Source organism: Lactuca sativa, chromosome 8 (genome assembly GCF_002870075.4).
Source record: "Lactuca sativa cultivar Salinas chromosome 8, Lsat_Salinas_v11, whole genome shotgun sequence".
Taxonomy (NCBI): Eukaryota; Viridiplantae; Streptophyta; class Magnoliopsida; order Asterales; family Asteraceae; genus Lactuca; species Lactuca sativa.
Window position 1 is genome coordinate 166,501,789 of NC_056630.2, and position 144,179 is coordinate 166,645,967.

Consider the following 144,179-nt stretch of genomic DNA (forward strand, 5'->3'; position numbering starts at 1 on the left):
TTGTGTTGCTTGCGGTGCTTGTGACTGTGACTACCATTGGGATGAAGCACGTGTACCCGTTGCTGAAGAAGGTTTAGGCTCAATGTCTCTCACATGCCCCCTACGAGTACCCAACACCTTCTTAAATATTGCGATCCAATAAATGGTGTCTGGATCACCACCGGAGTCGGCTATGTGATGAGTTTGTAGAGCAACCTTAGCAACTAAGGCATTCTATATTTCACAAGGCTTTGGCATTGTTGTTTTTACTAAACACAAGAAACAGCCTTCCAATAAATGAAACTTATTCCAAATTCTGTTATGCAATTTCAATTTTTTATTATAAATGTGAGGGGTAATTTAACTATGTGTCTCAAGATGTGTGTTGTGTAATAGAAAGACATAGTTGTTTCATAACAAAAAACGTAACCTTTAGCGTCGACAAAAAGCATCGCAATTGATGCCCCTGGACGTCGCTAATACCTTTAGCGACGACATGTTGCCGCTATTACCTCGTAGCTAATACTCTTTTGTCGTCGGAAATAGTTTCGCCTCTGATATACGTTGTTGCTAAATGGTTAATCTCGTTGTTGTTGGTGTCGTCTCTATTGGTATTCCGGCCACCAGTCAGAGTTTCTCCGGCTACACTTCCCGGAACCGGTTGTCATCACAATTGAATCATTGTCGTCCCTAAATATGTGGCTGCTAATGGTTTTTTTTTTGTTGAAAAAAATAATTTATTTATGATATTGGTTTTTGTATATTATAAAATGCATCTTTAATAAAAAGACATACCACATTACATAAAGCATCAAATATATCATATTACATAAAGTATCTAATATATCCCAAATACACATCTAATATATCATCCATAAAACATCTAATAAATCCAAAATAACACCATCCACAAAGAGTCAAAACAAGAAATACTATGTGTATGCATCTTCGTCATCGTTCTTTTCTTCATTATTGACGTGGCTTTTAAACAAGCAGATAATGTCTCCAATGGTTGTCACAAACGCCGAGTTTTGAAGAAAAGCGTTCACATCAACATCCTACAATTAATTCACAAGCACATTAAGTCATTAACTATTAATTATTTAACAAACGATCAAACCATCAAACCACCAAATGAATTATGTCGGTAACAATTTAAAAAACTACTAAGCCACCAAATCAGTTAAGTCTTTAAGAATTTAACAAACTACGAAACTAACTAACTACCAAAAATTATTATAAATGCATAATGCTCTTAACAATATAACAAACCTACCAAATTCTTTAAGAATTTAACAAGTAGTTGTGCTTCTTGCGGTGCTTGTGACTGTGACCTCCAATAGGATGAAGCACGTGTACCCGTTGCTGAAGAAGTTTTAGGCTCAAAGCCTCTCACATGCCCCCTACGAGTCCCCAACACCTTCTTAAATATTGCGATCCAATAAATGGTGTCTGGATCACCACCGGAGTCGGCTATGTGATGAGTTTGTAGAGCAACCTCAGCAACTAAAGCATTATATATTTCACGAGGCTTTGGCATTGTTGTTTGTACTAAACACAAGAAATAGCCTTCCAATAAATGAAACTTATTCCAAATTCTGTTATGCATTTTCAATTTTTTATTATAAATGTGAGGGGTAATTTAACTATGTGTCTCAAGATGTGTGTTGTGTAATAGAAATACATAGTTGTTGCATAACAAAAAACATAACCTTTAACGATGACAAAAAGCATCGCAATTGATGCCCCTGGACGTCGCTAATACCTTTAGCGACGAGATGTTGTCGCTATTACCTCGTAGCTAATACTTTTTTGTCGTCGGAAATAGTGTCGCCTCTGATATACGTTGTTGCTAAATGGTTAATCTCGTTGTTGATGGTGTCTTCTCTATTGGTATCCCAGCCACCGGTCAGAGTTTCTCCGGCTACGCTTCCGGGAACCGGTTGTCATCACAATTGGATCATTGTCGTCCCTAAATATGTGGCTGCTAATGGTTTTTTTTTTTTTTGTAAAAAATAATTTATTTATGATATTGGTTTTTATATATTATAAAATGCAGGTTTAATAAAAATACATACCACATTACATAAAACATCAAATATATCATATTACATAAACTATCTAATATATCCCAAATGCACATCTAATATATCATCCATAAACTATCTAATAAATGCAAAATAACACCATCCACAAAGGGTCAAAACAAGAAATACTATGTGTCTGCGTCTTCGTGATCATTCTTTTCGTCATTATTGACGTGGCTTTTAAACAAGCAGATAATGTCTCCAATGGTTGTCACAAATGTCGGGTTTTGAAGAAAAACATTCACATCAACATCCTACAATTAATTCACAAGCACATTAAGTCATTAACTATTAATTATTTAACAAACTATCAAACCATCAAACCACCAGATGAATTATGTCGGTAACAATTTAGAAAACTATTAAGACACCAAATCAGTTAAGTCTTTAAGAATTTAACAAACTACCAAACTACCATAAATTACTATAAATGCATCATGCTCTTAACAATATAGCAAATCTACCAAATTCTTTAAGAATTTAACAAGTAATTGTGTTGCTTGCGGTGCTTGTGACTGTGACTGCCATTGGGATGAAGCACGTGTACCCGTTGCTGAAGAAGGTTTAGGCTCAATGTCTCTCACATGCCCCCTACGAGTACCCAACACCTTCTTAAATATTGCGATCCAATAAATGGTGTCTGGATCACCACCGGAGTCGGCTATGTGATGAGTTTGTAGAGCAACCTTAGCAACTAAGGCATTCTATATTTCACAAGGCTTTGGCATTGTTGTTTTTACTAAACACAAGAAACAGCCTTCCAATAAATGAAACTTATTCCAAATTCTGTTATGCAATTTCAATTTTTTATTATAAATGTGAGGGGTAATTTAACTATGTGTCTCAAGATGTGTGTTGTGTAATAGAAAGACATAGTTGTTTCATAACAAAAAACGTAACCTTTAGCGTCGACAAAAAGCATCGCAACTGATGCCCCTGGACGTCGCTAATACCTTTAGCGACGACATGTTGCCGCTATTACCTCGTAGCTAATACTCTTTTGTCGTCGGAAATAGTTTCGCCTCTGATATACGTTGTTGCTAAATGGTTAATCTCGTTGTTGTTGGTGTCGTCAATATTGGTATTCCGGCCACCAGTCAGAGTTTCTCCGGCTACACTTCCCGGAACCGGTTGTCATCACAATTGAATCATTGTCGTCCCTAAATATGTGGCTGCTAATGGTTTTTTTTTGTTGAAAAAAATAATTTATTTATGATATTGGTTTTTGTATATTATAAAATGCATCTTTAATAAAAAGACATACCACATTACATAAAACATCAAATATATCATATTACATAAAGTATCTAATATATCCCAAATACACATCTAATATATCATCCATAAAACATCTAATAAATCCAAAATAACACCATCCACAAAGAGTCAAAACTAGAAATACTATGTGTATGCATCTTCGTCATCGTTCTTTTCTTCATTATTGACGTGGCTTTTAAACAAGCAGATAATGTCTCCAATGGTTGTCACAAACGCCGAGTTTTGAAGAAAAGCGTTCACATCAACATCCTACAATTAATTCACAAGCACATTAAGTCATTAACTATTAATTATTTAACAAACGATCAAACCGTCAAACCACCAAATGAATTATGTCGGTAACAATTTAAAAAACTACTAAGCCACCAAATCAGTTAAGTCTTTAAGAATTTAACAAACTACGAAACTAACTAACTACCAAAAATTATTATAAATGCATAATGCTCTTAACAATATAACAAACCTACCAAATTCTTTAAGAATTTAACAAGTAGTTGTGCTTCTTGCGGTGCTTGTGACTGTGACCTCCAATAGGATGAAGCACGTGTACCCGTTGCTGAAGAAGTTTTAGGCTCAAAGCCTCTCACATGCCCCCTACGAGTCCCCAACACCTTCTTAAATATTGCGATCCAATAAATGGTGTCTGGATCACCACCGGAGTCGGCTATGTGATGAGTTTCTAGAGCAACCTCAGCAACTAAAGCATTATATATTTCACGAGGCTTTGGCATTGTTGTTTGTACTAAACACAAGAAATAGCCTTCCAATAAATGAAACTTATTCCAAATTCTGTTATGCATTTTCAATTTTTTATTATAAATGTGAGGGGTAATTTAACTATGTGTCTCAAGATGTGTGTTGTGTAATAGAAATACATAGTTGTTGCATAACAAAAAACATAACCTTTAACGATGACAAAAAGCATCGCAATTGATGCCCCTGGACGTCGCTAATACCTTTAGCGACGAGATGTTGTCGCTATTACCTCGTAGCTAATACTTTTTTGTCGTCGGAAATAGTGTCGCCTCTGATATACGTTGTTGCTAAATGGTTAATCTCGTTGTTGATGGTGTCTTCTCTATTGGTATCCCAGCCACCGGTCAGAGTTTCTCCGGCTACGCTTCCGGGAACCGGTTGTCATCACAATTGGATCATTGTCGTCCCTAAATATGTGGCTGCTAATGGTTTTTTTTTTTTTTGTAAAAAATAATTTATTTATGATATTGGTTTTTATATATTATAAAATGCAGGTTTAATAAAAATACATACCACATTACATAAAACATCAAATATATCATATTACATAAACTATCTAATATATCCCAAATGCACATCTAATATATCATCCATAAACTATCTAATAAATGCAAAATAACACCATCCACAAAGGGTCAAAACAAGAAATACTATGTGTCTGCGTCTTCGTGATCATTCTTTTCGTCATTATTGACGTGGCTTTTAAACAAGCAGATAATGTCTCCAATGGTTGTCACAAATGTCGGGTTTTGAAGAAAAACATTCACATCAACATCCTACAATTAATTCACAAGCACATTAAGTCATTAACTATTAATTATTTAACAAACTATCAAACCATCAAACCACCAGATGAATTATGTCGGTAACAATTTAGAAAACTATTAAGACACCAAATCAGTTAAGTCTTTAAGAATTTAACAAACTACCAAACTACCATAAATTACTATAAATGCATCATGCTCTTAACAATATAGCAAATCTACCAAATTCTTTAAGAATTTAACAAGTAATTGTGTTGCTTGCGGTGCTTGTGACTGTGACTGCCATTGGGATAAAGCACGTGTACCCGTTGCTGAAGAAGGTTTAGGCTCAATGTCTCTCACATGCCCCCTACGAGTACCCAACACCTTCTTAAATATTGCGATCCAATAAATGGTGTCTGGATCACCACCGGAGTCGGCTATGTGATGAGTTTGTAGAGCAACCTTAGCAACTAAGGCATTCTATATTTCACAAGGCTTTGGCATTGTTGTTTTTACTAAACACAAGAAACAGCCTTCCAATAAATGAAACTTATTCCAAATTCTGTTATGCAATTTCAATTTTTTATTATAAATGTGAGGGGTAATTTAACTATGTGTCTCAAGATGTGTGTTGTGTAATAGAAAGACATAGTTGTTTCATAACAAAAAACGTAACCTTTAGCGTCGACAAAAAGCATCGCAATTGATGCCCCTGGACGTCGCTAATACCTTTAGCGACGACATGTTGCCGCTATTACCTCGTAGCTAATACTCTTTTGTCGTCGGAAATAGTTTTGCCTCTGATATACGTTGTTGCTAAATGGTTAATCTCGTTGTTGTTTGTGTCGTCTCTATTGGTATTCCGGCCACCAGTCAGAGTTTCTCCGGCTACACTTCCCGGAACCGGTTGTCATCACAATTGAATCATTGTCGTCCCTAAATATGTGGCTGCTAATGGTTTTTTTTTTTTTTTTTGAAAAAAATAATTTATTTATGATATTGGTTTTTGTATATTATAAAATGCATCTTTAATAAAAATACATACCACATTACATAAAACATCAAATATATCATATTACATAAAGTATCTAATATATCCCTAATACACATCTAATATATCATCCATAAACCATCTAATAAATCCAAAATAACACCATCCACAAAGAGTCAAAACAAGAAATACTATGTGTATGCATCTTCGTCATCGTTCTTTTCTTCATTATTGACGTGGCTTTTAAACAAGCAGATAATGTCTCCAATGGTTGTCACAAACGCCGAGTTTTGAAGAAAAGCGTTCACATCAACATCCTACAATTAATTTACAAGCACATTAAGTCATTAACTATTAATTATTTAACAAACGATCAAACCATCAAACCACCAAATGAATTATGTCGGTAACAATTTAAAAAACTACTAAGCCACCAAATCAGTTAAGTCTTTAAGAATTTAACAAACTACGAAACTAACTAACTACCAAAAATTATTATAAATGCATAATGCTCTTAACAATATAACAAACCTACCAAATTCTTTAAAAATTTAACATGTAGTTGTGCTTCTTGCGGTGCTTGTGACTGTGACCGCCAATAGGATGAAGCACGTGTACCCGTTGCTGAAGAAGTTTTAGGCTCAAAGCCTCTCACATGCCCCCTACGAGTCCCCAACACCTTCTTAAATATTGCGATCCAATAAATGGTGTCTGGATCACCACCGGAGTCGGCTATGTGATGAGTTTGTAGAGCAACCTCAGCAACTAAAGCATTATATATTTCACGAGGCTTTGGCATTGTTGTTTGTACTAAACACAAGAAATAGCCTTCCAATAAATGAAACTTATTCCAAATTCTGTTATGCATTTTCAATTTTTTATTATAAATGTGAGGGGTAATTTAACTATGTGTCTCAAGATGTGTGTTGTGTAATAGAAATACATAGTTGTTGCATAACAAAAAACATAACCTTTAACGATGACAAAAAGCATCGCAATTGATGCCCCTGGACGTCGCTAATACCTTTAGCGACGAGATGTTGTCGCTATTACCTCGTAGCTAATACTCTTTTGTCGTCGGAAATAGTGTCGCCTCTGATATACGTTGTTGCTAAATGGTTAATCTCATTGTTGTTGGTGTCTTCTCTATTGGTATCCCAGCCACCGGTCAGAGTTTCTCCGGCTACACTTCCGGGAACCGGTTGTCATCACAATTGGATCATTGTCGTCCCTAAATATGTGGCTGCTAATGGTTTTTTTTTTTTTGAAAAAAATAATTTATTTATGATATTGGTTTTTATATATTATAAAATGCAGGTTTAATAAAAATACATACCACATTACATAAAACATCAAATATATCATATTACATAAACTATCTAATATATCCCAAATGCACATCTAATATATCATCCATAAACTATCTAATAAATGCAAAATAACACCATCCACAAAGGGTCAAAACAAGAAATACTATGTGTCTGCGTCTTCGTGATCGTTCTTTTCTTCATTATTGACATGGCTTTTAAACAAGCAGATAATGTCTCCAATGGTTGTCACAAATGCCGGGTTTTGAAGAAAAGCATTCACATCAACATCATACAATTAATTCACAAGCACATTAAGTCATTAACTATTAATTATTTAACAAACTATCAAACCATCAAACCACCAAATGATTTATGTCGGTAACAATTTAAAAAACTATTAAGACACCAAATCAATTAAGTTTTTAAGAATTTAACAAACTACCAAACTACCATAAATTACTATAAATGCATCATGCTCTTAACAATATTGCAAATCTACCAAATTCTTTAAGTATTTAACAAGTAATTGTGTTGCTTGCGGTGCTTGTGATTGTGACTGCCATTGGGATGAAGCACGTGTACCCGTTGCTGAAGAAGGTTTAGGCTCAATGTCTCTCACATGCCCCCTACGAGTTCCGAACACCTTCTTAAATATTGTGATCCAATAAATGGTGTCTGGATCACCACCGGAGTCGGCTATGTGATGAGTTTGTAGAGCAACCTCAGCAACTAAGGCATTCTATATTTCACAAGGCTTTGGCATTGTTGTTTGTACTAAACACAAGAAACAGCCTTCCAATAAATGAAACTTATTCCAAATTCTATTATGCATTTTCAATTTTTTATTAAAAATGTGAGGGGTAATTTAACTATGTGTCTCAAGATGTGTGTTGTGTAATAGAAAGACATATTTGTTGCGTAACAAAAAACGTAACCTTTAGCGACGACAAAAAGCATTGCAATTGATGCCCCTGGACGTCGCTAATACCTTTAGCGACGACATGTTGTCGCTATTACCTCGTAGCTAATACTCTTTTTTCGTCGCAAATAGTGTCGCCTCTGATATACGTTGTTGCTAAATGGTTAATCTCGTTGTTGTTGGTGTCGTCTCAATTGGTATTCCGGCCACCAGTCAGAGTTTCTCCGGCTACACTTCCCGGAACCGGTTGTCATCACAATTGAATCATTGTCGTCCCTAAATATGTGGCTGCTAATGGTTTTTTTTTTTTTTTGAAAAAAATAATTTATTTATGATACTGGTTTTTATATATTATAAAATGCATCTTTAATAAAAATACAAACCACATTACATAAAACATCAAATATATCATATTACATAAACTATCTAATATATCCCAAATACACATCTAATATATCATCCATAAACTATCTAATAAATCCAAAATAACACCATCCACAAAGAGTCAAAACAAGAAATACTATGTGTATGCGTCTTCGTCATCGTTCTTTTCTTCATTATTGACGTGGCTTTTAAACAAGCAGATAATGTCTCCAATGGTTGTCACAAACGCCGAGTTTTGAAGAAAAGCGTTCACATCAACATCCTACAATTAATTCACAAGCACATTAAGTCATTAACTATTAATTATTTAACAAACGTTCAAACGATCAAACCAATAAATGAATTATGTCCGTAACAATTTAAAAAACTACTAAGCCACCAAATCAGTTAAGTCTTTAAGAATTTAACAAACTACCAAACTAACTAACTACCAAAAATTATTATAAATGCATAATGCTCTTAACAATATAGCAAAGCTACCAAATTCTTTAAGAATTTAACAAGTAGTTGTGGTTCTTGCGGTGCTTGTGACTGTGACCGCCATTAGGATGAAGCACGTGTACCCGTTGCTGAAGAAGTTTTAGGCTCAAAGGCTCTCACATGCCCCCTACGAGTACCCAACACCTTCCTAAATATTGCGATCCAATAAATGCTGTCTGCATCACCACCGGAGTCGGCTATGTGATGAGTTTGTAGAGCAACCTCAGCAACTAAAGCATTATATATTTCACGAGGCTTTGGCATTGTTGTTTGTACTAAACACAAGAAATAGCCTTCCAATAAATGAAACTTATTCCAAATTCTATTATGCATTTTCAATTTTTTATTATAAATGTGAGGTGTAATTTAACTATGTGTCTCAAGATGTGTGTTGTGTAATAGAAAGACATAGTTGTTGCATAACAAAAAACGTAACCTTTAGCGACGACAAAAAGCATCGCAATTGATGCCGCTGGACGTCGCTAATACCTTTAGCGACGACATGTTGTCGCTATTACCTCGTAGCTAATACTCTTTTTTCATCGCAAATAGTGTCGCCTCTAATATACGTTGTTGCTAAATGGTTAATCTCGTTGTTGTTGGTGTCGTCTCAATTGGTATTCCGGCCACCAGTCAGAGTTTCTCCGGCTACACTTCCCGGAACCGGTTGTCATCACAATTGAATCATTGTCGTCCCTAAATATGTGGCTGCTAATGGTTTTTTTTTTTTTTTGAAAAAAATAATTTATTTATGATACTGGTTTTTATATATTATAAAATGCATCTTTAATAAAAATACAAACCACATTACATAAAACATCAAATATATCATATTACATAAACTATCTAATATATCCCAAATACACATCTAATATATCATCCATAAACTATCTAATAAATCCAAAATAACACCATCCACAAAGAGTCAAAACAAGAAATACTATGTGTATGCGTCTTCGTCATCGTTCTTTTCTTCATTATTGACGTGGCTTTTAAACAAGCAGATAATGTCTCCAATGGTTGTCACAAACGCCGAGTTTTGAAGAAAAGCGTTCACATCAACATCCTACAATTAATTCACAAGCACATTAAGTCATTAACTATTAATTATTTAACAAACGTTCAAACGATCAAACCAATAAATGAATTATGTCCGTAACAATTTAAAAAACTACTAAGCCACCAAATCAGTTAAGTCTTTAAGAATTTAACAAACTACCAAACTAACTAACTACCAAAAATTATTATAAATGCATAATGCTCTTAACAATATAGCAAAGCTACCAAATTCTTTAAGAATTTAACAAGTAGTTGTGGTTCTTGCGGTGCTTGTGACTGTGACCGCCATTAGGATGAAGCACGTGTACCCGTTGCTGAAGAAGTTTTAGGCTCAAAGGCTCTCACATGCCCCCTACGAGTACCCAACACCTTCTTAAATATTGCGATCCAATAAATGCTGTCTGGATCACCACCGGAGTCGGCTATGTGATGAGTTTGTAGAGCAACCTCAGCAACTAAAGCATTATATATTTCACGAGGCTTTGGCATTGTTGTTTGTACTAAACACAAGAAATAGCCTTCCAATAAATGAAACTTATTCCAAATTCTATTATGCATTTTCAATTTTTTATTATAAATGTGAGGTGTAATTTAACTATGTGTCTCAAGATGTGTGTTGTGTAATAGAAAGACATAGTTGTTGCATAACAAAAAACGTAACCTTTAGCGACGACAAAAAGCATCGCAATTGATGCCGCTGGACGTCGCTAATACCTTTAGCGACGACATGTTGTCGCTATTACCTCGTAGCTAATACTCTTTTTTCATCGCAAATAGTGTCGCCTCTAATATACGTTGTTGCTAAATGGTTAATCTCGTTGTTGTTGGTGTCGTCTCAATTGGTATTCCGGCCACCAGTCAGAGTTTCTCCGGCTACACTTCCCGGAACCGGATGTCATCACAATTGAATCATTGTCGTCCCTAAATATGTGGCTGCTAATGGTTTTTTTTTTTTTGAAAAAAATAATTTATTTATGATACTGGTTTTTATATATTATAAAATGCATCTTTAATAAAAATACATACCACATTACATAAAACATCAAATATATCATATTACATAAACTATCTAATATATCCCAAATACACATCTAATATATCATCCATAAACTATCTAATAAATCCAAAATAACACCATCCACAAAGAGTCAAAACAAGAAATACTATGTGTATGCGTCTTCGTTATCGTTCTTTTCTTCATTATTGACGTGGCTTTTAAACAAGCAGATAATGTCTCCAATGGTTGTCACAAACGCCGAGTTTTGAAGAAAAGCGTTCACATCAACATCCTACAATTAATTCACAAGCACATTAAGTCATTAACTATTAATTATTTAACAAACGTTCAAACGATCAAACCAATAAATGAATTATGTCCGTAACAATTTGAAAAACTACTAAGCCACCAAATCAGTTAAGTCTTTAAGAATTTAACAAACTACCAAACTAACTAACTACCAAAAATTATTATAAATGCATAATGCTCTTAACAATATAGCAAAGCTACATAATTCTTTAAGAATTTAACAAGTAGTTGTGGTTCTTGCGGTGCTTGTGACTGTGACCGCCATTAGGATGAAGCACGTGTACCCGTTGCTGAAGAAGTTTTAGGCTCAAAGGCTCTCACATGCCCCCTACGAGTACCCAACACCTTCTTAAATATTGCGATCCAATAAATGCTGTCTGGATCACCACCGGAGTCGGCTATGTGCTGAGTTTGTAGAGCAACCTCAGCAACTAAAGCATTATATATTTCACGAGGCTTTGGCATTGTTGTTTGTACTAAACACAAGAAATAGCCTTCCAATAAATGAAACTTATTCCAAATTCTATTATGCATTTTCAATTTTTTATTATAAATGTGAGGTGTAATTTAACTATGTGTCTCAAGATGTGTGTTGTGTAATAGAAAGACATAGTTGTTGCATAACAAAAACGTAACCTTTAGCGACGACAAAAAGCATCGCAATTGATGCCGCTGGACGTCGCTAATACCTTTAGCGACGACATGTTGTCGCTATTACCTCGTAGCTAATACTCTTTTTTCGTCGCAAATAGTGTCGCCTCTAATATACGTTGTTGCTAAATGGTTAATCTCGTTGTTGTTGGTGTCGTCTCAATTGGTATTCCGACCACCAGTCAGAGTTTCTCCGGCTACACTTCCCGGAACCGGTTGTCATCACAATTGAATCATTGTCGTCCCTAAATATGTGGCTGCTAATGGTTTTTTTTTTTTTTGAAAAAAATAATTTATTTATGATACTGGTTTTTATATATTATAAAATGCATCTTTAATAAAAATACATACCACATTACATAAAACATCAAATATATCATATTACATAAACTATCTAATATATCCCAAATACACATCTAATATATCATCCATAAACTATCTAATAAATCCAAAATAACACCATCCACAAAGAGTCAAAACAAGAAATACTATGTGTATGCGTCTTCGTCATCGTTCTTTTCTTCATTATTGACGTGGCTTTTAAACAAGCAGATAATGTCTCCAATGGTTGTCACAAACGCCGAGTTTTGAAGAAAAGCGTTCACATCAACATCCTACAATTAATTCACAAGCACATTAAGTCATTAACTATTAATTATTTAACAAACGTTCAAAAGATCAAACCAATAAATGAATTATGTCCGTAACAATTTAAAAAACTACTAAGCCACCAAATCAGTTAAGTCTTTAAGAATTTAACAAACTACCAAACTAACTAACTACCAAAAATTATTATAAATGCATAATGCTCTTAACAATATAGCAAAGCTACATAATTCTTTAAGAATTTAACAAGTAGTTGTGGTTCTTGCGGTGCTAGTGACTGTGACCGCCATTAGGATGAAGCACGTGTACCCGTTGCTGAAGAAGTTTTAGGCTCAAAGGCTCTCACATGCCCCCTACGAGTACCCAACACCTTCTTAAATATTGCGATCCAATAAATGCTGTCTGGATCACCACCGGAGTCGGCTATGTGCTGAGTTTGTAGAGCAACCTCAGAAACTAAAGCATTATATATTTCACGAGGCTTTGGCATTGTTGTTTGTACTAAACACAAGAAATAGCCTTCCAATAAATGAAACTTATTCCAAATTCTATTATGCATTTTCAATTTTTTATTATAAATGTGAGAGGTAATTTAACTATGTGTCTCAAGATGTGTGTTGTGTAATAGAAAGACATAGTTGTTGCATAACAAAAAACGTAACCTTTAGCGACGACAAAAAGCATCGCAATTGATGCCGCTGGACGTCGCTAATACCTTTAGCGACGACATGTTGTCGCTATTACCTCGTAGCTAATACTCTTTTTTCGTCGCAAATAGTGTCGCCTCTGATATACGTTGTTGCTAAATGGTTAATCTCGTTGTTGTTGGTGTCGTCTCAATTGGTATTCCGGCCACCAGTCAGAGTTTCTCCGGCTACACTTCCCGGAACCGGATGTCATCACAATTGAATCATTGTCGTCCCTAAATATGTGGCTGCTAATGGTTTTTTTTTTTTTTTGAAAAAAATAATTTATTTATGATACTGGTTTTTATATATTATAAAATGCATCTTTAATAAAAATACATACCACATTACATAAAACATCAAATATATCATATTACATAAACTATCTAATATATCCCAAATACACATCTAATATATCATCCATAAACTATCTAATAAATCCAAAATAACACCATCCACAAAGAGTCAAAACAAGAAATACTATGTGTATGCGTCTTCGTTATCGTTCTTTTCTTCATTATTGACGTGGCTTTTAAACAAGCAGATAATGTCTCCAATGGTTGTCACAAACGCCGAGTTTTGAAGAAAAGCGTTCACATCAACATCCTACAATTAATTCACAAGCACATTAAGTCATTAACTATTAATTATTTAACAAACGTTCAAACCATCAAACCACCAGATGAATTATGTCCGTAACAATTTGAAAAACTATTAAGACACCAAATCAGTTAAGTCTTTAAGAATTTAACAAACTACCAAACTACCATAAATTACTATAAATGCATCATGCTCTTAATAATATAGCAAATCTACCAAATTCTTTAAGAATTTAACAAGTAATTGTGTTGCTTGCGGTGCTTGTGACTGTGACTGCCATTGGGATGAAGCACGTGTACCTGTTGCTGAAGAAGGTTTAGGCTCAATGTCTCTCACATGCCCCCTACGAGTACCCAACACCTTCTTAAATATTGCGATCCAATAACTGGTGTCTGGATCACCACCGGAGTCGGCTATGTGATGAGTTTGTAGAGCAACCTTAGCAACTAAGGCATTCTATATTTCACAAGGCTTTGGCATTGTTGTTTTTACTAAACACAAGAAACAGCCTTCCAATAAATGAAACTTATTCCAAATTCTGTTATGCAATTTCAATTTTTTATTATAAATGTGAGGGGTAATTTAACTATGTGTCTCAAGATGTGTGTTGTGTAATAGAAAGACATAGTTGTTTCATAACAAAAAACGTAACCTTTAGCGTTGACAAAAAGCATCGCAATTGATGCCCCTGGACGTCGCTAATACCTTTAGTGACGACATGTTGCCGCTATTACCTCGTAGCTAATACTCTTTTGTCGTCGGAAATAGTTTCGCCTCTGATATACGTTGTTGCTAAATGGTTAATCTCGTTGTTGTTGGTGTCGTCTCTATTGGTATTCCGGCCACCAGTCAGAGTTTCTCCGGCTACACTTCCCGGAACCGGTTGTCATCACAATTGAATCATTGTTGTCCCTAAATATGTGGCTGCAAATGGTTTTTATTTTTTTTGAAAAAAATAATTTATTTATGATATTGGTTTTTATATATTATAAAATGCATCTTTAATAAAAATACATACCACATTACATAAAACATCAAATATATCATATTACATAAAGTATCTAATATATCCCAAATACACATCTAATATATCATCCATAAACCATCTAATAAATGCAAAATAACACCATCAACAAAGAGTCAAAACAAGAAATACTATGTGTATGCGTCTTCGTCATCATTCTTTTCCTCATTATTGACGTGGCTTTTAAACAAGCAGATAATGTCTCCAATGGTTGTCACAAACGCCGAGTTTTGAAGAAAAGCGTTCACATCAACATCCTACAATTAATTCACAAGCACATTAAGTCATTAACTATTAATTATTTAACAAACGATAAAACCATCAAACCACCAAATGAATTATGTCGGTAACAATTTAAAAAACTACTAAGCCACCAAATCAGTTAAGTCTTTAAGAATTTAACAAACTACGAAACTAACTAAATACCAAAAATGATTATAAATGCATAATGCTCTTAACAATATAGCAAAGCTACCAAATTTTTTAAGAATTTAACAAGTAGTTGTGGTTCTTGCGGTGTTTGTGACTGTGACCGCCATTAGGATGAAGCACGTGTACCCGTTGCTGAAGAAGTTTTAGGTTCAAAGCCTCTCACATGCCCCCTACGAGTACCCAACACCTTCTTAAATATTGCGATCCAATAAATGGTGTCTGGATCACCACCGGAGTCGGCTATGTGATGAGTTTGTAGAGCAACCTCAGCAACTAAAGCATTATATATTTCACGAGGCTTTGGCATTGTTGTTTGTACTAAACACAAGAAATAGCCTTCCAATAAATGAAACTTATTCCAAATTCTATTATGCATTTTCAATTTTTTATTATAAATGTGAGGGGTAATTTAACTATGTGTCTCAAGATGTGTGTTGTGTAATAGAAATACATAGTTGTTGCATAACAAAAAGCATAACCTTTAGCGATGACAAAAAGCATCGCAATTGATGCCCCTGGACGTCGCTAATACCTTTAGCGACGACATGTTGCCGCTATTACCTCGTAGCTAATACTCTTTTGTCGTCGGAAATAGTGTCGCCTCTGATATACGTTGTTGCTAAATGGTTAATCTCGTTGTTGTTGGTGTCGTCTCTATTGGTATCCCGGCCACCGATCAGAGTTTCTCCGGCTACACTTCCGGGAACCGGTTGTCATCACAATTAGATCATTGTTGTCCCTAAATATGTGGCTGCTAATGGTTTTTTTGTTTTTGAAAAAACTAATTTATTTATGATATTGGTTTTTATATATTATAAAATGCAGCTTTAATAAAAATACATACCACATTACATAAAATATCAAATATATCATATTACATAAACTATCTAATAAATGCAAAATAACACCATCCACAAAGGGTCAAAACAAGAAATACTATGTGTCTGCGTCTTCGTGATCGTTCTTTTCGTCATTATTGACGTGGCTTTTAAACAAGCAGATAATGTCTCCAATGGTTGTCACAAATGTCGGGTTTTGAAGAAAAGCATTCACATCAACATCCTACAATTAATTCACAAGCACATTAAGTCATTAACTATTAATTATTTAACAAACTATCAAACCATCAAACCACCAAATGAATTATGTCGGTATCAATTTAAAAAACTATTAAGACACCAAATCAGTTAAGTCTTTAAGAATTTAACAAACTACCAAACTACCATAAATTACTATAAATGCATCATGCTCTTAACAATATAGCAAATCTACCAAATTCTTTAAGAATTTAACAAGTAATTGTGTTGCTTGCGGTGCTTGTGACTGTGACTGCCATTGGGATGAAGCACGTGTACCCGTTGCTAAAGAAGGTTTAGGCTCAATGTCTCTCACATGCCCCCTACGAGTACCCAACACCTTCTTAAATATTGCGATCCAATAAATGGTGTCTGGATCACCACCGGAGTCGGCTATGTGATGAGTTTGTAGAGCAACCTCAGCAACTAAGGCATTCTATATTTCACAAGGCTTTGGCATTGTTGTTTGTACTAAACACAAGAAACAGCCTTCCAATAAATGAAACTTATTCCAAATTCTATTATGCATTTTCAATTTTTTATTATAAATGTGATGGGTAATTTAACTATGTGTCTCAAGATGTGTGTTGTGTAATAGAAAGACATAGTTGTTGCATAACAAAAAACGTAACCTTTAGCGTCGACAAAAAGCATCGCAATTGATGCCCCTGGACGTCGCTAATACCTTTAGCGACGACATGTTGTCGCTATTACCTCGTAGCTAATAATCTTTTGTCTTCGGAAATAGTGTCGTCTCTGATATACGTTGTTGCTAAATGGTTAATCTCGTTGTTGTTGGTGTCGTCTCTATTGGTATTCCGGCCACCAGTCAGAGTTTCTCCGGCTACACTTCCCGGAACCGGTTGTCATCACAATTGAATCATTGTCGTCCCTAAATATGTGGCTGCTAATGGTTTTTAATTTTTTTGAAAAAAATAATTTATTTATGATATTGGTTTTTATATATTATAAAATGCATCTTTAATAAAAATACATACCACATTACATAAAACATCAAATATATCATATTACATAAAGTATCTAATATATCCCAAATACACATCTAATATATCATCCATAAACCATCTAATAAATCAAAAATAACACCATCCACAAACAGTCAAAACAAGAAATACTATGTGTATGCGTCTTCGTCATCGTTCTTTTCTTCATTATTGACGTGGCTTTTAAACAAGAAGATAATGTCTCCAATGGTTGTCACAAACGCCAAGTTTTGAAGAAAAGCATTCACATCAACATCCTAAAATTAATTCACAAGCACATTAAGTCATTAACTATTAATTATTTAACAAACGATCAAACCATCAAACCACCAAATGAATTATGTCGGTAACAATTTAAAAAACTACTAAGCCACCAAATCAGTTAAGTCTTTAAGAATTTAACAAACTACCAAACTAACTAACTACCAAAAATAATTATAAATGCATAATGCTCTTAACTATATAGCAAAGCTACCAAATTCTTTAAGAATTTAACAAGTAGTTGTGGTTCTTGCGGTGTTTGTGACTGTGACCGCCATTAGGATGAAGCACGTGTACCCGTTGCTGAAGAAGTTTTAGGCTCAAAGCCTCTCACATGCCCCCTACGAGTACCCAACACCTTCTTAAATATTGCGATCCAATAAATGGTGTCTAGATCACCACCGGAGTCGGCTATGTGATGAGTTTGTAGAGCAACCTCAGCAACTAAAGCATTATATATTTCACGAGGCTTTCGCATTGTTGTTTGTACTAAACACAAGAAATAGCCTTCCAATAAATGAAACTTATTCCAAATTCTATCATGCATTTTCAATTTTTTGTTATAAATGTGAGGGGTAATTTAACTATGTGTCTCAAGATGTGTGTTGTGTAATAGAAATACATAGTTGTTGCATAACAAAAAGCATAACCTTTAGCGTTGACAAAAAGCATCGCAATTGATGCCCCTGGACGTCGCTAATACCTTTAGCGACGACATATTGTCGCTATTACCTCGTAGCTAATACTCTTTTGTCGTCGGAAATAGTGTCGCCTCTGATATACGTTGTTGCTAAATGGCTAATCTTGTTGTTGTTGGTGTCGTTTCTATTGGTATCCCGACCACCGGTCAGAGTTTCTTCGGCTACACTTCCCGGAACCGGTTGTCATCACAATTGGATCATTGTCGTCCCTAAATATGTGGCTGCTAATGGTTTTTTTTTTTTTGAAAAAAATAATTTATTTATGATATTGGTTTTTATATATTATAAAATGCAGGTTTAATAAAAATACATACCACATTACATAAAACATCAAATATATCATATTACATAAACTATCTAGTATATCCCAAATGCACATCTAATATATCATCCATAAACTATCTAATAAATGCAAAATAACACCATCCACAAAGGGTCAAAAAAAGAAATACTATGTGTCTGCGTCTTCGTGATCGTTCTTTTCGTCATTATTGACGTGGCTTTTAAACAAGCAGATAATGTCTCCAATGGTTGTCACAAATGTCGGGTTTTGAAGAAAAGCATTCACATCAACATCCTACAATTAATTCACAAGCACATTAAGTCATTAACTATTAATTATTTAACAAACTATCAAACCATCAAACCACCAAATGAATTATGTCAGTAACAATTTAAAAAACTATTAAGACACCAAATCAGTTAAGTCTTTAAGAATTTAACAAACTACCAAACTACCTTAAATTACTATAAATGCATCATGCTCTTAACAATATAGCAAATCTACCAAATTCTTTAAGAATTTAACAAGTAATTGTGTTGCTTGCGGTGCTTGTGACTGTGACTGCCATTGGGATGAAGCACGTGTACCCGTTGCTGAAGAAGGTTTAGGCTCAATGTCTCTCACATGCCCCCTACAAGTTCCCAACACCTTAAATATTGCGATCCAATAAATGGTGTATGGATCACCACCGGAGTCGGCTATGTGATGAGTTTGTAGAGCAACCTCAGCAACTAAGGCATTCTATATTTCACAAGGCTTTGGCATTGTTGTTTGAACTAAACACTAGAAACAGCCTTCCAATAAATGAAACTTATTCCAAATTCTGTTATGCATTTTCAATTTTTTATTATAAATGTGAGGGGTAATTTAACTATGTGTCTCAAGATGTGTGTTGTGTAATAGAAAGACATAGTTGTTGCATAACAAAAAACGTGACCTTTAGCGTCGACAAAAAGCATCGCAATTGATGCCCCTGGACGTCGCTAATACCTTTAGCGACGACATGTTGTCGCTATTACCTCGTAGCTAATACTCTTTTGTCGTTGGAAATAGTGTCGCCTCTGATATACGTTGTTGCTAAATGGTTAATCTCGTTGTTGTTGGTGTCGTCTCTATTGGTATTCCGGCCACCGGTCAGAGTTTCTCCGGCTACATTTCCCGGAACCCGTTGTCATCACAATTGAATCATTGTCGTCCCTAAATATGTGGCTGCTAATGGTTTTTTTTGGAAAATAATAATTTATTTATGATATTGGTTTTTATATATTATAAAATGCATCTTTAATAAAAATACATACCACATTACATAAAACATCAAATATATCATATTACATAAACTATCTAATATATCCCAAATACACATCTAATATATCATCCATAATCCATCTAATAAATCAAAAATAACACCATCCACAAAGAGTCAAAACAAGAAATACTATGTGTATGCGTCTTCGTCATCGTTCTTTTCTTCATTATTGACGTGGCTTTTAAACAAGCAGATAATGTCTCCAATGGTTGTCACAAACGCCGAGTTTTGAAGAAAAGCGTTCACATCAACATCCTACAATTAATTCACAAGCACATTAAGTCATTAACTATTAATTATTTAACAAACGATCAAACCATCAAACCACCAAATGAATTATGTCGGTTACAATTTAAAAAACTACTAAGCCACCAAATCAGTTAAGTCTTTAAGAATTTAACAAACTACCAAACTAACTAACTACCATAAATTATTATAAATGCATAATGCTCTTAACAATATAGCAAAGCTACCAAATTCTTTAAGAATTTAACAAGTAGTTGTGGTTCTTGCGGTGCTTGTGACTGTGACCGCCATTAGGATGAAGCACGTGTATCCGTTGCTGAAGAAGTTTTAGGCTCAAAGCCTCTCACATGCCCCCTACGAGTGGCCAACACCTTCTTAAATATTGCGATCCAATAAATGGTGTCTGGATCACCACCTGAGTCGGCTATGTGATGAGTTTGTAGAGCAACCTCAGCAACTAAAGCATTATATATTTCACGAAACTTTGGCATTGTTGTTTGTACTAAACACAAGAAATAGCCTTCCAATAAATGAAACTTATTCCAAATTCTATTATGCATTTTCAATTTTTTATTATAAATGTGAGGGGTAATTTAACTATGTGTCTCAAGATGTGTGTTGTGTAATAGAAATACATAGTTGTTGCATAACAAAAAACATAACCTTTAGCGATCACAAAAAGCATCGCAATTGATGCCCCTGGACGTCGCTAATACCTTTAGCGACGACATGTTGTCGCTATTACCTCGTAGCTAATACTCTTTTGTCGTCGGAAATAGTGTCTCCTCTGATATACGTTGTTGCTAAATGGTTAATCTCGTTGTTGTTGGTGTCGTCTCTATTGGTATTCCGGCCACCGGTCAGAGTTTCTCCGGCTACACTTCCTGGAACCGGTTGTCATCACAATTGAATGATTGTCGTCCCTAAATATGTGGCTGCTAATGGTTTTTTTTTTTTTTTTGAAAAAAATAATTTATTTATGATATTGGTTTTATATATTATAAAATGCATCTTTAATAAAAATACATACCACATTACATAAAACATCAAATATATCATATTACATAAACTATCTAATATATCCCAAATACACATCTAATATATCATCCATAAACCATCTAATAAATCAAAAATAACACCATCCACAAAGAGTCAAAACAAGAAATACTATGTGTATGCGTCTTCGTCATCGTTCTTTTCTTCATTATTGACGTGGCTTTTAAACAAGCAGATAATGTCTCCAATGGTTGTCACAAACGCCGAGTTTTGAAGAAAAGCGTTCACATCAACATCCTACAATTAATTCACAAGCACATTAAGTCATTAACTATTAATTATTTAACAAACGATCAAACCATCAAATCACCAAATGAATTATGTTGGTAACAATTTAAAAAACTACTAAGCCACCAAATCAGTTAAGTCTTTAAGAATTTAACAAACTACCAAACTAACTAACTACCATAAATTATTATAAATGCATAATGCTCTTAACAATATAGCAAAGCTACCAAATTCTTTAAGAATTTAACAAGTAGTTGTGGTTCTTGCGGTGCTTGTGACTGTGACCGCCATTAGGATGAAGCACGTGTACCCGTTGCTGAAGAAGTTTTAGGCTCAAAGCCTCTCACATGCCCCCTACGAGTACCCAACACCTTCTTAAATATTGCGATCCAATAAATGGTGTCTGGATCACCACCAGAGTCGGCTATGTGATGAGTTTGTAGAGCAACCTCAGCAACTAAAGCATTATATATTTCACGAGGCTTTGGCATTGTTGTTTGTACTAAACACAAGAAATAGCCTTCCAATAAATGAAACTTATTCCAAATTCTATTATACATTTTCAATTTTTTATTATAAATGTGAGGGGTAATTTAACTATGTGTCTCAAGATGTGTGTTGTGTAATAGAAAGACATAGTTGTTGCATAACAAAAAACGTAACCTTTAGCGACGACAAAAAGCATCGCAATTGATGCCCCTGGACGTCGCTAATACCTTTAGCGACGACATGTTGTCGCTATTACCTCGTAGCTAATACTCTTTTGTCGTCGGAAATAGTGTCGCCTCTGATATACGTTGTTGCTAAATGGTTAATCTCGTTGTTGTTGGTGTCGTCTCTATTGGTATCCCGGCCACCGGTCAGAGTTTCTCCGGCTACACATCCGGGAACCGGTTGTCATCACAATTGGATCATTGCCGTCCCTAAATATGTGGCTGCTAATGGTTTTTTTTTTTTGAAAAAAATAATTTATTTATGATATTGGTTTTTATATATTATAAAATGCAGCTTTAATAAAAATACATACCACATTACATAAAACATCTAATATATCATATTACATAAACTATCTAATATATCCCAAATACACATCTAATATATCATCCATAAACCATCTAATAAATAAAAAATAACACCATCCACAAAGAGTCAAAAAAAGAAATACTATGTGTATGCGTCTTCGTCATCGTTCTTTTCTTCATTATTGACGTGGGTTTTAAACAAGCAGATAATGTCTCCAATGGTTGTCACAAACGCCGAGTTTTGAAGAAAAGCGTTCACATCAACATCCTACAATTAATTCACAAGCACATTAAGTCATTAACTATTAATTATTTAACAAACGATCAAACCATCAAACCACCAAATGAATTATGTCGGTAACAATTTAAAAAACTACTAAGCCACCAAATCAGTTAAGTCTTTAAGAATTTAACAAACTACCAAACTAACTAACTACCATAAATTATTATAAATGCATAATGCTCTTAACAATATAGCAAAGCTACCAAATTCTTTAAGAATTTAACAAGTAGTTGTGGTTCTTGCGGTGCTTGTGACTGTGACCGCCATTAGGATGAAGCACGTGTACCCGTTGCTGAAGAAGTTTTAGGTTCAAAGCCTCTCACATGCCCCCTACGAGTACCCAACACCTTCTTAAATATTGCGATCCAATAAATGGTGTCTGGATCACCACTAGAGTCGGCTATGTGATGAGTTTGTAGAGCAACCTCAGCAACTAAAGCATTATATATTTCACGAGGCTTTGGCATTGTTGTTTGTACTAAACACAAGAAATAGCCTTCCAATAAATGAAACTTATTCCAAATTCTATTATGCATTTTCAATTTTTTATTATAAATGTGAGGGGTAATTTAACCATGTGTCTCAAGATATGTGTTGTGTAATAGAAATACATAGTTGTTGCATAACAAAAAACATAACCTTTAGCGATGACAAAAAGCATCGCAATTGATGCCCCTGGACGTCGCTAATACCTTTAGCGACGACATGTTGTCGCTATTACCTCGTAGCTAATACTCTTTTGTCGTCGGAAATAGTGTCGCCTCTGATATACGTTGTTGCTAAATGGTTAATCTCGTTGTTGTTGGTGTCGTCTCTATTGGTATCCCGGCCACCGGTCAGAGTTTCTCCGGCTACACATCCGGGAACCGGTTGTCATCACAATTGGATCATTGCCGTCCCTAAATATGTGGCTGCTAATGGTTTTTTTTTTTTTGAAAAAAATAATTTATTTATGATATTGGTTTTTATATATTATAAAATGCAGCTTTAATAAAAATACATACCACATTACATAAAACATCAAATATATCATATTACATAAACTATCTAATATATCCCAAATGCACATCTAATATATCATCCATAAACTATCTAATAAATGCAAAATATCACCATCCACAAAGGGTCAAAACAAGAAATACTATGTGTCTGCGTCTTCGTGATCGTTCTTTTCGTCATTATTGACGTGGCTTTTAAACAAGCAGATAATGTCTCCCATGGTTGTCACAAATGCCGGGTTTTGAAGAAAAGCATTCACATCAACATCCTACAATTAATTCACAAGCACATTAAGTCATTAACTAGTAATTATTTAACAAAGTATCAAACCATCAAACCACCAAATGAATTATGTCGGTAACAATTTAAAAAACTATTAAGACACCAAATCAGTTAAGTCTTTAAGAATTTAACAAACTACCAAACTACCATAAATTACTATAAATGCATCATGCTCTTAACAATATAGCAAATCTACCAAATTCTTTAGGTATTTAACAAGTAATTGTGTTGCTTGCGGTGCTTGTGACTGTGACTACCATAGAGATGAAGCACGTGTACCCGTTGCTGAAGAAGGTTTAGGCTCAATGTCTCTTACATGCCCCCTACGAGTACCCAACACCTTCTTAAATATTGCGATCCAATAAATGGTGTCTGATCACCACCGGAGTCGGCTATGTGATGAGTTTGTAGAGCAACCTCAGCAACTAAGGCATTCTATATTTCACAAGGCTTTGGCATTGTTGTTTGTACTAAACACAAGAAACAGCCTTCCAATAAATGAAACTTATTCCAAATTCTATTATGCATTTTCAATTTTTTATTATAAATGTGATGGGTAATTTAACTATGTGTCTCAAGATGTGTGTTGTGTAATAGAAAGACATAGTTGTTGCATAACAAAAAAACGTAACCTTTAGCGACGACAAAAAGCATCGCAATTGATGCCCCTGGACGTCGCTAATACCTTTAGCGAAGACATGTTGTCGCTATTACCTCGTAGCTAATACTCTTTTTTCGTCGCAAATAGTGTCGTCTCTGATATACGTTGTTGCTAAATAGTTAATCTCGTTGTTGTTGGTGTCGTCTCTATTGGTATTCCGGCCACAGTTTCTCCGGCTACACTTCCCGGAACCGGTTGTCATCACAATTGAATCATTGTCGTCCCCAAATATGTGGCTGCTAATGGTTTTTTTTTTTTTGAAAAAAATAATTTATTTATGATATTGGTTTTTATATATTATGAAATGCATCTTAAATAAAAATACATACCACATTACATAAAACATCAAATATATCATATTACATAAACTATCTAATATATCCCATATACACATCTAATATATCACCCATAAACGATCTAATAAATCCAAAATAACACCATCCACAAAGAGTCAAAACAAGAAATACTATGTGTATGCGTCTTCGTCATCGTTCTTTTCTTCATTATTGACGTGGCTTTTGAACAAGCAGATAATGTCTCCAATGGTTGTCACAAACGCCGAGTTTTGAAGAAAAGCGTTCACATCAACATCCTACAATTAATTCACAAGCACATTAAGTCATTAACTATTAATTATTTAACAAACGATCAAACCATCAAACCACCAAATGAATTATGTCGGTAACAATTTAAAAAACTACTAAGCCACCAAATCAGTTAAGTCTTTAAAAATTTAACAAACTACCAAACTAACTAACTACCAAAAATTATTATAAATGCATAATGCTCTTAACAATATAGCAAAGCTACCAAATTCTTTAAGAATTTAACAAGTAGTTGTGGTTCTTGCGGTGCTTGTGACTGTGACCGCCATTAGGATGAAGCACGTGTACCCATTGCTGAAGAAGTTTTAGGCTCAAAGCCTCTCACATGCCCCCTACGAGTACCCAACACCTTCTTAAATATTGCGATCCAATAAATGGTGTCTGGATCACCACCAGAGTCGGCTATGTGATGAGTTTGTAGAGCAACCTCAGCAACTAAAGCATTATATATTTCACGAGGCTTTGGCATTGTTGTTTGTACTAAACACAAGAAATAGCCTTCCAATAAATGAAATTTATTCCAAATTCTATTATGCATTTTCAATTTTTTATTATAAATGTGAGGGGTAATTTAACTATGTGTCTCAAGATGTGTGTTGTGTAATAGAAAGACATAGTTGTTGCATAACAAAAAACGTAACCTTTAGCGACGACAAAAAGCATCGCAATTGATGCCCCTGGACGTCGCTAATACCTTTAGCGACGACATGTTGTCGCTATTACCTCGTAGCTAATACTCTTTTGTCGTCGGAAATAATGTCGCCTATGATATACGTTGTTGCTAAATGGTTAATCTCGTTGTTGTTGGTGTCGTCTCTATTGGTATTCCGGCCACCAGTCAGAGTTTCTTCGGCTACACTTCCCGGAACCGGTTGTCATCACAATTGAATCATTGTCGTCCCTAAATATGTGGCTGCTAATGGTTTTTTTTTTTGGAAAATAATAATTTATTTATGATATTGGTTTTTATATATTATAAAATGCATCTTTAATAAAAATACATACCACATTACATAAAACATCTAATATATCATATTACATAAACTATCTAATATATCCCAAATACACATCTAATATATCATCCATAAACCATCTAATAAATAAAAAATAACACCATCCACAAAGAGTCAAAACAAGAAATACTATGTGTATGCGTCTTCTTCATCGTTCTTTTCTTCATTATTGACGTGGCTTTTAAACAAGCAGATAATGTCTCCAATGGTTGTCACAAACGCCGAGTTTTGAAGAAAAGCGTTCACATCAACATCCTACAATTAATTCACAAGCACATTAAGTCATTAACTATTAATTATTTAACAAACGATCAAACCATCAAACCACCAAATGAATTATGTCGGTAACAATTTAAAAAACTACTAAGCCACTAAATCAGTTAAGTCTTTAAAAATTTAACAAACTACCAAACTAACTAACTACCAAAAATTATTATAAATGCATAATGCTCTTAACAATATAGCAAAGCTACCAAATTCTTTAAGAATTTAACAAGTAGTTGTGGTTCTTGCGGTGCTTGTGACTGTGACCGCCATTAGGATGAAGCACGTGTACCCATTGCTGAAGAAGTTTTAGGCTCAAAGCCTCTCACATGCCCCCTACGAGTACCCAACACCTTCTTAAATATTGCGATCCAATAAATGGTGTCTGGATCACCACCAGAGTCGGCTATGTGATGAGTTTGTAGAGCAACCTCAACAACTAAAGCATTATATATTTCACGAGGCTTTGGCATTGTTGTTTGTACTAAACACAAGAAATAGCCTTCCAATAAATGAAACTTATTCCAAATTCTATTATGCATTTTCAATTTTTTATTATAAATGTGAGGGGTAATTTAACCATGTGTCTCAAGATATGTGTTGTGTAATAGAAATACATAGTTGTTGCATAACAAAAAACATAACCTTTAGCGATGACAAAAAGCATCGCAATTGATGCCCCTGGACGTCGCTAATACCTTTAGCGACGACATGTTGTCGCTATTACCTCGTAGCCAATACTCTTTTGTCGTCGGAAATAGTGTCGCCCCTGATATACGTTGTTGCTAAATGGTTAATCTCGTTGTTGTTGGTGTCGTCTCTATTGGTATCCCGGCCACCGGTCAGAGTTTCTCCGGCTACACATCCGGGAACCGGTTGTCATCACAATTGGATCATTGCCGTCCCTAAATATGTGGCTGCTAATGGTTTTTTTTTTTTTGAAAAAAATAATTTATTTATGATATTGGTTTTTATATATTATAAAATGCAGCTTTAATAAAAATACATACCACATTACATAAAACATCAAATATATCATATTACATAAACTATCTAATATATCCCAAATGCACATCTAATATATCATCCATAAACTATCTAATAAATGCAAAATAACTCCATCCACAAAGGGTCAAAACAAGAAATACTATGTGTCTGCGTCTTCGTGATCGTTCTTTTCGTCATTATCGACGTGGCTTTTAAACAAGCAGATAATGTCTCCCATGGTTGTCACAAATGTCGGGTTTTGAAGAAAAGCATTCACATCAACATCCTACAATTAATTCACAAGCACATTAAGTCATTAACTAGTAATTATTTAACAAACTATCAAACCATCAAACCACCAAATGAATTATGTCGGTAACAATTTAAAAAACTATTAAGACACCAAATCAGTTAAGTCTTTAAGAATTTAACAAACTACCAAACTACCATAAATTACTATAAATGCATCATGCTCTTAACAATATAGCAAATCTACCAAATTCTTTAGGTATTTAACAAGTAATTGTGTTGCTTGCGGTGCTTGTGACTGTGACTACCATAGGGATGAAGCACGTGTACCCGTTGCTGAAGAAGGTTTAGGCTCAATGTCTCTTACATGCCCCCTACGAGTACCCAACACCTTCTTAAATATTGCGATCCAATAAATGCTGTCTGGATCACCACCGGAGTCGGCTATGTGATGAGTTTGTAGAGCAACCTCAGCAACTAAGGCATTCTATATTTCACAAGGCTTTGGCATTGTTGTTTGTACTAAACACAAGAAACAGCCTTCCAATAAATGAAACTTATTCCAAATTCTATTATGCATTTTCAATTTTTTATTATAAATGTGATGGGTAATTTAACTATGTGTCTCAAGATGTGTGTTGTGTAATAGAAAGACATAGTTGTTGCATAACAAAAAAACGTAACCTTTAGCGACGACAAAAAGCATCGCAATTGATGCCCCTGGACGTCGCTAATACCTTTAGCGAAGACATGTTGTCGCTATTACCTCGTAGCTAATACTCTTTTTTCGTCGCAAATAGTGTCGTCTCTGATATACGTTGTTGCTAAATAGTTAATCTCGTTGTTGTTGGTGTCGTCTCTATTGGTATTCCGGCCACCAGTCAGAGTTTCTCCGGCTACACTTCCCGGAACCGGTTGTCATCACAATTGAATCATTGTCGTCCCTAAATATGTGGCTGCTAATGGTTTTTTTTTTTTTTTTTTGAAAAAAATAATTTATTTATGATATTAGTTTTTATATATTATGAAATGCATCTTAAATAAAAATACATACCACATTACATAAAACATCAAATATATCATATTACATAAACTATCTAATATATCCCAAATACACATCTAATATATCACCCACAAACTATCTAATAAATCCAAAATAACACCATCCACAAAGAGTCAAAACAAGAAATACTATGTGTATGCGTCTTCGTCATCGTTCTTTTCTTCATTATTGACGTGGCTTTTAAACAAGCAGATAATGTCTCCAATGGTTGTCACAAACGCCGAGTTTTGAAGAAAAGCGTTCACATCAACATCCTACAATTAATTCACAAGCACATTAAGTCATTAACTATTAATTATTTAACAAACGATCAAACCATCAAATCACCAAATGAATTATGTTGGTAACAATTTAAAAAACTACTAAGCCACCAAATCAGTTAAGTCTTTAAGAATTTAACAAACTACCAAACTAACTAACTACCATAAATTATTATAAATGCATAATGCTCTTAACAATATAGCAAAGCTACCAAATTCTTTAAGAATTTAACAAGTAGTTGTGGTTCTTGCGGTGCTTGTGACTGTGACCGCCATTAGGATGAAGCACGTGTACCTATTGCTGAAGAAGTTTTAGGCTCAAAGCCTCTCACATGCCCCCTACGAGTACCCAACACCTTCTTAAATATTGCGATCCAATAAATGGTGTCTGGATCACCACCAGAGTCGGCTATGTGACGAGTTTGTAGAGCAACCGCAGCAACTAAAGCGTTATATATTTCACGAGGCTTTGGCATTGTTGTTTGTACTAAACACAAGAAATAGCCTTCGAATAAATGAAACTTATTCCAAATTCTATTATGCATTTTCAATTTTTTATTATAAATGTGAGGGGTAATTTAACTATGTGTCTCAAGATGTGTGTTGTGTAATAGAAAGACATAGTTGTTGCATAACAAAAAACGTAACCTTTAGCGACGACAAAAAGCATCGCAATTGATGCCCCTGGACGTCGCTAATACCTTTAGCGACGACATGTTGTCGCTATTACCTCGTAGCTAATACTCTTTTGTCGTCGGAAATAGTGTCGCCTATGATATACGTTGTTGCTAAATGGTTAATCTCGTTGTTGTTGGTGTCGTCTCTATTGGTATTCCGGCCGCCAGTCAGAGTTTCTTCGGCTACACTTCCCGGAACCGGTTGTCATCACAATTGAATCATTGTCGTCCCTAAATATGTGGCTGCTAATGGTTTTTTTTTGGAAAATAATAATTTATTTATGATATTGGTTTTTATATATTATAAAATGCATTTTAATAAAAATACATACCACATTACATAAAACATCTAATATATCATATTACATAAACTATCTAATATATCCCAAATACACATCTAATATATCATCCATAAACCATCTAATAAATAAAAAATACACCATCCACAAAGAGTCAAAACAAGAAATACTATGTGTATACGTCTTCGTCATCGTTCTTTTCTTCATTATTGACGTGCCTTTTAAACAAGCAGATAATGTCTCCAATGGTTGTCACAAACGCCGAGTTTTGAAGAAAAGCGTTCACATCAACATCCTAAAATTAATTCACAAGCACATTAAGTCATTAACTATTAATTATTTAACAAACGATCAAACCATCAAACCACCAAATGAATTATGTCGGTAACAATTTAAAAAACTACTAAGCCACCAAATCAGTTAAGTCTTTAACAATATAAAAAACTACCAAACTAACTAACTACCAAAAATTATTATAAATGCATAATGCTCTTAACAATATAGCAAAGCTACCAAATTCTTTAAGAATTTAACAAGTAGTTGTGGTTCTTGCGGTGCTTGTGACTGTGACCGCCATTAGGATGAAGCACGTGTACCTATTGCTGAAGAAGTTTTAGGCTCAAAGCCTCTCACATGCCCCCTACGAGTACCCAACACCTTCTTAAATATTGCGATCCAATAAATGGTGTCTGGATCACCACCAGAGTCGGCTATGTGACGAGTTTGTAGAGCAACCGCAGCAACTAAAGCGTTATATATTTCACGAGGCTTTGGCATTGTTGTTTGTACTAAACACAAGAAATAGCCTTCGAATAAATGAAACTTATTCCAAATTCTATTATGCATTTTCAATTTTTTATTATAAATGTGAGGGGTAATTTAACTATGTGTCTCAAGATGTGTGTTGTGTAATAGAAAGACATAGTTGTTGCATAACAAAAAACGTAACCTTTAGCGACGACAAAAAGCATCGCAATTGATGCCCCTGGACGTCGCTAATACCTTTAGCGACGACATGTTGTCGCTATTACCTCGTAGCTAATACTCTTTTGTCGTCGGAAATAGTGTCGCCTATGATATACGTTGTTGCTAAATGGTTAATCTCGTTGTTGTTGGTGTCGTCTCTATTGGTATTCCGGCCGCCAGTCAGAGTTTCTTCGGCTACACTTCCCGGAACCGGTTGTCATCACAATTGAATCATTGTCGTCCCTAAATATGTGGCTGCTAATGGTTTTTTTTTGGAAAATAATAATTTATTTATGATATTGGTTTTTATATATTATAAAATGCATTTTAATAAAAATACATACCACATTACATAAAACATCTAATATATCATATTACATAAACTATCTAATATATCCCAAATACACATCTAATATATCATCCATAAACCATCTAATAAATAAAAAATACACCATCCACAAAGAGTCAAAACAAGAAATACTATGTGTATACGTCTTCGTCATCGTTCTTTTCTTCATTATTGACGTGCCTTTTAAACAAGCAGATAATGTCTCCAATGGTTGTCACAAACGCCGAGTTTTGAAGAAAAGCGTTCACATCAACATCCTAAAATTAATTCACAAGCACATTAAGTCATTAACTATTAATTATTTAACAAACGATCAAACCATCAAACCACCAAATGAATTATGTCGGTAACAATTTAAAAAACTACTAAGCCACCAAATCAGTTAAGTCTTTAACAATATAAAAAACTACCAAACTAACTAACTACCAAAAATTATTATAAATGCATAATGCTCTTAACAATATAGCAAAGCTACCAAATTCTTTAAGAATTTAACAAGTAGTTGTGGTTCTTGCGGTGCTTGTGACTGTGACCGCCATTAGGATGAAGCACGTGTACCCGTTGCTGAAGAAGTTTTAGGCTCAAAGCCTCTCACATGCCTCCTACGAGTACCCAACACCTTCTTAAATATTGTGATCCAATAAATGGTGTTTGGATCACCACCGGAGTCGGCTATGTGATGAGTTTGTAGAGCAAGCTCAGCAACTAAAGCATTATATATTTCACGAGGCTTTGGCATTGTTGTTTGTACTAAACACAAGAAATAGCCTTCCAATAAATGAAACTTATTCCAAATTCTATTATGCATTTTCAATTTTTTATTATAAATGTGAGGGGTAATTTAACTATGTGTCTCAAGATGTGTGTTGTGTAATAGAAAGACATAGTTGTTGCATAACAAAAAACGTAACCTTTAGCGACGACAAAAAGCATCGCAATTGATGCCCCTGGACGTCGCTAATACCTTTAGCGACGACATGTTGTCGCTATTACCTCGTAGCTAATACTCTTTTGTCGTCGGAAATAGTGTCGCCTATGATATACGTTGTTGCTAAATGGTTAATCTCGTTGTTTTTGGTGTCGTCTCAATTGGTATTCCGGCCACCAGTCAGAGTTTCTTCGGCTACACTTCCCGGAACCGGTTGTCATCACAATTGAATCATTGTCGTCCCTAAATATGTGGCTGCTAATGGTTTTTTTTTTTGGAAAATAATAATTTATTTATGATATTGGTTTTTATATATTATAAAATGCATCTTTAATAAAAATACATACCACATTACATAAAACATCTAATATATCATATTACATAAACTATCTAATATATCCCAAATACACATCTAATATATCATCCATAAACCATCTAATAAATAAAAAATACACCATCCACAAAGAGTCAAAACAAGAAATACTATGTGTATACGTCTTCGTCATCTTTCTTTTCTTCATTATTGACGTGGCTTTTAAACAAGCAGATAATGTCTCCAATGGTTGTCACAAACGCCGAGTTTTGAAGAAAAGCGTTCACATCAACATCCTAAAATTAATTCACAAGCACATTAAGTCATTAACTATTAATTATTTAACAAACGATCAAACCATCAAACCACCAAATGAATTATGTCGGTAACAATTTAAAAAACTACTAAGCCACCAAATCAGTTAAGTCTTTAACAATATAAAAAACTACCAAACTAACTAACTACCAAAAATTATTATAAATGCATAATGCTCTTAACAATATAGCAAAGCTACCAAATTCTTTAAGAATTTAACAAGTAGTTGTGGTTCTTGCGGTGCTTGTGACTGTGACCGCCATTAGGATGAAGCATGTGTACCCGTTGCTGAAGAAGTTTTAGGCTCAAAGCCTCTCACATGCCTCCTACGAGTACCCAACACCTTCTTAAATATTGTGATCCAATAAATGGTGTTTGGATCACCACCGGAGTCGGCTATGTGATGAGTTTGTAGAGCAACCTCAGCAACTAAAGCATTATATATTTCACGAGGCTTTGGCATTGTTGTTTGTACTAAACACAAGAAATAGCCTTCCAATAAATGAAACTTATTCCAAATTCTATTATGCATTTTCAATTTTTTATTATAAATGTGAGGGGTAAGTTAACTATGTGTCTCAAGATGTGTGTTGTGTAATAGAAATACATAGTTGTTGCATAACAAAAAACATAACCTTTAGCGATGACAAAAAGCATCGCAATTGATGCCCCTGGACGTCGCTAATACCTTTAGCGACGACATGTTGTCGCTATTACCTCGTAGCTAATACTCTTTTGTCGTCGGAAATAGTATCGGCTCTGATATACGTTGTTGCTAAATGGTTAATCTCGTTGTTGTTGGTGTCGTCTCTATTGGTATCTCGGCCACCGGTCAGAGTTTCTCCGGCTACACTTCCGGGAACCGGTTGCCATCACAATTGGATCATTGCCGTCCCTAAATATGTGGCTGCTAATGGTTTTTTTTTTTTTGAAAAAAATAATTTATTTATGATATTGGTTTTTATATATTATAAAATGCAGCTTTAATAAAAATACATACCACATTACATAAAACATCAAATATATCATATTACATAAACTATCTAATATATCCCAAATGCACATCTAGTATATCATCCATAAACTATCTAATAAATGCAAAATAACACCATCCAAAAAGGGTCAAAACAAGAAATACTATGTGTCTGCGTCTTCGTGATCGTTCTTTTCGTCATTATTGACGTGGTTTTTAAACAAGCAGATAATGTCTCCCATGGTTGTCACAAATGCCGGGTTTTGAAGAAAAGCATTCACATCAACATCCTAAAATTAATTCACAAGCACATTAAGTCATTAACTAGTAATTATTTAACAAACTATCAAACCATCAAACCACCAAATGAATTATGTCGGTAACAATTTAAAAAACTATTAAGACACCAAATCAGTTAAGTCTTTAAGAATTTAACAAACTACCAAACTACCATAAATTACTATAAATGCATCATGCTCTTAACAATATAGCAAATCTACCAAATTCTTTAAGTATTTAACAAGTAATTGTGTTGCTTGCGGTGCTTGTGACTGTGACTACCATTGGGATGAAGCACGTGTACCCGTTGCTGAAGAAGGTTTAGGCTCAATGTCTCTCACATGCCCCCTACGAGTACCCAACACCTTCTTAAATATTGTGATCCAATAAATGGTGTCTGGATCACCACCGGAGTCGGCTATGTGATGAGTTTGTAGAGCAACCTCAGCAACTAAGGCATTCTATATTTCACAAGGCTTTGGCATTGTTGTTTGTACTAAACGCAAGAAACAGCCTTCCAATAAATGAAACTTATTCCAAATTCTATTATGCATTTTCAATTTTTTATTATAAATGTGAGGGGTAATTTAACTATGTGTCTCAAGATGTGTGTTGTGTAATAGGAAGACATAGTTGTTGCATAACAAAAAACGTAACCTTTAGCGACGACAAAAAGCATCGCAATTGATGCCCCTGGACGTCGCTAATACCTTTAGCGACGACATGTTGTCGCTATTACCTCGTCGCTAATACTCTTTTTTCGTCGCAAATAGTGTCGCCTCTAATATACGTTGTTGCAAAATGGTTAATCTCGTTGTTGTTGGTGTCGTCTCTATTGGTATTCCGGCCACCAGTCAGAGTTTCTCCGGCTACACTTCCCGGAACCGGTTGTCATCATAATTGAATCATTGTCGTCCCTAAATATGTGGCTGCTAATGGTTTCTTTTTTTTTAAATAATTTATTTACGATATTGGTGCATAATGCTCTGATCACAATTGGTTTTTATATATTATAAAATGCAGCTTTAATAAAAATACATACCACATTACATAAAACATCAAATATATCATATTACATAAACTAACTAATATATCCCAAATGCACATCTAATATATCATCCATAAACTATCTAATAAATGCAAAATAACACCATCCAAAAAGGGTCAAAACAAGAAATACTATGTGTCTGCGTCTTCGTGATCGTTCTTTTCGTCATTATTGACGTGGTTTTTAAACAAGCAGATAATGTCTCCCATGGTTGTCACAAATGCCGGGTTTTGAAGAAAAGCATTCACATCAACATCCTAAAATTAATTCACAAGCACATTAAGTCATTAACTAGTAATTATTTAACAAACTATCAAACCATCAAACCACCAAATGAATTATGTCGGTAACAATTTAAAAAACTATTAAGACACCAAATCAGTTAAGTCTTTAAGAATTTAACAAACTACCAAACTACCATAAATTACTATAAATGCATCATGCTCTTAACAATATAGCAAATCTACCAAATTCTTTAAGTATTTAACAAGTAATTGTGTTGCTTGCGGTGCTTGTGACTGTGACTACCATTGGGATGAAGCACGTGTACCCGTTGCTGAAGAAGGTTTAGGCTCAATGTCTCTCACATGCCCCCTACGAGGACCCAACACCTTCTTAAATATTGTGATCCAATAAATGGTGTCTGGATCACCACCGGAGTCGGCTATGTGATGAGTTTGTAGAGCAACCTCAGCAACTAAGGCATTCTATATTTCACAAGGCTTTGGCATTGTTGTTTGTACTAAACGCAAGAAACAGCCTTCCAATAAATGAAACTTATTCCAAATTCTATTATGCATTTTCAATTTTTTATTATAAATGTGAGGGGTAATTTAACTATGTGTCTCAAGATGTGTGTTGTGTAATAGGAAGACATAGTTGTTGCATAACAAAAAACGTAACCTTTAGCGACGACAAAAAGCATCGCAATTGATGCCCCTGGACGTCGCTAATACCTTTAGCGACGACATGTTGTCGCTATTACCTCGTCGCTAATACTCTTTTTTCGTCGCAAATAGTGTCGCCTCTAATATACGTTGTTGCAAAATGGTTAATCTCGTTGTTGTTGGTGTCGTCTCTATTGGTATTCCGGCCACCAGTCAGAGTTTCTCCGGCTACACTTCCCGGAACCGGTTGTCATCATAATTGAATCATTGTCGTCCCTAAATATGTGGCTGCTAATGGTTTCTTTTTTTTTAAATAATTTATTTACGATATTGGTGCATAATGCTCTGATCACAATTGGTTTTTATATATTATAAAATGCAGCTTTAATAAAAATACATACCACATTACATAAAACATCAAATATATCATATTACATAAACTAACTAATATATCCCAAATGCACATCTAATATATCATCCATAAACTATCTAATAAATGCAAAATAACACCATCCACAAAGGGTCAAAACAAGAAATACTATGTGTCTGCGTCTTCGTGATCGTTCTTTTCGTCATTATTGACGTGGTTTTTAAACAAGCAGATAATGTCTCCCATGGTTGTCACAAATGCCGGGTTTTGAAGAAAAGCATTCACATCAACATCCTAAAATTAATTCACAAGCACATTAAGTCATTAACTAGTAATTATTTAACAAACTATCAAACCATCAAACCACCAAATGAATTATGTCGGTAACAATTTAAAAAACTATTAAGACACCAAATCAGTTAAGTCTTTAAGAATTTAACAAACTACCAAACTACCATAAATTACTATAAATGCATCATGCTCTTAACAATATAGCAAATCTACCAAATTCTTTAAGTATTTAACAAGTAATTGTGTTGCTTGCGGTGCTTGTGACTGTGACTACCATTGGGATGAAGCACGTGTACCCGTTGCTGAAGAAGTTTTAGGCTCAAAGCCTCTCACATGCCCCCTACGAGCACCCAACACCTTCTTAAATATTGCGATCCAATAAATGGTGTCTGGATCACCACCAGAGTCGGCTATGTGATGAGTTTGTAGAGCAACCTCAGCAACTAAAGCATTATATATTTCACGAGGCTTTGGCATTGTTGTTTGTACTAAACACAAGAAATAGCCTTCCAATAAATGAAACTTATTCCAAATTCTATTATGCATTTTCAATTTTTTATTATAAATGTGAGGGGTAATTTAACTATGTGTCTCAAGATGTGTGTTGTGTAATAGAAATACATAGTTGTTGCATAACAAAAAGCATAACCTTTAGCGATGACAAAAAGCATCGCAATTGATGCCCCTGGACGTCGCTAATACCTTTAGTGACGACATGTTGTCGCTATTACCTCGTAGCTAATACTCTTTTGTCGTCGGAAATAGTGTCGCCTCTGATATACGTTGTTGCTAAATGGTTAATCTCATTGTTGTTGGTGCCGTCTCTATTGGTATCCCGGCACCGGTCAGAGTTTCTCCGGCTACACTTCCGGGAACCGGTTGTCATCACAATTGGATCATTGTCGTCCCTAAATATGTGGCTGCTAATGGTTTTTTTTTGGAAAATAATAATTTATTTATGATATTGGTTTTTATATATTATAAAATGGATCTTTAATAAAAATACATACCACATTACATAAAACATCAAATATATCATATTACATAAACTATCTAATATATCCCAAATACACATCTAATATATCATCCATAAACCATCTAATAAATCAAAAATAACACCATCCACAAAGAGTCAAAACAATAAATACTATGTGTATGCGTCTTCGTCATCGTTCTTTTCTTCATTATTGACGTGGCTTTTAAACAAGCAGATAATGTCTCCAATGGTTGTCACAAACGCCGAGTTTTGAAGAAAAGCGTTCACATCAACATCCTACAATTAATTCACAAGCACATTAAGTCATTAACTATTAATTATTTAACAAACGATCAAACGATCAAACCACCAAATGAATTATGTCGGTAACAATTTAAAAAACTACTAAGCCACCAAATCAGTTAAGTCTTTAAGAATTTAACAAACTACCAAACTAACTAACTACCATAAATTATTATAAATGCATAATGCTCTTAACAATATAGCAAAGCTACCAAATTCTTTAAGAATTTAACAAGTAGTTGTGGTTCTTGCGGTGCTTGTGACTGTGACCGCCATTAGGAAGAAGCACGTGTACTCGTTGCTGAAGAAGTTTTAGGCTCAAAGCCTCTCACATGCCCCCTACGAGTACCCAACACCTTCTTAAATATTGCGATCCAATAAATGGTGTCTGGATCACCACCAGAGTCGGCTATGTGATGAGTTTGTAGAGCAACCTCAGCAACTAAAGCATTATATATTTCACGAGGCTTTGGCATTGTTGTTTGTACTAAACACAAGAAATAGCCTTCCAATAAATGAAACTTATTCCAAATTCTATTATGCATTTTCAATTTTTTATTATAACTGTGAGGGGTAATTTAACTATGTGTCTCAAGATGTGTGTTGTGTAATAGAAAGACATAGTTGTTGCATAACAAAAAACATAACATTTAGCGACGACAAAAAGCATCGCAATTGATGCCCCTGGACGTCGCTAATACCTTTAGCGACGACATGTTGTCGCTATTACCTCGTAGCTAATACTCTTTTTTCGTCGCAAATAGTGTCGCCTCTAATATACGTTGTTGCAAAATGGTTAATCTCGTTGTTGTTGGTGTCGTCTCTATTGGTATTCCGGCCACCAGTCAGAGTTTCTCCGGCTACACTTCCCGGAACCGGTTGTCATCACAATTGAATCATTGTCGTCCCTAAATATGTGGCTGCTAATGGTTTTTTTTTTTTTTAAATAATTTATTTACGATATTGGTGCATAATGCTCTGATCACAATTGGTTTTTATATATTATAAAATGCAGCTTTAATAAAAATACATACCACATTACATAAAACATCAAATATATCATATTACATAAACTAACTAATATATCCCAAATGCACATCTAATATATCATCCATAAACTATCTAATAAATGCAAAATAACACCATCCACAAAGGGTCAAAACAAGAAATACTATGTGTCTGCGTCTTCGTGATCGTTCTTTTCGTCATTATTGACGTGGTTTTTAAACAAGCAGATAATGTCTCCCATGGTTGTCACAAATGCCGGGTTTTGAAGAAAAGCATTCACATCAACATCCTAAAATTAATTCACAAGCACATTAAGTCATTAACTAGTAATTATTTAACAAACTATCAAACCATCAAACCACCAAATGAATTATGTCGGTAACAATTTAAAAAACTATTAAGACACCAAATCAGTTAAGTCTTTAAGAATTTAACAAACTACCAAACTACCATAAATTACTATAAATGCATCATGCTCTTAACAATATAGCAAATCTACCAAATTCTTTAAGTATTTAACAAGTAATTGTGTTGCTTGCGGTGCTTGTGACTGTGACTACCATTGGGATGAAGCACGTGTACCCGTTGCTGAAGAAGTTTTAGGCTCAAAGCCTCTCACATGCCCCCTACGAGCACCCAACACCTTCTTAAATATTGCGATCCAATAAATGGTGTCTGGATCACCACCAGAGTCGGCTATGTGATGAGTTTGTAGAGCAACCTCAGCAACTAAAGCATTATATATTTCACGAGGCTTTGGCATTGTTGTTTGTACTAAACACAAGAAATAGCCTTCCAATAAATGAAACTTATTCCAAATTCTATTATGCATTTTCAATTTTTTATTATAAATGTGAGGGGTAATTTAACTATGTGTCTCAAGATGTGTGTTGTGTAATAGAAATACATAGTTGTTGCATAACAAAAAGCATAACCTTTAGCGATGACAAAAAGCATCGCAATTGATGCCCCTGGACGTCGCTAATACCTTTAGTGACGACATGTTGTCGCTATTACCTCGTAGCTAATACTCTTTTGTCGTCGGAAATAGTGTCGCCTCTGATATACGTTGTTGCTAAATGGTTAATCTCATTGTTGTTGGTGCCGTCTCTATTGGTATCCCGGCACCGGTCAGAGTTTCTCCGGCTACACTTCCGGGAACCGGTTGTCATCACAATTGGATCATTGTCGTCCCTAAATATGTGGCTGCTAATGGTTTTTTTTTGGAAAATAATAATTTATTTATGATATTGGTTTTTATATATTATAAAATGCATCTTTAATAAAAATACATACCACATTACATAAAACATCAAATATATCATATTACATAAACTATCTAATATATCCCAAATACACATCTAATATATCATCCATAAACCATCTAATAAATCAAAAATAACACCATCCACAAAGAGTCAAAACAAGAAATACTATGTGTATGCGTCTTCGTCATCGTTCTTTTCTTCATTATTGACGTGGCTTTTAAACAAGCAGATAATGTCTCCAATGGTTGTCACAAACGCCGAGTTTTGAAGAAAAGCGTTCACATCAACATCCTACAATTAATTCACAAGCACATTAAGTCATTAACTATTAATTATTTAACAAACGATCAAACGATCAAACCACCAAATGAATTATGTCGGTAACAATTTAAAAAACTACTAAGCCACCAAATCAGTTAAGTCTTTAAGAATTTAACAAACTACCAAACTAACTAACTACCATAAATTATTATAAATGCATAATGCTCTTAACAATATAGCAAAGCTACCAAATTCTTTAAGAATTTAACAAGTAGTTGTGGTTCTTGCGGTGCTTGTGACTGTGACCGCCATTAGGAAGAAGCACGTGTACTCGTTGCTGAAGAAGTTTTAGGCTCAAAGCCTCTCACATGCCCCCTACGAGTACCCAACACCTTCTTAAATATTGCGATCCAATAAATGGTGTCTGGATCACCACCAGAGTCGGCTATGTGATGAGTTTGTAGAGCAACCTCAGCAACTAAAGCATTATATATTTCACGAGGCTTTGGCATTGTTGTTTGTACTAAACACAAGAAATAGCCTTCCAATAAATGAAACTTATTCCAAATTCTATTATGCATTTTCAATTTTTTATTATAAATGTGAGGGGTAATTTAACTATGTGTCTCAAGATGTGTGTTGTGTAATAGAAATACATAGTTGTTGCATAACAAAAAGCATAACCTTTAGCGATGACAAAAAGCATCGCAATTGATGCCCCTGGACGTCGCTAATACCTTTAGTGACGACATGTTGTCGCTATTACCTCGTAGCTAATACTCTTTTGTCGTCGGAAATAGTGTCGCCTCTGATATACGTTGTTGCTAAATGGTTAATCTCATTGTTGTTGGTGCCGTCTCTATTGGTATCCCGGCACCGGTCAGAGTTTCTCCGGCTACACTTCCGGGAACCGGTTGTCATCACAATTGGATCATTGTCGTCCCTAAATATGTGGCTGCTAATGGTTTTTTTTTGGAAAATAATAATTTATTTATGATATTGGTTTTTATATATTATAAAATGCATCTTTAATAAAAATACATACCACATTACATAAAACATCAAATATATCATATTACATAAACTATCTAATATATCCCAAATACACATCTAATATATCATCCATAAACCATCTAATAAATCAAAAATAACACCATCCACAAAGAGTCAAAACAAGAAATACTATGTGTATGCGTCTTCGTCATCGTTCTTTTCTTCATTATTGACGTGGCTTTTAAACAAGCAGATAATGTCTCCAATGGTTGTCACAAACGCCGAGTTTTGTAGAAAAGCGTTCACATCAACATCCTACAATTAATTCACAAGCACATTAAGTCATTAACTATTAATTATTTAACAAACGATCAAACGATCAAACCACCAAATGAATTATGTCGGTAACAATTTAAAAAACTACTAAGCCACCAAATCAGTTAAGTCTTTAAGAATTTAACAAACTACCAAACTAACTAACTACCATAAATTATTATAAATGCATAATGCTCTTAACAATATAGCAAAGCTACCAAATTCTTTAAGAATTTAACAAGTAGTTGTGGTTCTTGCGGTGCTTGTGACTGTGACCGCCATTAGGAAGAAGCACGTGTACTCGTTGCTGAAGAAGTTTTAGGATCAAAGCCTCTCACATGCCCCCTACGAGTACCCAACACCTTCTTAAATATTGCGATCCAATAAATGGTGTCTGGATCACCACCAGAGTCGGCTATGTGATGAGTTTGTAGAGCAACCTCAGCAACTAAAGCATTATATATTTCACGAGGCTTTGGCATTGTTGTTTGTACTAAACACAAGAAATAGCCTTCCAATAAATGAAACTTATTCCAAATTCTATTATGCATTTTCAATTTTTTATTATAACTGTGAGGGGTAATTTAACTATGTGTCTCAAGATGTGTGTTGTGTAATAGAAAGACATAGTTGTTGCATAACAAAAAACATAACATTTAGCGACGACAAAAAGCATCGCAATTGATGCCCCTGGACGTCGCTAATACCTTTAGCGACGACATGTTGTCGCTATTACCTCGTAGCTAATACTCTTTTTTCGTCGCAAATAGTGTCGCCTCTAATATACGTTGTTGCAAAATGGTTAATCTCGTTGTTGTTGGTGTCGTCTCTATTGGTATTCCGGCCACCAGTCAGAGTTTCTCCGGCTACACTTCCCGGAACCGGTTGTCATCACAATTGAATCATTGTCGTCCCTAAATATGTGGCTGCTAATGGTTTTTTTTTTTTTTTAAATAATTTATTTACGATATTGGTGCATAATGCTCTGATCACAATTGGTTTTTATATATTATAAAATGCAGCTTTAATAAAAATACATACCACATTACATAAAACATCAAATATATCATATTACATAAACTAACTAATATATCCCAAATGCACATCTAATATATCATCCATAAACTATCTAATAAATGCAAAATAACACCATCCACAAAGGGTCAAAACAAGAAATACTATGTGTCTGCGTCTTCGTGATCGTTCTTTTCGTCATTATTGACGTGGTTTTTAAACAAGCAGATAATGTCTCCCATGGTTGTCACAAATGCCGGGTTTTGAAGAAAAGCATTCACATCAACATCCTAAAATTAATTCACAAGCACATTAAGTCATTAACTAGTAATTATTTAACAAACTATCAAACCATCAAACCACCAAATGAATTATGTCGGTAACAATTTAAAAAACTATTAAGACACCAAATCAGTTAAGTCTTTAAGAATTTAACAAACTACCAAACTACCATAAATTACTATAAATGCATCATGCTCTTAACAATATAGCAAATCTACCAAATTCTTTAAGTATTTAACAAGTAATTGTGTTGCTTGCGGTGCTTGTGACTGTGACTACCATTGGGATGAAGCACGTGTACCCGTTGCTGAAGAAGTTTTAGGCTCAAAGCCTCTCACATGCCCCCTACGAGCACCCAACACCTTCTTAAATATTGCGATCCAATAAATGGTGTCTGGATCACCACCAGAGTCGGCTATGTGATGAGTTTGTAGAGCAACCTCAGCAACTAAAGCATTATATATTTCACGAGGCTTTGGCATTGTTGTTTGTACTAAACACAAGAAATAGCCTTCCAATAAATGAAACTTATTCCAAATTCTATTATGCATTTTCAATTTTTTATTATAAATGTGAGGGGTAATTTAACTATGTGTCTCAAGATGTGTGTTGTGTAATAGAAATACATAGTTGTTGCATAACAAAAAGCATAACCTTTAGCGATGACAAAAAGCATCGCAATTGATGCCCCTGGACGTCGCTAATACCTTTAGTGACGACATGTTGTCGCTATTACCTCGTAGCTAATACTCTTTTGTCGTCGGAAATAGTGTCGCCTCTGATATACGTTGTTGCTAAATGGTTAATCTCATTGTTGTTGGTGCCGTCTCTATTGGTATCCCGGCACCGGTCAGAGTTTCTCCGGCTACATTTCCGGGAACCGGTTGTCATCACAATTGGATCATTGTCGTCCCTAAATATGTGGCTGCTAATGGTTTTTTTTTGGAAAATAATAATTTATTTATGATATTGGTTTTTATATATTATAAAATGCATCTTTAATAAAAATACATACCACATTACATAAAACATCAAATATATCATATTACATAAACTATCTAATATATCCCAAATACACATCTAACATATCATCCATAAACCATCTAATAAATCAAAAATAACACCATCCACAAAGAGTCAAAACAAGAAATACTATGTGTATGCGTCTTCGTCATCGTTCTTTTCTTCATTATTGACGTGGCTTTTAAACAAGCAGATAATGTCTCCAATGGTTGTCACAAACGCCGAGTTTTGAAGAAAAGCGTTCACATCAACATCCTACAATTAATTCACAAGCACATTAAGTCATTAACTATTAATTATTTAACAAACGATCAAACGATCAAACCACCAAATGAATTATGTCGGTAACAATTTAAAAAACTACTAAGCCACCAAATCAGTTAAGTCTTTAAGAATTTAACAAACTACCAAACTAACTAACTACCATAAATTATTATAAATGCATAATGCTCTTAACAATATAGCAAAGCTACCAAATTCTTTAAGAATTTAACAAGTAGTTGTGGTTCTTACGGTGCTTGTGACTGTGACCGCCATTAGGAAGAAGCACGTGTACTCGTTGCTGAAGAAGTTTTAGGCTCAAAGCCTCTCACATGCCCCCTACGAGTACCCAACACCTTCTTAAATATTGCGATCCAATAAATGGTGTCTGGATCACCACCAGAGTCGGCTATGTGATGAGTTTGTAGAGCAACCTCAGCAACTAAAGCATTATATATTTCACGAGGCTTTGGCATTGTTGTTTGTACTAAACACAAGAAATAGCCTTCCAATAAATGAAACTTATTCCAAATTCTATTATGCATTTTCAATTTTTTATTATAACTGTGAGGGGTAATTTAACTATGTGTCTCAAGATGTGTGTTGTGTAATAGAAAGACATAGTTGTTGCATAACAAAAAACATAACATTTAGCGACGACAAAAAGCATCGCAATTGATGCCCCTGGACGTCGCTAATACCTTTAGCGACGACATGTTGTCGCTATTACCTCGTAGCTAATACTCTTTTTTCGTCGCAAATAGTGTCGCCTCTGATATACGTTGTTGCAAAATGGTTAATCTCGTTGTTGTTGGTGTCGTCTCTATTGGTATTCCGGCCACCAGTCAGAGTTTCTCCGGCTACACTTCCCGGAACCGGTTGTCATCACAATTGAATCATTGTCGTCCCTAAATATGTGGCTGCTAATGGTTTTTTTTTTTTTTAAATAATTTATTTACGATATTGGTTTTTATATAGTATAAAATGCATCTTTAATAAAAATACATACCACATTACATAAAACATCAAATATATCATATTACATAAACTATCTAATATATCCCAAATACACATCTAATATATCACCCATAAACTATCTAATAAATCCAAAATAACACTATCCACAAAGAGTCAAAACAAGAAATACTATGTGTATGCGTCTTCGTCATCGTTCTTTTCTTCATTATTGACGTGGCTTTTAAACAAGCAGATAATGTCTCCAATGGTTGTCACAAACGTCGAGTTTTGAAGAAAAGCGTTCACATCAACATCCTACAATTAATTCACAAGCACATTAAGTCATTAACTATTAATTATTTAACAAACGATCAAACCATCAAATCACCAAATGAATTATGTCGGTAACAATTTAAAAAACTACTAAGCCACCAAATCAGTTAAGTCTTTAAGAATTTCACAAACTACCAACCTAACTAACTACCATAAATTATTATAAATGCATAATGCTCTTAACAATATAGCAAAGCTACCAAATACTTTAAGAATTTAACAAGAAGTTGTGGTTCTTGCGGTGCTTGTGACTGTGACCGCCATTAGGATGAAGCACGTGTACCCATTGCTGAAGAAGTTTTAGGCTCAAAGCCTCTCACATGCCCCCTACGAGTACCCAACACCTTCTTAAATATTGCGATCCAATAAATGGTGTCTGGATCACCACCAGAGTCGGCTATGTGATGAGTTTGTAGAGCAACCTCAGCAACTAAAGCATTATATATTTCACGAGGCTTTGGCATTGTTGTTTGTACTAAACACAAGAAATAGCCTTCCAATAAATGAAACTTATTCCAAATTCTATTATGCATTTTCAATTTTTTATTATAAATGTGAGGGGTAATTTAACTATTTGTCTCAAGATGTGTGTTGTGTAATAGAAAGACATAGTTGTTGCATAACAAAAAACGTAACCTTTAGCGACGACAAAAAGCATCGCAATTGATGCCCCTGGACGTCGCTAATACCTTTAGCGACGACATGTTGTCGCTATTACCTCGTAGCTAATACTCTTTTGTCGTCGGAAATAGTGTCGCCTACGATATACGTTGTTGCTAAATGGTTAATCTCGTTGTTGTTGGTGTCGTCTCTATTGGTATTCCGGCCACCAGTCAGAGTTTCTTCAGCTACACTTCCCGGAACCGGTTGTCATCACAATTGAATCATTGTCGTCCCTAAATATGTGGCTGCTAATGGTTTTTTTTTTTTGGAAAATAATAATTTATTTATGATATTGGTTTTTATATATTATAAAATGCATCTTTAATAAAAATACATACCACATTACATAAAACATCTAATATATCATATTACATAAACTATCTAATATATCCCAAATACACATCTAATATATCATCCATAAACCATCTAATAAATAAAAAATACACCATCCACAAAGAGTCAAAACAAGAAATACTATGTGTATACGTCTTCGTCATCGTTCTTTTCTTCATTATTGACGTGGCTTTTAAACAAGCAGATAATGTCTCCAATGGTTGTCACAAACGCCGAGTTTTGAAGAAAAGCGTTCACATCAACATCCTAAAATTAATTCACAAGCACATTAAGTCATTAACTATTAATTATTTAACAAACGATCAAACCATCAAACCACCAAATGAATTATGTCGGTAACAATTTAAAAAACTACTAAGCCACCAAATCAGTTAAGTCTTTAACAATATAAAAAACTACCAAACTAACTAACTACCAAAAATTATTATAAATGCATAATGCTCTTAACAATATAGCAAAGCTACCAAATTCTTTAAGAATTTAACAAGTAGTTGTGGTTCTTGCGGTGCTTGTGACTGTGACCGCCATTAGGATGAAGCACGTGTACCCGTTGCTGAAGAAGTTGTAGGCTCAAAGCCTCTCACATGCCTCCTACGAGTACCCAACACCTTCTTAAATATTGTGATCCAATAAATGGTGTTTGGATCACCACCGGAGTCGGCTATGTGATGAGTTTGTAGAGCAACCTCAGCAACTAAAGCATTATATATTTCACGAGGCTTTGGCATTGTTGTTTGTACTAAACACAAGAAATAGCCTTCCAATAAATGAAACTTATTCCAAATTCTATTATGCATTTTCAATTTTTTATTATAAATGTGAGGGGTAATTTAACCATGTGTCTCAAGATGTGTGTTGTGTAATAGAAATACATAGTTGTTGCATAACAAAAAACATAACCTTTAGCGATGACAAAAACCATCGCAATTGATGCCCCTGGACGTCGCTAATACCTTTAGCGACGACATGTTGTCGCTATTACCTCGTAGCTAATACTCTTTTGTCGTCGGAAATAGTGTCGCCTCTGATATACGTTGTTGCTAAATGGTTAATCTCGTTGTTGTTGGTGTCGTCTCTATTGGTATCCCGACCACCGGTCAGAGTTTCTCCGGCTACACTTCCGGGAACCGGTTGTCATCACAATTGGATCATTGCCTTCCCTAAATATGTGGCTGCTAATGGTTTTTTTTTTTTGAAAAAAATAATTTATTTATGATATAGGTTTTTATATATTATAAAATGCAGCTTTAATAAAAATACATACCACATTACATAAAACATCAAATATATCATATTACATAAACTATCTAATATATCCCAAATGCACATCTAATATATCATCCATAAACTATCTAATAAATGCAAAATAACACCATCCACAAAGAGTCAAAACAAGAAATACTATGTGTCTGCGTCTTCGTGATCGTCCTTTTCGTAATTATTGGCGTGGCTTTTAAACAAGCAGATAATGTCTACCATGGTTGTCACAAATGCCGGGTTTTGAAGAAAGGCATTCACATCAACATCCTAAAATTAATTCACAAGACATTAAGTCATTAACTTTTAATTATTTAACAAACTATCAAACCATCAAACCACCAAATGAATTATGTCGGTAACAATTTAAAAAACTATTAAGACACCAAATCAGTTAAGTCTTTAAGAATTTAACAAACTACCAAACTACCATAAATTACTATAAATGCATCATGCTCTTAACAATATAGCAAATCTACCAAATTCTTTAAGTATTTAACAAGTAATTGTGTTGCTTGCGGTGCTTGTGACTGTGATTACCATTGGGATGAAGCACGTGTACCCGTTGCTGAAGAAGGTTTAGGTTCAATGTGTCTCAAATGCCCCCTACGAGTACCCAACACCTTCTTAAATATTGCGATCCAATAAATGGTGTCTGGATCACCACCGGAGTCGGCTATGTGATGAGTTTGTAGAGCAACCTCAGCAACTAAGGCATTCTATATTTCACAAGGCTTTGGCATTGTTGTTTGTACTAAACGCAAGAAACAGCCTTCCAATAAATGAAACTTATTCCAAATTCTATTATGCATTTTCAATTTTTTATTATAAATGTGAGGGGTAATTTAACTATGTGTCTCAAGATGTGTGTTGTGTAATAGAAAGACATAGTTGTTGCATAACAAAAAACGTAACCTTTAGCGACGACAAAAAGCATCGCAATTGATGCCCCTGGACGTCGCTAATACCTTTAGCGACGACATGTTGTCGCTATTACCTCGTAGCTAATACTCTTTTTTCGACGCAAATAGTGTCGCCTCTAATATACGTTGTTGCTAAATGGTTAATCTCGTTGTTGTTGGTGTCGTCTCTATTGGTATTCCGGCCACCAGTCAGAGTTTCTCCGGCTACACTTCCCGGAACCGGTTGTCATCACAATTGAATCATTGTCGTCCCTAAATATGTGGCTACTAATGGTTTTTTTTTTTTTTATAAATAATTTATTTATGATATTGGTTTTTATATATTATAAAATGCATCTTTAATAAAAATACATACCACATTACATAAAACATCAAATATATCATATTACATAAAGTATCTAATATATCCCAAATACACATCTAATATATCATCCATAAACCATCTAATAAATCAAAAATAACACCATCCACAAAGAGTCAAAACAAGAAATACTATGTGTATGCGTCTTCGTCATCATTCTTTTCTTCATTATTGACGTGGCTTTTAAACAAGCAGATAATGTCTCCAATGGTTGTCACAAACGCCGAGTTTTGAAGAAAAGCGTTCACATCAACATCCTACAATTAATTCACAAGCACATTAAGTCATTAACTATTAATTATTTAACAAACGATCAAACCATCAAACCACCAAATGAATTATGTCGGTAACAATTTAAAAAACTACTAAGCCACCAAATCAGTTAAGTCTTTAAAAATTTAACAAACTACCAAACTAACTAACTACCAAAAATTATTATAAATGCATAATGCTCTTAACAATATAGCAAAGCTACCAAATTCTTTAAGAATTTAACAAGTAGTTGTGGTTCTTGCGGTGCTTTTGACTGTGACTGCCATTAGGATGAAGCACGTGTACCCGTTGCTGAAGAAGTTTTAGGCTCAAAGCCTCTCACACGCCCCCTACGAGTACCCAACACCTTCTTAAATATTGTGATCCAATAAATGGTGTTTGGATCACCACCGGAGTCGGCTATGTGATGATTTTGTAGAGCAACCTCAGCAACTAAAGCATTATATATTTCACGAGGCTTTGGCATTGTTGTTTGTACTAAACACAAGAAATAGCCTTCCAATAAATGAAACTTATTCCAAATTCTATTATGCATTTTCAATTTTTTATTATAAATGTGAGGGGTAATTTAACCATGTGTCTCAAGATGTGTGTTGTGTAATAGAAATACATAGTTGTTGCATAACAAAAAACATAACCTTTAGCGATGACAAAAAGCATCGCAATTGATGCCCCTGGACGTCGCTAATACCTTTAGCGACGACATGTTGTTGCTATTACCTCGTAGCTAATACTCTTTTGTCGTCGGAAATAGTGTCGCCTCTGATATACGTTGTTGCTAAATGGTTAATCTCGTTGTTGTTGGTGTCGTCTCTATTGGTATCCCGGCCACCGGTCAGAGTTTCTCCGACTACACTTCCGGGAACCGGTTGTCATCACAATTGGATCATTGTCGTCCCTAAATATGTGGCTGCTAATGGTTTTTTTTGGAAAATAATAATTTATTTATGATATTGGTTTTTATATATTATAAAATGCATCTTTAATAAAAATACATACCACATTACATAAAACATCAAATATATCATATTACATAAACTATCTAATATATCCCAAATACACATCTAATATATCATCCTTAAACCATCTAATAAATTAAAAATAACACCATCCACAAAGAGTCAAAACAAGAAATACTATGTGTATGCGTCTTCGTCATCGTTCTCTTCGTAATTATTGGCGTGGCTTTTAAACAAGCAGATATTGTCTACCATGGTTGTCACAAATGCCGGGTTTTGAAGAAAGGCATTCACATCAACATCCTAAAATTAATTCACAAGACATTAAGTCATTAACTATTAATTATTTAACAAACTATCAAACCATCAAACCACCAAATGAATTATGTCGGTAACAATTTAAAAAACTATTAAGACACCAAATCAGTTAAGTCTTTAAGAATTTAACAAACTACCAAACTACCATAAATTACTATAAATGCATCATGCTCTTAACAATATAGCAAATCTACCAAATTCTTTAAGTATTTAACAAGTAATTGTGTTGCTTGCGGTGCTTGTGACTGTGATTACCATTGGGATGAAGCACGTGTACCCGTTGCTGAAGAAGGTTTAGGTTCAATGTGTCTCAAATACCCCCTACGAGTACCCTATACCTTCTTAAATATTGCGATCCAATAAATGGTGTCTGGATCACCACCGGAGTCGGCTATGTGATGAGTTTGTAGAGCAACCTTAGCAACTAAGGCATTCTATATTTCACAAGGCTTTGGCATTGTTGTTTGTACTAAACGCAAGAAACAGCCTTCCAATAAATGAAACTTATTCCAAATTCTATTATGCATTTTCAATTTTTTATTATAAATGTGAGGGGTAATTTAACTATGTGTCTCAAGATGTGTGTTGTGTAATAGAAAGACATAGTTGTTGCATAACAAAAAACGTAACCTTTAGCGACGACAAAAAGCATCGCAATTGATGCCCCTGGACGTCGCTAATACCTTTAGCGACGACATGTTGTCGCTATTACCTCGTAGCTAATACTCTTTTTTCGACGCAAATAGTGTCGCCTCTAATATACGTTGTTGCTAAATGGTTAATCTCGTTGTTGTTGGTGTCGTCTCTATTGGTATTCCGGCCACCAGTCAGAGTTTCTCCGGCTACACTTCCCGGAACCGGTTGTCATCACAATTGAATCATTGTCGTCCCTAAATATGTGGCTACTAATGGTTTTTTTTTTTTATAAATAATTTATTTATGATATTGGTTTTTATATATTATAAAATGCATCTTTAATAAAAATACATACCACATTACATAAAACATCAAATATATCATATTACATAAAGTATCTAATATATCCCAAATACACATCTAATATATCATCCATAAACCATCTAATAAATCAAAAATAACACCATCCACAAAGAGTCAAAACAAGAAATACTATGTGTATGCGTCTTCGTCATCGTTCTTTTCGTAATTATTGGCGTGGCTTTTAAACAAGCAGATATTGTCTACCATGGTTGTCACAAATGCCGGGTTTTGAAGAAAGGCATTCACATCAACATCCTAAAATTAATTCACAAGACATTAAGTCATTAACTATTAATTATTTAACAAACTATCAAACCATCAAACCACCAAATGAATTATGTCGGTAACAATTTAAAAAACTATTAAGACACCAAATCAGTTAAGTCTTTAAGAATCTAACAAACTACCAAACTACCATAAATTACTATAAATGCATCATGCTCTTAACAATATAGCAAATCTACCAAATTCTTTAAGTATTTAACAAGTAATTGTGTTGCTTGCGGTGCTTGTGACTGTGATTACCATTGGGATGAAGCACGTGTACCCGTTGCTGAAGAAGGTTTAGGTTCAATGTGTCTCAAATGCCCCCTACGAGTACCCAACACCTTCTTAAATATTGCGATCCAATAAATGGTGTCTGGATCACCACCGAAGTCGGCTATGTGATGAGTTTGTAGAGCAACCTCAGCAACTAAGGCATTCTATATTTCACAAGGCTTTGGCATTGTTGTTTGTACTAAACGCAAGAAACAGCCTTCCAATAAATGAAACTTATTCCAAATTCTATTATGCATTTTCAATTTTTTATTATAAATGTGAGGGGTAATTTAACTATGTGTCTCAAGATGTGTGTTGTGTAATAGAAAGACATAGTTGTTGCATAACAAAAAACGTAACCTTTAGCGACGACAAAAAGCATCGCAATTGATGCCCCTGGACGTCGCTAATACCTTTAGCGACGACATGTTGTCGCTATTACCTCGTAGCTAATACTCTTTTTTCGACGCAAATAGTGTCGCCTCTAATATACGTTGTTGCTAAATGGTTAATCTCGTTGTTGTTGGTGTCGTCTCTATTGGTATTCCGGCCACCAGTCAGAGTTTCTCCGGCTACACTTCCCGGAACCGGTTGTCATCACAATTGAATCATTGTCGTCCCTAAATATGTGGCTACTAATGGTTTTTTTTTTTTTTTATAAATAATTTATTTATGATATTGGTTTTTATATATTATAAAATGCATCTTTAATAAAAATACATACCACATTACATAAAACATCAAATATATCATATTACATAAAGTATCTAATATATCCCAAATACACATCTAATATATCATCCATAAACCATCTAATAAATCAAAAATAACACCATCCACAAAGAGTCAAAACAAGAAATACTATGTGTATGCGTCTTCGTCATCGTTCTTTTCTTCATTATTGACGTGGCTTTTAAACAAGCAGATAATGTCTCCAATGGTTGTCACAAACGCCGAGTTTTGAAGAAAAGCGTTCACATCAACATCCTACAATTAATTCACAAGCACATTAAGTCATTAACTATTAATTATTTAACAAACGATCAAACCATCAAACGACCAAATGAATTATGTCGGTAACAATTTAAAAAACTACTAAGCCACCAAATCAGTTAAGTCTTTAAAAATTTAACAAACTACCAAACTAACTAACTACCAAAAATTATTATAAATGCATAATGCTCTTAACAATATAGCAAAGCTACCAAATTCTTTAAGAATTTAACAAGTAGTTGTGGTTCTTGCGGTGCTTTTGACTGTGACTGCCATTAGGATGAAGCACGTGTACCCGTTGCTGAAGAAGTTTTAGGCTCAAAGCCTCTCACATGCCCCCTACGAGTACCCAACACCTTCTTAAATATTGTGATCCAATAAATGGTGTTTGGATCACCACCGGAGTCGGCTATGTGATGATTTTGTAGAGCAACCTCAGCAACTAAAGCATTATATATTTCACGAGGCTTTGGCATTGTTGTTTGTACTAAACACAAGAAATAGCCTTCCAATAAATGAAACTTATTCCAAATTCTATTATGCATTTTCAATTTTTTATTATAAATGTGAGGGGTAATTTAACCATGTGTCTCAAGATGTGTGTTGTGTAATAGAAATACATAGTTGTTGCATAACAAAAAACATAACCTTTAGCGATGACAAAAAGCATCGCAATTGATGCCGCTGGACGTCGCTAATACCTTTAGCGACGACATGTTGTTGCTATTACCTCGTAGCTAATACTCTTTTGTCGTCGGAAATAGTGTCGCCTCTGATATACGTTGTTGCTAAATGGTTAATCTCGTTGTTGTTGGTGTCGTCTCTATTGGTATCCCGGCCACCGGTCAGAGTTTCTCCGGCTACACTTCCGGGAACCGGTTGTCATCACAATTGGATCATTGCCTTCCCTAAATATGTGGCTGCTAATGGTTTTTTTTTTGAAAAAAATAATTTATTTATGATATAGGTTTTTATATATTATAAAATGCAGCTTTAATAAAAATACATACCACATTACATAAAACATCAAATATATCATATTACATAAACTATCTAATATATCCCAAATGCACATCTAATATATCATCCATAAACTATCTAATAAATGCAAAATAACACCATCCACAAAGAGTCAAAACAAGAAATACTATGTGTCTGCGTCTTCGTGATCGTTCTTTTCGTAATTATTGGCGTGGCTTTTAAACAAGCAGATATTGTCTACCATGGTTGTCACAAATGCCGGGTTTTGAAGAAAGGCATTCACATCAACATGCTAAAATTAATTCACAAGACATTAAGTCATTAACTATTAATTATTTAACAAACTATCAAACCATCAAACCACCAAATGAATTACGTCGGTAACAATTTAAAAAACTATTAAGACACCAAATCAGTTAAGTCTTTAAGAATTTAACAAACTACCAAACTACCATAAATTACTATAAATGCATCATGCTCTTAACAATATAGCAAATCTACCAAATTCTTTAAGTATTTAACAAGTAATTGTGTTGCTTGCGGTGCTTGTGACTGTGATTACCATTGGGATGAAGCACGTGTGCCCGTTGCTGAAGAAGGTTTAGGTTCAATGTGTCTCAAATGCCCCCTACGAGTACCCAACACCTTCTTAAATATTGCGATCCAATAAATGGTGTCTGGATCACCACCGGAGTCGGCTATGTGATGAGTTTGTAGAGCAACCTCAGCAACTAAGGCATTCTATATTTCACAAGGCTTTGGCATTGTTGTTTGTACTAAACGCAAGAAATAGCCTTCCAATAAATGAAACTTATTCCAAATTCTATTATGCATTTTCAATTTTTTATTATAAATGTGAGGGGTAATTTAACCATGTGTCTCAAGATGTGTGTTGTGTAATAGAAATACATAGTTGTTGCATAACAAAAAACATAACCTTTAGCGATGACAAAAAGCATCGCAATTGATGCCCCTGGACGTCGCTAATACCTTTAGCGACGACATGTTGTTGCTATTACCTCGTAGCTAATACTCTTTTGTCGTCGGAAATAGTGTCGCCTCTGATATACGTTGTTGCTAAATGGTTAATCTCGTTGTTGTTGGTGTCGTCTCTATTGGTATCCCGGCCACCGGTCAGAGTTTCTCCGGCTACACTTCCGGGAACCGGTTGTCATCACAATTGGATCATTGCCTTCCCTAAATATGTGGCTGCTAATGGTTTTTTTTTTGAAAAAAATAATTTATTTATGATATAGGTTTTTATATATTATAAAATGCAGCTTTAATAAAAATACATACCACATTACATAAAACATCAAATATATCATATTACATAAACTATCTAATATATCCCAAATGCACATCTAATATATCATCCATAAACTATCTAATAAATGCAAAATAACACCATCCACAAAGAGTCAAAACAAGAAATACTATGTGTCTGCGTCTTCGTGATCGTTCTTTTCGTAATTATTGGCGTGGCTTTTAAACAAGCAGATATTGTCTACCATGGTTGTCACAAATGTCGGGTTTTGAAGAAAGGCATTCACATCAACATCCTAAAATTAATTCACAAGACATTAAGTCACTAACTATTAATTATTTAACAAACTATCAAACCATCAAACCACCAAATGAATTACGTCGGTAACAATTTAAAAAACTATTAAGACACCAAATCAGTTAAGTCTTTAAGAATTTAACAAACTACCAAACTACCATAAATTACTATAAATGCATCATGCTCTTAACAATATAGCAAATCTACCAAATTCTTTAAGTATTTAACAAGTAATTGTGTTGCTTGCGGTGCTTGTGACTGTGATTACCATTGGGATGAAGCACGTGTGCCCGTTGCTGAAGAAGGTTTAGGTTCAATGTGTCTCAAATGCCCCCTACGAGTACCCAACACCTTCTTAAATATTGCGATCCAATAAATGGTGTCTGGATCACCACCGGAGTCGGCTATGTGATGAGTTTGTAGAGCAACCTCAGCAACTAAGGCATTCTATATTTCACAAGGCTTTGGCATTGTTGTTTGTACTAAACGCAAGAAACAGCCTTCCAATAAATGAAACTTATTCCAAATTCTATTATGCATTTTCAATTTTTTATTATAAATGTGAGGGGTAATTTAACTATGTGTCTCAAGATGTGTGTTGTGTAATAGAAAGACATAGTTGTTGCATAACAAAAAACGTAACCTTTAGCGACGACAAAAAGCATCGCAATTGATGCCCCTGGACGTCGCTAATACCTTTAGCGACGACATGTTGTCGCTATTACCTCGTAGCTAATACTCTTTTTTCGACGCAAATAGTGTCGCCTCTAATATACGTTGTTGCTAAATGGTTAATCTCGTTGTTGTTGGTGTCGTCTCTATTGGTATTCCGGCCACCAGTCAGAGTTTCTCCGGCTACACTTCCCGGAACCGGTTGTCATCACAATTGAATCATTGTCGTCCCTAAATATGTGGCTACTAATGGTTTTTTTTTTTTTTTTTTTTTATAAATAATTTATTTATGATATTGGTTTTTATATATTATAAAATGCATCTTTAATAAAAATACATACCACATTACATAAAACATCAAATATATCATATTACATAAAGTATCTAATATATCCCAAATACACATCTAATATATCATCCATAAACCATCTAATAAATCAAAAATAACACCATCAACAAACAGTCAAAACAAGAAATACTATGTGTATGCGTCTTCGTCATCGTTCTTTTCTTCATTATTGTCGTGGCTTTTAAACAAGCAGATAATGTCTCCAATGGTTGTCACAGACGCCGAGTTTTGAAGAAAAGCATTCACATCAACATCCTACAATTAATTCACAAGCACATTAAGTCATTAACTATTAATTATTTAACAAACGATCAAACCATCAAACCACCAAATGAATTATGTCGGTAACAATTTAAAAAACTACTAAGCCACCAAATCAGTTAAGTCTTTAAGAATTTAACAAACTACCAAACTAACTAACTACCAAAAATTATTATAAATGCATAATGCTCTTAACAATATAGCAAAGCTACCAAATTCTTTAAGAATTTAACAAGTAGTTGTGGTTCTTGCGGTGCTTTTGACTGTGACCGCCAATACTCTTTTGTCGTCGGAAATAGTGTCGCCTCTGATATACGTTGTTGCTAAATGGTTAATCTCGTTGTTGTTGGTGTCGTCTCTATTGGTATCCCGGCCACCGGTCAGAGTTTCTCCGGCTACACTTCCGGGAACCGGTTGTCATCACAATTGGATCATTGCCTTCCCTAAATATGTGGCTGCTAATGGTTTTTTTTTTTTTTTGAAAAAAATAATTTATTTATGATATAGGTTTTTATATATTATAAAATGCAGCTTTAATAAAAATACATACCACATTACATAAAACATCAAATATATCATATTACATAAACTATCTAATATATCCCAAATGCACATCTAATATATCATCCATAAACTATCTAATAAATGCAAAATAACACCATCCACAAAGAGTCAAAACAAGAAATACTATGTGTCTGCGTCTTCGTGATCGTTCTTTTCGTAATTATTGGCGTGGCTTTTAAACAAGCAGATAATGTCTACCATGGTTGTCACAAATGCCGGGTTTTGAAGAAAGGCATTCACATCAACATCCTAAAATTAATTCACAAGACATTAAGTCATTAACTATTAATTATTTAACAAACTATCAAACCATCAAACCACCAAATGAATTATGTCGGTAACAATTTAAAAAACTATTAAGACACCAAATCAGTTAAGTCTTTAAGAATTTAACAAACTACCAAACTAACATAAATTACTATAAATGCATCATGCTCTTAACAATATAGCAAATCTACCAAATTCTTTAAGTATTTAACAAGTAATTGTGTTGCTTGCGGTGCTTGTGACTGTGATTACCATTGGGATGAAGCACGTGTACCCGTTGCTGAAGAAGGTTTAGGCTCAATGTGTCTCACATGCCCCCTACGAGTACCCAACACCTTCTTAAATATTGCGATCCAATAAATGGTGTCTGGATCACCACCGGAGTCGGCTATGTGATGAGTTTGTAGAGCAACCTCAGCAACTAAGGCATTCTATATTTCACAAGGCTTTGGCATTGTTGTTTGTACTAAACGCAAGAAACAGCCTTCCAATAAATGAAACTTATTCCAAATTCTATTATGCATTTTCAATTTTTTATTATAAATGTGAGGGGTAATTTAACTATGTGTCTCAAGATGTGTGTTGTGTAATAGAAAGACATAGTTGTTGCATAACAAAAAACGTAACCTTTAGCGACGACAAAAAGCATCGCAATTGATGCCCCTGGACATCGCTAATACCTTTAGCGACGACATGTTGTCGCTATTACCTCGTAGCTAATACTCTTTTTTCGACGCAAATAGTGTCGCCTCTAATATACGTTGTTGCTAAATGGTTAATCTCGTTGTTGTTGGTGTCGTCTCTATTGGTATTCCGACCACTAGTCAGAGTTTCTCCGGCTACACTTACCGGAACCGGTTGTCATCACAATTGAATCATTGTCGTCCCTAAATATGTGGCTGCTAATGGTTTTTTTTTTTTTTGAAAAAAATAATTTATTTATGATATTGGTTTTTATATATTATAAAATGCATCTTTAATAAAAATACATACCACATTACATAAAACATCAAATATATCATATTACATAAACTATCTAATATATCCCAAATACACATCTAATATATCATCCACAAACCATCTAATAAATCAAAAATAACACCATCCACAAAGAGTCAAAACAAGAAATACTATGTGTATGCGTCTTCGTCATCGTTCTTTTCTTCATTATTGACGTGGCTTTTAAACAAGCAGATAATGTCTCCAATGGTTGTCACAAACGCCGAGTTTTGAAGAAAAGCGTTCACATCAACATCCTACAATTAATTCACAAGCACATTAAGTCATTAACTATTAATTATTTAACAAACGATCAAACCATCAAACGACCAAATGAATTATGTCGGTAACAATTTAAAAAACTACTAAGCCACCAAATCATTTAAGTCTTTAAGAATTTAACAAACTACCAAACTAACTAACTACCATAAATTATTATAAATGCATAATGCTCTTAACAATATAGCAAAGCTACCAAATTCTTTAAGAATTTAACAAGTAGTTGTGGTTCTTGCGGTGCTTGTGACTGTGACCGCCATTAGGATGAAGCACGTGTACCCGTTGCTGAAGAAGTTTTAGGCTCAAAGCCTCTCACATGCCCCCTACGAGCACCCAACACCTTCTTAAATATTGCGATCCAATAAATGGTGTCTGGATCACCACTAGAGTCGGCTATGTGATGAGTTTGTAGAGCAACCTCAGCAACTAAAGCATTATATATTTCACGAGGCTTTGGCATTGTTGTTTGTACTAAACACAAGAAATAGCCTTCCAATAAATGAAACTTATTCCAAATTCTATTATGCATTTTCAATTTTTTATTATAAATGTGAGGGGTAATTTAACTATGTGTCTCAAGATGTGTGTTGTGTAATAGAAAGACATAGTTGTTGCATAACAAAAAACGTAACCTTTAGCGACGACAAAAAGCATCGCAATTGATGCCCCTGGACGTCGCTAATACCTTTAGCGACGACATGTTGTCGCTATTACCTCGTAGCTAATACTCTTTTGTCGCCGGAAATAGTGTTGCCTATGATATACGTTGTTGCTAAATTGTTAATCTCATTGTTGTTGGTGTCCTCTCTATTGGTATCCCGGCACCGGTCAGAGTTTCTCCGGCTACACTTCCGGGAACCGGTTGTCATCACAATTGGATCATTGTCCTCCCTAAATATGTGGCTGCTAATGGTTTTTTTTTTTTTTGAAAAAAATAATTTATTTATGATATTGGTTTTTATATATTATAAAATGCATCTTTAATAAAAATACATACCACATTACATAAAACATCAAATATATCATATTACATAAACTATCTAATATATCCCAAATACACATCTAATATATCATCCACAAACCATCTAATAAATCAAAAATAACACCATCCACAAAGAGTCAAAACAAGAAATACTATGTGTATGCGTCTTCGTCATCGTTCTTTTCTTCATTATTGACGTGGCTTTTAAACAAGCAGATAATGTCTCCAATGGTTGTCACAAACGCCGAGTTTTGAAGAAAAGCGTTCACATCAACATCCTACAATTAATTCACAAGCACATTAAGTCATTAACTATTAATTATTTAACAAACGATCAAACCATCAAACGACCAAATGAATTATGTCGGTAACAATTTAAAAAACTACTAAGCCACCAAATCATTTAAGTCTTTAAGAATTTAACAAACTACCAAACTAACTAACTACCATAAATTATTATAAATGCATAATGCTCTTAACAATATAGCAAAGCTACCAAATTCTTTAAGAATTTAACAAGTAGTTGTGGTTCTTGCGGTGCTTGTGACTGTGACCGCCATTAGGATGAAGCACGTGTACCCGTTGCTGAAGAAGTTTTAGGCTCAAAGCCTCTCACATGCCCCCTACGAGCACCCAACACCTTCTTAAATATTGCGATCCAATAAATGGTGTCTGGATCACCACTAGAGTCGGCTATGTGATGAGTTTGTAGAGCAACCTCAGCAACTAAAGCATTATATATTTCACGAGGCTTTGGCATTGTTGTTTGTACTAAACACAAGAAATAGCCTTCCAATAAATGAAACTTATTCCAAATTCTATTATGCATTTTCAATTTTTTATTATAAATGTAAGGGGTAATTTAACTATGTGTCTCAAGATGTGTGTTGTGTAATAGAAAGACATAGTTGTTGCATAACAAAAAACGTAACCTTTAGCGACGACAAAAAGCATCGCAATTGATGCCCCTGGACGTCGCTAATACCTTTAGCGACGACATGTTGTCGCTATTACCTCGTAGCTAATACTCTTTTGTCGCCGGAAATAGTGTTGCCTATGATATACGTTGTTGCTAAATTGTTAATCTCATTGTTGTTGGTGTCCTCTCTATTGGTATCCCGGCACCGGTCAGAGTTTCTCCGGCTACACTTCCGGGAACCGGTTGTCATCACAATTGGATCATTGTCCTCCCTAAATATGTGGCTGCTAATGGTTTTTTTTGGAAAATAATAATTTATTTATGATATTGGTTTTTATATATTATAAAATGCATCTTTAATAAAAATACATACCACATTACATAAAACATCAAATATATCATATTACATAAACTATCTAATATATCCCAAATACACATCTAATATATCATCCATAAACCATCTAATAAATCAAAAATAACACCATCCACAAAGAGTCAAAACAAGAAATACTATGTGTATGCGTCTTCGTCATCGTTCTTTTCTTCATTATTGACGTGGCTTTTAAACAAGCAGATAATGTCTCCAATGGTTGTCACAAACGCCGAGTTTTGAAGAAAAGCGTTCACATCAACATCCTACAATTAATTCACAAGCACATTAAGTCATTAACTATTAATTATTTAACAAACGATCAAACCATCAAACCACCAAATGAATTTATATCGGTAACAATTTAAAAAACTACTAAGCCACCAAATCAGTTAAGTCTTTAAGAATTTAACAAACTACCAAACTAACTAACTACCATAAATTATTATAAATGCATAATGCTCTTAACAATATAGCAAAGCTACCAAATTCTTTAAGAATTTAACAAGTAGTTGTGGTTCTTGCGGTGCTTGTGACTGTGACCGCCATTAGGATGAAGCACGTGTACCCGTTGCTGAAGAAGTTTTAGGCTCAAAGCCTCTCACATGCCCCCTACGAGCACCCAACACCTTCTTAAATATTGCGATCCAATAAATGGTGTCTGGATCACCACTAGAGTCGGCTATGTGATGAGTTTGTAGAGCAACCTCAGCAACTAAAGCATTATATATTTCATGAGGCTTTGGCATTGTTGTTTGTACTAAACACAAGAAATAGCCTTCCAATAAATGAAACTTATTCCAAATTCTATTATGCATTTTCAATTTTTTATTATAAATGTGAGGGGTAATTTAACTATGTGTCTCAAGATGTGTGTTGTGTAATAGAAAGACATAGTTGTTGCATAACAAAAAACGTAACCTTTAGCGACGACAAAAAGCATCGCAATTGATGCCCCTGGACGTCGCTAATACCTTTAGCGACGACATGTTGTCGCTATTACCTCGTAGCTAATACTCTTTTGTCGCCGGAAATAGTGTTGCCTATGATATACGTTGTTGCTAAATGGTTAATCTCATTGTTGTTGGTGTCCTCTCTATTGGTATCCCGGCACCGGTCAGAGTTTCTCCGGCTACACTTCCGGGAACCGGTTGTCATCACAATTGGATCATTGTCGTCCCTAAATATGTGGCTGCTAATGGTTTTTTTTGGAAAATAATAATTTATTTATGATATTGGTTTTTATATATTATAAAATGCATCTTTAATAAAAATACATACCACATTACATAAAACATCAAATATATCATATTACATAAACTATCTAATATATCCCAAATACACATCTAATATATCATCCATAAACTATCTAATAAATCCAAAATAACATCATCAACAAACAGTCAAAACAAGAAATACTATGTGTATGCGTCTTCGTCATCGTTCTTTTCTTCATTATTGTCGTGGCTTTTAAACAAGCAGATAATGTCTCCAATGGTTGTCACAAACGCCGAGTTTTGAAGAAAAGCGTTCACATCAACATCCTACAATTAATTCACAAGCACATTAAGTCATTAACTATTAATTATTTAACAAACGATCAAACCATCAAACCACCAAATGAATTATGTCGGTAACAATTTAAAAAACTACTAAGCCACCAAATCAGTTAAGTCTTTAAGAATTTAACAAACTACCAAACTAAGTAACTACCAAAAATTATTATAAATGCATAATGCTCTTAACAATATAGCAAAGCTACCAAATTCTTTAAGAATTTAACAAGTAGTTGTGGTTCTTGCGGTGCTTTTGACTGTGACCGCCAATACTCTTTTGTCGTCGGAAATAGTGTCGCCTCTGATATACGTTGTTGCTAAATGGTTAATCTCGTTGTTGTTGGTGTCGTCTCTATTGGTATCCCGGCCACCGGTCAGAGTTTCTCCGGCTACACTTCCGGGAACCGGTTGTCATCACAATTGGATCATTGCCTTCCCTAAATATGTGGCTGCTAATGGTTTTTTTTTTTGAAAAAAATAATTTATTTATGATATAGGTTTTTATATATTATAAAATGCAGCTTTAATAAAAATACATACCACATTACATAAAACATCAAATATATCATATTACATAAACTATCTAATATATCCCAAATGCACATCTAATATATCATCCATAAACTATCTAATAAATGCAAAATAACACCATCCACAAAGAGTCAAAACAAGAAATACTATGTGTCTGCGTCTTCGTGATCGTTCTTTTCGTAATTATTGGCGTGGCTTTTAAACAAGCAGATAATGTCTACCATGGTTGTCACAAATGTCGGGTTTTGAAGAAAGGCATTCATATCAACATCCTAAAATTAATTCACAAGACATTAAGTCATTAACTATTAATTATTTAACAAACTATCAAACCATCAAACCACCAAATGAATTATGTCGGTAACAATTTAAAAAACTATTAAGACACCAAATTAGTTAAGTCTTTAAGAATTTAACAAACTACCAAACTAACATAAATTACTATAAATGCATCATGCTCTTAACAATATAGCAAATCTACCAAATTCTTTAAGTATTTAACAAGTAATTGTGTTGCTTGCGGTGCTTGTGACTGTGATTACCATTGGGATGAAGCACGTGTACCCGTTGCTGAAGAAGGTTTAGGCTCAATGTGTCTCACATGCCCCCTACGAGTACCCAACACATTCTTAAATATTGCGATCCAATAAATGGTGTCTGGATCACCACCGGAGTCGGCTATGTGATGAGTTTGTAGAGCAACCTCAGCAACTAAGGCATTCTATATTTCACAAGGCTTTGGCATTGTTGTTTGTACTAAACGCAAGAAACAGCCTTCCAATAAATGAAACTTATTCCAAATTCTATTATGCATTTTCAATTTTTTATTATAAATGTGAGGGGTAATTTAACTATGTGTCTCAAGATGTGTGTTGTGTAATAGAAAGACATAGTTGTTGCATAACAAAAAACGTAACCTTTAGCGACGACAAAAAGCATCGCAATTGATGCCCCTGGACGTCGCTAATACCTTTAGCGACGACATGTTGTCGCTATTACCTCGTAGCTAATACTCTTTTTTCGACGCAAATAGTGTCGCCTCTAATATACGTTGTTGCTAAATGGTTAGTCTCGTTGTTGTTGGTGTCGTCTCTATTGGTATTTCGACCACTAGTCAGAGTTTCTCCGGCTACACTTACCGGAACCGGTTGTCATCACAATTGAATCATTGTCGTCCCTAAATATGTGGCTGCTAATGGTTTTTTTTTTTTTTTTTTTTGAAACAAATAATTTATTTATGATATTGGTTTTTATATATTATAAAATGCATCTTTAATAAAAATACATACCACATTACATAAAACATCAAATATATCATATTACATAAACTATCTAATATATCCCAAATACACATCTAATATATCATCCACAAACCATCTAATAAATCAAAAATAACACCATCCACAAAGAGTCAAAACAAGAAATACTATGTGTATGCGTCTTCGTCATCGTTCTTTTCTTCATTATTGACGTGGCTTTTAAACAAGCAGATAATGTCTCCAATGGTTGTCACAAACGCCGAGTTTTGAAGAAAAGCGTTCACATCAACATCCTACAATTAATTCACAAGCACATTAAGTCATTAACTATTAATTATTTAACAAACGATCAAACCATCAAACGACCAAATGAATTATGTCGGTAACAATTTAAAAAACTACTAAGCCACCAAATCAGTTAAGTCTTTAAGAATTTAACAAACTACCAAACTAACTAACTACCATAAATTATTATAAATGCATAATGCTCTTAACAATATAGCAAAGCTACCAAATTCTTTAAGAATTTAACAAGTAGTTGTGGTTCTTGCGGTGCTTGTGACTGTGACCGCCATTAGGATGAAGCACGTGTACCCGTTGCTGAAGAAGTTTTAGGCTCAAAGCCTCTCACATGCCCCCTACGAGCACCCAACACCTTCTTAAATATTGCGATCCAATAAATGGTGTCTGGATCACCACTAGAGTCGGCTATGTGATGAGTTTGTAGAGCAACCTCAGCAACTAAAGCATTATATATTTCACGAGGCTTTGGCATTGTTGTTTGTACTAAACACAAGAAATAGCCTTCCAATAAATGAAACTTATTCCAAATTCTATTATGCATTTTCAATTTTTTATTATAAATGTGAGGGGTAATTTAACTATGTGTCTCAAGATGTGTGTTGTGTAATAGAAAGACATAGTTGTTGCATAACAAAAAACGTAACCTTTAGCGACGACAAAAAGCATCGCAATTGATGCCCCTGGACGTCGCTAATACCTTTAGCGACGACATGTTGTCGCTATTACCTCGTAGCTAATACTCTTTTGTCGCCGGAAATAGTGTTGCATATGATATACGTTGTTGCTAAATGGTTAATCTCATTGTTGTTGGTGTCCTCTCTATTGGTATCCCGGCACCGGTCAGAGTTTCTCCGGCTACACTTCCGGGAACCGGTTGTCATCACAATTGGATCATTGTCGTCCCTAAATATGTGGCTGCTAATGGTTTTTTTTGGAAAATAATAATTTATTTATGATATTGGTTTTTATATATTATAAAATGCATCTTTAATAAAAATACATACCACATTACATAAAACATCAAATATATCATATTACATAAACTATCTAATATATCCCAAATACACATCTAATATATCATCCATAAACCATCTAATAAATCAAAAATAACACCATCCACAAAGAGTCAAAACAAGAAATACTATGTGTATGCGTCTTCGTCATCGTTCTTTTCTTCATTATTGACGTGGCTTTTAAACAAGCAGATAATGTCTCCAATGGTTGTCACAAACGCCGAGTTTTGAAGAAAAGCGTTCACATCAACATCCTACAATTAATTCACAAGCACATTAAGTCATTAACTATTAATTATTTAACAAACGATCAAACCATCAAACCACCAAATGAATTTATATCGGTAACAATTTAAAAAACTACTAAGCCACCAAATCAGTTAAGTCTTTAAGAATTTAACAAACTACCAAACTAACTAACTACCATAAATTATTATAAATGCGTAATGCTCTTAACAATATAGCATAGCTACCAAATTCTTTAAGAATTTAACAAGTAGTTGTGGTTCTTGCGGTGCTTGTGACTGTGACCGCCATTAGGATGAAGCACGTGTACCCGTTGCTGAAGAAGTTTTAGGCTCAAAGCCTCTCACATCCCCCTACGAGTACCCAACACCTTCTTAAATATTGCGATCCAATAAATGGTGTCTGGATCACCACCAGAGTCGGCTATGTGATGAGTTTGTAGAGCAACCTCAGCAACTAAAGCATTATATATTTCACGAGGCTTTGGCATTGTTGTTTGTACTAAACGCAAGAAACAGCCTTCCAATAAATGAAACTTATTCCAAATTCTATTATGCATTTTCAATTTTTTATTATAAATGTGAGGTGTAATTTAACTATGTGTCTCAAGATGTGTGTTGTGTAATAGAAAGACATAGTTGTTGCATAACAAAAAACGTAACCTTTAGCGACGACAAAAAGCATCGCAATTGATGCCGCTGGACGTCGCTAATACCTTTAGCGACGACATGTCGTCGCTATTACCTCGTAGCTAATACACTTTTTTCGTCGCAAATAGTGTCGCCTCTAATATACGTTGTTGCTAAATGGTTAATCTCGTTGTTGTTGGTGTCGTCTCTATTGGTATTCCGGCCACCAGTCAGAGTTTCTCCGACTACACTTCCCGGAACCGGTTGTCATCACAATTGAATCATTGCCGTCCCTAAATATGTGGCTGCTAATGGTTTTTTTTTTTGGAAAATAATAATTTATTTATGATATTGGTTTTTATATATTATAAAATGCATCTTTAATAAATATACATACCACATTACATAAAACATCAAATATATCATATTACATAAACTATCTAATATATCCCAAATACACATCTAATATATCATCCACAAACCATCTAATAAATCAAAAATAACACCATCCACAAAGAGTCAAAACAAGAAATACTATGTGTATGCGTCTTCGTCATCGTTCTTTTCTTCATTATTGACGTGGCTTTTAAACAAGCAGATAATGTCTCCAATGGTTGTCACAAACGCCGAGTTTTGAAGAAAAGCGTTCACATCAACATCCTACAATTAATTCACAAGCACATTAAGTCATTAACTATTAATTATTTAACAAACGATCAAACCATCAAACCACCAAATGAATTTATATCGGTAACAATTTAAAAAACTACTAAGCCACCAAATCAGTTAAGTCTTTAAGAATTTAACAAACTACCAAACTAACTAACTACCATAAATTATTATAAATGCGTAATGCTCTTAACAATATAGCATAGCTACCAAATTCTTTAAGAATTTAACAAGTAGTTGTGGTTCTTGCGGTGCTTGTGACTGTGACCGCCATTAGGATGAAGCACGTGTACCCGTTGCTGAAGAAGTTTTAGGCTCAAAGCCTCTCACATCCCCCTACGAGTACCCAACACCTTCTTAAATATTGCGATCCAATAAATGGTGTCTGGATCACCACCAGAGTCGGCTATGTGATGAGTTTGTAGAGCAACCTCAGCAACTAAAGCATTATATATTTCACGAGGCTTTGGCATTGTTGTTTGTACTAAACGCAAGAAACAGCCTTCCAATAAATGAAACTTATTCCAAATTCTATTATGCATTTTCAATTTTTTATTATAAATGTGAGGTGTAATTTAACTATGTGTCTCAAGATGTGTGTTGTGTAATAGAAAGACATAGTTGTTGCATAACAAAAAACGTAACCTTTAGCGACGACAAAAAGCATCGCAATTGATGCCGCTGGACGTCGCTAATACCTTTAGCGACGACATGTCGTCGCTATTACCTCGTAGCTAATACACTTTTTTCGTCGCAAATAGTGTCGCCTCTAATATACGTTGTTGCTAAATGGTTAATCTCGTTGTTGTTGGTGTCGTCTCTATTGGTATTCCGGCCACCAGTCAGAGTTTCTCCGACTACACTTCCCGGAACCGGTTGTCATCACAATTGAATCATTGCCGTCCCTAAATATGTGGCTGCTAATGGTTTTTTTTTTTGGAAAATAATAATTTATTTATGATATTGGTTTTTATATATTATAAAATGCATCTTTAATAAATATACATACCACATTACATAAAACATCAAATATATCATATTACATAAACTATCTAATATATCCCAAATACACATCTAATATATCATCCACAAACCATCTAATAAATCAAAAATAACACCATCCACAAAGAGTCAAAACAAGAAATACTATGTGTATGCGTCTTCGTCATCGTTCTTTTCTTCATTATTGACGTGGCTTTTAAACAAGCAGATAATGCCTCAAATGGTTGTCACAAACGCCCGAGTTTTGAAGAAAAGCGTTCACATCAACATCCTACAATTAATTCACAAGCACATTAAGTCATTAACTATTAATTATTTAACAAACGATCAAACCATCAAACGACCAAATGAATTATGTCGGTAACAATTTAAAAAACTACTAAGCCACCAAATCAGTTAAGTCTTTAAGAATTTAACAAACTACCAAACTAACTAACTACCATAAATTACTATAAATGCATCATGCTCTTAACAATATAGCAAATCTACCAAATTCTTTAAGTATTTAACAAGTAATTGTGTTGCTTGCGGTGCTTGTGACTGTGACTACCATTGGGATGAAGCACGTGTACCCGTTGCTGAAGAAGGTTTAGGCTCAATGTCTCTCACATGCCCCCTACGAGTACCCAACACCTTCTTAAATATTGCGATCCAATAAATGGTGTCTGGATCACCACCGGAGTCGGCTATGTGATGAGTTTGTAGAGCAACCTCAGCAACTAAGGCATTCTATATTTCACAAGGCTTTGGCATTGTTGTTTGTACTAAACGCAAGAAACAGCCTTCCAATAAATGAAACTTATTCCAAATTCTATTATGCATTTTCAATTTTTTATTATAAATGTGAGGTGTAATTTAACTATGTGTCTCAAGATGTGTGTTGTGTAATAGAAAGACATAGTTGTTGCATAACAAAAAACGTAACCTTTAGCGACGACAAAAAGCATCGCAATTGATGCCCGTGGACGTCGCTAATACCTTTAGCGACGACATGTTGTCGCTATTACCTCGTAGCTAATACTCTTTTTTCGACGCAAATAGTGTCGCCTCTAATATACGTTGTTGCTAAATGGTTAATCTCGTTGTTGTTGGTGTCGTCTCTATTGGTATTCCGACCACTAGTCAGAGTTTCTCCGGCTACACTTACCGGAACCGGTTGTCATCACAATTGAATCATTGTCGTCCCTAAATATGTGGCTGCTAATGGTTTTTTTTTTTTTTTTTTTTGAAAAAAATAATTTATTTATGATATTGGTTTTTATATATTATAAAATGCATCTTTAATAAAAATACATACCACATTACATAAAACATCAAATATATCATATTACATAAACTATCTAATATATCCCAAATACACATCTAATATATCATCCACAAACCATCTAATAAATCAAAAATAACACCATCCACAAAGAGTCAAAACAAGAAATACTATGTGTATGCGTCTTCGTCATCGTTCTTTTCTTCATTATTGACGTGGCTTTTAAACAAGCAGATAATGTCTCCAATGGTTGTCACAAACGCCGAGTTTTGAAGAAAAGCGTTCACATCAACATCCTACAATTAATTCACAAGCACATTAAGTCATTAACTATTAATTATTTAACAAACGATCAAACCATCAAACGACCAAATGAATTATGTCGGTAACAATTTAAAAAACTACTAAGCCACCAAATCAGTTAAGTCTTTAAGAATTTAACAAACTACCAAACTAACTAACTACCATAAATTATTATAAATGCATAATGCTCTTAACAATATAGCAAAGCTACCAAATTCTTTAAGAATTTAACAAGTAGTTGTGGTTCTTGCGGTGCTTGTGACTGTGACCGCCATTAGGATGAAGCACGTGTACCCGTTGCTGAAGAAGTTTTAGGCTCAAAGCCTCTCACATGCCCCCTACGAGCACCCAACACCTTCTTAAATATTGCGATCCAATAAATGGTGTCTGGATCACCACTAGAGTCGGCTATGTGATGAGTTTGTAGAGCAACCTCAGCAACTAAAGCATTATATATTTCACGAGGCTTTGGCATTGTTGTTTGTACTAAACACAAGAAATAGCCTTCCAATAAATGAAACTTATTCCAAATTCTATTATGCATTTTCAATTTTTTATTATAAATGTGAGGGGTAATTTAACTATGTGTCTCAAGATGTGTGTTGTGTAATAGAAAGACATAGTTGTTGCATAACAAAAAACGTAACCTTTAGCGACGACAAAAAGCATCGCAATTGATGCCCCTGGACGTCGCTAATACCTTTAGCGACGACATGTTGTCGCTATTACCTCGTAGCTAATACTCTTTTGTCGCCGGAAATAGTGTTGCATATGATATACGTTGTTGCTAAATGGTTAATCTCATTGTTGTTGGTGTCCTCTCTATTGGTATCCCGGCACCGGTCAGAGTTTCTCCGGCTACACTTCCGGGAACCGGTTGTCATCACAATTGGATCATTGTCGTCCCTAAATATGTGGCTGCTAATGGTTTTTTTTGGAAAATAATAATTTATTTATGATATTGGTTTTTATATATTATAAAATGCATCTTTAATAAAAATACATACCACATTACATAAAACATCAAATATATCATATTACATAAACTATCTAATATATCCCAAATACACATCTAATATATCATCCATAAACCATCTAATAAATCAAAAATAACACCATCCACAAAGAGTCAAAACAAGAAATACTATGTGTATGCGTCTTCGTCATCGTTCTTTTCTTCATTATTGACGTGGCTTTTAAACAAGCAGATAATGTCTCCAATGGTTGTCACAAACGCCGAGTTTTGAAGAAAAGCGTTCACATCAACATCCTACAATTAATTCACAAGCACATTAAGTCATTAACTATTAATTATTTAACAAACGATCAAACCATCAAACCACCAAATGAATTTATATCGGTAACAATTTAAAAAACTACTAAGCCACCAAATCAGTTAAGTCTTTAAGAATTTAACAAACTACCAAACTAACTAACTACCATAAATTATTATAAATGCGTAATGCTCTTAACAATATAGCATAGCTACCAAATTCTTTAAGAATTTAACAAGTAGTTGTGGTTCTTGCGGTGCTTGTGACTGTGACCGCCATTAGGATGAAGCACGTGTACCCGTTGCTGAAGAAGTTTTAGGCTCAAAGCCTCTCACATCCCCCTACGAGTACCCAACACCTTCTTAAATATTGCGATCCAATAAATGGTGTCTGGATCACCACCAGAGTCGGCTATGTGATGAGTTTGTAGAGCAACCTCAGCAACTAAAGCATTATATATTTCACGAGGCTTTGGCATTGTTGTTTGTACTAAACGCAAGAAACAGCCTTCCAATAAATGAAACTTATTCCAAATTCTATTATGCATTTTCAATTTTTTATTATAAATGTGAGGTGTAATTTAACTATGTGTCTCAAGATGTGTGTTGTGTAATAGAAAGACATAGTTGTTGCATAACAAAAAACGTAACCTTTAGCGACGACAAAAAGCATCGCAATTGATGCCGCTGGACGTCGCTAATACCTTTAGCGACGACATGTTGTCGCTATTACCTCGTAGCTAATACACTTTTTTCGTCGCAAATAGTGTCGCCTCTAATATACGTTGTTGCTAAATGGTTAATCTCGTTGTTGTTGGTGTCGTCTCTATTGGTATTCCGGCCACCAGTCAGAGTTTCTCCGACTACACTTCCCGGAACCGGTTGTCATCACAATTGAATCATTGCCGTCCCTAAATATGTGGCTGCTAATGGTTTTTTTTTTTGGAAAATAATAATTTATTTATGATATTGGTTTTTATATATTATAAAATGCATCTTTAATAAATATACATACCACATTACATAAAACATCAAATATATCATATTACATAAACTATCTAATATATCCCAAATACACATCTAATATATCATCCACAAACCATCTAATAAATCAAAAATAACACCATCCACAAAGAGTCAAAACAAGAAATACTATGTGTATGCGTCTTCGTCATCGTTCTTTTCTTCATTATTGACGTGGCTTTTAAACAAGCAGATAATGCCTCAAATGGTTGTCACAAACGCCCGAGTTTTGAAGAAAAGCGTTCACATCAACATCCTACAATTAATTCACAAGCACATTAAGTCATTAACTATTAATTATTTAACAAACGATCAAACCATCAAACGACCAAATGAATTATGTCGGTAACAATTTAAAAAACTACTAAGCCACCAAATCAGTTAAGTCTTTAAGAATTTAACAAACTACCAAACTAACTAACTACCATAAATTACTATAAATGCATCATGCTCTTAACAATATAGCAAATCTACCAAATTCTTTAAGTATTTAACAAGTAATTGTGTTGCTTGCGGTGCTTGTGACTGTGACTACCATTGGGATGAAGCACGTGTACCCGTTGCTGAAGAAGGTTTAGGCTCAATGTCTCTCACATGCCCCCTACGAGTACCCAACACCTTCTTAAATATTGCGATCCAATAAATGGTGTCTGGATCACCACCGGAGTCGGCTATGTGATGAGTTTGTAGAGCAACCTCAGCAACTAAGGCATTCTATATTTCACAAGGCTTTGGCATTGTTGTTTGTACTAAACGCAAGAAACAGCCTTCCAATAAATGAAACTTATTCCAAATTCTATTATGCATTTTCAATTTTTTATTATAAATGTGAGGTGTAATTTAACTATGTGTCTCAAGATGTGTGTTGTGTAATAGAAAGACATAGTTGTTGCATAACAAAAAACGTAACCTTTAGCGACGACAAAAAGCATCGCAATTGATGCCCGTGGACGTCGCTAATACCTTTAGCGACGACATGTTGTCGCTATTACCTCGTAGCTAATACTCTTTTTTCGACGCAAATAGTGTCGCCTCTAATATACGTTGTTGCTAAATGGTTAATCTCGTTGTTGTTGGTGTCGTCTCTATTGGTATTCCGACCACTAGTCAGAGTTTCTCCGGCTACACTTACCGGAACCGGTTGTCATCACAATTGAATCATTGTCGTCCCTAAATATGTGGCTGCTAATGGTTTTTTTTTTTTTTTTTTTTGAAAAAAATAATTTATTTATGATATTGGTTTTTATATATTATAAAATGCATCTTTAATAAAAATACATACCACATTACATAAAACATCAAATATATCATATTACATAAACTATCTAATATATCCCAAATACACATCTAATATATCATCCACAAACCATCTAATAAATCAAAAATAACACCATCCACAAAGAGTCAAAACAAGAAATACTATGTGTATGCGTCTTCGTCATCGTTCTTTTCTTCATTATTGACGTGGCTTTTAAACAAGCAGATAATGTCTCCAATGGTTGTCACAAACGCCGAGTTTTGAAGAAAAGCGTTCACATCAACATCCTACAATTAATTCACAAGCACATTAAGTCATTAACTATTAATTATTTAACAAACGATCAAACCATCAAACGACCAAATGAATTATGTCGGTAACAATTTAAAAAACTACTAAGCCACCAAATCAGTTAAGTCTTTAAGAATTTAACAAACTACCAAACTAACTAACTACCATAAATTATTATAAATGCATAATGCTCTTAACAATATAGCAAAGCTACCAAATTCTTTAAGAATTTAACAAGTAGTTGTGGTTCTTGCGGTGCTTGTGACTGTGACCGCCATTAGGATGAAGCACGTGTACCCGTTGCTGAAGAAGTTTTAGGCTCAAAGCCTCTCACATGCCCCCTACGAGCACCCAACACCTTCTTAAATATTGCGATCCAATAAATGGTGTCTGGATCACCACTAGAGTCGGCTATGTGTTGAGTTTGTAGAGCAACCTCAGCAACTAAAGCATTATATATTTCACGAGGCTTTGGCATTGTTGTTTGTACTAAACACAAGAAATAGCCTTCCAATAAATGAAACTTATTCCAAATTCTATTATGCATTTTCAATTTTTTATTATAAATGTGAGGGGTAATTTAACTATGTGTCTCAAGATGTGTGTTGTGTAATAGAAAGACATAGTTGTTGCATAACAAAAACCGTAACCTTTAGCGACGACAAAAAGCATCGCAATTGATGCCCCTGGACGTCGCTAATACCTTTAGCGACGACATGTTGTCGCTATTACCTCGTAGCTAATACTCTTTTGTCGCCGGAAATAGTGTTGCCTATGATATACGTTGTTGCTAAATGGTTAATCTCATTGTTGTTGGTGTCCTCTCTATTGGTATCCCGGCACCGGTCAGAGTTTCTCCGGCTACACTTCCCGGAACCGGTTGTCATCACAATTGGATCATTGTCGTCCCTAAATATGTGGCTGCTAATGGTTTTTTTTGGAAAATAATAATTTATTTATGATATTGGTTTTTATATATTATAAAATGCATCTTTAATAAAAATACATACCACATTACATAAAACATCAAATATATCATATTACATAAACTATCTAATATATCCCAAATACACATCTAATATATCATCCATAAACCATCTAATAAATCAAAAATAACACCATCCACAAAGAGTCAAAACAAGAAATACTATGTGTATGCGTCTTCGTCATCGTTCTTTTCTTCATTATTGACGTGGCTTTTAAACAAGCAGATAATGTCTCCAATGGTTGTCACAAACGCCGAGTTTTGAAGAAAAGCGTTCACATCAACATCCTACAATTAATTCACAAGCACATTAAGTCATTAACTATTAATTATTTAACAAACGATCAAACCATCAAACCACCAAATGAATTTATATCGGTAACAATTTAAAAAACTACTAAGCCACCAAATCAGTTAAGTCTTTAAGAATTTAACAAACTACCAAACTAACTAACTACCATAAATTATTATAAATGCGTAATGCTCTTAACAATATAGCATAGCTACCAAATTCTTTAAGAATTTAACAAGTAGTTGTGGTTCTTGCGGTGCTTGTGACTGTGACCGCCATTAGGATGAAGCACGTGTACCCGTTGCTGAAGAAGTTTTAGGCTCAAAGCCTCTCACATGCCCCCTACGAGTACCCAACACCTTCTTAAATATTGCGATCCAATAAATGGTGTCTGGATCACCACCAGAGTCGGCTATGTGATGAGTTTGTAGAGCAACCTCAGCAACTAAAGCATTATATATTTCACGAGGCTTTGGCATTGTTGTTTGTACTAAACGCAAGAAACAGCCTTCCAATTGTAACAACTCAATTTTTTTTTCAAACAAATTTTTCATTTTTAAAATATAATTGTTTCCATTAAAAACAAGGCATAAATAGTTTAATTATTCGGTCAATACAATTATTCAAACTCCCAAGATCATAAAACAATCTTCAGTGTGTATCGATCATGCCGACGCCTTCCCACGGTCCTCGCTAGTACCTGAAATACATGCACAACAACTGTAAGCATAAATGCTTAGTGAGTTCCCCAATATACACTTACGCACATGCGCCTTTCCAGGCCTTGACCTTCCGGTCCTCATTACAACGCCTTTCGGCCCATAACATAATCGCCTTCCAGCCCATCACATATTGCCTTCCGGCCCACATATCATACATAGCACATATAACAATTAACTTACCACACATAGCATACATATCACATAACATATTCGACCTTCCGGTCACACAGTCAAACCCTTCCGGGTACAGTATAGTGAGAAGACTCACCTCGTAAATGCTGAAAGCTAGCAACTCCTGAAATCACTCGTGCACAAACCAACGAGCTACAACCCTCCTATAACATTACATAACTCATTAGCACTCATATCATCTAAGTGTGACTATCCCTAAGAAGTCAGACTTAGGTCAACTCTGGTCAACGGTCAACTCAACTGGACTCGGCGAGTACCCTGGCGACTCGGCGAGTCTAGTTGCCTTCACCAATTCCTGCATGATCCCTCTCTACTCGTCGAGTATCCCTCTTGACTCGACGAGGTCCTCGTGGAAGAATCGCGGGGCCACCCCGACTCTACTCGTCGAGTCTGAAGAACAAACTCGGCGAGTCCCAGTGAATCTTCAAGCTACTCGCCGAGTCTGAAGAACAACTCGGCGAGTCCATGCCATGCAGACGAGTAACTGCTTCCTGAATTACGTATGGCCCCAAGATATACAACCATGGGACCCTCTGGACGTCTAAACATCTCTTTACTGTGGGTATAACATCTGGGTAATAACATAATAACCCATCTAATCACTAAATGGGTTTTTCATAAACCCTAGGTTCATAGGCACATTAACTAACATAATTGATCCGAGTATTACCTGAGAACGTTCTCTCTGTGTCCCCCAAACTTCAGGACTCGATCCTCCTTGATATTCCTTTGATCAATTTCTTCTTCTTCTTGTCCAACCAATTCTTCCAAGTTCCAAAAGCTTTCTCTCCTGCCCTAGACGTCCACAGCGATTAGGGTTCTTCTCAATCGACCAAAAAGACTGAAAATGACGGCCTAAGAGGCGTTATATACGATTCAAACTGAACGGTTAGGGTTTCTGCGGAACAGCGCCGACTCGCCGAGTCCATACCTGGACTCGTCGAGTCTCGTCGCGATCCCGCGACCAAGTCTGCGATCCTACTCGGCGAGTTTAGGCTCCAACTCGCCGAGTCCCCTCTTAAATCACCCCAAAAACATAATTTTAATAATACCTGAGATTTCGGGCTGTTACAACTCTCCCCCACTTGGATTAGACTTCGCCCTCGAAGTCTCATTCTGCAAATAGTTCCGGATGCTGCTCCCGCATTTCGCGCTCCGGTTCCCAAGTCATTTCTGATCCCTTACGGTGTTGCCATTGAACCAACACCAGAGGTACTTCTTTGTTCCTTAGAACCTTGATCTTCCGATACCTGATAGCCACTGGTCTCTCCGCGTAATTCAGGCTCGCATCCACCTGAATGTCCTCCAATGGAACCACTGCCGACTCATCGGCTATGCACTTCCTCAACTGCGACACATGAAAAGTGTCATGGATCTGTCCCAACTCCGCTGGCAACTCCAACCGGTAGGCGACTCGACCTATCCTTGCAATCACACGAAATGGCCCAATATACCGGGGCCCCAACTTGCGTCTCTTCCTGAACCGAATCACTCCTTTCCAAGGAGAGACCTTCAGGAGAACGAAGTCGCCGACCTGAAATTCAAGCTCGGATCGGCGCCTGTCTGCATAATTCTTCTGTCGGCTCTGGGCAGTCGATAACCTTTGTCTCACTCGCTGAATCTGCTCTGTCGTCTGGAGCACGATCTCCGTGCTGCCCATCACTCTCTGTCCCACCTCTCCCCAGCAAATGGGAGTCCGACATCTCCTACCATACAACAGCTCGAAAGGCGGCATACCAATGCTCGAATGATGGCTGTTGTTGTAGGAAAACTCCGCCAATGGTAAATACGCATCCCAACTACCCCCGAAGTCTAACACACACGCTCGGAGCATGTCCTCCAGTGTCTGAATTGTCCGCTCGCTCTGACCGTCTGTCTGGGGATGGTATGCGGTACTAAAATGCAACTTAGTACCCAGCTCCTCATGGAATTTCTTCCAGAACCTGGAAGTGAAGCGCACATCGCGGTCTGACACAATCGAGATCGGCACTCCGTGCCGAGATACCACCTCTTTCACGTATATCTCCGCTAACTTTTCCGCTGAAGAACTCTCACTGATGGCAAGGAAGTGTGCACTCTTCGTCAACCTATCCACAATCACCCAGATTGCGTCTACTCCCCTAGCAGTCCTTGGCAATTTGGTGATAAAATCCATAGTGATCTGCTCCCACTTCCACTCGGGGATCTCCAATGGCTGTAACTTGCCATGCGGTCTCTGGTGCTCAGCTTTAACCTTACGGCAGGTCAAGCACCTCTCAACGAACCATGCCACGTCCCTCTTCATACAGGGCCACCAATATTCCTTCCTTAAATCCAAATACATCTTTGTAGCACCGGGATGGATCGAGAATTTCGATTTATGAGCCTCTTCCATCAACGTAATATGCGTACCGCCCACGAACGGCACCCAAATCCGACCCCGAAATGTCATAAGGTCTCGACTATCCTTGACCAACTCTGAGATTAACCCCACAACCCGCTCTTTCTTCTGTATTTCTGGTCGCATAGCCTCAGTCTGTGCCCTACGAATACCATCCAATACAGGAGTCATCACGGTCAGTCTCAAGCACACATCTCGTAATGGAGTGCTCTCCGCTCTGCGGCTCAATGCATCGGCTACCACATTAGCCTTGCCTGGGTGGTACAGGATCTCACAATCATAATCCTTGACCACATCCAACCACCTCCTCTGACGCATATTTAGGTTGGGTTGATCCATCAAATACTTCAAACTCTTATGGTCCGTGTATATCGTACATCGAACCCCATACAAGTAGTGACGCCAAATCTTGAGAGCGAACACTACTGCCCCCAACTCTAAATCATGCGTGGGATATCTCGCCTCATGAGGCTTCAGCTGCCTCGATGCGTAAGCTATCACATGACCCCTCTGCATCAACACTGCACCCAATCCTGAAATCGATGCGTCGCAATATACCACGAAATCTTCCATCCCTTCTGGAAGAACTAATATCGGGGCTTCGCACAATCTTTGGCGAAGTGTCTCAAAGGAGGTCTGCTGCTCGGGCCCCCATGAGAACGTAACACCCTTCCGGGTCAATCTGGTGAGTGGCACCGCGATCTTGGAGAAATCCTTGATAAATCTCCGATAATACCCTGCCAACCCAAGGAAACTTCTGATCTCAGAGGGTGACTTCGGCACCTCCCAACTCATCACCGCCTCAACCTTGGCCGGATCGACCAATATCCCTTTCTGATTGACTACATGTCCTAGAAACTGGACCTCCCGCAACCAGAATTCACATTTGGAGAACTTTGCATAAAGTTTCTCCGACCTCAATACCTCAAGGACCTCCCTCAAATGCTCCTCATGCTGCTCTCTCGATCTCGAATACACCAGAATGTCGTCGATAAATACGATCACCGACCGATCCAACATCGGCCTGCATACCCTGTTCATGAGATCCATGAACACAGCCGGGGCATTGGTGAGTCCAAAAGGCATCACCACAAACTCATAATGCCCATATCGCGTCCTAAACGCTGTCTTCTGGACGTCTTCATCCCGTACTCTCACCTGATGGTAACCTGACCTCAGATCGATCTTGGAAAACCAAGATGCTCCCTGCAACTGATCGAATAAATCATCGATCCTCGGCAACGGGTAACGGTTCTTGACCGTTAGCTTGTTCAACTCCCGGTAATCAATGCACATCCGGTGTGAACCATCCTTCTTCTTGACGAACAGAATAGGTGCTCCCCAAGGCGAGCTGCTCGGCCGAATGAATCCCTTTCCCAGCAACTCCTGGAGTTGCGAGGACAACTCTTGCATCTCCGGAGGTGCAAGACGATAGGGCACTTTAGCAATAGGCGCGGCCCCCGGAACCAGATCGATACCAAACTCTACTTGCCTCACAGGAGGTACTCCCGGCAGTTCCTCGGGAAAAACATCTGAAAACTCACGCACCACAGGGACCTCCTTAACTGACTTCGGTCTCTCGGAAACCTCCCGTGTATCCATCACATACGCCACAAAACCCTTACAGCCCTGCTGTAGACACTGCCTCGCCCTAGCGGCCGAACAAAAAGCTGATCCCGAACGGGTACCCTCGCCGTACACCGAAAGAACTCCCCCTCTAGGGTCTCGTATAGTCACCAACTGACGCTCACAGTCGATGACAGCGCCGAACCGGCTCAGCCAGTCCATGCCCACGATGACACAGACATCCCCCATCACAATAGGAATCAGATCAATTGGGAATCCAATCCCGAAAATCTCTAGTACACATCCCCGAAGAACCTCCGTAGCACAAATCACCTTCTCGTCAGCTATAGAAACTCTCAAAGGTCGACTCAACGACTCACGACTAACGCCGATATGCTGGCTAAAGGCTAAGGACACAAAGGACCTACTCGCACCCGAGTCAAATAACACTAAGGCAGGCACAGAGTTCACAAGGAAAGTACCTACGCATATAATAACATAAGCATAACATCTTGACATTAAAATAAATACATGAATTACAACATACCTGCCACGACATCGGGCGCAGCGCGGACCTCCTCCGCAGTCAGCTGAAAGGCTCTCCCACGAGCCCTCGGGGCCTCGACCTTCACCGGTCGAGTCTCAGTAGTCCTAGCAACAGGTGCAGATCCCTGACGAAGCTGCGGACACTCGACCTTCCGATGGCCGGTCTGGTTGCAATGGAAGCAAACCATAAACCCCTTGGGGCACTCCCTAGCAATGTGCCCCTCCTTTCCGCACTTGTAACAGGCACCGGCTCGACACGCCCCATCGTGACCCTTGCCGCACTTTACGCAAGTGCGGTTCTTCAAACCTCCCGTCCTCGAATCGGCGGACTTGATCCGCTTGGCTGCCGGCTGAGACTGAGCCGGCCGCCGGTCTGCCTGCTGAGACTCGGCCTCCTCCCTGGCCTGAGTCTCTAACTCGATCTCACGCTTCCTGGCATTCGCCTGAAGCTCAGTAAAAGTGTGGTAAGTGGAATTTGACACAAACTCCTGGATCTCCCTCCTCAGAACACCCAAGTACCGGCTCATCCGAGCCTGCTCTGTGGCCACCAGCTCGGGGCAAAACATCGCCCTCTCATGGAACTTCCGCGTGATCGCCGCTACCGAATCAGTACCCTGCTTGAGGGTTAAGAACTCCTGAACCAATCGTTCCCGCTCCACCGGGGGAACGTACTCATCCCTGAACATGGTAGTGAACCCCTCCCATGTCACCGCCGCAGTCTCTGCTAAAGTGAAGTTCGCCGTCACGAACTTCCACCAGTCCTTGGCTCCCAGACGGAGCTGGTTCAAAGCGAACCGTACCCTCAGGTGCTCCGGGCATGAACAAGTGTAGAAGCACCCCTCTATATCTGCGATCCACCTCATCGCAGCAATCGGATCCTGCGTCCCATCGAACTCTGGTGGCTTCGTGTTGCTGAACTCTCGAAACAACAATGAATCACCCCCCTGTGGCCTAGCAGCGGCCACAGCTGCGGTAGCTGCAGCGGTTGCAGCCTCAGTCAATGCGGCGTACCGCTCGTCGAACGTCTCCATCAGGGTGGTCTTGATAGACCCAAACATCTCCGGGATCTCAGCCCGGATCGCCGCCGCCACCTCCTCGTGGATCATCTGACGAATATCCTCGTCACTCACACCGCTCGTACTTGCTCCGTGGCGTGGTCTAACCATGATGTCTCTGAAATACAACATAAAACTATCAGAGACTCCATCAAGTGTAATTGCACTTGATAACGCAACCCTACCCCGTCCCCGATATCCAGGGATTCTTACTTGGGTCTCCCACTAACCCGGTGTCTTCGGTAGTACGGGCCCAATACTACCGACCACACCGCATCAGTGTTCATCCCAAGTCCTCCTCCCCAAACTTCGGATAGTGAGTACCCTACTTCTGATATGCACTATCTACCCGCATACTAGCAAAGCATCTCATATAAGAAACTTCCCTAGACTAAGGCATCACAAATCAGGCCACTCTAGTCCTATCATGAATACATAGTCTTCTAGCATGCATAACAATTCACATCATATAATATTGTAAGGTATTTTGGGGATCTTTACCGTTCGGGCGCTGACTGATCGTACACACTGCTTCTTTCTTGCTTACCACAAAACCAGTTACAAACGTTTATGCTTTTATTTGAAAAGTTTCCTCAAATCCTCGGTTTGAGTTCAGTTACCCCCGAAGGTGCACCCGAATCCCTCAAACCAAGGCTCTGATACCAATTGTAACAACTCAATTTTTTTTTTCAAACAAAATTTTCATTTTTAAAATATAATTGTTTCCATTAAAAACAAGGCATAAATAGTTTAATTATTCGGTCAATACAATTATTCAAACTCCCAAGATCATAAAACAATCTTCAGTGTGTATCGATCATGCCGGCGCCTTCCCACGGTCCTCGCTAGTACCTGAAATACATGCACAACAACTGTAAGCATAAATGCTTAGTGAGTTCCCCAATATACACTTACGCACATGCGCCTTTCCAGGCCCTAACCTTCCGGTCCTCATTACAACGCCTTCCGGCCCATAACATAATCGCCTTCCGGCCCATCACATATTGCCTTCCGGCCCACATATCATACATAGCACATATAACAATTAACTTACCACACATAGCATACATATCACATAACATATTCGACCTTCCGGTCACACAGTCAAACCCTTCCGGGTACAGTATAGTGAGAAGACTCACCTCGTAAATGCTGAAAGCTAGCATCTCCTGAAATCACTCGTGCACAAACCAACGAGCTACAACCCTCCTATAACATTACATAACTCATTAGCACTCATATCATCTAAGTGTGACTATCCCTAAGAAGTCAGACTTAGGTCAACTCTGGTCAACGGTCAACTCAACTGGACTCGGCGAGTACCCTGGCGACTCGGCGAGTCTAGTTGCCTTCACCAATTCCTGCATGATCCCTCTCTACTCGTCGAGTATCCCTCTTGACTCGACGAGGTCCTCGTGGAAGAATCGCGGGGCCACCCCGACTCTACTCGTCGAGTCTGAAGAACAAACTCGGCGAGTCCCAGTGAATCTTCAAGCTACTCGCCGAGTCTGAAGAACAACTCGGCGAGTCCATGCCATGCAGACGAGTAACTGCTTCCTGAATTACGTATGGCCCCAAGATATACAACCATGGGACCCTCTGGACGTCTAAACATCTCTTTAGTGTGGGTATAACATCTGGGTAATAACATAATAACCCATCTAATCACTAAATGGGTTTTTCATAAACCCTAGGTTCATAGGCACATTAACTAACATAATTGATCCGAGTATTACCTGAGAACGTTCTCTCTGTGTCCCCCAAACTTCAGGACTCGATCCTCCTTGATATTCCTTTGATCAATTTCTTCTTCTTCTTGTCCAACCAATTCTTCCAAGTTCCAAAAGCTTTCTCTCCTGCCCTAGACGTCCACAGCGATTAGGGTTCTTCTCAATCGACCAAAAAGACTGAAAATGACGGCCTAAGAGGCGTTATATACGATTCAAACTGAACGGTTAGGGTTTCTGCGGAACAGCGCCGACTCGCCGAGTCCATACCTGGACTCGTCGAGTCTCGTCGCGATCCCGTGACCAAGTCTGCGATCCTACTCGGCGAGTTTAGGCTCCAACTCGCCGAGTCCCCTCTTAAATCACCCCAAAAACATAATTTTAATAATACCTGAGATTTCGGGCTGTTACACCAATAAATGAAACTTATTCCAAATTCTATTATGCATTTTCAATTTTTTATTATAAATGTGAGGTGTAATTTAACTATGTGTCTCAAGATGTGTGTTGTGTAATAGAAAGACATAGTTGTTGCATAACAAAAAACGTAACCTTTAGCGACGACAAAAAGCATCGCAATTGATGCCGCTGGACGTCGCTAATACCTTTAGCGACGACATGTTGTCGCTATTACCTCGTAGCTAATACACTTTTTTCGTCGCAAATAGTGTCGCCTCTAATATACGTTGTTGCTAAATGGTTAATCTCGTTGTTGTTGGTGTCGTCTCTATTGGTATTCCGGCCACCAGTCAGAGTTTCTCCGACTACACTTCCCGGAACCGGTTGTCATCACAATTGAATCATTGCCGTTCCTAAATATGTGGCTGCTAATGGTTTTTTTTTTTGGAAAATAATAATTTATTTATGATATTGGTTTTTATATATTATAAAATGCATCTTTAATAAAAATACATACCACATTACATAAAACATCAAATATATCATATTACATAAACTATCTAATATATCCCAAATACACATCTAATATATCATCCACAAACCATCTAATAAATCAAAAATAACACCATCCACAAAGAGTCAAAACAAGAAATACTATGTGTATGCGTCTTCGTCATCGTTCTTTTCTTCATTATTGACGTGGCTTTTAAACAAGCAGATAATGTCTCAAATGGTTGTCACAAACGCCGAGTTTTGAAGAAAAGCGTTCACATCAACATCCTACAATTAATTCACAAGCACATTAAGTCATTAACTATTAATTATTTAACAAACGATCAAACCATCAAACGACCAAATGAATTATGTCGGTAACAATTTAAAAAACTACTAAGCCACCAAATCAGTTAAGTCTTTAAGAATTTAACAAACTACCAAACTAACTAACTACCATAAATTACTATAAATGCATCATGCTCTTAACAATATAGCAAATCTACCAAATTCTTTAAGTATTTAACAAGTAATTGTGTTGCTTGCGGTGCTTGTGACTGTGACTACCATTGGGATGAAGCACGTGTACCCGTTGCTGAAGAAGGTTTAGGCTCAATGTCTCTCACATGCCCCCTACGAGTACCCAACACCTTCTTAAATATTGCGATCCAATAAATGGTGTCTGGATCACCACCGGAGTCGGCTATGTGATGAGTTTGTAGAGCAACCTCAGCAACTAAGGCATTCTATATTTCACAAGGCTTTGGCATTGTTGTTTGTACTAAACGCAAGAAACAACCTTCCAATAAATGAAACTTATTCCAAATTCTATTATGCACTTTCAATTTTTTATTATAAATGTGAGGTGTAATTTAACTATGTGTCTCAAGATGTGTGTTGTGTAATAGAAAGACATAGTTGTTGCATAACAAAAAACGTAACCTTTAGCGACGACAAAAAGCATCGCAATTGATGCCGCTGGACGTCGCTAATACCTTTAGCGACGACATGTTGTCGCTATTACCTCGTAGCTAATACTCTTTTTTCGTCGCAAATAGTGTCGCCTCTAATATACGTTGTTGCTAAATGGTTAATCTCGTCGTTGTTGGTGTTGTCTCTATTGGTATTCCGGCCACCAGTCAGAGTTTCTCCGGCTACACTTCCCGGAACCGGTTGTCATCACAATTGAATCATTGTCGTCCCTAAATATGTGGCTGCTAATGGTTTTTTTTTGGAAAATAATAATTTATTTATGATATTGGTTTTTATATATTATAAAATGCATCTTTAATAAAAATACATACCACATTACATAAAACATCAAATATATCATATTACATAAACTATCTAATATATCCCAAATACACATCTAATATATCATCCACAAACCATCTAATAAATCAAAAATAACACCATCCACAAAGAGTCAAAACAAGAAATACTATGTGTATGCGTCTTCGTCATCGTTCTTTTCTTCATTATTGACGTGGCTTTTAAACAAGCAGATAATGTCTCCAATGGTTGTCACAAACGCCGAGTTTTGAAGAAAAGCGTTCACATCAACATCCTACAATTAATTCACAAGCACATTAAGTCATTAACTATTAATTATTTAACAAACGATCAAACCATCAAACGACCAAATGAATTATGTCGGTAACAATTTAAAAAACTACTAAGCCACCAAATCAGTTAAGTCTTTAAGAATTTAACAAACTACCAAACTAACTAACTACCATAAATTACTATAAATGCATCATGCTCTTAACAATATAGCAAATCTACCAAATTCTTTAAGTATTTAACAAGTAATTGTGTTGCTTGCGGTGCTTGTGACTGTGACTACCATTGGGATGAAGCACGTGTACCCGTTGCTGAAGAAGGTTTAGGCTCAATGTCTCTCACATGCCCCCTACGAGTACCCAACACCTTCTTAAATATTGCGATCCAATAAATGGTGTCTGGATCACCACCGGAGTCGGCTATGTGATGAGTTTGTAGAGCAACCTCAGCAACTAAGGCATTCTATATTTCACAAGGCTTTGGCATTGTTGTTTGTACTAAACGCAAGAAACAACCTTCCAATAAATGAAACTTATTCCAAATTCTATTATGCACTTTCAATTTTTTATTATAAATGTGAGGTGTAATTTAACTATGTGTCTCAAGATGTGTGTTGTGTAATAGAAAGACATAGTTGTTGCATAACAAAAAACGTAACCTTTAGCGACGACAAAAAGCATCGCAATTGATGCCGCTGGACGTCGCTAATACCTTTAGCGACGACATGTTGTCGCTATTACCTCGTAGCTAATACTCTTTTTTCGTCGCAAATAGTGTCGCCTCTAATATACGTTGTTGCTAAATGGTTAATCTCGTCGTTGTTGGTGTCGTCTCTATTGGTATTCCGGCCACCAGTCAGAGTTTCTCCGGCTACACTTCCCGGAACCGGTTGTCATCACAATTGAATCATTGTCGTCCCTAAATATGTGGCTGCTAATGGTTTTTTTTTTGGAAAATAATAATTTATTTATGATATTGGTTTTTATATATTATAAAATGCATCTTTAATAAAAATACATACCACATTACATAAAACATCAAATATATCATATTACATAAACTATCTAATATATCCCAAATACACATCTAATATATCATCCACAAACCATCTAATAAATCAAAAATAACACCATCCACAAAGAGTCAAAACAAGAAATACTATGTGTATGCGTCTTCGTCATCGTTCTTTTCTTCATTATTGACGTGGCTTTTAAACAAGCAGATAATGTCTCCAATGGTTGTCACAAACGCCGAGTTTTGAAGAAAAGCGTTCACATCAACATCCTACAATTAATTCACAAGCACATTAAGTCATTAACTATTAATTATTTAACAAACGATCAAACCATCAAACGACCAAATGAATTATGTCGGTAACAATTTATAAAACTACTAAGCCACCAAATCAGTTAAGTCTTTAAGAATTTAACAAACTACCAAACTAACTAACTACCATAAATTACTATAAATGCATCATGCTCTTAACAATATAGCAAATCTACCAAATTCTTTAAGTATTTAACAAGTAATTGTGTTGCTTGCGGTGCTTGTGACTGTGACTATTATTGGGATGAAGCACGTGTACCCGTTGCTGAAGAAGTGTTAGGCTCACTGTCTCTCACATGCCCCCTACGAGCACCCAACACCTTCTTAAATATTGCGATCCAATAAATGGTGTCTGGATCACCACCGGAGTCGGCTATGTGATGAGTTTGTAGAGCAACCTCAGCAAACTAAGGCATTCTATATTTCACAAGGCTTTGGCATTGTTGTTTGTATTAAACGCAAGAAATAGCCTTCCAATAAATGAAACTTATTCCAAATTCTATTATGCATTTTCAATTTTTTATTATAAATGTGAGGTGTAATTTAACTATGTGTCTCAAGATGTGTGTTGTGTAATAGAAAGACATAGTTGTTGCATAACAAAAAACGTAACCTTTAGCGATGACAAAAAGCATCGCAATTGATGCCGCTGGACGTCGCTAATACCTTTAGCGACGACATGTTGTCGCTATTACCTCGTAGCTAATACTCTTTTTTCGTCGCAAATAGTGTCGCCTCTAATATACGTTGTTGCTAAATGGTTAATCTCATTGTTGTTGGTGTCGTCTCTATTGGTATTCCGGCCACCAGTCAGAGTTTCTCCGGCTACACTTCCCGGAACCGGTTGTCATCACAATTGAATCATTGTCGTCCCTAAATATGTGGCTGCTAATGGTTTTTTTTTTGGAAAATAATAATTTATTTACGATATTGGTTTTTATCTATTATAAAATGCATCTTTAATAAAAATACATACCACATTACATAAAACATCAAATATATCATATTACATAAACTATCTAATATATCCCAAATACACATCTAATATATCATCCATAAACCATCTAATAAATCAGAAATAACACCATCCACAAAGAGTCAAAACAAGAAATACTATGTGTATGCGTCTTCGTCATCGTTCTTTTCTTCATTATTGACGTGGCTTTTAAACAAGCAGATAATGTCTCCAATGGTTGTCACAAACGCCGAGTTTTGAAGAAAAGCGTTCACATCAACATCCTACAATTAATTCACAAGCACATTAAGTCATTAACTATTAATTATTTAACAAACGATCAAACCATCAAACGACCAAATGAATTATGTCGGTAACAATTTAAAAAACTACTAAGCCACCAAATCAGTTAAGTCTTTAAGAATTTAACAAACTACCAAACTAACTAACTACCATAAATTACTATAAATGCATCATGCTCTTAACAATATAGCAAATCTACCAAATTCTTTAAGTATTTAACAAGTAATTGTGTTGCTTGCGGTGCTTGTGACTGTGACTACCATTGGGATGAATCACGTGTACCCGTTGCTGAAGAAGTGTTAGGCTCACTGTCTCTCACATGCCCCCTACGAGCACCCAACACCTTCTTAAATATTGCGATCCAATAAATGGTGTCTGGATCACCACCGGAGTCGGCTATGTGATGAGTTTGTAGAGCAACCTCAGCAAACTAAGGCATTCTATATTTCACAAGGCTTTGGCATTGTTGTTTGTATTAAACGCAAGAAATAGCCTTCCAATAAATGAAACTTATTCCAAATTCTATTATGCATTTTCAATTTTTTATTATAAATGTGAGGTGTAATTTAACTATGTGTCTCAAGATGTGTGTTGTGTAATAGAAAGACATAGTTGTTGCATAACAAAAAACGTAACCTTTAGCGATGACAAAAAGCATCGCAATTGATGCCGCTGAACGTCGCTAATACCTTTAGCGACGACATGTTGTCGCTATTACCTCGTAGCTAATACTCTTTTTTCGTCGCAAATAGTGTCGCCTCTAATATACGTTGTTGCTAAATGGTTAATCTCATTGTTGTTGGTGTCGTCTCTATTGGTATTCCGGCCACCAGTTAGAGTTTCTCCGGCTACACTTCCCGGAACCGGTTGTCATCACAATTGAATCATTGTCGTCCCTAAATATGTGGCTGCTAATGGTTTTTTTTTTGGAAAATAATAATTTATTTACGATATTGGTTTTTATCTATTATAAAATGCATCTTTAATAAAAATACATACCACATTACATAAAACATCAAATATATCATATTACATAAACTATCTAATATATCCCAAATACACATCTAATATATCATCCATAAACCATCTAATAAATCAGAAATAACACCATCCACAAAGAGTCAAAACAAGAAATACTATGTGTATGCGTCTTCGTCATCGTTCTTTTCTTCATTATTGACGTGGCTTTTAAACAAGCAGATAATGTCTCCAATGGTTGTCACAAACGCCGAGTTTTGAAGAAAAGCGTTCACATCAACATCCTACAATTAATTCACAAGCACATTAAGTCATTAACTATTAATTATTTAACAAACGATCAAACCATCAAACGACCAAATGAATTATGTCGGTAACAATTTAAAAAACTACTAAGCCACCAAATCAGTTAAGTCTTTAAGAATTTAACAAACTACCAAACTAACTAACTACCATAAATTACTATAAATGCATCATGCTCTTAACAATATAGCAAATCTACCAAATTCTTTAAGTATTTAACAAGTAATTGTGTTGCTTGCGGTGCTTGTGACTGTGACTACCATTGGGATGAATCACGTGTACCCGTTGCTGAAGAAGTGTTAGGCTCACTGTCTCTCACATGCCCCCTACGAGCACCCAACACCTTCTTAAATATTGCGATCCAATAAATGGTGTCTGGATCACCACCGGAGTCGGCTATGTGATGAGTTTGTAGAGCAACCTCAGCAAACTAAGGCATTCTATATTTCACAAGGCTTTGGCATTGTTGTTTGTATTAAACGCAAGAAATAGCCTTCCAATAAATGAAACTTATTCCAAATTCTATTATGCATTTTCAATTTTTTATTATAAATGTGAGGTGTAATTTAACTATGTGTCTCAAGATGTGTGTTGTGTAATAGAAAGACATAGTTGTTGCATAACAAAAAACGTAACCTTTAGCGATGACAAAAAGCATCGCAATTGATGCCGCTGAACGTCGCTAATACCTTTAGCGACGACATGTTGTCGCTATTACCTCGTAGCTAATACTCTTTTTTCGTCGCAAATAGTGTCGCCTCTAATATACGTTGTTGCTAAATGGTTAATCTCATTGTTGTTGGTGTCGTCTCTATTGGTATTCCGGCCACCAGTCAGAGTTTCTCCGGCTACACTTCCCGGAACCGGTTGTCATCACAATTGAATCATTGTCGTCCCTAAATATGTGGCTGCTAATGGTTTTTTTTTTTGGAAAATAATAATTTATTTACGATATTGGTTTTTATCTATTATAAAATGCATCTTTAATAAAAATACATACCACATTACATAAAACATCAAATATATCATATTACATAAACTATCTAATATATCCCAAATACACATCTAATATATCATCCATAAACCATCTAATAAATCAGAAATAACACCATCCACAAAGAGTCAAAACAAGAAATACTATGTGTATGCGTCTTCGTCATCGTTCTTTTCTTCATTATTGACGTGGCTTTTAAACAAGCAGATAATGTCTCCAATGGTTGTCACAAACGCCGAGTTTTGAAGAAAAGCGTTCACATCAACATCCTACAATTAATTCACAAGCACATTAAGTCATTAACTATTAATTATTTAACAAACGATCAAACCATCAAACGACCAAATGAATTATGTCGGTAACAATTTAAAAAACTACTAAGCCACCAAATCAGTTAAGTCTTTAAGAATTTAACAAACTACCAAACTAACTAACTACCATAAATTACTATAAATGCATCATGCTCTTAACAATATAGCAAATCTACCAAATTCTTTAAGTATTTAACAAGTAATTGTGTTGCTTGCGGTGCTTGTGACTGTGACTACCATTGGGATGAATCACGTGTACCCGTTGCTGAAGAAGTGTTAGGCTCACTGTCTCTCACATGCCCCCTACGAGCACCCAACACCTTCTTAAATATTGCGATCCAATAAATGGTGTCTGGATCACCACCGGAGTCGGCTATGTGATGAGTTTGTAGAGCAACCTCAGCAAACTAAGGCATTCTATATTTCACAAGGCTTTGGCATTGTTGTTTGTATTAAACGCAAGAAATAGCCTTCCAATAATTGAAACTTATTCCAAATTCTATTATGCATTTTCAATTTTTTATTATAAATGTGAGGTGTAATTTAACTATGTGTCTCAAGATGTGTGTTGTGTAATAGAAAGACATAGTTGTTGCATAACAAAAAACGTAACCTTTAGCGATGACAAAAAGCATCGCAATTGATGCCGCTGGACGTCGCTAATACCTTTAGCGACGACATGTTGTCGCTATTACCTCGTAGCTAATACTCTTTTTTCGTCGCAAATAGTGTCGCCTCTAATATACGTTGTTGCTAAATGGTTAATCTCATTGTTGTTGGTGTCGTCTCTATTGGTATTCCGGCCACCAGTCAGAGTTTCTCCGGCTACACTTCCCGGAACCGGTTGTCATCACAATTGAATCATTGTCGTCCCTAAATATGTGGCTGCTAATGGTTTTTTTTTTTTGGAAAATAATAATTTATTTACGATATTGGTTTTTATCTATTATAAAATGCATCTTTAATAAAAATACATACCACATTACATAAAACATCAAATATATCATATTACATAAACTATCTAATATATCCCAAATACACATCTAATATATCATCCATAAACCATCTAATAAATCAAAAATAACACCATCCACAAAGAGTCAAAACAAGAAATACTATGTGTATGCGTGTTCGTCATCGTTCTTTTCTTCATTATTGACGTGGATTTTAAACAAGCAGATAATGTCTCCAATGGTTGTCACAAACACCGAGTTTTGAAGAAAAGCGTTCACATCAACATCCTACAATTAATTCACAAGCACATGAAGTCATTAACTATTAATTATTTAACAAACGATCAAACCATCAAACCACCAAATGAATTATGTCGGTAACAATTTAAAAAACTACTAAGCCACCAAATCAGTTAAGTCTTTAAGAATTTAACAAACTACCAAACTAACTAACTACCATAAATTATTATAAATGCATAATGCTCTTAACAATATAGCAAAGCTACCAAATTCTTTAAGAATTTAACAAGTAGTTGTGGTTCTTGCGGTGCTTGTGACTGTGACCGCCATTAGGATGAGGCACGTGTACCCGTTGCTGAAGAAGTTTTAGGCTCAAAGCCTCTCACATGCCCCCTACGAGCACCCAACACCTTCTTAAATATTGCGATCCAATAAATGGTGTCTGGATCACCACCAGAGTCGGCTATGTGATGAGTTTGTAGAGCAACCTCAGCAACTAAAGCATTATATATTTCACGAGGCTTAGGCATTGTTGTTTGTACTAAACACAAGAAATAGCCTTCCAATAAATGAAACTTATTCCAAATTCTATTATGCATTTTCAATCTTTTATTATAAATGTGAGGGGTAATTTAACTATGTGTCTCAAGATGTGTGTTGTGTAATAGAAAGACATAGTTGTTGCGTAACAAAAAACGTAACCTTTAGTGACGACAATAAGCATCGCAATTGATGCCCCTGGACGTCGCTAATACCTTTAGCGACGACATGTTGTCGCTATTACCTCGTAGCTAATACTCTTTTGTCGTCGGAAATAGTGTTGCCTATGATATACGTTGTTGCTAAATGGTTAATCTCATTGTTGTTGGTGTCGTCTCTATTGGTATCCCGGCACCGGTCAGAGTTTCTCCGGCTACACTTCCGGGAACCGGTTGTCATCACAATTGGATCATTGTCGTCCCTAAATATGTGGCTGCTAATGGTTTTGTTTTGGAAAATAATAATTTATTGATGATATTGATTTTTATATATTATAAAATGCATCTTTAATAAAAATACCTACCACATTACATAAAACATCAAATATATCATATTACATAAACTATCTAATATATCCCAAATACACATCTAATATATCATCCACAAACCATCTAATAAATCAAAAATAACACCATCCACAAAGAGTCAAAACAAGAAATACTATGTGTATGCGTCTTCGTCATCGTTCTTTTCTTCATTATTGACGTGGCTTTTAAACAAGCAGATAATGTCTCCAATGGTTGTCACAAACGCCGAGTTTTGAAGAAAAGCGTTCACATCAACATCCTACAATTAATTCACAAGCACATTAAGTCATTAACTATTAATTATTTAACAAACGATCAAACCATCAAACGACCAAATGAATTATGTCGGTAACAATTTAAAAAACTACTAAGCCACCAAATCAGTTAAGTCTTTAAGAATTTAACAAACTACCAAACTAACTAACTACCATAAATTACTATAAATGCATCATGCTCTTAACAATATAGCAAATCTACCAAATTCTTTAAGTATTTAACAAGTAATTGTGTTGCTTGCGGTGCTTGTGACTGTGACTACCATTGGGATGAAGCACGTGTACCCGTTGCTGAAGAAGGTTTAGGCTCAATGTCTCTCACATGCCCCCTACGAGTACCCAACACCTTCTTAAATATTGCGATCCAATAAATGGTGTCTGGATCACCACCGGAGTCTTCTATGTGATGAGTTTGTAGAGCAACCTCAGCAACTAAGGCATTCTATATTTCACAAGGCTTTGGCATTGTTGTTTGTACTAAACGCAAGAAACAGCCTTCCAATAAATGAAACTTATTCCAAATTCTATTATGCATTTTCAATTTTTTATTATAAATGTGAGGTGTAATTTAACTATGTGTCTCAAGATGTGTGTTGTGTAATAGAAAGACATAGTTGTTGCATAACAAAAAACGTAACCTTTAGCGACGACAAAAAGCATCGCAATTGATGCCGCTGGACGTCGCTAATACCTTTAGCGACGACATGTTGTCGCTATTACCTCGTAGCTAATACACTTTTTTCGTTGCAAATAGTGTCGCCTCTGATATACGTTGTTGCTAAATGGTTAATCTCATTGTTGTTGGTGTCGTCTCTATTGGTATCCCGGCCACCGGTGAGAGTTTCTCCGGCTACACTTCCGGGAACCGGTTGTCATCACAATTGGATCATTGCCGTCCCTAAATATGTGGCTGCTAATGGTTATTTTTTTTGAAAAAAATAATTTATTTATGATATTGGTTTTTATATATTATAAAATGCAGCTTGAATAAAAATACATACCACATTACATAAAACATCAAATATATCATATTACATAAACTATCTAATATATCCCAAATGCACATCTAGTATATCATCCATAAACTATCTAATAAATGCAAAATAACGCCATCCACAAAGGGTCAAAACAAGAAATACTATGTGTCTGCGTCTTCGTGATCGTTCTTTTCGTCATTATTGACGTGGCTTTTAAACAAGCAGATAATGTCTCCAATGGTTGTCACAAACGCCGAGTTTTGAAGAAAAGCGTTCACATCAACATCCTACAATTAATTCACAAGCACATTAAGTCATTAACTATTAATTATTTAACAAACGATCAAACCATCAAACGACCAAATGAATTATGTCGGTAACAATTTAAAAAACTACTAAGCCACCAAATCAGTTAAGTCTTTAAGAATTTAACAAACTACCAAACTAACTAACTACCATAAATTACTATAAATGCATCATGCTCTTAACAATATAGCAAATCTACCAAATTCTTTAAGTATTTAACAAGTAATTGTGTTGCTTGCGGTGCTTGTGACTGTGACTACCATTGGGATGAAGCACGTGTACCCGTTGCTGAAGAAGGTTTAGGCTCAATGTCTCTCACATGCCCCCTACGAGTACCCAACACCTTCTTAAATATTGCGATCCAATAAATGGTGTCTGGATCACCACCGGAGTCGGCTATGTGATGAGTTTGTAGAGCAACCTCAGCAACTAAGGCATTCTATATTTCACAAGGCTTTGGCATTGTTGCTTGTACTAAACGCAAGAAACAGCCTTCCAATAAATGAAACTTATTCCAAATTCTATTATGCATTTTCAATTTTTTATTATAAATGTGAGGTGTAATTTAACTATGTGTCTCAAGATGTGTGTTGTGTAATAGAAAGACATAGTTGTTGCATAACAAAAAACGTAACCTTTAGCGACGACAAAAAGCATCGCAATTGATGCCGCTGGACGTCGCTAATACCTTTAGCGACGACATGTTGTCGCTATTACCTCGTAGCTAATACTCTTTTTTCGTCGCAAATAGTGTCGCCTCTAATATACGTTGTTGCTAAATGGTTAATCTCGTTGTTGTTGGTGTCGTCTCTATTGGTATTCCGGCCACCAGTCAGAGTTTCTCCGGCTACGCTTCCCGGAACCGGTTGTCATCACAATTTAATCATTGTCGTCCCTAAATATGTGGCTGCTAATGGTTTTTTTTTTTGGAAAATAATAATTTATTTATGATATTGGTTTTTATATATTATAAAATGCATCTTTAATAAAAATACATACCACATTACATAAAACATCAAATATATCATATTACATAAACTATCTAATATATCCCAAATACACATCTAATATATCATCCACAAACCATCTAATAAATCAAAAATAACACCATCCACAAAGAGTCAAAACAAGAAATACTATGTGTATGCGTCTTCGTCATCGTTCTTTTCTTCATTATTGACGTGGCTTTTAAACAAGCAGATAATGTCTCCAATGGTTGTCACAAACGCCGAGTTTTGAAGAAAAGCGTTCACATCAACATCCTACAATTAATTCACAAGCACATTAAGTCATTAACTATTAATTATTTAACAAACGATCAAACCATCAAACCACCAAATGAATTATGTCGGTAACAATTTAAAAAACTACTAAGCCACCAAATCAGTTAAGTCTTTAAGAATTTAACAAACTACCAAACTAACTAACTACCATAAATTATTATAAATGCATAATGCTCTTAACAATATAGCAAAGCTACCAAATTCTTTAAGAATTTAACAAGTAGTTGTGGTTCTTGCGGTGCTTGTGACTGTGACCGCCATTAGGATGAAGCACGTGTACCCGTTGCTGAAGAAGTTTTAGGCTCAAAGCCTCTCACATGCCCCCTACGAGCACCCAACACCTTCTTAAATATTGTGATCCAATAAATGGTGTCTGGATCACCACCAGAGTCGGCTATGTGATGAGTTTGTAGAGCAACCTCAGCAACTAAAGCATTATATATTTCACGAGGCTTTGGCATTGTTGTTTGTACTAAACACAAGAAATAGCCTTCCAATAAATGAAACTTATTCCAAATTCTATTATGCATTTTCAATTTTTTATTATAAATGTGAGGGGTAATTTAACTATGTGTCTCAAGATGTGTGTTGTGTAATAGAAATACATAGTTGTTGCATAACAAAAAACATAACCTTTAGCGATGACAAAAAGCATCGCAATTGATGCCGCTGGACGTCGCTAATACCTTTAGCGAGGACATGTTGTCGCTATTACCTCGTAGCTAATACTCTTTTGTCGTCGGAAATAGTGTCGCCTCTGATATACGTTGTTGCTAAATGGTTAATCTCATTGTTGTTGGTGTCGTCTCTATTGGTATCCCGGCACCGGTCAGAGTTTCTCCGGCTACACTTCCGGGAACCGGTTGTCATCACAATTGGATCATTGTCGTCCCTAAATATGTGGCTGCTAATGGTTTTTTTTGGAAAATAATAATTTATTTATGATATTGGTTTTTATATATTATAAAATGCATCTTTAATAAAAATACATACCACATTAGATAAAACATCAAATATATCATATTACATAAACTATCTAATATATCCCAAATACACATCTAATATATCATCCATAAACCATCTAATAAATTAAAAATAACACCATCCACAAGGAGTCAAAACAAGAAATACTATGTGTATGCGTCTTCGTCATCGTTCTTTGTTCATTATTGACGTGGCTTTTAAACAAGCAGATAATGTCTCCAATGGTTGTCACAAACGCCGAGTTTTGAAGAAAAGCGTTCACATAAACATCCTACAATTAATTCACAAGCACATTAAGTCATTAACTATTAATTATTTAACAAACGATCAAACCATCAAACCACCAAATGAATTATGTCGGTAACAATTTAAAAAACTACTAAGCCACCAATTCAGTTAAGTCTTTAAGAATTTAACAAACTACCAAACTAACTAACTACCATAAATTATTATAAATGCATAATGCTCTTAACAATATAGCAAAGCTACCAAATTCTTTAAGAATTTAACAAGTAGTTGTGGTTCTTGCGGTGCTTGTGATTGTGACCGCCATTAGGATGAAGCACGTGTACCCGTTGCTGAAGAAGTTTTAGGCTCAAAGCCTCTCACATGCCCCGTACGAGCACCCAACACCTTCTTAAATACTGCGATCCAATAAATGGTGTCTGGATCACCACCAGAGTCGGCTATGTGATGAGTTTGTAGAGCAACCTCAGCAACTAAAGCATTATATATTTCACGAGGCTTTGGCATTGTTGTTTGTACTAAACACAAGAAATAGCCTTCCAATAAACGAAACTTATTCCAAATTCTATTATGCATTTTCAATTTTTTATTATAAATGTGAGGGGTAATTTAACTATGTGTCTCAAGATGTGTGTTGTGTAATAGAAATACATAGTTGTTGCATAACAAAAAACATAACCTTTAGCGATGACAAAAAGCATCGCAATTGATGCCCCTGGACGTCGCTAATACCTTTAGCGACGACATGTTGTCGCTATTACCTCGTAGCTAATACTCTTTTGTCGTCGGAAATAGTGTCGCCTCTGATATACGTTGTTGCTAAATGGTTAATCTCATTGTTGTTGGTGTCGTCTCTATTGGTATCCCGGCACCGGTCAGAGTTTCTCCGGCTACACTTCCGGGAACCGGTTGTCATCAGAATTGGATCATTGTCGTCCCTAAATATGTGGCTGCTAATGGTTTTTTTTGGAAAATAATAATTTATTTATGATATTGGTTTTTATATATTATAAAATGCATCTTTAATAAAAATACATACCACATTACATAAAACATCAAATATATCATATTACATAAACTATCTAATATATCCCAAATACACATCTAATATATCATCCATAAACCATCTAATAAATCAAAAATAACACCATCCACAAAGAGTCAAAACAAGAAATACTATGTGTATGCGTCTTCGTCATCGTTCTTTTCTTCATTATTGACGTGGCTTTTAAACAAGCAGATAATGTCTCCAATGGTTGTCACAAACGCCGAGTTTTGAAGAAAAGCGTTCACATCAACATCCTACGCTTGTTAACATCCTACAATTAACAACCGTTCACATCAAAATCCTACAATTAAGTCATTAACTATTAATTATTTAACAAACGATCAAACCATCAAACCACCAAATGAATTATGTCGGTAACAATTTAGAAAACTACTAAGCCACCAAATCAGTTAAGTCTTTAAGAATTTAACAAACTACCAAACTAACTAACTACCATAAATTATTATAAATGCATAATGCTCTTAACAATATAGCAAAGCTACCAAATTCTTTAAGAATTTAACAAGTAGTTGTGGTTCTTGCGGTGCTTGTGACTGTGACCGCCATTAGGATGAAGCACGTGTACCCGTTGCTGAAGAAGTTTTAGGCTCAAAGCCTCTCACATGCCCCCTACGAGCACCCAACACCTTCTTAAATATTGCGATCCAATAAATGGTGTCTGGATCACCACCAGAGTCGGCTATGTGATGAGTTTGTAGAGCAACCTCAGCAACTAAAGCATTATATATTTCACGAGGCTTTGGCATTGTTGTTTGTACTAAACACAAGAAATAGCCTTCCAATAAATGAAACTTATTCCAAATTCTATTATGCATTTTCAATTTTTTATTATAAATGTGAGGGGTAATTTAACTATGTGTCTCAAGATGTGTGTTGTGTAATAGAAATACATAGTTGTTGCATAACAAAAAACATAACCTTTAGCGATGACAAAAAGCATCGCAATTGATGCCCCTGGACGTCGCTAATACCTTTAGCGACGACATGTTGTCGCTATTACCTCGTAGCTAATACTCTTTTGTCGTCGGAAATAGTGTCGCCTCTGATATACGTTGTTGCTAAATGGTTAATCTCATTGTTGTTGGTGTCGTCTCTATTGGTATCCCGGCACCGGTCAGAGTTTCTCCGGCTACACTTCCGGGAACCGGTTGTCATCACAATTGGATCATTGTCGTCCCTAAATATGTGGCTGCTAATGGTTTTTTTTGGAAAATAATAATTTATTTATGATATTGGTTTTTATATATTATAAAATGCATCTTTAATAAAAATACATACCACATTACATAAAACATCAAATATATCATATTACATAAACTATCTAATATATCCCAAATACACATCTAATATATCATCCATAAACCATCTAATAAATCAAAAATAACACCATCCACAAAGAGTCAAAACAAGAAATACTATGTGTATGCGTCTTCGTCATCGTTCTTTTCTTCATTATTGACGTGGCTTTTAAACAAGCAGATAATGTCTCCAATGGTTGTCACAAACGCCGAGTTTTGAAGAAAAGCGTTCACATCAACATCCTACAATTAATTCACAAGCACATTAAGTCATTAACTATTAATTATTTAACAAACGATCAAACCATCAAACCACCAAATGAATTATGTCGGTAACAATTTAAAAAACTACTAAGCCACCAAATCAGTTAAGTCTTTAAGAATTTAACAAACTACCAAACTAACTAACTACCATAAATTATTATAAATGCATAATGCTCTTAACAATATAGCAAAGCTACCAAATTCTTTAAGAATTTAACAAGTAGTTGTGGTTCTTGCGGTGCTTGTGACTGTGACCGCCATTAGGATGAAGCACGTGTACCCGTTGCTGAAGAAGTTCTAGGCTCAAAGCCTCTCACATGCCCCCTACGAGCACCCAACACCTTCTTAAATATTGCGATCCAATAAATGGTGTCTGGATCACCACCAGAGTCGGCTATGTGATGAGTTTGTAGAGTAACCTCAGCAACTAAAGCATTATATATTTCACGAGGCTTTGGCATTGTTGTTTGTACTAAACACAAGAAATAGCCTTCCAATAAATGAAACTTATTCCAAATTCTATTATGCATTTTCAATTTTTTATTATAAATGTGAGGGGTAATTTAACTATGTGTCTCAAGATGTGTGTTGTGTAATAGAAATACATAGTTGTTGCATAACAAAAAACATAACCTTTAGCGATGACAAAAAGCATCGCAATTGATGCCCCTGGACGTCGCTAATACCTTTAGCGACGACATGTTGTCGCTATTACCTCGTAGCTAATACTCTTTTGTCGTCGGAAATAGTGTCGCCTCTGATATACGTTGTTGCTAAATGGTTAATCTCATTGTTGTTGGTGTCGTCTCTATTGGTATCCCGGCACCGGTCAGAGTTTCTCCGGCTACACTTCCGGGAACCGGTTGTCATCAGAATTGGATCATTGTCGTCCCTAAATATGTGGCTGCTAATGGTTTTTTTTGGAAAATAATAATTTATTTATGATATTGGTTTTTATATATTATAAAATGCATCTTTAATAAAAATACATACCACATTACATAAAACATCAAATATATCATATTACATAAACTATCTAATATATCCCAAATACACATCTAATATATCATCCATAAACCATCTAATAAATCAAAAATAACACCATCCACAAAGAGTCAAAACAAGAAATACTATGTGTATGCGTCTTCGTCATCGTTCTTTTCTTCATTATTGACGTGGCTTTTAAACAAGCAGATAATGTCTCCAATGGTTGTCACAAACGCCGAGTTTTGAAGAAAAGCGTTTACATCAACATCCTACAATTAATTCACAAGCACATTAAGTTATTAACTATTAATTATTTAACAAACGATCAAACCATCAAACCACCAAATGAATTATGTCGGTAACAATTTAAAAAACTACTAAGCCACCAAATCAGTTAAGTCTTTAAGAATTTAACAAACTACCAAACTAACTAACTACCATAAATTATTATAAATGCATAATGCTCTTAACAATATAGCAAAGCTACCAAATTCTTTAAGAATTTAACAAGTAGTTGTGGTTCTTGCGGTGCTTGTGACTGTGACCGCCATTAGGATGAAGCACGTGTACCCGTTGCTGAAGAAGTTTTAGGCTCAAAGCCTCTCACATGCCCCCTACGAGTACCCAACACCTTCTTAAATATTGCGATCCAATAAATGGTGTCTGGATCACCACCAGAGTCGGCTATGTGATGAGTTTGTAGAGCAACCTCAGCAACTAAAGCATTATATATTTCACGAGGCTTTGGCATTGTTGTTTGTACTAAACACAAGAAATAGCCTTCCAATAAATGAAACTTATTCCAAATTCTATTATGCATTTTCAATTTTTTATTATAAATGTGAGGGGTAATTTAACTATGTGTCTCAAGATGTGTGTTGTGTAATAGAAATACATAGTTGTTGCATAACAAAAAACATAACATTTAGCGATGACAAAAAGCATCGCAATTGATGCCCCTCGACGTCGCTAATACCTTTAGCGACGACATGTTGTCGCTATTACCTCGTAGCTAATACTCTTTTGTCGTCGGAAATAGTGTCGCCTCTGATATACGTTGTTGCTAAATGGTTAATCTCATTGTTGTTGGTGTCGTCTCTATTGGTATCCCGGCACCGGTCAGAGTTTCTCCGGCTACACTTCCGGGAACCGGTTGTCATCAGAATTGGATCATTGTCGTCCCTAAATATGTGGCTGCTAATGGTTTTTTTTGGAAAATAATAATTTATTTATGATATTGGTTTTTATATATTATAAAATGCATCTTTAATAAAAATACATACCACATTACATAAAACATCAAATATATCATATTACATAAACTATCTAATATATCCCAAATACACATCTAATATATCATCCATAAACCATCTAATAAATCAAAAATAACACCATCCACAAAGAGTCAAAACAAGAAATACTATGTGTATGCGTCTTCGTCATCGTTCTTTTCTTCATTATTGACGTGGCTTTTAAACAAGCAGATAATGTCTCCAATGGTTGTCACAAACGCCGAGTTTTGAAGAAAAGCGTTCACATCAACATCCTACGCTTGTTAACATCCTACAATTAACAACCGTTCACATCAACATCCTACAATTAAGTCATTAACTATTAATTATTTAACAAACGATCAAACCATCAAACCACCAAATGAATTATGTCGGTAACAATTTAGAAAACTACTAAGCCACCAAATCAGTTAAGTCTTTAAGAATTTAACAAACTACCAAACTAACTAACTACCATAAATTATTATAAATGCATAATGCTCTTAACAATATAGCAAAGCTACCAAATTCTTTAAGAATTTAACAAGTAGTTGTGGTTCTTGCGGTGCTTGTGACTGTGACCGCCATTAGGATGAAGCACGTGTACCCGTTGCTGAAGAAGTTTTAGGCTCAAAGCCTCTCACATGCCCCCTACGAGCAGCCAACACCTTCTTAAATATTGCGATCCAATAAATGGTGTCTGGATCACCACCAGAGTCGGCTATGTGATGAGTTTGTAGAGCAACCTCAGCAACTAAAGCATTATATATTTCACGAGGCTTTGGCATTGTTGTTTGTACTAAACACAAGAAATAGCCTTCCAATAAATGAAACTTATTCCAAATTCTATTATGCATTTTCAATTTTTTATTATAAATGTGAGGGGTAATTTAACTATGTGTCTCAAGATGTGTGTTGTGTAATAGAAATACATAGTTGTTGCATAACAAAAAACATAACCTTTAGCGATGACAAAAAGCATCGCAATTGATGCCCCTGGACGTCGCTAATACCTTTAGCGACGACATGTTGTCGCTATTACCTCGTAGCTAATACTCTTTTGTCGTCGGAAATAGTGTCGCCTCTGATATACGTTGTTGCTAAATGGTTAATCTCATTGTTGTTGGTGTCGTCTCTATTGGTATCCCGGCACCGGTCAGAGTTTCTCCGGCTACACTTCCGGGAACCGGTTGTCATCACAATTGGATCATTGTCGTCCCTAAATATGTGGCTGCTAATGGTTTTTTTTGGAAAATAATAATTTATGTATGATATTGGTTTTTATATATTATAAAATGCATCTTTAATAAAAATACATACCACATTACATAAAACATCAAATATATCATATTACATAAACTATCTAATATATCCCAAATACACATCTAATATATCATCCATAAACCATCTAATAAATCAAAAATAACACCATCCACAAAGAGTCAAAACAAGAAATACTATGTGTATGCGTCTTCGTCATCGTTCTTTTCTTCATTATTGACGTGGCTTTTAAACAAGCAGATAATGTCTCCAATGGTTGTCACAAACGCCGAGTTTTGAAGAAAAGCGTTCACATCAACATCCTACAATTAATTCACAAGCACATTAAGTCATTAACTATTAATTATTTAACAAACGATCAAACCATCAAACCACCAAATGAATTATGTCGGTAACAATTTAAAAAACTACTAAGCCACCAAATCAGTTAAGTCTTTAAGAATTTAACAAACTACCAAACTAACTAACTACCATAAATTATTATAAATGCATAATGCTCTTAACAATATAGCAAAGCTACCAAATTCTTTAAGAATTTAACAAGTAGTTGTGGTTCTTGCGGTGCTTGTGACTGTGACCGCCATTAGGATGAAGCACGTGTACCCGTTGCTGAAGAAGTTCTAGGCTCAAAGCCTCTCACATGCCCCCTACGAGCACCCAACACCTTCTTAAATATTGCGATCCAATAAATGGTGTCTGGATCACCACCAGAGTCGGCTATGTGATGAGTTTGTAGAGTAACCTCAGCAACTAAAGCATTATATATTTCACGAGGCTTTGGCATTGTTGTTTGTACTAAACACAAGAAATAGCCTTCCAATAAATGAAACTTATTCCAAATTCTATTATGCATTTTCAATTTTTTATTATAAATGTGAGGGGTAATTTAACTATGTGTCTCAAGATGTGTGTTGTGTAATAGAAATACATAGTTGTTGCATAACAAAAAACATAACCTTTAGCGATGACAAAAAGCATCGCAATTGATGCCCCTGGACGTCGCTAATACCTTTAGCGACGACATGTTGTCGCTATTACCTCGTAGCTAATACTCTTTTGTCGTCGGAAATAGTGTCGCCTCTGATATACGTTGTTGCTAAATGGTTAATCTCATTGTTGTTGGTGTCGTCTCTATTGGTATCCCGGCACCGGTCAGAGTTTCTCCGGCTACACTTCCGGGAACCGGTTGTCATCAGAATTGGATCATTGTCGTCCCTAAATATGTGGCTGCTAATGGTTTTTTTTGGAAAATAATAATTTATTTATGATATTGGTTTTTATATATTATAAAATGCATCTTTAATAAAAATACATACCACATTACATAAAACATCAAATATATCATATTACATAAACTATCTAATATATCCCAAATACACATCTAATATAGCATCCATAAACCATCTAATAAATCAAAAATAACACCATCCACAAAGAGTCAAAACAAGAAATACTATGTGTATGCGTCTTCGTCATCGTTCTTTTCTTCATTATTGACGTGGCTTTTAAACAAGCAGATAATGTCTCCAATGGTTGTCACAAACGCCGAGTTTTGAAGAAAAGCGTTCACATCAACATCTTACAATTAATTCACAAGCACAATAAGTCATTAACTATTAATTATTTAACAAACGATCAAACCATCAAACCACCAAATGAATTATGTCGGTAACAATTTAAAAAACTACTAAGCCACCAAATCAGTTAAGTCTTTAAGAATTTAACAAACTACCAGACTAACTAACTACCATAAATTATTATAAATGCATAATGCTCTTAACAATATAGCAAAGCTACCAAATTCTTTAAGAATTTAACAAGTAGTTGTGGTTCTTGCGGTGCTTGTGACTGTGACCGCCATTGGGATGAAGCACGTGTACCCGTTGCTGAAGAAGTTTTAGGCTCAAAGCCTCTCACATGCCCCCTACGAGCACCCAACACCTTCTTAAATATTGCGATCCAATAAATGGTGTCTGGATCACCACCAGAGTCGGCTATGTGATGAGTTTGTAGAGCAACATCAGCAACTAAAGCATTATATATTTCACGAGGCTTTGGCATTGTTGTTTGTACTAAACACAAGAAATAGCCTTCCAATAAATGAAACTTATTCCAAATTCTATTATGCATTTTCAATTTTTTATTATAAATGTGAGGGGTAATTTAACTATGTGTCTCAAGATGTGTGTTGTGTAATAGAAATACATAGTTGTTGCATAACAAAAAACATAACATTTAGCGACGACAAAAAGCATCGCAATTGATGCCGCTAGACGTCGCTAATACCTTTAGCGACGACATGTTGTCGCTATTACCTCGTAGCTAATACTCTTTTGTCGTCGGAAATAGTGTCGCCTCTGATATACGTTGTTGCTAAATGGTTAATCTCATTGTTGTTGGTGTCGTCTCTATTGGTATCCCGGCACCGGTCAGAGTTTCTCCGGCTACACTTCCGGGAACCGGTTGTCATCACAATTGGATCATTGTCGTCCCTAAATATGTGGCTGCTAATGGTTTTTTTTGGAAAATAATAATTTATTTATGATATTGGTTTTTATATATTATAAAATGCATCTTTAATAAAAATACATACCACATTACATAAAACATCAAATATATCATATTACATAAACTATCTAATATATCCCAAATACACATCTAATATATCATCCATAAACCATCTAATAAATCAAAAATAACACCATCCACAAAGAGTCAAAACAAGAAATACTATGTGTATGCGTCTTCGTCATCGTTCTTTTCTTCATTATTGACGTGGCTTTTAAACAAGCAGATAATGTCTCCAATGGTTGTCACAAACGCCGAGTTTTGAAGAAAAGCGTTTACATCAACATCCTACAATTAATTCACAAGCACATTAAGTTATTAACTATTAATTATTTAACAAACGATCAAACCATCAAACCACCAAATGAATTATGTCGGTAACAATTTAAAAAACTACTAAGCCACCAAATCAGTTAAGTCTTTAAAAATTTAACAAACTACCAAACTAACTAACTACCATAAATTATTATAAATGCATAATGCTCTTAACAATATAGCAAAGCTACCAAATTCTTTAAGAATTTAACAAGTAGTTGTGGTTCTTGCGGTGCTTGTGACTGTGACCGCCATTAGGATGAAGCACGTGTACCCGTTGCTGAAGAAGTTTTAGGCTCAAAGCCTCTCACATGCCCCTACGAGTACCCAACACCTTCTTAAATATTGCGATCCAATAAATGGTGTCTGGATCACCACCAGAGTCGGCTATGTGATGAGTTTGTAGAGCAACCTCAGCAACTAAAGCATTATATATTTCACGAGGCTTTGGCATTGTTGTTTGTACTAAACACAAGAAATAGCCTTCCAATAAATGAAACTTATTCCAAATTCTATTATGCATTTTCAATTTTTTATTATAAATGTGAGGGGTAATTTAACTATGTGTCTCAAGATGTGTGTTGTGTAATAGAAATACATAGTTGTTGCATAACAAAAAACATAACATTTAGCGATGACAAAAAGCATCGCAATTGATGCCCCTCGACGTCGCTAATACCTTTAGCGACGACATGTTGTCGCTATTACCTCGTAGCTAATACTCTTTTGTCGTCGGAAATAGTGTCGCCTCTGATATACGTTGTTGCTAAATGGTTAATCTCGTTGTTGTTGGTGTCGTCTCTATTGGTATCCCGGCACCGGTCAGAGTTTCTCCGGCTACACTTCCGGGAACCGGTTGTCATCACAATTGGATCATTGTCGTCCCTAAATATGTGGCTGCTAATGGTTTTTTTTGGAAAATAATAATTTATTTATGATATTGGTTTTTATATATTATAAAATGCATCTTTAATAAAAATACATACCACATTACATAAAACATCAAATATATCATATTACATAAACTATCTAATATATCCCAAATACACATCTAATATATCATCCATAAACCATCTAATAAATCAAAAATAACACCATCCACAAAGAGTCAAAACAAGAAATACTATGTGTATGCGTCTTCGTCATCGTTCTTTTCTTCATTATTGACGTGGCTTTTAAACAAGCAGATAATGTCTCCAATGGTTGTCACAAACGCCGAGTTTTGAAGAAAAGCGTTCACATCAACATCCTACAATTAATTCACAAGCACATTAAGTCATTAACTATTAATTATTTAACAAACGATCAAACCATCAAACCACCAAATGAATTATGTCGGTAACAATTTAAAAAACTACTAAGCCACCAAATCAGTTAAGTCTTTAAAAATTTAACAAACTACCACACTAACTAACTACCATAAATTATTATAAATGCATAATGCTCTTAACAATATAGCAAAGCTACCAAATTCTTTAAGAATTTAACAAGTAGTTGTGGTTCTTGCGGTGCTTGTGACTGTGACCGCCATTAGGATGAAGCACGTGTACCCGTTGCTGAAGAAGTTTTAGGCTCAAAGCCTCTCACATGCCCCTACGAGTACCCAACACCTTCTTAAATATTGCGATCCAATAAATGGTGTCTGGATCACCACCAGAGTCGGCTATGTGATGAGTTTGTAGAGCAACCTCAGCAACTAAAGCATTATATATTTCACGAGGCTTTGGCATTGTTGTTTGTACTAAACACAAGAAATAGCCTTCCAATAAATGAAACTTATTCCAAATTCTATTATGCATTTTCAATTTTTTATTATAAATGTGAGGGGTAATTTAACTATGTGTCTCAAGATGTGTGTTGTGTAATAGAAATACATAGTTGTTGCATAACAAAAAACATAACATTTAGCGATGACAAAAAGCATCGCAATTGATGCCCCTCGACGTCGCTAATACCTTTAGCGACGACATGTTGTCGCTATTACCTCGTAGCTAATACTCTTTTGTCGTCGGAAATAGTGTCGCCTCTGATATACGTTGTTGCTAAATGGTTAATCTCGTTGTTGTTGGTGTCGTCTCTATTGGTATCCCGGCACCGGTCAGAGTTTCTCCGGCTACACTTCCGGGAACCGGTTGTCATCACAATTGGATCATTGTCGTCCCTAAATATGTGGCTGCTAATGGTTTTTTTTGGAAAATAATAATTTATTTATGATATTGGTTTTTATATATTATAAAATGCATCTTTAATAAAAATACATACCACATTACATAAAACATCAAATATATCATATTACATAAACTATCTAATATATCCCAAATACACATCTAATATAGCATCCATAAACCATCTAATAAATCAAAAATAACACCATCCACAAAGAGTCAAAACAAGAAATACTATGTGTATGCGTCTTCGTCATCGTTCTTTTCTTCATTATTGACGTGGCTTTTAAACAAGCAGATAATGTCTCCAATGGTTGTCACAAACGCCGAGTTTTGAAGAAAAGCGTTCACATCAACATCTTACAATTAATTCACAAGCACAATAAGTCATTAACTATTAATTATTTAACAAACGATCAAACCATCAAACCACCAAATGAATTATGTCGGTAACAATTTAAAAAACTACTAAGCCACCAAATCAGTTAAGTCTTTAAGAATTTAACAAACTACCAGACTAACTAACTACCATAAATTATTATAAATGCATAATGCTCTTAACAATATAGCAAAGCTACCAAATTCTTTAAGAATTTAACAAGTAGTTGTGGTTCTTGCGGTGCTTGTGACTGTGACCGCCATTGGGATGAAGCACGTGTACCCGTTGCTGAAGAAGTTTTAGGCTCAAAGCCTCTCACATGCCCCCTACGAGCACCCAACACCTTCTTAAATATTGCGATCCAATAAATGGTGTCTGGATCACCACCAGAGTCGGCTATGTGATGAGTTTGTAGAGCAACATCAGCAACTAAAGCATTATATATTTCACGAGGCTTTGGCATTGTTGTTTGTACTAAACACAAGAAATAGCCTTCCAATAAATGAAACTTATTCCAAATTCTATTATGCATTTTCAATTTTTTATTATAAATGTGAGGGGTAATTTAACTATGTGTCTCAAGATGTGTGTTGTGTAATAGAAATACATAGTTGTTGCATAACAAAAAACATAACATTTAGCGACGACAAAAAGCATCGCAATTGATGCCGCTAGACGTCGCTAATACCTTTAGCGACGACATGTTGTCGCTATTACCTCGTAGCTAATACTCTTTTGTCGTCGGAAATAGTGTCGCCTCTGATATACGTTGTTGCTAAATGGTTAATCTCATTGTTGTTGGTGTCGTCTCTATTGGTATCCCGGCACCGGTCAGAGTTTCTCCGGCTACACTTCCGGGAACCGGTTGTCATCACAATTGGATCATTGTCGTCCCTAAATATGTGGCTGCTAATGGTTTTTTTTGGAAAATAATAATTTATTTATGATATTGGTTTTTATATATTATAAAATGCATCTTTAATAAAAATACATACCACATTACATAAAACATCAAATATATCATATTACATAAACTATCTAATATATCCCAAATACACATCTAATATATCATCCATAAACCATCTAATAAATCAAAAATAACACCATCCACAAAGAGTCAAAACAAGAAATACTATGTGTATGCGTCTTCGTCATCGTTCTTTTCTTCATTATTGACGTGGCTTTTAAACAAGCAGATAATGTCTCCAATGGTTGTCACAAACGCCGAGTTTTGAAGAAAAGCGTTCACATCAACATCCTACAATTAATTCACAAGCACATTAAGTCATTAACTATTAATTATTTAACAAACGATCAAACCATCAAACCACCAAATGAATTATGTCGGTAACAATTTAAAAAACTACTAAGCCACCAAATCAGTTAAGTCTTTAAGAATTTAACAAACTACCAAACTAACTAACTACTATAAATTATTATAAATGCATAATGCTCTTAACAATATAGCAAAGCTACCAAATTCTTTAAGAATTTAACAAGTAGTTGTGGTTCTTGCGGTGCTTGTGACTGTGACCGCCATTAGGATGAAGCACGTGCACCCGTTGCTGAAGAAGTTTTAGGCTCAAAGCCTCTCACATGCCCCTTACGAGCACCCAACACCTTCTTAAATATTGCGATCCAATAAATGGTGTCTGGATCACCACCAGAGTCGGCTATGTGATGAGTTTGTAGAGCAACCTCAGCAACTAAAGCATTATATATTTCACGAGGCTTTGGCATTGTTGTTTGTACTAAACACAAGAAATAGCCTTCCAATAAATGAAACTTATTCCAAATTCTATTATGCATTTTCAATTTTTTATTATAAATGTGAGGGGTAATTTAACTATGTGTCTCAAGATGTGTGTTGTGTAATAGAAATACATAGTTGTTGCATAACAAAAAACATAACCTTTAGCGATGACAAAAAGCATCGCAATTGATGCCCCTGGACGTCGCTAATACCTTTAGCGACGACATGTTGTCGCTATTACCTCGTAGCTAATACTCTTTTGTCGTCGGAAATAGTGTCGCCTCTGATATACGTTGTTGCTAAATGGTTAATCTCATTGTTGTTGGTGTCGTCTCTATTGGTATCCCGGCACCGGTCAGAGTTTCTCCGGCTACACTTCCGGGAACCGGTTGTCATCACAATTGGATCATTGTCGTCCCTAAATATGTGGCTGCTAATGGTTTTTTTTGGAAAATAATAATTTATTTATGATATTGGTTTTTATATATTATAAAATGCATCTTTAATAAAAATACATACCACATTACATAAAACATCAAATATATCATATTACATAAAGTATCTAATATATCCCAAATACACATCTAATATATCATCCATAAACCATCTAATAAATCAAAAATAACACCATCCACAAAGAGTCAAAACAAGAAATACTATGTGTATGCGTCTTCGTCATCGTTCTTTTCTTCATTATTGACGTGGCTTTTAAACAAGCAGATAATGTCTCCAATGGTTGTCACAAACGCCGAGTTTTGAAGAAAAGCGTTCACATCAACATCCTACAATTAATTCACAAGCACATTAAGTCATTAACTATTAATTATTTAACAAACGATCAAACCATCAAACCACCAAATGAATTATGTCGGTAACAATTTAAAAAAACTACTAAGCCACCAAATCAGTTAAGTCTTTAAGAATTTAACAAACTACCAAACTAACTAACTACCATAAATTATTATAAATGCATAATGCTCTTAACAATATAGCAAAGCTACCAAATTCTTTAAGAATTTAACAAGTAGTTGTGGTTCTTGCGGTGCTTGTGACTGTGACCGCCATTAGGATGAAGCACGTGCACCCGTTGCTGAAGAAGTTTTAGGCTCAAAGCCTCTCACATGCCCCCTACGAGCACCTAACACCTTCTTAAATATTGCGATCCAATAAATGGTGTCTGGATCACCACCAGAGTCGGCTATGTGATGAGTTTGTAGAGCAACCTCAGCAACTAAAGCATTATATATTTCACGAGGCTTTGGCATTGTTGTTTGTACTAAACACAAGAAATAGCCTTCCAATAAATGAAACTTATTCCAAATTCTATTATGCATTTTCAATTTTTTATTATAAATGTGAGGGGTAATTTAACTATGTGTCTCAAGATGTGTGTTGTGTAATAGAAATACATAGTTGTTGCATAACAAAAAACATAACCTTTAGCGATGACAAAAAGCATCGCAATTGATGCCCCTGGACGTCGCTAATACCTTTAGCGACGACATGTTGTCGCTATTACCTCGTAGCTAATACTCTTTTGTCGTCGGAAATAGTGTCGCCTCTGATATACGTTGTTGCTAAATGGTTAATCTCATTGTTGTTGGTGTCGTCTCTATTGGTATCCCGGCACCGGTCAGAGTTTCTCCGGCTACACTTCCGGGAACCGGTTGTCATCACAATTGGATCATTGTCGTCCCTAAATATGTGGCGGCTAATGGTTTTTTTTGGAAAATAATAATTTATTTATGATATTGGTTTTTATATATTATAAAATGCATCTTTAATAAAAATACATACCACATTACATAAAACATCAAATATATCATATTACATAAACTATCTAATATATCCCAAATACACATCTAATATATCATCCATAAACCATCTAATAAATCAAAAATAACACCATCCACAAAGAGTCAAAACAAGAAATACTATGTGTATGCGTCTTCGTCATCGTTCTTTTCTTCATTATTGACGTGGCTTTTAAACAAGCAGATAATGTCTCCAATGGTTGTCACAAACGCCGAGTTTTGAAGAAAAGCGTTCACATCAACATCCTACAATTAATTCACAAGCACATTAAGTCATTAACTATTAATTATTTAACAAACGATCAAACCATCAAACCACCAAATGAATTATGTCGGTAACAATTTAAAAAACTACTAAGCCACCAAATCAGTTAAGTCTTTAAGAATTTAACAAACTACCAAACTAACTAACTACCATAAATTATTATAAATGCATAATGCTCTTAACAATATAGCAAAGCTACCAAATTCTTTAAGAATTTAACAAGTAGTTGTGGTTCTTGCGGTGCTTGTGACTGTGACCGCCATTAGGATGAAGCACGTGCACCCGTTGCTGAAGAAGTTTTAGGCTCAAAGCCTCTCACATGCCCCCTACGCGCACCCAACACCTTCTTAAATATTGCGATCCAATAAATGGTGTCTGGATCACCACCAGAGTCGGCTGTGTGATGAATTTGTAGAGCAACCTCAGCAACTAAAGCATTATATATTTCACGAGGCTTTGGCATTGTTGTTTGTACTAAACACAAGAAATAGCCTTCCAATAAATGAAACTTATTCCAAATTCTATTATGCATTTTCAATTTTTTATTATAAATGTGAGGGGTAATTTAACTATGTGTCTCAAGATGTGTGTTGTGTAATAGAAATACATAGTTGTTGCATAACAAAAAACATAACCTTTAGCGATGACAAAAAGCATCGCAATTGATGCCCCTGGACGTCGCTAATACCTTTAGCGACGACATGTTGTCGCTATTACCTCGTAGCTAATACTCTTTTGTCGTCGGAAATAGTGTCGCCTCTGATATACGTTGTTGCTAAATGGTTAATCTCATTGTTGTTGGTGTCGTCTCTATTGGTATCCCGGCACCGGTCAGAGTTTCTCCGGCTACACTTCCGGGAACCGGTTGTCATCATAATTGGATCATTGTCGTCCCTAAATATGTGGCTGCTAATGGTTTTTTTTGGAAAATAATAATTTATTTATGATATTGGTTTTTATATATTATAAAATGCATCTTTAATAAAAATACATACCACATTACATAAAACATCAAATATATCATATTACATAAACTATCTAATATATCCCAAATACACATCTAATATATCATCCATAAACCATCTAATAAATCAAAAATAACACCATCCACAAAGAGTCAAAACAAGAAATACTATGTGTATGCGTCTTCGTCATCGTTCTTTTCTTCATTATTGACGTGGCTTTTAAACAAGCAGATAATGTCTCCAATGGTTGTCACAAACGCCGAGTTTTGAAGAAAAGCGTTCACATCAACATCCTACAATTAATTCACAAGCACATTAAGTCATTAACTATTAATTATTTAACAAACGATCAAACCATCAAACCACCAAATGAATTATGTCGGTAACAATTTAAAAAACTACTAAGCCACCAAATCAGTTAAGTCTTTAAGAATTTAACAAACTACCAAACTAACTAACTACCATAAATTATTATAAATGCATAATGCTCTTAACAATATAGCAAAGCTACCAAATTCTTTAAGAATTTAACAAGTAGTTGTGGTTCTTGCGGTGCTTGTGACTGTGACCGCCATTAGGATGAAGCACGTGCACCCGTTGCTGAAGAAGTTTTAGGCTCAAAGCCTCTCACATGCCCCCTACGCGCACCCAACACCTTCTTAAATATTGCGATCCAATAAATGGTGTCTGGATCACCACCAGAGTCGGCTGTGTGATGAATTTGTAGAGCAACCTCAGCAACTAAAGCATTATATATTTCACGAGGCTTTGGCATTGTTGTTTGTACTAAACACAAGAAATAGCCTTCCAATAAATGAAACTTATTCCAAATTCTATTATGCATTTTCAATTTTTTATTATAAATGTGAGGGGTAATTTAACTATGTGTCTCAAGATGTGTGTTGTGTAATAGAAATACATAGTTGTTGCATAACAAAAAACATAACCTTTAGCGATGACAAAAAGCATCGCAATTGATGCCCCTGGACGTCGCTAATACCTTTAGCGACGACATGTTGTCGCTATTACCTCGTAGCTAATACTCTTTTGTCGTCGGAAATAGTGTCGCCTCTGATATACGTTGTTGCTAAATGGTTAATCTCATTGTTGTTGGTGTCGTCTCTATTGGTATCCCGGCACCGGTCAGAGTTTCTCCGGCTACACTTCCGGGAACCGGTTGTCATCATAATTGGATCATTGTCGTCCCTAAATATGTGGCTGCTAATGGTTTTTTTGGAAAATAATAATTTATTTATGATATTGGTTTTTATATATTATAAAATGCATCTTTAATAAAAATACATACCACATTACATAAAACATCAAATATATCATATTACATAAACTATCTAATATATCCCAAATACACATCTAATATATCATCCATAAACCATCTAATAAATCAAAAATAACACCATCCACAAAGAGTCAAAACAAGAAATACTATGTGTATGCGTCTTCGTCATCGTTCTTTTCTTCATTATTGACGTGGCTTTTAAACAAGCAGATAATGTCTCCAATGGTTGTCACAAACGCCGAGTTTTGAAGAAAAGCGTTCACATCAACATCCTACAATTAATTCACAAGCACAATAAGTCATTAACTATTAATTATTTAACAAACGATCAAACCATCAAACCACCAAATGAATTATGTCGGTAACAATTTAAAAAACTACTAAGCCACCAAAATCAGTTAAGTCTTTAAGAATTTAACAAACTACCAAACTAACTAACTACCATAAATTATTATAAATGCATAATGCTCTTAACAATATAGCAAAGCTACCAAATTCTTTAAGAATTTAACAAGTAGTTGTGGTTCTTGCGGTGCTTGTGACTGTGACCGCCATTAGGATGAAGCACGTGTACCCGTTGCTGAAGAAGTTTTAGGCTCAAAGCCTCTCACATGCCCCCTACGAGCACCCAACACCTTCTTAAATATTGCGATCCAATAAATGGTGTCTGGATCACCACCAGAGTCGGCTATGTGATGAGTTTGTAGAGCAACCTCAGCAACTAAAGCATTATATATTTCACGAGGCTTTGGCATTGTTGTTTGTACTAAACACAAGAAATAGCCTTCCAATAAATTAAACTTATTCCAAATTCTATTATGCATTTTCAATTTTTTATTATAAATGTGAGGGGTAATTTAACTATGTGTCTCAAGATGTGTGTTGTGTAATAGAAATACATAGTTGTTGCATAACAAAAAACATAACCTTTAGCGATGACAAAAAGCATCGCAATTGATGCCCCTGGACGTCGCTAATACCTTTAGCGGCGACATGTTGTCGCTATTACCTCGTAGCTAATACTCTTTTGTCGTCGGAAATAGTGTCGCCTCTGATATACGTTGTTGCTAAATGGTTAATCTCATTGTTGTTGGTGTCGTCTCTATTGGTATCCCGGCACCGGTCAGAGTTTCTCCGGCTACACTTCCGGGAACCGGTTGTCATCACAATTGGATCATTGTCGTCCCTAAATATGTGGCTGCTAATGGTTTTTTTGGAAAATAATAATTTATTTATGATATTGGTTTTTATATATTATAAAATGCATCTTTAATAAAAATACATACCACATTACATAAAACATCAAATATATCATATTACATAAACTATCTAATATATCCCAAATACACATCTAATATATCATCCATAAACCATCTAATAAATCAAAAATAACACCATCCACAAAGAGTCAAAACAAGAAATACTATGTGTATGCGTCTTCGTCATCGTTCTTTTCTTCATTATTGACGTGGCTTTTAAACAAGCAGATAATGTCTCCAATGGTTGTCACAAACGCCGAGTTTTGAAGAAAAGCGTTCACATCAACATCCTACAATTAATTCACAAGCACAATAAGTCATTAACTATTAATTATTTAACAAACGATCAAACCATCAAACCACCAAATGAATTATGTCGGTAACAATTTAAAAAACTACTAAGCCACCAAATCAGTTAAGTCTTTAAGAATTTAACAAACTACCAAACTAACTAACTACCATAAATTATTATAAATGCATAATGCTCTTAACAATATAGCAAAGCTACCAAATTCTTTAAGAATTTAACAAGTAGTTGTGGTTCTTGCGGTGCTTGTGACTGTGACCGCCATTAGGATGAAGCACGTGTACCCGTTGCTGAAGAAGTTTTAGGCTCAAAGCCTCTCACATGCCCCCTACGAGCACCCAACACCTTCTTAAATATTGCGATCCAATAAATGGTGTCTGGATCACCACCAGAGTCGGCTATGTGATGAGTTTGTAGAGCAACCTCAGCAACTAAAGCATTATATATTTCACGAGGCTTTGGCATTGTTGTTTGTACTAAACACAAGAAATAGCCTTCCAATAAATGAAACTTATTCCAAATTCTATTATGCATTTTCAATTTTTTGTTATAAATGTGAGGGGTAATTTAACTATGTGTCTCAAGATGTGTGTTGTGTAATAGAAATACATAGTTGTTGCATAACAAAAAACATAACCTTTAGCGATGACAAAAAGCATCGCAATTGATGCCCCTAGACGTCGCTAATACCTTTAGCGACGACATGTTGTCGCTATTACCTCGTAGCTAATACTCTTTTGTCGTCGGAAATAGTGTCGCCTCTGATATACGTTGTTGCTAAATGGTTAATCTCATTGTTGTTGGTGTCGTCTCTATTGGTATCCCGGCACCGGTAAGAGTTTCTCCGGCTACACTTCCGGGAACCGGTTGTCATCACAATTGGATCATTGTCGTCCCTAAATATGTGGCTGCTAATGGTTTTTTTTTTTTTGAAAAAAATAATTTATTTATGATATTGTTTTTTATATATTATAAAATGCATCTTTAATAAAAATACATACCACATTACATAAAACATCAAATATATCATATTACATAAACTATCTAATATATCCCAAATACACATCTAATATATCATCCATAAACCATCTAATAAATCAAAAATAACACCATCCACAAAGAGTCAAAACAAGAAATACTATGTGTATGCGTCTTCGTCATCGTTCTTTTCTTCATTATTGACGTGGCTTTTAAACAAGCAGATAATGTCTCCAATGGTTGTCACAAACGCCGAGTTTTGAAGAAAAGCGTTCATATCAACATCCTACAATTAATTCACAAGCACATTAAGTCATTAACTATTAATTATTTAACAAACGATCAAACCATCAAACCACCAAATGAATTATGTCGGTAACAATTTAAAAAACTACTAAGCCACCAAATCAGTTAAGTCTTTAAGAATTTAACAAACTACCAAACCAACTAACTACCATAAATTACTATAAATGCATCATGCTCTTAACAATATAGCAAAGCTACCAAATTCTTTAAGAATTTAACAAGTAGTTGTGGTTCTTGCGGTGCTTGTGACTGTGACCGCCATTAGGATGAAGCACGTGTACCCGTTGCTGAAGAAGTTTTAGGCTCAAAGCCTCTCACATGCCCCCTACGAGCACCCAACACCTTCTTAAATATTGCGATCCAATAAATGGTGTCTGGATCACCACCAGAGTCGGCTATGTGATGAGTTTGTAGAGCAACCTCAGCAACTAAAGCATTATATATTTCACGAGGCTTTGGCATTGTTGTTTGTACTAAACACAAGAAATAGCCTTCCAATAAATGAAACTTATTCCAAATTCTATTATGCATTTTCAATTTTTTGTTATAAATCTGAGGGGTAATTTAACTATGTGTCTCAAGATGTGTGTTGTGTAATAGAAATACATAGTTGTTGCATAACAAAAAACATAACCTTTAGCGATGACAAAAAGCATCGTAATTGATGCCCCTGGACGTCGCTAATACCTTTAGCGACGACATGTTGTTGCTGTTACCTCGTAGCTAATACTCTTTTGTCGTCGGAAATAGTGTCGCCTCTGATATACATTGTTGCTAAATGGTTAATCTCATTGTTGTTGGTGTCGTCTCTATTGGTATCCCGACAGCGGTCAGAGTTTCTCTGGCTACACTTCCGGGAACCGGTTGTCATCACAATTGGATCATTGTCGTCCCTAAATATGTGGCTGCTAATGGTTTTTTTTGGAAAATAATAATTTATTTATGATATTGGTTTTTATATATTATAAAATGCATCTTTAATAAAAATACATACCACATTACATAAAACATCAAATATATCATATTACATAAACTATCTAATATATCCCAAATACACATCTAATATATCATCCATAAACCATCTAATAAATCAAAAATAACACCATCCACAAAGAGTCAAAACAAGAAATACTATGTGTATGCGTCTTCGTCATCGTTCTTTTCTTCATTATTGACGTGGCTTTTAAACAAGCAGATAATGTCTCCAATGGTTGTCACAAACGCCGAGTTTTGAAGAAAAGCGTTCACATCAACATCCTACAATTAATTCACAAGCACAATAAGTCATTAACTATTAATTATTTAACAAACGATCAAACCATCAAACCACCAAATGAATTATGTCGGTAACAATTTAAAAAACTACTAAGCCACCAAATCAGTTAAGTCTTTAAGAATTTAACAAACTACCAAACTAACTAACTACCATAAATTATTATAAATGCATAATGCTCTTAACAATATAGCAAAGCTACCAAATTCTTTAAGAATTTAACAAGTAGTTGTGGTTCTTGCGGTGCTTGTGACTGTGACCGCCATTGGGATGAAGCACGTGTACCCGTTGCTGAAGAAGTTTTAGGCTTAAAGCCTCTCACATGCCCCCTACGAGCACCCAACACCTTCTTAAATATTGCGATCCAATAAATGGTGTCCGGATCACCACCAGAGTCGGCTATGTGATGAGTTTGTAGAGCAACCTCAGCAACTAAAGCATTATATATTTCACGAGGCTTTGGCATTGTTGTTTGTACTAAACACAAGAAATAGCCTTCCAATAAATGAAACTTATTCCAAATTCTATTATGCATTTTCAATTTTTTATTATAAATGTGAGGGGTAATTTAACTATGTGTCTCAAGATGTGTGTTGTGTAATAGAAATACATAGTTGTTGCATAACAAAAAACATAACCTTTAGCGATGACAAAAAGCATCGCAATTGATGCCCCTGGACGTCGCTAATACCTTTAGCGACGACATGTTGTCGCTATTACCTCGTAGCTAATACTCTTTTGTCGTCGGAAATAGTGTCGCCTCTGATATACGTTGTTGCTAAATGGTTAATCTCATTGTTGTTGGTGTCGTCTCTATTGGTATCCCGGCACCGGTCAGAGTTTCTCCGGCTACACTTCCGGGAACCGGTTGTCATCACAATTGGATCATTGTCGTCCCTAAATATGTGGCTGCTAATGGTTTTTTTTGGAAAATAATAATTTATTTATGATATTGGTTTTTATATATTATAAAATGCATCTTTAATAAAAATACATACCACATTACATAAAACATCAAATATATCATATTACATAAAGTATCTAATATATCCCAAATACACATCTAATATATCATCCATAAACCATCTAATAAATCAAAAATAACACCATCCACAAAGAGTCAAAACAAGAAATACTATGTGTATGCGTCTTCGTCATCGTTCTTTTCTTCATTATTGACGTGGCTTTTAAACAAGCAGATAATGTCTCCAATGGTTGTCACAAACGCCGAGTTTTGAAGAAAAGCGTTCACATCAACATCCTACAATTAATTCACAAGCACATTAAGTCATTAACTATTAATTATTTAACAAACGATCAAACCATCAAACCACCAAATGAATTATGTCGGTAACAATTTAAAAAACTACTAAGCCACCAAATCAGTTAAGTCTTTAAGAATTTAACAAACTACCAAACTAACTAACTACCATAAATTATTATAAATGCATAATGCTCTTAACAATATAGCAAAGCTACCAAATTCTTTAAGAATTTAACAAGTAGTTGTGGTTCTTGCGGTGCTTGTGACTGTGACCGCCATTAGGATGAAGCACGTGCACCCGTTGCTGAAGAAGTTTTAGGCTCAAAGCCTCTCACATGCCCCCTACGAGCACCTAACACCTTCTTAAATATTGCGATCCAATAAATGGTGTCTGGATCACCACCAGAGTCGGCTATGTGATGAGTTTGTAGAGCAACCTCAGCAACTAAAGCATTATATATTTCACGAGGCTTTGGCATTGTTGTTTGTACTAAACACAAGAAATAGCCTTCCAATAAATGAAACTTATTCCAAATTCTATTATGCATTTTCAATTTTTTATTATAAATGTGAGGGGTAATTTAACTATGTGTCTCAAGATGTGTGTTGTGTAATAGAAATACATAGTTGTTGCATAACAAAAAACATAACCTTTAGCGATGACAAAAAGCATCGCAATTGATGCCCCTGGACGTCGCTAATACCTTTAGCGACGACATGTTGTCGCTATTACCTCGTAGCTAATACTCTTTTGTCGTCGGAAATAGTGTCGCCTCTGATATACGTTGTTGCTAAATGGTTAATCTCATTGTTGTTGGTGTCGTCTCTATTGGTATCCCGGCACCGGTCAGAGTTTCTCCGGCTACACTTCCGGGAACCGGTTGTCATCACAATTGGATCATTGTCGTCCCTAAATATGTGGCGGCTAATGGTTTTTTTTGGAAAATAATAATTTATTTATGATATTGGTTTTTATATATTATAAAATGCATCTTTAATAAAAATACATACCACATTACATAAAACATCAAATATATCATATTACATAAACTATCTAATATATCCCAAATACACATCTAATATATCATCCATAAACCATCTAATAAATCAAAAATAACACCATCCACAAAGAGTCAAAACAAGAAATACTATGTGTATGCGTCTTCGTCATCGTTCTTTTCTTCATTATTGACGTGGCTTTTAAACAAGCAGATAATGTCTCCAATGGTTGTCACAAACGCCGAGTTTTGAAGAAAAGCGTTCACATCAACATCCTACAATTAATTCACAAGCACATTAAGTCATTAACTATTAATTATTTAACAAACGATCAAACCATCAAACCACCAAATGAATTATGTCGGTAACAATTTAAAAAACTACTAAGCCACCAAATCAGTTAAGTCTTTAAGAATTTAACAAACTACCAAACTAACTAACTACCATAAATTATTATAAATGCATAATGCTCTTAACAATATAGCAAAGCTACCAAATTCTTTAAGAATTTAACAAGTAGTTGTGGTTCTTGCGGTGCTTGTGACTGTGACCGCCATTAGGATGAAGCACGTGCACCCGTTGCTGAAGAAGTTTTAGGCTCAAAGCCTCTCACATGCCCCCTACGCGCACCCAACACCTTCTTAAATATTGCGATCCAATAAATGGTGTCTGGATCACCACCAGAGTCGGCTGTGTGATGAATTTGTAGAGCAACCTCAGCAACTAAAGCATTATATATTTCACGAGGCTTTGGCATTGTTGTTTTTACTAAACACAAGAAATAGCCTTCCAATAAATGAAACTTATTCCAAATTCTATTATGCATTTTCAATTTTTTATTATAAATGTGAGGGGTAATTTAACTATGTGTCTCAAGATGTGTGTTGTGTAATAGAAATACATAGTTGTTGCATAACAAAAAACATAACCTTTAGCGATGACAAAAAGCATCGCAATTGATGCCCCTGGACGTCGCTAATACCTTTAGCGACGACATGTTGTCGCTATTACCTCGTAGCTAATACTCTTTTGTCGTCGGAAATAGTGTCGCCTCTGATATACGTTGTTGCTAAATGGTTAATCTCATTGTTGTTGGTGTCGTCTCTATTGGTATCCCGGCACCGGTCAGAGTTTCTCCGGCTACACTTCCGGGAACCGGTTGTCATCATAATTGGATCATTGTCGTCCCTAAATATGTGGCTGCTAATGGTTTTTTTTGGAAAATAATAATTTATTTATGATATTGGTTTTTATATATTATAAAATGCATCTTTAATAAAAATACATACCACATTACATAAAACATCAAATATATCATATTACATAAACTATCTAATATATCCCAAATACACATCTAATATATCATCCATAAACCATCTAATAAATCAAAAATAACACCATCCACAAAGAGTCAAAACAAGAAATACTATGTGTATGCGTCTTCGTCATCGTTCTTTTCTTCATTATTGACGTGGCTTTTAAACAAGCAGATAATGTCTCCAATGGTTGTCACAAACGCCGAGTTTTGAAGAAAAGCGTTCACATCAACATCCTACAATTAATTCACAAGCACAATAAGTCATTAACTATTAATTATTTAACAAACGATCAAACCATCAAACCACCAAATGAATTATGTCGGTAACAATTTAAAAAACTACTAAGCCACCAAAATCAGTTAAGTCTTTAAGAATTTAACAAACTACCAAACTAACTAACTACCATAAATTATTATAAATGCATAATGCTCTTAACAATATAGCAAAGCTACCAAATTCTTTAAGAATTTAACAAGTAGTTGTGGTTCTTGCGGTGCTTGTGACTGTGACCGCCATTAGGATGAAGCACGTGTACCCGTTGCTGAAGAAGTTTTAGGCTCAAAGCCTCTCACATGCCCCCTACGAGCACCCAACACCTTCTTAAATATTGCGATCCAATAAATGGTGTCTGGATCACCACCAGAGTCGGCTATGTGATGAGTTTGTAGAGCAACCTCAGCAACTAAAGCATTATATATTTCACGAGGCTTTGGCATTGTTGTTTGTACTAAACACAAGAAATAGCCTTCCAATAAATTAAACTTATTCCAAATTCTATTATGCATTTTCAATTTTTTATTATAAATGTGAGGGGTAATTTAACTATGTGTCTCAAGATGTGTGTTGTGTAATAGAAATACATAGTTGTTGCATAACAAAAAACATAACCTTTAGCGATGACAAAAAGCATCGCAATTGATGCCCCTGGACGTCGCTAATACCTTTAGCGGCGACATGTTGTCGCTATTACCTCGTAGCTAATACTCTTTTGTCGTCGGAAATAGTGTCGCCTCTGATATACGTTGTTGCTAAATGGTTAATCTCATTGTTGTTGGTGTCGTCTCTATTGGTATCCCGGCACCGGTCAGAGTTTCTCCGGCTACACTTCCGGGAACCGGTTGTCATCACAATTGGATCATTGTCGTCCCTAAATATGTGGCTGCTAATGGTTTTTTTGGAAAATAATAATTTATTTATGATATTGGTTTTTATATATTATAAAATGCATCTTTAATAAAAATACATACCACATTACATAAAACATCAAATATATCATATTACATAAACTATCTAATATATCCCAAATACACATCTAATATATCATCCATAAACCATCTAATAAATCAAAAATAACACCATCCACAAAGAGTCAAAACAAGAAATACTATGTGTATGCGTCTTCGTCATCGTTCTTTTCTTCATTATTGACGTGGCTTTTAAACAAGCAGATAATGTCTCCAATGGTTGTCACAAACGCCGAGTTTTGAAGAAAAGCGTTCACATCAACATCCTACAATTAATTCACAAGCACAATAAGTCATTAACTATTAATTATTTAACAAACGATCAAACCATCAAACCACCAAATGAATTATGTCGGTAACAATTTAAAAAACTACTAAGCCACCAAATCAGTTAAGTCTTTAAGAATTTAACAAACTACCAAACTAACTAACTACCATAAATTATTATAAATGCATAATGCTCTTAACAATATAGCAAAGCTACCAAATTCTTTAAGAATTTAACAAGTAGTTGTGGTTCTTGCGGTGCTTGTGACTGTGACCGCCATTAGGATGAAGCACGTGTACCCGTTGCTGAAGAAGTTTTAGGCTCAAAGCCTCTCACATGCCCCCTACGAGCACCCAACACCTTCTTAAATATTGCGATCCAATAAATGGTGTCTGGATCACCACCAGAGTCGGCTATGTGATGAGTTTGTAGAGCAACCTCAGCAACTAAAGCATTATATATTTCACGAGGCTTTGGCATTGTTGTTTGTACTAAACACAAGAAATAGCCTTCCAATAAATGAAACTTATTCCAAATTCTATTATGCATTTTCAATTTTTTATTATAAATGTGAGGGGTAATTTAACTATGTGTCTCAAGATGTGTGTTGTGTAATAGAAATACATAGTTGTTGCATAACAAAAAACATAACCTTTAGCGATGACAAAAAGCATCGCAATTGATGCCCCTAGACGTCGCTAATACCTTTAGCGACGACATGTTGTCGCTATTACCTCGTAGCTAATACTCTTTTGTCGTCGGAAATAGTGTCGCCTCTGATATACGTTGTTGCTAAATGGTTAATCTCATTGTTGTTGGTGTCGTCTCTATTGGTATCCCGGCACCGGTAAGAGTTTCTCCGGCTACACTTCCGGGAACCGGTTGTCATCACAATTGGATCATTGTCGTCCCTAAATATGTGGCTGCTAATGGTTTTTTTTTTGAAAAAAATAATTTATTTATGATATTGTTTTTTATATATTATAAAATGCATCTTTAATAAAAATACATACCACATTACATAAAACATCAAATATATCATATTACATAAACTATCTAATATATCCCAAATACACATCTAATATATCATCCATAAACCATCTAATAAATCAAAAATAACACCATCCACAAAGAGTCAAAACAAGAAATACTATGTGTATGCGTCTTCGTCATCGTTCTTTTCTTCATTATTGACGTGGCTTTTAAACAAGCAGATAATGTCTCCAATGGTTGTCACAAACGCCGAGTTTTGAAGAAAAGCGTTCACATCAACATCCTACAATTAATTCACAAGCACATTAAGTCATTAACTATTAATTATTTAACAAACGATCAAACCATCAAACCACCAAATGAATTATGTCGGTAACAATTTAAAAAACTACTAAGCCACCAAATCAGTTAAGTCTTTAAGAATTTAACAAACTACCAAACCAACTAACTACCATAAATTACTATAAATGCATCATGCTCTTAACAATATAGCAAAGCTACCAAATTCTTTAAGAATTTAACAAGTAGTTGTGGTTCTTGCGGTGCTTGTGACTGTGACCGCCATTAGGATGAAGCACGTGTACCCGTTGCTGAAGAAGTTTTAGGCTCAAAGCCTCTCACATGCCCCCTACGAGCACCCAACACCTTCTTAAATATTGCGATCCAATAAATGGTGTCTGGATCACCACCAGAGTCGGCTATGTGATGAGTTTGTAGAGCAACCTCAGCAACTAAAGCATTATATATTTCACGAGGCTTTGGCATTGTTGTTTGTACTAAACACAAGAAATAGCCTTCCAATAAATGAAACTTATTCCAAATTCTATTATGCATTTTCAATTTTTTGTTATAAATCTGAGGGGTAATTTAACTATGTGTCTCAAGATGTGTGTTGTGTAATAGAAATACATAGTTGTTGCATAACAAAAAACATAACCTTTAGCGATGACAAAAAGCATCGTAATTGATGCCCCTGGACGTCGCTAATACCTTTAGCGACGACATGTTGTTGCTGTTACCTCGTAGCTAATACTCTTTTGTCGTCGGAAATAGTGTCGCCTCTGATATACATTGTTGCTAAATGGTTAATCTCATTGTTGTTGGTGTCGTCTCTATTGGTATCCCGACAGCGGTCAGAGTTTCTCTGGCTACACTTCCGGGAACCGGTTGTCATCACAATTGGATCATTGTCGTCCCTAAATATGTGGCTGCTAATGGTTTTTTTTGGAAAATAATAATTTATTTATGATATTGGTTTTTATATATTATAAAATGCATCTTTAATAAAAATACATACCACATTACATAAAACATCAAATATATCATATTACATAAACTATCTAATATATCCCAAATACACATCTAATATATCATCCATAAACCATCTAATAAATCAAAAATAACACCATCCACAAAGAGTCAAAACAAGAAATACTATGTGTATGCGTCTTCGTCATCGTTCTTTTCTTCATTATTGACGTGGCTTTTAAACAAGCAGATAATGTCTCCAATGGTTGTCACAAACGCCGAGTTTTGAAGAAAAGCGTTCACATCAACATCCTACAATTAATTCACAAGCACAATAAGTCATTAACTATTAATTATTTAACAAACGATCAAACCATCAAACCACCAAATGAATTATGTCGGTAACAATTTAAAAAACTACTAAGCCACCAAATCAGTTAAGTCTTTAAGAATTTAACAAACTACCAAACTAACTAACTACCATAAATTATTATAAATGCATAATGCTCTTAACAATATAGCAAAGCTACCAAATTCTTTAAGAATTTAACAAGTAGTTGTGGTTCTTGCGGTGCTTGTGACTGTGACCGCCATTGGGATGAAGCACGTGTACCCGTTGCTGAAGAAGTTTTAGGCTCAAAGCCTCTCACATGCCCCCTACGAGCACCCAACACCTTCTTAAATATTGCGATCCAATAAATGGTGTCCGGATCACCACCAGAGTCGGCTATGTGATGAGTTTGTAGAGCAACCTCAGCAACTAAAGCATTATATATTTCACGAGGCTTTGGCATTGTTGTTTGTACTAAACACAAGAAATAGCCTTCCAATAAATGAAACTTATTCCAAATTCTATTATGCATTTTCAATTTTTTATTATAAATGTGAGGGGTAATTTAACTATGTGTCTCAAGATGTGTGTTGTGTAATAGAAAGACATAGTTGTTGCATAACAAAAAACATAACATTTAGCGACGACAAAAAGCATCGCAATTGATGCCCCTGGACGTCGCTAATACCTTTAGCGACGACATGTTGTCGCTATTACCTCGTAGCTAATACTCTTTTTCGTCGCAAATAGTGTCGCCTCTGATATACGTTGTTGCTAAATGGTTAATCTCATTGTTGTTGGTGTCGTCTCTATTGGTATCCCGGCACCGGTAAGAGTTTCTCCGGCTCCACTTCCGGGAACCGGTTGTCATCACAATTGGATCATTGTCGTCCCTAAATATGTGGCTGCTAATGGTTTTTTTTTTTTTGAAAAAAATAATTTATTTATGATATTGTTTTTTATATATTATAAAATGCATCTTTAATAAAAATACATACCACATTACATAAAACATCAAATATATCATATTACATAAACTATCTAATATATCCCAAATACACATCTAATATATCATCCATAAACCATCTAATAAATCAAAAATAACACCATCCACAAAGAGTCAAAACAAGAAATACTATGTGTATGCGTCTTCGTCATCGTTCTTTTCTTCATTATTGACGTGGCTTTTAAACAAGCAGATAATGTCTCCAATGGTTGTCACAAACGCCGAGTTTTGAAGAAAAGCGTTCACATCAACATCCTACAATTAATTCACAAGCACATTAAGTCATTAACTATTAATTATTTAACAAACGATCAAACCATCAAACCACCAAATGAATTATGTCGGTAACAATTTAAAAAACTACTAAGCCACCAAATCAGTTAAGTCTTTAAGAATTTAACAAACTACCAAACCAACTAACTACCATAAATTACTATAAATGCATCATGCTCTTAACAATATAGCAAAGCTACCAAATTCTTTAAGAATTTAACAAGTAGTTGTGGTTCTTGCGGTGCTTGTGACTGTGACCGCCATTAGGATGAAGCACGTGTACCCGTTGCTGAAGAAGTTTTAGGCTCAAAGCCTCTCACATGCCCCCTACGAGCACCCAACACCTTCTTAAATATTGCGATCCAATAAATGGTGTCTGGATCACCACCAGAGTCGGCTATGTGATGAGTTTGTAGAGCAACCTCAGCAACTAAAGCATTATATATTTCACGAGGCTTTGGCATTGTTGTTTGTACTAAACACAAGAAATAGCCTTCCAATAAATGAAACTTATTCCAAATTCTATTATGCATTTTCAATTTTTTGTTATAAATGTGAGGGGTAATTTAACTATGTGTCTCAAGATGTGTGTTGTGTAATAGAAATACATAGTTGTTGCATAACAAAAAACATAACCTTTAGCGATGACAAAAAGCATCGCAATTGATGCCCCTGGACGTCGCTAATACCTTTAGCGACGACATGTTGTCGCTATTACCTCGTAGCTAATACTCTTTTGTCGTCGGAAATAGTGTCGCCTCTGATATACGTTGTTGCTAAATGGTTAATCTCATTGTTGTTGGTGTCGTCTCTATTGGTATCCCGGCACCGGTCAGAGTTTCTCCGGCTACACTTCCGGGAACCGGTTGTCATCACAATTGGATCATTGTCGTCCCTAAATATGTGGCTGCTAATGGTTTTTTTTGGAAAATAATAATTTATTTATGATATTGGTTTTTATATATTATAAAATGCATCTTTAATAAAAATACATACCACATTACATAAAACATCAAATATATCATATTACATAAACTATCTAATATATCCCAAATACACATCTAATATATCATCCATAAACCATCTAATAAATTAAAAATAACACCATCCACAAAGAGTCAAAACAAGAAATACTATGTGTATGCGTCTTCGTCATCGTTCTTTTCTTCATTATTGACGTGGCTTTTAAACAAGCAGATAATGTCTCCAATGGTTGTCACAAACGCCGAGTTTTGAAGAAAAGCGTTCACATCAACATCCTACAATTAATTCACAAGCACATTAAGTCATTAACTATTAATTATTTAACAAACGATCAAACCATCAAACCACCAAATGAATTATGTCGGTAACAATTTAAAAAACTACTAAGCCACCAAATCAGTTAAGTCTTTAAGAATTTAACAAACTACCAAACTAACTAACTACCATAAATTATTATAAATGCATAATGCTCTTAACAATATAGCAAAGCTACCAAATTCTTTAAGAATTTAACAAGTAGTTGTGGTTCTTGCGGTGCTTGTGACTGTGACCGCCATTAGGATGAAGCACGTGTACCCGTTGCTGAAGAAGTTTTAGGCTCAAAGCCTCTCACATGCCCCCTACGAGCACCCAACACCTTCTTAAATATTGCGATCCAATAAATGGTGTCTGGATCACCACCAGAGTCGGCTATGTGATGAGTTTGTAGAGCAACCTCAGCAACTAAAGCATTATATATTTCACGAGGCTTTGGCATTGTTGTTTGTACTAAACACAAGAAATAGCCTTCCAATAAATGAAACTTATTCCAAATTCTATTATGCATTTTCAATTTTTTATTATAAATGTGAGGGGTAATTTAACTATGTGTCTCAAGATGTGTGTTGTGTAATAGAAATACATAGTTGTTGCATAACAAAAAACATAACCTTTAGCGATGACAAAAAGCATCGCAATTGATGCCCCTGGACGTCGCTAATACCTTTAGCGACGACATGTTGTCGCTATTACCTCGTAGCTAATACTCTTTTGTCGTCGGAAATAGTGTCGCCTCTGATATACGTTGTTGCTAAATGGTTAATCTCATTGTTGTTGGTGTCGTCTCTATTGGTATCCCGGCACCGGTCAGAGTTTCTCCGGCTACACTTCCGGGAACCGGTTGTCATCATAATTGGATCATTGTCGTCCCTAAATATGTGGCTGCTAATGGTTTTTTTTGGAAAATAATAATTTATTTATGATATTGGTTTTTATATATTATAAAATGCATCTTTAATAAAAATACATACCACATTACAAAAAACATCAAATATATCATATTACATAAACTATCTAATATATCCCAAATACACATCTAATATATCATCCATAAACCATCTAATAAATCAAAAATAACACCATCCACAAAGAGTCAAAACAAGAAATACTATGTGTATGCGTCTTCGTCATCGTTCTTTTCTTCATTATTGACGTGGCTTTTAAACAAGCAGATAATGTCTCCAATGGTTGTCACAAACGCCGAGTTTTGAAGAAAAGCGTTCACATCAACATCCTACAATTAATTCACAAGCACAATAAGTCATTAACTATTAATTATTTAACAAACGATCAAACCATCAAACCACCAAATGAATTATGTCGGTAACAATTTAAAAAACTACTAAGCCACCAAATCAGTTAAGTCTTTAAGAATTTAACAAACTACCAAACTAACTAACTACCATAAATTATTATAAATGCATAATGCTCTTAACAATATAGCAAAGCTACCAAATTCTTTAAGAATTTAACAAGTAGTTGTGGTTCTTGCGGTGCTTGTGACTGTGACCGCCATTGGGATGAAGCACGTGTACCCGTTGCTGAAGAAGTTTTAGGCTCAAAGCCTCTCACATGCCCCCTACGAGCACCCAACACCTTCTTAAATATTGCGATCCAATAAATGGTGTCTGGATCACCACCAGAGTCGGCTATGTGATGAGTTTGTAGAGCAACCTCAGCAACTAAAGCATTATATATTTCACGAGGCTTTGGCATTGTTGTTTGTACTAAACACAAGAAATAGCCTTCCAATAAATGAAACTTATTCCAAATTCTATTATGCATTTTCAATTTTTTATTATAAATGTGAGGGGTAATTTAACTATGTGTCTCAAGATGTGTGTTGTGTAATAGAAATACATAGTTGTTGCATAACAAAAAACATAACATTTAGCGACGACAAAAAGCATCGCAATTGATGCCGCTAGACGTCGCTAATACCTTTAGCGACGACATGTTGTCGCTATTACCTCGTAGCTAATACTCTTTTGTCGTCGGAAATAGTGTCGCCTCTGATATACGTTGTTGCTAATTGGTTAATCTCATTGTTGTTGGTGTCGTCTCTATTGGTATCCCGGCACCGGTCAGAGTTTCTCCGGCTACACTTCCGGGAACCGGTTGTCATCACAATTGGATCATTGTCGTCCCTAAATATGTGGCTGCTAATGGTTTTTTTTGGAAAATAATAATTTATTTATGATATTGGTTTTTATATATTATAAAATGCATCTTTAATAAAAATACATACCACATTACATAAAACATCAAATATATCATATTACATAAACTATCTAATATATCCCAAATACACATCTAATATATCATCCATAAACCATCTAATAAATCAAAAATAACACCATCCACAAAGAGTCAAAACAAGAAATACTATGTGTATGCGTCTTCGTCAGCGTTCTTTTCTTCATTATTGACGTGGCTTTTAAACAAGCAGATAATGTCTCCAATGGTTGTCACAAACGCCGAGTTTTGAAGAAAAGCGTTCACATCAACATCCTACAATTAATTCACAAGCACATTAAGTCATTAACTATTAATTATTTAACAAACGATCAAACCATCAAACCACCAAATGAATTATGTCGGTAACAATTTAAAAAACTACTAAGCCACCAAATCAGTTAAGTCTTTAAGAATTTAACAAACTACCAAACTAACTAACTACCATAAATTATTATAAATGCATAATGCTCTTAACAATATAGCAAAGCTACCAAATTCTTTAAGAATTTAACAAGTAGTTGTGGTTCTTGCGGTGCTTGTGACTGTGACCGCCATTAGGATGAAGCACGTGTACCCGTTGCTGAAGAAGTTTTAGGCTCAAAGCCTCTCACATGCCCCCTACGAGCACCCAACACCTTCTTAAATATTGCGATCCAATAAATGGTGTCTGGATCACCACCAGAGTCGGCTATGTGATGAGTTTGTAGAGCAACCTCAGCAACTAAAGCATTATATATTTCACGAGGCTTTGGCATTGTTGTTTGTACTAAACACAAGAAATAGCCTTCCAATAAATGAAACTTATTCCAAATTCTATTATGCATTTTCAATTTTTTGTTATAAATGTGAGGGGTAATTTAACTATGTGTCTCAAGATGTGTGTTGTGTAATAGAAATACATAGTTGTTGCATAACAAAAAACATAACCTTTAGCGATGACAAAAAGCATCGCAATTGATGCCCCTGGACGTCGCTAATACCTTTAGCGACGACATGTTGTCGCTATTACCTCGTAGCTAATACTCTTTTGTCGTCGGAAATAGTGTCGCCTCTGATATACGTTGTTGCTAAATGGTTAATCTCATTGTTGTTGGTGTCGTCTCTATTGGTATCCCGGCACCGGTCAGAGTTTCTCCGGCTACACTTCCGGGAACCGGTTGTCATCACAATTGGATCATTGTCGTCCCTAAATATGTGGCTGCTAATGGTTTTTTTTGGAAAATAATAATTTATTTATGATATTGGTTTTTATATATTATAAAATGCATCTTTAATAAAAATACATACCACATTACATAAAACATCAAATATATCATATTACATAAACTATCTAATATATCCCAAATACACATCTAATATATCATCCATAAACCATCTAATAAATCAAAAATAACACCATCCACAAAGAGTCAAAACAAGAAATACTATGTGTATGCGTCTTCGTCATCGTTCTTTTCTTCATTATTGACGTGGCTTTTAAACAAGCAGATAATGTCTCCAATGGTTGTCACAAACGCCGAGTTTTGAAGAAAAGCGTTCACATCAACATCCTACAATTAATTCACAAGCACATTAAGTCATTAACTATTAATTATTTAACAAACGATCAAACCATCAAACCACCAAATGAATTATGTCGGTAACAATTTAAAAAACTACTAAGCCACCAAATCAGTTAAGTCTTTAAGAATTTAACAAACTACCAAACTAACTAACTACCATAAATTATTATAAATGCATAATGCTCTTAACAATATAGCAAAGCTACCAAATTCTTTAAGAATTTAACAAGTAGTTGTGGTTCTTGCGGTGCTTGTGACTGTGACCGCCATTAGGATGAAGCACGTGTACCCGTTGCTGAAGAAGTTTTAGGCTCAAAGCCTCTCACATGCCCCTTACGAGCACCCAACACCTTCTTAAATATTGCGATCCAATAAATGGTGTCTGGATCACCACCAGAGTCGGCTATGTGATGAGTTTGTAGAGCAACCTCAGCAACTAAAGCATTATATATTTCACGAGGCTTTGGCATTGTTGTTTGTACTAAACACAAGAAATAGCCTTCCAATAAATGAAACTTATTCCAAATTCTATTATGCATTTTCAATTTTTTATTATAAATGTGAGGGGTAATTTAACTATGTGTCTCAAGATGTGTGTTGTGTAATAGAAATACATAGTTGTTGCATAACAAAAAACATAACCTTTAGCGATGACAAAAAGCATCGCAATTGATGCCCCTGGACGTCGCTAATACCTTTAGCGACGACATGTTGTCGCTATTACCTCGTAGCTAATACTCTTTTGTCGTCGGAAATAGTGTCGCCTCTGATATACGTTGTTGCTAAATGGTTAATCTCATTGTTGTTGGTGTCGTCTCTATTGGTATCCCGGCACCGGTCAGAGTTTCTCCGGCTACACTTCCGGGAACCGGTTGTCATCACAATTGGATCATTGTCGTCCCTAAATATGTGGCTGCTAATGGTTTTTTTTGGAAAATAATAATTTATTTATGATATTGGTTTTTATATATTATAAAATGCATCTTTAATAAATATACATACCACAATACATAAAACATCAAATATATCATATTACATAAAGTATCTAATATATCCCAAATACACATCTAATATATCATCCATAAACCATCTAATAAATCAAAAATAACACCATCCACAAAGAGTCAAAACAAGAAATACTATGTGTATGCGTCTTCGTCATCGTTCTTTTCTTCATTATTGACGTGGCTTTTAAACAAGCAGATAATGTCTCCAATGGTTGTCACAAACGCCGAGTTTTGAAGAAAAGCGTTCACATCAACATCCTACAATTAATTCACAAGCACATTAAGTCATTAACTATTAATTATTTAACAAACGATCAAACCATCAAACCACCAAATGAATTATGTCGGTAACAATTTAAAAAACTACTAAGCCACCAAATCAGTTAAGTCTTTAAGAATTTAACAAACTACCAAACTAACTAACTACCATAAATTATTATAAATGCATAATGCTCTTAACAATATAGCAAAGCTACCAGATTCTTTAAGAATTTAACAAGTAGTTGTGGTTCTTGCGGTGCTTGTGACTGTGACCGCCATTAGGATGAAGCACGTGCACCCGTTGCTGAAGAAGTTTTAGGCTCAAAGCCTCTCACATGCCCCCTACGAGCACCCAACACCTTCTTAAATATTGCGATCCAATAAATGGTGTCTGGATCACCACCAGAGTCGGCTATGTGATGAGTTTGTAGAGCAACCTCAGCAACTAAAGCATTATATATTTCACGAGGCTTTGGCATTGTTGTTTGTACTAAACACAAGAAATAGCCTTCCAATAAATGAAACTTATTCCAAATTCTATTATGCATTTTCAATTTTTTGTTATAAATGTGAGGGGTAATTTAACTATGTGTCTCAAGATGTGTGTTGTGTAATAGAAATACATAGTTGTTGCATAACAAAAAACATAACCTTTAGCGATGACAAAAAGCATCGCAATTGATGCCCCTGGACGTCGCTAATACCTTTAGCGACGACATGTTGTCGCTATTACCTCGTAGCTAATACTCTTTTGTCGTCGGAAATAGTGTCGCCTCTGATATACGTTGTTGCTAAATGGTTAATCTCATTGTTGTTGGTGTCGTCTCTATTGGTATCCCGGCACCGGTCAGAGTTTCTCCGGCTACACTTCCGGGAACCGGTTGTCATCACAATTGGATCATTGTCGTCCCTAAATATGTGGCTGCTAATGGTTTTTTTTTGGAAAATAATAATTTATTTATGATATTGGTTTTTATATATTATAAAATGCATCTTTAATAAAAATACATACCACATTACATAAAACATCAAATATATCATATTACATAAACTATCTAATATATCCCAAATACACATCTAATATATCATCCATAAACCATCTAATAAATCAAAAATAACACCATCCACAAAGAGTCAAAACAAGAAATACTATGTGTATGCGTCTTCGTCATCGTTCTTTTCTTCATTATTGACGTGGCTTTTAAACAAGCAGATAATGTCTCCAATGGTTGTCACAAACGCCGAGTTTTGAAGAAAAGCGTTCACATCAACATCCTACAATTAATTCACAAGCACATTAAGTCATTAACTATTAATTATTTAACAAACGATCAAACCATCAAACCACCAAATGAATTATGTCGGTAACAATTTAAAAAACTACTAAACCACCAAATCAGTTAAGTCTTTAAGAATTTAACAAACTACCAAACTAACTAACTACCATAAATTATTATAAATGCATAATGCTCTTAACAATATAGCAAAGCTACCAAATTCTTTAAGAATTTAACAAGTAGTTGTGGTTCTTGCGGTGCTTGTGACTGTGACCGCCATTAGGATGAAGCACGTGTACCCGTTGCTGAAGAAGTTTTAGGCTCAAAGCCTCTCACATGCCCCTTACGAGCACCCAACACCTTCTTAAATATTGCGATCCAATAAATGGTGTCTGGATCACCACCAGAGTCGGCTATGTGATGAGTTTGTAGAGCAACCTCAGCAACTAAAGCATTATATATTTCACGAGGCTTTGGCATTGTTGTTTGTACTAAACACAAGAAATAGCCTTCCAATAAATGAAACTTATTCCAAATTCTATTATGCATTTTCAATTTTTTATTATAAATGTGAGGGGTAATTTAACTATGTGTCTCAAGATGTGTGTTGTGTAATAGAAATACATAGTTGTTGCATAACAAAAAACATAACCTTTAGCGATGACAAAAAGCATCGCAATTGATGCCCCTGGACGTCGCTAATACCTTTAGCGACGACATGTTGTCGCTATTACCTCGTAGCTAATACTCTTTTGTCGTCGGAAATAGTGTCGCCTCTGATATACGTTGTTGCTAAATGGTTAATCTCATTGTTGTTGGTGTCGTCTCTATTGGTATCCCGGCACCGGTCAGAGTTTCTCCGGCTACACTTCCGGGAACCGGTTGTCATCACAATTGGATCATTGTCGTCCCTAAATATGTGGCTGCTAATGGTTTTTTTTGGAAAATAATAATTTATTTATGATATTGGTTTTTATATATTATAAAATGCATCTTTAATAAATATACATACCACAATACATAAAACATCAAATATATCATATTACATAAAGTATCTAATATATCCCAAATACACATCTAATATATCATCCATAAACCATCTAATAAATCAAAAATAACACCATCCACAAAGAGTCAAAACAAGAAATACTATGTGTATGCGTCTTCGTCATCGTTCTTTTCTTCATTATTGACGTGGCTTTTAAACAAGCAGATAATGTCTCCAATGGTTGTCACAAACGCCGAGTTTTGAAGAAAAGCGTTCACATCAACATCCTACAATTAATTCACAAGCACATTAAGTCATTAACTATTAATTATTTAACAAACGATCAAACCATCAAACCACCAAATGAATTATGTCGGTAACAATTTAAAAAACTACTAAGCCACCAAATCAGTTAAGTCTTTAAGAATTTAACAAACTACCAAACTAACTAACTACCATAAATTATTATAAATGCATAATGCTCTTAACAATATAGCAAAGCTACCAAATTCTTTAAGAATTTAACAAGTAGTTGTGGTTCTTGCGGTGCTTGTGACTGTGACCGCCATTAGGATGAAGCACGTGCACCCGTTGCTGAAGAAGTTTTAGGCTCAAAGCCTCTCACATGCCCCCTACGAGCACCCAACACCTTCTTAAATATTGCGATCCAATAAATGGTGTCTGGATCACCACCAGAGTCGGCTATGTGATGAGTTTGTAGAGCAACCTCAGCAACTAAAGCATTATATATTTCACGAGGCTTTGGCATTGTTGTTTGTACTAAACACAAGAAATAGCCTTCCAATAAATGAAACTTATTCCAAATTCTATTATGCAATTTCAATTTTTTATTATAAATGTGAGGGGTAATTTAACTATGTGTCTCAAGATGTGTGTTGTGTAATAGAAATACATAGTTGTTGCATAACAAAAAACATAACCTTTAGCGATGACAAAAAGCATCGCAATTGATGCCCCTGGACGTCGCTAATACCTTTAGCGACGACATGTTGTCGCTATTACCTCGTAGCTAATACTCTTTTGTCGTCGGAAATAGTGTCGCCTCTGATATACGTTGTTGCTAAATGGTTAATCTCATTGTTGTTGGTGTCGTCTCTATTGGTATCCCGGCACCAGTCAGAGTTTCTCCGGCTACACTTCCGGGAACCGGTTGTCATCACAATTGGATCATTGTCGTCCCTAAATATGTGGCTGCTAATGGTTTTTTTTTGGAAAATAATAATTTATTTATGATATTGGTTTTTATATATTATAAAATGCATCTTTAATAAAAATACATACCACATTACATAAAACATCAAATATATCATATTACATAAACTATCTAATATATCCCAAATACACATCTAATATATCATCCATAAACCATCTAATAAATCAAAAATAACACCATCCACAAAGAGTCAAAACAAGAAATACTATGTGTATGCGTCTTCGTCATCGTTCTTTTCTTCATTATTGACGTGGCTTTTAAACAAGCAGATAATGTCTCCAATGGTTGTCACAAACGCCGAGTTTTGAAGAAAAGCGTTCACATCAACATCCTACAATTAATTCACAAGCACATTAAGTCATTAACTATTAATTATTTAACAAACGATCAAACCATCAAACCACCAAATGAATTATGTCGGTAACAATTTAAAAAACTACTAAGCCACCAAATCAGTTAAGTCTTTAAGAATTTAACAAACTACCAAACTAACTAACTACCATAAATTATTATAAATGCATAATGCTCTTAACAATATAGCAAAGCTACCAAATTCTTTAAGAATTTAACAAGTAGTTGTGGTTCTTGCGGTGCTTGTGACTGTGACCGCCATTAGGATGAAGCACGTGCACCCGTTGCTGAAGAAGTTTTAGGCTCAAAGCCTCTCACATGCCCCCTACGAGCACCCAACACCTTCTTAAATATTGCGATCCAATAAATGGTGTCTGGATCACCACCAGAGTCGGCTATGTGATGAGTTTGTAGAGCAACCTCAGCAACTAAAGCATTATATATTTCACGAGGCTTTGGCATTGTTGTTTGTACTAAACACAAGAAATAGCCTTCCAATAAATGAAACTTATTCCAAATTCTATTATGCATTTTCAATTTTTTATTATAAATGTGAGGGGTAATTTAACTATGTGTCTCAAGATGTGTGTTGTGTAATAGAAATACATAGTTGTTGCATAACAAAAAACATAACCTTTAGCGATGACAAAAAGCATCGCAATTGATGCCCCTGGACGTCGCTAATACCTTTAGCGACGACATGTTGTCGCTATTACCTCGTAGCTAATACTCTTTTGTCGTCGGAAATAGTGTCGCCTCTGATATACGTTGTTGCTAAATGGTTAATCTCATTGTTGTTGGTGTCGTCTCTATTGGTATCCCGGCACCGGTCAGAGTTTCTCCGGCTACACTTCTGGGAACCGGTTGTCATCACAATTGGATCATTGTCGTCCCTAAATATGTGGCTGCTAATGGTTTTTTTTGGAAAATAATAATTTATTTATGATATTGGTTTTTATATATTATAAAATGCATCTTTAATAAAAATACATACCACATTACATAAAACATCAAATATATCATATTACATAAACTATCTAATATATCCCAAATACACATCTAATATATCATCCATAAACCATCTAATAAATCAAAAATAACACCATCCACAAAGAGTCAAAACAAGAAATACTATGTGTATGCGTCTTCGTCATCGTTCTTTTCTTCATTATTGACGTGGCTTTTAAACAAGCAGATAATGTCTCCAATGGTTGTCACAAACGCCGAGTTTTGAAGAAAAGCGTTCACATCAACATCCTACAATTAATTCACAAGCACAATAAGTCATTAACTATTAATTATTTAACAAACGATCAAACCATCAAACCACCAAATGAATTATGTCGGTAACAATTTAAAAAACTACTAAGCCACCAAATCAGTTAAGTCTTTAAGAATTTAACAAACTACCAAACTAACTAACTACCATAAATTATTATAAATGCATAATGCTCTTAACAATATAGCAAAGCTACCAAATTCTTTAAGAATTTAACAAGTAGTTGTGGTTCTTGCGGTGCTTGTGACTGTGACCGCTATTAGGATGAAGCACGTGTACCCGTTGCTGAAGAAGTTTTAGGCTCAAAGCCTCTCACATGCCCCCTACGAGCACCCAACACCTTCTTAAATATTGCGATCCAATAAATGGTGTCTGGATCACCACCAGAGTCGGCTATGTGATGAGTTTGTAGAGCAACCTCAGCAACTAAAGCATTATATATTTCACGAGGCTTTGGCATTGTTGTTTGTACTAAACACAAGAAATAGCCTTCCAATAAATGAAACTTATTCCAAATTCTATTATGCATTTTCAATTTTTTATTATAAATGTGAGGGGTAATTTAACTATGTGTCTAAAGATGTGTGTTGTGTAATAGAAATACATAGTTGTTGCATAACAAAAAACATAACCTTTAGCGATGACAAAAAGCATCGCAATTGATGCCCCTGGACGTCGCTAATACCTTTAGCGACGACATGTTGTCGCTATTACCTCGTAGCTAATACTCTTTTGTCGTCGGAAATAGTGTCGCCTCTGATATACGTTGTTGCTAAATGGTTAATCTCATTGTTGTTGGTGTCGTCTCTATTGGTATCCCGGCACCGGTCAGAGTTTCTCCGGCTACACTTCCGGGAACCGGTTGTCATCACAATTGGATCATTGTCGTCCCTAAATATGTGGCTGCTAATGGTTTTTTTTGGAAAATAATAATTTATTTATGATATTGGTTTTTATATATTATAAAATGCATCTTTAATAAAAATACATACCACATTACATAAAACATCAAATATATCATATTACATAAACTATCTAATATATCCCAAATACACATCTAATATATCATCCATAAACCATCTAATAAATCAAAAATAACACCATCCACAAAGAGTCAAAACAAGAAATACTATGTGTATGCGTCTTCGTCATCGTTCTTTTCTTCATTATTGACGTGGCTTTTAAACAAGCAGATAATGTCTCCAATGGTTGTCACAAACGCCGAGTTTTGAAGAAAAGCGTTCACATCAACATCCTACAATTAATTCACAAGCACATTAAGTCATTAACTATTAATTATTTAACAAACGATCAAACCATCAAACCACCAAATGAATTATGTCGGTAACAATTTAAAAAACTACTAAGCCACCAAATCAGTTAAGTCTTTAAGAATTTAACAAACTACCAAACTAACTAACTACCATAAATTATTATAAATGCATAATGCTCTTAACAATATAGCAAAGCTACCAAATTCTTTAAGAATTTAACAAGTAGTTGTGGTTCTTGCGGTGCTTGTGACTGTGACCGCCATTAGGATGAAGCACGTGTACCCGTTGCTGAAGAAGTTTTAGGCTCAAAGCCTCTCACATGCCCCCTACGAGCACCCAACACCTTCTTAAATATTGCGATCCAATAAATGGTGTCTGGATCACCACCAGAGTCGGCTATGTGATGAGTTTGTAGAGCAACCTCAGCAACTAAAGCATTATATATTTCACGAGGCTTTGGCATTGTTGTTTGTACTAAACACAAGAAATAGCCTTCCAATAAATGAAACTTATTCCAAATTCTATTATGCATTTTCAATTTTTTATTATAAATGTGAGGGGTAATTTAACTATGTGTCTCAAGATGTGTGTTATGTAATAGAAATACATAGTTGTTGCATAACAAAAAACATAACCTTTAGCGATGACAAAAAGCATCGCAATTGATGCCCCTGGACGTCGCTAATACCTTTAGCGACGACATGTTGTCGCTATTACCTCGTAGCTAATACTCTTTTGTCGTCGGAAATAGTGTCGCCTCTGATATACGTTGTTGCTAAATGGTTAATCTCATTGTTGTTGGTGTCGTCTCTATTGGTATCCCGGCACCGGTCAGAGTTTCTCCGGCTACACTTCCGGGAACCGGTTGTCATCACAATTGGATCATTGTCGTCCCTAAATATGTGGCTGCTAATGGTTTTTTTTGGAAAATAATAATTTATTTATGATATTGGTTTTTATATATTATAAAATGCATCTTTAATAAAAATACATACCACATTACATAAAACATCAAATATATCATATTACATAAACTATCTAATATATCCCAAATACACATCTAATATATCATCCATAAACCATCTAATAAATCAAAAATAACACCATCCACAAAGAGTCAAAACAAGAAATACTATGTGTATGCGTCTTCGTCATCGTTCTTTTCTTCATTATTGACGTGGCTTTTAAACAAGCAGATAATGTCTCCAATGGTTGTCACAAACGCTGAGTTTTGAAGAAAAGCGTTCACATCAACATCCTACAAATAATTCACAAGCACAATAAGTCATTAACTATTAATTATTTAACAAACGATCAAACCATCAAACCACCAAATGAATTATGTCGGTAACAATTTAAAAAACTACTAAGCCACCAAATCAGTTAAGTCTTTAAGAATTTAACAAACTACCAAACTAACTAACTACCATAAATTATTATAAATGCATAATGCTCTTAACAATATAGCAAAGCTACCAAATTCTTTAAGAATTTAACAAGTAGTTGTGGTTCTTGCGGTGCTTGTGACTGTGACAGCCATTAGGATGAAGCACGTTTACCCGTTGCTGAAGAAGTTTTAGGCTCAAAGCCTCTCACATGCCCCCTACGAGCACCCAACACCTTCTTAAATATTGCGATCCAATAAATGGTGTCTGGATCACCACCAGAGTCGGCTATGTGATGAGTTTGTAGAGCAACCTCAGCAACTAAAGAATTATATATTTCACGAGGCTTTGGCATTGTTGTTTGTACTAAACACAAGAAATAGCCTTCCAATAAATGAAACTTATTCCAAATTCTATTATGCATTTTCAATTTTTTATTATAAATGTGAGGGGTAATTTAACTATGTGTCTCAAGATGTATGTTGTGTAATAGAAAGACGTAGTTGTTGCATAACAAAAAACATAACATTTAGCGACGACAAAAAACATCGCAATTGATGCCCCTGGACGTCGCTAATACCTTTAGCGACGACATGTTGTCGCTATTACCTCGTAGCTAATACTCTTTTTTCGTCGCAAATAGTGTCGCCTCTGATATACGTTGTTGCTAAATGGTTAATCTCATTGTTGTTGGTGTCGTCTCTATTGGTATCCCGGCACCGGTAAGAGTTTCTCCGGCTACACTTCCGGGAACCGGTTGTCATCACAATTGGATCATTGTCGTCCCTAAATATGTGGCTGCTAATGGTTTTTTTTTTTTGAAAAAAATAATTTATTTATGATATTGTTTTTTATATATTATAAAATGCATCTTTAATAAAAATACATACCACATTACATAAAACATCAAATATATCATATTACATAAACTATCTAATATATCCCAAATACACATCTAATATATCATCCATAAACTATCTAATAAATCCAAAATAACATCATCCACAAACAGTCAAAACAAGAAATACTATGTGTATGCGTCTTCGTCATCGTTCTTTTATTCATTATTGTCGTTGCTTTTAAACAAGCAGATAATGTCTCCAATGGTTGTCACAAACGCCGAGTTTTGAAGAAAAGCATTCACATCAACATCGTACAATTAATTCACAAGCACATTAAGTCATTAACTATTAATTACTTAACAAACGATCAAACCATCAAACCACCAAATGAATTATGTCGGTAATAATTTAAAAAACTACTAAGCCACCAAATCAGTTAAGTCTTTAAGAATTTAACAAACTACCAAACTAACTAACTACCAAAAATTATTATAAATGCATAATGCTCTTAACAATATAGCAAAGCTACCAAATTCTTTAAGAATTTAACAAGTAGTTGTGGTTCTTGAGGTGCTTGTGACAGTGACCGCCATTAGGAAGAAGCACGTGTACCCGTTGCTGAAGAAGTTTTAGGCTCAAAGCCTCTCACATGCCCCCTACGAGTACCCAACACCTTCTTAAATATTGCGATCCAATAAATG